Genomic DNA, 144,179 nt, shown 5'->3' with positions numbered 1-144,179 from the left:
CGTGACAGAAAAGCCATCCCTTATGAAGAAATTGTCATTACAACCTTGCTTTCTTTTACAAATAGTAACATTCTTTCTAGAACATTGAGATTTTTAACTATAGTATTTACAAAATAACTTGAATTCTTAAGGAAAATAACAGGCTCATGAAAGAACTGAGAGCCTAATTAATAACTACTATAAGCAGAAAGTTTATTTTCAAGCTGTAAAACTAATCAAGTCATTAAAAAACAAAAAGCAAAAAAAAAAAATTTTCCAGAACATCAAGAAGAAGTTTGTGTACAGATGATGATGAACCCTAGAGAAAATCCAAATTTAAAATTTTAATTGAAAACGTTCTAAATGAAAACTGTTTCCGAATTATTATCTCAAGAAGGTACAAAGCTCTTTTTTGCAACATGCTATTTTATAGACATTCTTTAGTATTTTCAAAGTCAAAAAGTAAACAGGTGAATTTTAGAGTAATTTAGAAACATGAAAAATAGCAATTAAATTCAACCTTAAACAATCTCTCCGTAGGGCTGGAGAATAATTAAGTGGCTAGGAGAGCTTATTGCTCTTGCAGAAGACTGAAATTCTGTTCTCAGTACCCACCCCATGTGACGCACAAATACCTGTAATCCCAACTATAGGGACCTCCAAAGGCACTAGTGCTCACCACACAGACAGACAGACAGACAGACAGACAAGACAGGCAGACAATTGAAAAATAATAAATAATTTAAAGGTCTAGGTATATGCATACTTACTCCATAATCATGAGTTAAAATATTGTAAGTAGTCAAAATAATATCCTGTTTTGAAAGCCAGGCTGAATCTCTAATACGATCAGGACCATAATAAACATAAAAATTCAAGTGCACTTCTGATTTTACATGTTGTCCAAACTGGTCCTAAAAGAAAGTAACAAATATTTTAATAGGAAGCAGATGAGTATCAAGTTTACCATGTTAACTTTACTAAAACTAAAGTATAATAACTATAATTACTGATTTGTGTCACATCATAAAACTAACAAACATACAAAGCACATTATATATATTTGGCCTATCCTACCAATAAGCGGCCATTTCTTGTTTTTTCTATTGAGTTACCACTCTGAGGCTCAAACTCATCATCCCCATTTATCCCAATACAGTCTCAAACTCGTCATCTTCCTGCCTCTGGCTCTCAAGCACTGGGATTACAAGTATATCTAGCATGTCTTCATTTTTAAGAAAAAAAAAATCAAGTTTCTTTGTAAACAACAGACTTAGATGATTTTGAGCAAGGGAGAAAAAGATCAGACTAAGGAGAAGATGCTATGAAGAAAAGCTGGTAGATTCTTAGGTGAGAACTGCAACTGTACAACCAGACGAGCAGAAGATGGGACGGAATGGGATAAACAACTATGAGAAAACTATGGTAGCAAACGGGAAGCCCAGGGCTTGGGATGTTAACTATGGGACATGAGGAAAAGAGATAAGACAGTGATGTCCTTATATTTCAGATGGCTGTGTGGAAGAACTGAGTGATAAAGGTATAGAAAAATTTACCTAAAGAGGAAGAAAGAAGTAAGAAAGAGGATATTTGTCCTCTTTGGTCACTATAAACCAGTGGCTCTCAACCTTCCTAATGCTATAACCTTTTAATGTAGCTCTTCCTGTTATGAGGACCCCAACCATAAAATTATTTTTGTTGCTACTTCATAACTGAAATGTTGCTACTGTTATGGATTGTAATATAAGTATCTTTGGAGATAGAGTGTTGTGTCCGGCCAGCAGCTCACATGTCTGGGTTCTAGTCTGGAAAGGCATCTTGGAAACCTGGAAGAGAAGAAGGAGCTAGGCGGGCGAGAGAAAGATGCAGCTAAGACAGTCATTCTGATCAAAGCTCAATTTTACTATTCCGACACACAGTTATGAAGGAGGGGAAGGGGCCCGATTCCCACCAAATCATCTTGGGGTCCAGTAGCAGGGTGATGCAAAGCGGCAGGCTCCAGCAGTGGGCGTGGCAGAATGATTGAGCGGCAAGCTCCACCCCTGAGCAAACAGGTTTCAGGCTGGGGAGGGGAGGTTACATCTCCTCTCTGTTGTTAATAAAAAAGAAAAGGCTGGCCTGAGGCATAAAATTTATTTATGCTCAATAGTTCTGCCTGAATTCTTAGGGTTAAAGAAGAAACCCATCTCCGTGGGATTTCCTAACTTTTCTTATGGTAAACCATATCTGGATAAGACTGTCCTTTCTGTCGCAGTAAACAACTAGCAGAATAGCCCTGAGCTGTAGGCTCTGACTTTATACTGCTAATTAGTACTGAATAGGTAACTTCTTAGTTGAATTTTAAGTAGTCAGCTACAGGGCCTTGGAATTGAAAGGCACTTTATTATGAATAACACTGAAGGAGAGTACAAGGATATTCTTGGCTGACAGGCGGGGAACAGGGAGGAGGAGGTTACGACTGGCTCCATAGTACAAGGCCAATTGGCTTTTATAGGGTGGGAGGCTGTGAAGGGCTTGCCCTTCTAACAGTATGGTCTCCAACACAATCCATAGGTTGAGAGCCACTACTACAGGCTATTTAGAATACACCACAGAGTGTAAGTGAAAGAAAATGAGATTTTGTAAAAATATTGTGATTCATGTAAAAGAGTTGTCTATGAGCCGAGGCCTGGGGCCGAGAACAAAGCAGAACAGACAGGGCTGTTGTTAAGACATTCCTAAGAACAGCTTGATTGTACAAGCAGGGCTATCTTGTCTGGGTCAACACCACCTGGCCGGAACCTCCCCTCTGTCTACTGCCCCTTGACGCCGGGTAAAGTCATACATCAACTGGTTGCTATGTGAACAAGATAAGCCCCCAGCCCACAGGAACAAAGTCCTGATGCCCTTTTGCTAACATGTAATCTTTCTGTTAATGTTTAAATAAGCCAATAGTGTGTCACTATGCTGAATTCCACAGCCCTAAGCCCCTTATCCCATTAAAAACCCCTAGCTTTCGAGCCTCGGGGCCGACATCCCGTTATCTCCTGTGTGGGATGCATGTTGGTCCGGAGCTCCATCATTAAACGTCCTCATGTAATTACATCAAGAGATGGTCCTTCCTGATTTTTTGGGTGCACGCTGAATCAGGAATTGGGTGAGGGTTTCCCCACTAGGTCTAACATAAGCACTGGCATTCAGGTGCAAGGAAGAGGAATATATATACATATTTGTTATAAATAGACAATATATACTGCTCGGAATAAGTCTTTAAAGATATTTGTTTTAACGAGAACATGTACAGTGAGACAACACAGTGGTTAGGGATCCAGCCTGCCAACACTGAATCACTCTATGCAATTAATGGAGGAATGAATGGCAGAGCTGGGATAAAGTTAGGTTATTCCACAGGGTGTTGCACTTTACTAATCCTGGGTCTTTTCATAATTAACTGGGTTTTTCTTTTAAGATCACTATGTAACCAAGATGGCCTCAAAACTCTCAAGCTCCTGAGAGTAATTTTCTATGAACAAGAAGCAAAGCAAAAGCAATGCAGTGGTAGCCAGAGTCCCAAGACACAGAGAGAAGATGAAAAGTCACATGAACACCCACAGAAGACAAGGAGTAGAAAGAGCTAGGGTAGTAAAGCGGTGAGTGCTCACCTGTAGCTCACACACACTCTCCATACAGTGACCCCAAGGATGAAAATAAATACTCCCCAGAGGAGGGGACACCTGGAGGGCATGGAGTTTCCATAGCAAATGAGAATAAGCACTAGATTACAGTAGACTGAAAAGGAAACGCGCATAAAATAGAAAAGACAAAAAATGCAAAGGTAGAGCAAAATCTGAAGTAAAAATAACAGAATTTTTAAGTAGTCTGGTAGAGAAGAAATCCAGTTAAGGAGAAATTTTTAATTAAAAAATCTGAATCAAATGGGTGGCAATGAAATGGAACAATGGCTATTTCCTGAAGGATAAGGCATAGAATGAAAGAAAGTCAACGTTTCTGGCTAAGGAACAACAGGTCTCTACACTGTGTGTGCCATGTAGTCTATCAACAGAGGACAAAAGAAGTGCTTTGGAATGCACTTAAATCATTTGTCTAAATATCTAAAACTAATTAATGGTGTTTGTGTAACTGGTATTTAAAATCTTTTCCTTTAATTTGATTTTTTTTCTTACTTGCAAACAAAAAAGGGATGCTGGAGCAATGGCTCACAAGTTAAGAGCAACTTGCTGTTCTTGCTGTGGACCTGAGTTTGGTTCCCAACATACACACAATAGTTAACATTAGTCTGTAACTCCAGTTCCAGAGGATAAAATACCCTTTCATGGTCTTTATGAACACCCTCAAGTCCATGAACACACACACACACACACACACACTCAGTAAAAATATAGATTTTTTTTTTAAAGTGAGAGATCTTTGTTATTTTTAACTTTCTAATCTTCTCCTAGGAATGGTAGGTGATTAACAAGGAAGGCAGAAACTGTATGTTGTTGGGAGAATGAAGCACTGTTTACCATGAGCCTCTGCAACAACGGTTCTGAACTAATGGATCTTGACCCCTTTGGGGACTGAAGGACCCTTTCAGAGGGGTTGCCCACGACCAATGAGAAGCACAGATATTTACATTACGATTCATAACAGTAGCAAAATTATAGCTATAACGTAGGAACAAAAATAACTTTATGGTTGGGGTCACTACAACATAAGGTACTGCTGTGGTCATAGCATTAGGAAGCTGAGAACCAGTGCTCTGTGTGCTCAAATGCCCACTATGCCTTTACAGTTTCGCATAATTTTATTTGCCAAGGTTTCCTTTTCTAAGTTTATATTACTCAAAGTTTTTAAATATAAAGCTATAGTAAAATACTGATTATTCATTTTTTTATATTTATCTAAACATATTTATTCATCATGTATTTATTTATTTATTCTTTCTTCATTTATTTTTTATTTATGGTGCTGGCCACACTGGGCAAGCAGTCTACTAAAGATCTATGCCCCTTGATAGAGAGGAAAAAAAAATAACATGAAGAAGAAACGCATTAAGCCAATGCCTAAAAACAGTAAAAAAAAAAAAATCAAGAAAAAAAAAAAGATGAATATAGAGTCAACAAGAGGACAGTGGGTATAACAAGTTACTAGGTGTCTCTCCCAATGCAATTCTGACAGCTGAAAACAGAAGCCAATTCGGGGAGTAAGAGCTTAAGAGAAATTATCAGCGAAGGGCTACACCAGGGACGGAATACATAAGAGCAACAATTTCAGTGGGAAACCTAATTAAATGACGTATTTAAAATGAGCAACTGAATATTTTTCATGAAGAAACCCAGTGGGATCAGACTGAATAACTAAGAGAAAGGAGAAAATCGAAAAAGGAAATGGGAAAAATGGAATAAGACATAAAAATTAAGGCAACAGTTTTACAAAGAGCAGGACTTCCTCTTCCTGAGAGAGGGCAGATCAGGAGGGGACAGCTATCCTTGAAGGCAGCAAGAATGAAAGGACACATCCAGTGGTCTTTATGTTTAAATGCTTCCAAAATAATATTTCATTATAAAACAAAGCTTGAGGTTCAAATTAGAAGGGACATAGAAGCAGGCTGTTCCTTACACAGAACATACAAGAATGCAATGTTCTTCAAAAAGGAAAAACAATTCGCGGGGGGGGGGGGGGGGGGGGGGGGGGGAGACACGCTTTTCTAGTTGGTTACCTTACAACAAGAACTACAGGGTCAAAGGTTGGTGACCACATTCAAGCTCTCTCTTGGCTGGATGGCCCTAATCAAGTAAATTAACCTCTCTGTTTCAATTTGGTCACTTAGAAACTGAGAATGGTAACAATTAAGTGAGAAAAATCTATGAGAAGAAATGAAGGACAAACCAAGCAAGCACATGTGATGTTATAAACAGTTATAGAAGTTGCTATCAGTGGAATTCTCATAATTCCCAAACTCAGTAGAATGGGAGTGTTAAATTAGAAATATGGTCCTCTTGGGGGAAACAAAAATGGCAGAAGCAGAAGTACAAATTAAACCCTATGTCAGCAATTAAGTTAATCAAATAAGCCTTCAAAAAAAAGGTAATTACTTCAACAAATATAATTCGTTTAACATATATGAAAATGAATGCCACATATACGTATAGCACCATGTTCTTACAGACAAACATGTTAACATCCCACTTTAAGCTGAAAGGCTTTAGACTTACAATCCAGTTGCTGAGCACAGAGAGTGGACAGATGATCAGTGTTGCTCTTGTCCTCTCTCCAGTGTCACATGCCTCTGAGCACTCCATCATAGACATGCCTAAAAGAACAAGACATTGACAGACTTGTTCGTAGACCTGCTTTTTAAAATCCTGAACTATACATCTCAATAAGGTCTCAGCAATCATCATCTACACAGAAAGAAATCCAGAAGAATTTTATGGGCTGAAGGTGGGGATGCGAATGCTGGTATTTGCCTTTAATCCCAGCACACAGAAAGCAGAGGCAGGCAGATTTTTGTGAGTTCAAGACTATCCTGGTCTACAGACCTGAGTTCCAAGATAGCCAGGTCTACTTGACTCAGCTGTAAACTCTCATACTTCCCAAGCTGTGTGTTTGCCTTAGCTTCCTGCCCTACTTGCAGGTTTCTCTGTCACCATGGCTAAGAGCAGTAAGAAGTAACCATAACATAGACTAAGTGCTATCCTGTGTTGAAATTCCTGTGCTAAACAACTAGTCAACCAACGCTTTTTAATTCAGGACCACTCAAATGATCAAGACATACACAGAATTCAGCAGGTTTTTTGCCAGATTAAAACATAATAGGCTCCTAGCCCAAGAAAGTTTCCTGAAACCTGACAAGCTAAGTCCCTACTATCCACATTTCTCTCAGCATTCTGATCTTCCAAATTCCCACCAGAACAGCCCAATAGTCTCTTGTCTATAGGGCATCTACAGACTACAGCCTACAGCTCTAAAATCTTTCACATTCTACCTGCAAACCAATGCTAAATGCTTACAAACCACTGTTAGGCTTATCACAGCAACAGTGCCATTGCTCAATACCAATTTCCTGTTAGTCTTTGTGTCAAAATACCTGACAAGAGCAAGTTTAAAAAGTAAAGGCAAGGATTGACTTTGGCTCACAAACTGAGAACATAGCCTGTAGTGGATGGAAAAATCACAGCACCAAGAGCATTAAGCAGCTGGTCACACACAATATCCACATCCACATGGGGGGGGGTGGGTATGGGGAACCTTTGGGATAGCATTGAAAATGTAAACGAGGAAAATACCTAATTAAAAAAAAAGAAGTACACAGAAATTCATGTTGGTGCTCAGCTAACTTCTTCAAGTGCTGACAGTCCATGGAATGGGACTGTGTATACTCAAGGTGGATTTTACCTCTCCAGTTAAATATATTTAATTTATTTTTTAATTATCTGTGTGCAGATGATATGTGTCTGTGTCTGTGTGAGTGCCTACAGAGGCTAGAAGTAGTTGGATGCCCTAGAGTTGGGATTACAAGCATGTGAGCTATCCAAGTCAGCTGCGGGGAAATGAATCTGGAGCCTCTAGAAGAGTGGTGTGTGCTCTTAGCCCCTAAGCCACCCAGTTCCAAAATATATCATTTTTAAACAGGCTACATTCAATTCTACTTTTATGCACATCATACTGCTTTATTGTCTTTGTATCATTTAACATCTAAAGTCTCTTAATTATTCATTGCATCCCTTGTGACTACTCAATTAGCCATCGAAATAAGATCTTGTGCTACAAATGGAGACCATAGCACAGAAATACAATTCTCTCAGATTGAATCCTTAATTCAATCTCTTTCCATCATACTCAGAAGCAACTATGACATTAAGAAAAGTTAATCTTAATCCCAGTAAAAACTATATCTTTATTTAAATTTATCCAAGTCAAGCTTTGAACCAATCATAAATGACTTTGTTGATTTACAAGAATAAATAGCTCTTGGATTTGAGAGAGCACTCTTCCCATTACACCTTGACCCTTTCTAAAACAAATACTGTGAGAAAGGCATGGAGAAAGCTACACCAGCTTTCTTCCTTTTCAATATTTTCCAAATTTTTCATAGTATATCAGGGTTTCTATTAATCAGGGTTTCTATTCCTGCACAAACATCATGACCAAGAAGCAAGTTGGGGAGGAAAGGGTTTATTTGGCTTACACTTCCATACTGCTGTTCATCACCAAAGGAAGTCAGGACTGGAACTCAAGCAGGTCAGAAAGCAGGAGCTGATGCAGAGGCCATGGAGGGATGTTCTTTACTGGCTTGCTTCCACTGGCTTGCTCAGCCTGCTCTCTTATAGAACCAAGATTAGCAGCCCAGAGATGGTCCCACCCACAAGGGGCCATTCCCCCTTGATCACTAACCGAGAAAATGCCTTACAGTTGGATCTCATGGAGGTATTTCCTCAACGGAAGCTCCTTTCTCTGTGATAACTCCAGCTGTGTCAAGTTGACACAAAACTAGCCAGTACAGTATATTTGATATTGTTATTTAAATTCTTTTCATTACAAATAGGAGGGGGAGTAGAAAACTAGACGTACTGACCTTTTTTCAACATTTTCCTTTGTGTTGCAGAGGCAAAAAAAGTAAGTGCAAATTTTGAATCTTCCTTAACCTTAGATGATCCTGATAAGAAAAATCACTAATAAATCATTAAAATTCTTCACTGTGCCTCCTTAGGAACTTTCTATATTCTGTAACTTGAGACGTTATATTATTAAATAAAAATAGTGTTTGGTAAACAACATTGGCACTTATGACATTAAGTATACCTCTATAGCTCAGAGAAATGATGCACTCATGAACCAACTATGACTTCACTTAAACGAAGTGAAAGCAGAAGATGGAGTGCGTCTCCCCCAGTGTGAAGCTGTTGGTATCATAGGTAAGTGAGGAGCTATTGTCTAAACATAATCCACATTCTCAGCTAACAGAAAGACAGGACGATTTGAAACAGGGATATAAAGCGTGTTTCAAAGATGAAGGAAATCAACAGTATTCATTCTTTAATATGTGCATAATGTGAATGCTGCCAAGAAGATACTCCAAATCTGTTCACTACTGTGTGTGTTGGTGGGTGGGGGTGGGCTGGGCTGGAGGGGGTGTATATGTATGTAAAAATACAAAGTTTGATTCAAGTTATTTTATAAGTAACAGAAAATGACTTTTGCTTAAAGTTTACTTAAATTTTCTATCCTAGATTTTTTAATTGAAATTATTCATTGAGTTTGCATTATTTAATTTATCTAAAACATATGGTAAGTTCATGAGAAGGTCAAATGCAGGAAAGAGTTCAAAAGCAGCTGCATTTGATAATTATTGCTAAAGTCGACCGATTAAGATGTCAATTGATGAGGTTTTATTTTAATAATCTTTACATGCAGATTATAAAAGTCTGAGAAGGGGTAATATGTACTTACCTTTTACTCTACTTTTAGTATTTAACTGTACATTTTTCAGCTTGCCTAAAATAAAACAAAAATATCAAATGGGCACATCAGAATATTAGAATACACGACAGAGTGTCAAATCAAATCATATTACCTTTCATTTTCTGGGGCAGTTCGCTTGTCTCGATTTCCTCTGAATCACTACTTTCAATGTACTGTACAGAAATTTTTCTTCTGAAATTGAAAATTTCAAAATAAAATATAATAAAGCAAGATGCTTATTAAATGCAATACAGAAGTTGTTTAAGTACAATTTGCTTTTTAAAAACATTTTTCAAAAAGTCTTTTTTTGCCAAGCAAATGACAAATCTGCTAAAAGCTTTTGGTTTTATGAGCAGACAGCTACACTTATAATCTAGTACCACCATGCCTACGTTTGAGAAGGTATGCCTAGAGTTCAGTGCTCATTTGTTCAACTAAAACACTGATGTAACATTAAAACCAACAAAACCTAGCAATATGGAAGACAGTAGGTGACAAGTCCATGCAGACTGTTAAGTTCACAGGACATAAAGCAGGGACTGTGAGAGCCTCTGTCGTGTGAGGGGAGTGATGACAGGCAAGCACTAGCTTCCGCAGAGAAGAAAGAAACACTGAATAGTCAGCCCAGGAATGTCTACAACTGATTCTAAAAATACTCAAGGCCCAACTGGGGCATACTCTACTGCTAAAGGAAGACTGAGAAAAACCAGAGAGAATGAGAAGCTCAGCTTAGGACAAAGAAGAGTTTCAGGTAGCCCTACTCTCAGTTCAAGGTTATTAATTTATAAGGCAGAAAAGGAAGGGAAGGCAGGCAGGCATCTGTAAAGCCAATGTGAAGAGCATCTGTGCAAATCCTCAGACAGAGTCAGGGGCCAAGTCCAAAGACAAAACAAAAAATAAGGCAAACACTGAAAGTACAGGCAATACCAGACTTATCATTGAGAAGTTTACAGTTCAACGAGACAGAGATGTGAAGACCCATATTCCACATTCATATTTCTCAGTATTTGGCTGTAGCACATACAAGTCATTTAAAAAGACCTATGCTGAGATAGCAGCTTGGGCAGATCGACAGGTAAACATCTTCTCTGCATCACCCAGAACAGGTGTAAGGGAACTATCATCAGTCCTAGAACGCAGAACACTCCTAACAGGGGGTGGCTGTTGGGGAAACTTTGATGAGGAGCACACAGTATTCTAAGTGGTAGACACAGGGTCTGGATCATGGACTAGAGTAAGTCTTACTAGTTCCCAAGTAGTAGGATGTATAGTATCAAGAACTTTAAACAATGCCCACAAAGCAGCCTCCAGATGCAAGGCAAACAACAGAAGGATCAGCTAACCCAGGAAACAGAATCACAAAGCCACTTCTATCCCCAGAAAGCCCCAGCCCAAATAGAGAAGCAAGCATGGGCCAGTGTAGAGATCGGATAATTACTTACACACATGGAAGTGTTAGTTCAGACATATACCATCGTGCACTCAGGGATGTGAGCACATAGAGAAAATACCTGTATATACTAAAGTGACGTCATGGCATGCAGCACGTGACTGCAAAGAGTCATCAAGAGAACATACACAAATGGCTTTAGAGGAATAAGCAGATTCACTGGGCCTGCCCCGGCCTTGTCAACACGCAGTCATAACTCGTGGGGTCCAATTCCTCCCCGCTGAATTAGTGGGAGAGAGAGTTTGATTGTGTACCTACTTATACACCTACCAAGTTCCAACCAGTGCTTCAAACTCAAAGATGGTACAGGGTACAAAGATGGCCCTGCTTAAACTTAATGGATCACAAAATAAAACAAAAAATCATGAATGTAGGAAAAAGATTCTTGGGCAACTGGGATGTTAGCAGGAATGGGAGAGAAAGTGAGGCAAAAAAAAAAAAGCAATGAGAATGTAATTTTCATACATATATGTACATATATATATGTATGTATTATGAAATTGTCAATGACCAATTTCAATTGTTAAAAACTAATAAGGTGAATAGTAGCTAAGAATGACAGCATTGATTTCTGGCCTCTATTCTCATTCTCTCTCTCTCTCTCTCCCTCTCTCTCTCTCTCTCTCTCCCCCCTCTCTCACTCACTCACTCACACACACACACACACACACACACACACATGTGCACAAATCTGTAACATACACAAGTAGATACATAGAAAGGTGAACAAATACACACACACAAGAAAGGAAAGAGGAAGGAGAAAGAGAAGTAGTGTCCAGAGCAGCAGGAGCAGCCACGATGAAGAGAAAGGCTCCCAGGGGCACAGTCAGCCCAAGGCTGGTGAAACGTCCTGTCAGCCTGACACTGGGATTGCTTGAACTATGTGTGTTTCTTCAGCCCTTTCTGTTTTCATTCCTGCTTTAATTGAAGCTACCCCATCTCCAATTCCTTCATTGTTCACTCTTCTGTGTTAATCACCAGTCTCACTCAGAAGATTACTTTTCATTCCAACTCTAAGTGACTAATATCTTAGTATACAATGCATCCTATTCTGCAAAATTATTGGAGTTAAAAGGGGTTATTTTTTATTGATATTACTGTATTTTTCACTGTAAGCCTATCCATCAGTTGAGAGTGCATCTATAGTTCATATTCTAGCCTAAGAGTAATGCTGGAGACAGTAGCTGCTCCCTCAGCAAAAGCTTGGTGGGAAGGAATGGCACAAACAAACAAACAAACAAACAAAGACCACAGCTTAATCCAACTGTCCACTTGACCTACTTGACCACTGCAAATACTTCAACTGAAACAGTATGATCAAGCCAATGACCTTGCATAAATCCTATGCCGAAATGCAAACAATCAAAGAAAGATATCTTCAAAACTATCAACTCCATAGCAATGGGTCCCAATGCAAGGGAGTTAGAATGAACTCTAAGACAAAAGATGCAAAAGAATGACTATCAAAAGCATTCAGTGAAGTGGGGGGACCCTCTAGAAAGTATCAGGGTCCTTAGATGAAATGCCCAACAGTGGGGAGAGGGAACTCAAAGAGTCCACCTCCAGTAGATAGACAGTACCTCAAGTGGAATGGTGGGGTTGCCGTCCCACAGTCAACATTTCTGACCCAGAAGTGTTCCTGTCTAAAAGAACTACTGGGACAAAAATGGAGAAGAGACTGAGGGAAAGGCAGTCCAATGACGGGCCAACTAGGGATCCATCTCATGGAGGCACACTATTACTGATGCTATGGTGTACATTGTATACACACCCAACCAATAGATACTTACACCTAGCCATGGGTCTGAAGTCAGGGTTGATTAGGGGAAGGACGGGAGAAGCTGAAGAGGATGGCATCCCCATAGGAAGACCAGCAATCTCAACTAACCAGGACCCCTGGGAGCTCCTAGACACTGAGCCACTAGCCACTAACCAGGAAGCATACCATGGCCTGGTCTAAGCTCCCCCCACCCTCTACCCCACTAACACCCCCCCCACGCCCCGTTCTGAGAGGCCCCAGGGAGAGAAGAGGCCTGGCAGGGAAGGAGGCAGGGGGAAGGAAGAATGGGATGAGGAACTGTGGGAGGGGGGAAAAAGAAGGGGGGACAATGGCTGGACTGTAAATAAAATAATAAATAAAAAACAAAACAAAACAAAATCAGTGAAACAAAAACATTCAATGAAGTTAAAAGACAATGTGAAAAAGCTTCCAAATAAGCTCAAAGAGAATATAAAGAGTAGACTGAAATCAAGTCAATACAGAGCATGAAAGAACGATTCAATGCATAAAAATACTGAAAAAAACTCAACCCAAATAAAAACGTCAATAAATCCAACCAAAAGCTTGCTGGAAAGCCCCTCCAACAGATCTTGTGAAGACAGAGTACAAGGGCTTTAGAACAAAATAGACAAATCAGAACAGTCAGAAAATGAATGGAAAAAATAGTAAGAATGAACACACATCGTCTATGATACACCATGAAAAGACCATTATCTACACAGTATGAAAAAAGACAAAAGAAATTCATTTTGAAGGCACAGAAAATAAAATCCTAACAGAAATGCCAACCCCATACAGAGAAGACATTTAGAATACCACACAAGAGAAAGGAACACCTCCATGGCATGCTGCAGTTAAATTACTGAGCACAGAGAGCCAGGAATAATAAAAGCTGCAAGAGAGAACTACGAGTCACAGATAAAAGGAGATCCGTCAGAATGACAAACTCATGAGCAAATCCTCTAAAAGCCAAGAAGGCAGGAAACAGGGTACTTTCAAGTTCTGAGAGCCAATAACTTCGAGCTCAGATTATTATATCCAGGAAAGCTATTCTTCCTAATTGAAGACCTTCTCATGATGAACATAAAGCAAGGCAATTAATGACTACTAAGCCAACCTACCGAAGATAATGTGAAAGGCCTGTACACACGCAAAAGATTAGGCCACGTAAGGTTGTAGGAAAACAAAAACTACACCAGAAGACCGAGGGACGAACAGGAAAGTGCGACAGACCACAAACAGTAAGAAGACCATATTAAGCCAGACTAAATAAATGTTCTCTTACTTTGTGGACCTTAAGATTGCACAAAGATACATATTGCCATATATACTCAAAAATTCTCCACACATATAATGTCACAGCAAAGGGATACTGAAAGAAAAGAGATTAGAGTAAGGTGGTGAGGAGAGCAGAGAGAGGAAGGAGAGGAAGATGGACAGGGTATGCAGGATGAAGATGGTCTGACAAAAACTGTATTTATAAAGCCTACCAATGATTTCAATAAAAGAAATTAAAGAAAAAACTTAACAGAACCTTTGAAAATTGGGTAATAGGAAAAAAAAAAGAATCTTGTCAAAAAAGGGAGAATATGATTATTTCATAAAATCTAGGTAGTAAGTGTTTAAGAACAATGGACTTTGGAATTAGACTACTAAGATTCAAATCGTCATTCTACTAGGAACTTGATATGACTTTAGGCAAATCACCAAACTATGTCTGTTTCCTCACTTGGAAAATAGGAATAAAAATATAACCCACTGTATAGCACAAATGTGACAGTATTCAAAAGTCCTAAAACTATTACTATTTGAAGAGTAAGCATAGCTGTATTGGCTATAATAGATGCAACTGGCTGCTGTGTCTAAATTTTCCTTGTTACATAACCCATTTCCTTTTATCTGATCTATTCTATCTAATAGTGCTATATTGCATAGGCGTATAATTAGTTCAGTTTTAAGATTCAGCATTTACACAAGAAGGAAGCTGGGGCCAGTAATGGCATACACCTTTAATTTCAACACTTGGGAAGCAGAGGCAGGCAGCAGATCTCTGAGTTCAAGGCCAGCCTGGTCTACATAGTGAGTTCCAGAACAGCTAGAGCTACTTAGAAAAAACCTGTCTCAATAAAACAAAACAAAACCAACATTAAACAAACAAACAAACAAACAAAAACAAAAACAAAGGAAACTGGGCTAGAGATGGCTCAGGGATTACCAGCATGGGTCCTCTTCCAGAGGACCTGAGTTCAATTCCCCATACCCACATAGCAGCTCACAATGATCTGTAACTTCAGTTCCAAGAGACCCAATGCCCTCTTCTGGCTTCCTGAGCACCAGGCACACATGTGGCACACAGAAGACATGCATACAAGCAAACATACATATAAAACAATAAAATGAAAAGGGCTGGAGAAATGGCTCAGTGGTTAAGAGCATCCAACTGCTCTTCCGAAGTTCCTGAGTTCAAGTCCCAGCAACCACATGGTGGCTCACAACCATCCGTAATGAGATCTGACTCCCTCTTCTGGAGTGTCTGAAGACAGCTACAGTGTACTTACATATAATAAATAAATAAATCTTAAAAAAAAAAGAAAAAAAGAATTTGCTTTCTAAAAAAATAAAGAAAAAAGAAGAAGGTAATGAACTCTTACTGTCTCAACAATTTAAAAAAATAGGTCAAAAAAATAAGGAGAAATTAGCAGTAGTTATTAAAAATTAGTAAGTCATGTATTTTATAGATTATTACTACTTTCACTTTTTTTTAAAGATTTATTTCATTTATATGAGTACACTGTAGCTGTGTTCAGACGCACCAGAAGAGGGCATCAGATTCCATTACAGATGGCTTTGAGCCACCATGTGGTTGCTGAGAAGATCAGTCAGCGTTCTTAACTGCTGACCCATCTCTCCAGCCCTACTTTCAATTTTGAAATGAAAAACAGGGGAAGACTGGCAGCATGACTTAGGAATAAATGCCTTTTTTATAGAGCACTGTTACCTATCATCTTTACAAACGAGAACTGTCATTGTGATTTAGCAACTGCAGTTAGGAATGTATTTACAGTAACTGAAAGCAGAGGAAGAGTGTGAGCAAGCATGTCATGCAGTTAAACTGCAGCACTTTACCTCTTAGGGCAGACGCTAGACAGCTGCGACAGAGTACAGCTACTCTTCTCCGGAGTTCCTGAAATACTGGGTTCTTCACCACACGTGGATGACTCTATTTCAAAGAAGCACAGAGCATTATCAAGGTGTCTTAAAATAGCAACATCTGAGTGAAAGGTTAGATTCTCCATAACCAGCCGTGAGCTTTACTAACTTCACTCCTCTCAAGCCCCAGAGAATTGTTTCCACATTTCTCCTAACCTAGTAGTTTTCCATTAGAAAGTACTTTCAGAGGCTGGTGAGATGGCTCAGTGGGTAAGAGTACCCGACTGCTCTTCCGAAGGTCTGGAGTTCAAATCCCAGCAACCACATGGTGGCTCACAACCATCCGTAATGAGATCTGACTCCCTCTTCTAGAGTATCTGAAGACAGCTACAGTGTACTTACATATAATAAATAAATAAATAAATATTAAAAAAAAAGTACTTTCAGTTTTTTATGACCCAACAAAAACATCTTTTTCTAATATGCATTGGCCAACCTAGAGGCTGAATTTACTTCTGATCAAACACAGACACACACAGAGAAAGGAAGGGGAGGGGAGAGGGGAGGAGACTTTATATTTTNATATNCTCTCTAATAGGTAGTTGATAAATCTGTATTTCCAAATATTAACTGTCAATTTCCTTACCACTGCTTAGCCCTCCCACATTCTACAATACAGTACTATTGGCCTAAAATCAAACTAATTTTAATTTGCAGAGAACTTGCAATCACAATTGGATGCATTATCAACAAAAGCCAACTTTCCTACCTCTCCCCCTCCACCCACTTGTTTATGTAGTCCTTCCACCTTAAGAATGTTAATAGTTTTTCTTTTTTTTTTAAAGATTTATTTATTTATTTATTATATGTAAGTACACTGTAGCTGTCTTCAGACACACCAGAAGAGGGCGTCAGATCTTATTACAGATGGTTGTGAGCCACCATGTGGTTGCTAGGAATTGAACTCGGGACCTTTGGAAGAGCAGTCAGTGCTCTTAACCTCTGAGCCATCTCTCCAGCCCGTTAATAGTTTTTCTTGAGTTCTCATTTTCTCCCATAAGCTTACCAACGATTCTTACCCCTATATCCAAATGTCTTCCTACCATTAGAAAAAGCAAACAGTTGCACTCAGTTCTACCCTCTGAGAATGTCTTCTGCACTTCTCTGCTCCCCAGGCTGACTGACACAGGGCAGTTACTACCAGCTCTTTACACACTCATCTCTTGAAGCACAGCCTTTCTGTGCTTCAACCTGGATCAGAAATGCAAGTATAAACCTCATGACTCCTAAAATCAAAGGTCTCTTTGACTTCAGAATTGGTTCTAATTTATCTTTCTGGCTTTCCTTCCTTTTAACGAAGCACACTGCATTATAATTAAAATAGAGTTCTAAAGCAGAACATTAATTTTTCTTTAAACTGTTCTTTACAGAATTTTTTTCTCCCAACAAGAAACATTTTCCCCCAAAATTTCTGATAAGCTAATAACCAACCCAACTATTTTGACGTAACCTTTCCTGATTACCAATCTCCAGGAAGTGTTTTTTGTTTTTGGTTTTTTTTTAAAGCAATCCTAAATTTCTGCATATCACCAAACCCAAGACAGAATTATGAAGTAAGAAAATCATCCATAAAGTGGTCAGAACATGTTCATAATTAAAACTCACCTGAGTGTCCATCTTCCTTCTTGTCCATATTACTTCCTCTGCGTTTAATGGTCTCATCCTTGTATTCCTATGTAAAAGACATTTTCTACAGTGATGTATCAGTTTTAAGTGAAGTTAGGATCTTGTTTTATATTGCTTTACTTTACATAATAAAAACTACTTAAAAATGCTACCAGATTTTAAAGTAATGGAAAGATAGATAGGAGGTTAAAAATATATATACACAAACTGATTTAAATGTTTTCAATGGTATCTCAAAAATGAAAATCGCACTTAAGTCCACCCCTGTATTTGTAAGGCACTGGCAGAGCCTCTCAGAAGACAGCTATATCAAGCTCCTGACAGCAAGCTCTTTTTGGCATTCATAATAGTGACTGGGTTTGGTGACTGTATATGGGATGGATCCCCAGGTGGGGCAGTCTCTGCTCCACACTTTGTCTCTATAACTCCTCCCATGGGTATTTTGGTCCTCCTTCTAAGGATTGAAGTATCCACACTTTGGTATTCCTTCTTCTTGAACTTCATGTGGTCTGTGAATTGTATCTTGTATATTCCAAGCTTCTGGGCTAATATCCACCTATCAGTGAGTGCATACCATGTGTGTTCTTTTGTGACTGGGTTACCTCACTCAGGATGATATCCTCCAGATCCATCCATTTGCCTAAGAATTTCATAAATTCATTCTTTTTAATAGCTGAGTAGTACTCCATTGTGTAAATGTACCACAATTTCTGTATCTATTCCTCTGTTGAGGGACATCTGGGTTCTTTCCGGCTTCAGGCTATTATAAATAAGGCTGCTGTGAACATAGTGGAGGACGCGTCCTTATTGCATGTTGGAGCATCTTCTGGATATATGCCCATGAATGGTTTAGCTGTGTCCTCAGTTAGTACTATGTGCAATTTTCTGAGGATCCGCCAAACTGACTTCCAGAGTGGTTGTACCAGCTTGCAATCCCACCAACAATGGAGGACCTACTTAGCTTTCTAATTATACATAGACATTTGCTTAAACAGCAATAATATAATCTCTAAAAAAAAATAAAAATTAATTGCTCTTTATCTTTCCAAATGAATGCACACAAAGGAAACCTCTCAATGATATAACTGTGAAAAAACCATTCACACCAAATTTTCAAAAAAAGATTCCCTATTCAGTAAATAATATATCTATCATTAGGCCACTATTACTATTACTCTCTTTTCTGGAATTCCCAAAGCTGGCAAGATACAGCAACAGTATTTATAACAAAACAAAAGCCAAAAGACCCACTAAATCTGAGATTCTAGTAAAGTCTCAATAAAAGTAAAATATTTTTTAAAACATCTCAATAAGCAGGTCGAAGGACTCATTTTTCTCCTCCCCCGTTGTTCCTTTCTCTCCTCCCTCCCTCCCTCCCTCCCTCCCTCCCTCCCTCCCTCCCTCCCTCCCTCCACCCTCTCTGTCATCTCTCAGCTGCTGCTCTACAGCCATGCCTGCCTGCCGATTACCGTGTTCCCCACCATGATAATGGTCATGGTGCTCTTCACAGCAATAGAACAGTAACTAAGACAGATATGGCACTTACACTGTGTGTGTGTGTGTGTGTGTGTGTGTGTGTGAGCGTATGTATCTTCTGGATTTTTAAAATTTGTTTGTTCTTCCTGTTGTTGCCCTTCTGAAATAGGTTCTTACTATATAGCCCTGACTGTCCTGGAACTCACTATGTAGAGCAGACTGACCTCTGAATTCAGCAATCCACCCACTTCAGCCTCTTGAGTACTGAGATAAAGATATGCACCACCATAGAAATTGGTACTTATAATTATATAAGCACCATATAAATTCTGGTTAAAAACACTGATCGTGTCTCAAAAAGATCAGCTATTACCAGGTACTTGTAACCACTTTTAGTGAGATACAAAGTTCTACAGAAAGTAAAATGAGATGGCTCAATGGGTAAGAGCACTGACTGCTCTTCCGAAGGTCCTGAGTTCAAATCCCAGGAACCACATGGTGGCTCACAGCCACCTGTAATGAGCTCTAATGCCCTCTTCTGGCACATCTGAAGTCAGCTACAGTGTACTTATGTATAATAATAAATAAATCTTTGGGCTGGAGCAAGCAGTGACTGAGCGAACAGAGTTGACCCAAGTGAGCAGGGCCGACCAGAGCAAGTGGGGTTGATCAGAGCAAGCAGAGGTCCTAAAAATTCAATTCCCAACAACCACATGAAGGCTCACAACCATCTGTAAAGCTACAGTGTACTCACACACATAAAATAAATAAATCTTAAGAAAAAGAAAAAGAAAAAGAAAGAAAGAAAGAGAAAGAGAAAGAGAAAGAGAAAGAGAAAGAGAAAGAGAAAGAGAAAGAGAAAGAGAAAGAGAAAGAGAAAAAGAAAAAGAAAGAAAGAAAGAAAGAAAGAAAAGCGGCCTTCACTCTTTCTTACCTTTCCTGGATGATTCTTCTTGCCTCTCTTACTGAGAAGAGGCCTGCCATCATCAAAGTTGGTAAGAATGACAGCAATAGCAGTAAGAGTTTTGCCCTTTAAAATATTTTTAAAAGACAGATGGTCAGATTCTAAAACCCATATATAAAACATTTCAAAACCTATTCTAAAAATCATAAAATACTGAGTATCAGTCAAATCCACAGCATGCATGGTTGTTAAATAATATAGTTATTAATGAAAAGTAAGCAGTTCACTTAATTAAGAAAAAACTTTCTTATACTAAATGACTTCAACAACATCATGGAAACTACAAACATCATGGAAAATTGTCATTTTATGGAAGGACTAACACACTATGAACCTCACAGCTAATTTAAAATAATTAGAAATTCTAACATATAGATGAAGACACTTCCATTATTTTCAATAGTAGGATTCACAGTAATACAGAAATAAATCTAGCAATTTTAAAGCAGTCCCCAAAGTCTGGTCCTTTTATAAACCCTTTCAGGAGACTATAATATCAAAATTATGTGTGTGTGTGAGTGTGTATTTGTGTGTGTGTGTATGTGTATGTGTGTGTGTAGGAAGGTAGATGTGTGAGCATACATATGTATGGGGGCCAGAGAAGACTCTCAATAACAGTTCTCAGGCACGGTTAGCCTCCCTCCAAACCCTCTCAGAAATCCCTCCTCGCTCTTCTAACTCATGGCCTCCTTTTTCAGTAATTTTTGCTACATGCATATATATATATATTTATATACATATATATGTGTGTATATGTATATGTATATATGTATGTATATATATATACATACACACACACACACACACACACACACATATATATATATATATATATATATATATATACACACACACACACACACACACACACACATATACACTCATATACTGGTTTTAGTGGAAATAATAAATGAGCAACTGTCATTGTTAATGATTGAGTTCTAAGACAAATTTTCTTGAAAGTAAGCAATGTAAGGTCTAAGGCATTGTCTTCAAAGGAAACTACAGAATATGTTGTTAGAGTTAATATCAATTTGTAATCAAAAGTTAAAATGTTACAAAGCTTGCAAGTTATGACTAAAGCAACTGCCAAAAATGTAGCCCCCTTTCTCATACTAGGTTAATGAGGTAGGATAAGCTACTCAGTGTGTGGCACCGTTCCAAAGGCTGCCATAATCATCAGCATCCATTTCTCTGCCTCTTGACTACAGTTCCAGGATGACCGTCACTTAAATCTCCCCCGTATCTTCCCCATAATGGACTGTATCTCCCAGAACTGAAACTCAAAATGTAAACATATAAAGTACAGTAATAAAAGACAGTTCAGCTCCCAATTTTTTCTCCTAAGCATCAAAACAACTTGCAAAACAAAGGAGACAGCATTCTCATATATGTTATTGTTTAGAGTTAAATTAAATTGTGCTACTTATATAAGTTTTTGTCTATTGTTCAAGTATTTCAAAACTATTTGGTTTCATGTCTAATACTGTAAATGTTATAGAGCTCCAAGAGACAGCTCTATGACCAGACCAACAGGAATGGCTATGGTAACCAGTCACAAATATCTCCTATGCTGCACACCTAGGATCTGTGCTAAAATACGGTTTCAAACACCGTCCTGTTTTCTCCCATAGCAACAGTGTTATTAAAGACACCAAGGAGTTTGAGGAGTAGGCCAGTAGGAAGGATGCATGCCTAGTATGGCTAACATCTATGTAATCTCCAGGGTAGAGCAAAAGAAGAAAAGATGGAAAGGGGGCTGTAAGAAAACCGCCAGGGGGCTGGTGAGATGGCTCAGTGGGTAAGAGCACCCGACTGCTCTTCCGAAGGTCCGGAGTTCAAATCCCAGCAACCACATGGTGGCTCACAACCATCTGTAACGAGATCTGACTCCTTCTTCTGGAGTATCTGAAGACAGCTACAGTGTACTTACATATAATAAATAAATAAATCTTTAAAAAAAAAAAAAAGAAAAAGAAAACCGCCAGGGGTGCAAAGAGTCAGGGGTTTGTCCTACTGTTTGATTCTGGTTAGGGAACCGTAGCGTTACCAGGAGGATAGCCCCTGGGAATGGGGTTGGACACTGCTGGAAGAGTGGTCTATAGTCATGCCAATGTTACTGCCCATCAAGCCACACTGCACCTGAGCATGAGCTGGCCCATGGGCTCTAACTCCCTCTCTTCAGCTTACCTCTTTCTTGGTCTGAACTTAAGACTGCTCGAGGAGATGGCAGCAGTATCTTGTCCTCTTCCTCTGTCTGTCTTATCAGGCCTATCCATCCTGATCCCATTCCCACTCCCACTGTACACTTGATTACAGCCATGTTCTGATCTTGTTATGGCTCCAGTCTGACTTGTCGCCAATCTATCTTGTTTCATCTGGCTACCATCTGACTTCTCATGGCTCTTGCTTGACTTTTCATGACTCGGGTCAAACTTCTCAGTATATGTATTACTGTTTCTAAACTTTTTGCCACACCTAGTAACACTGAAATTGGGGTTATACGGAAAGCCAAGCCATGAGGCCAGTGTCCATACTCTAGTAGTAAGGGGACCTGGAGGAAGGAACAGAGACACCTTGTCCTAGCCTAGGTCCTCCCACTTGATAACCTCAGTCTGTGCGATCATCAAGCATAATCCTTAAGAAAGATTTTATTTTCTTGTTTTGTTCGATATCTGAGGATGCCTCTCTTGGCCAAGCAGACGTGCAGCAGTCACAGCAAGAAATACATAGATCGGTACAGTTATTTGGGTTACAAGAGGCTGTTAGACTATTCTTTCTCTCTTGTCAGTATTGCTACCACTACCAAAGGACTTCTTTTTTAAAACAGAAAATTAGGTGCAGGCTCCTCAGTTTGAAGTGACTCAGCCTTACTCTACTTACTACTGTTTCTTACAACTATGGGATGGTGACAGATTTTGCTATCACCAAACTTTACTTTTTAAAAACCCTATGAAAGGCAGGTTGTCATGAATTTCCACAAGAAAAGAAAATTGGAAATGAGTTTTTACACTCATTAATGTTGGTGTATTCTGTTACTCATTTTTAACCATTCTTTGTTATTTGACCCATCTGTTGGTTCCCTAGTAGAACCTATTTTTAAAGAAAAACAAGATAAAAAGGGAAAAAAAAAAAACCCCAAACAAACAAACAAACAAAATGTATTTTCTATCTACACTGAAAGCAAGCCCAAGCTGATACCCTTCTTTCAGCTTAAAATTTTCTTTCTACAAAATCGTAATTGTAAGATTTTTCTAACTATAGAAAAAAAGATTACCAAACCCATATCATCCGCTAAAATTCCTCCATGAACATTTTCCGGTCGTTCCTTCACAGAAAAATTTGTTATTGTATTATAATATAAGTCATTGCGCTGTTCCCAGAATGGTGGTAGTTCTTTACTGTTCTCTCGTGCGATCATCCAAGCTAGAGCTTGTTTTTGGTGTGGAAGCAACGGTGTTTCAATAGCCTACAAATATAACATCATAAAGAGAAAGATAATCAGTCCTTTTTCATAAGGAGAACCTGGAAAAGCTATCTTCTTGCAGTGGTAAATGTATAAATTACCAAGGCAGTTGACAATGCTGAAGCTTTACATTGTAATCATTGCTATATCTTTGAGTTCTTTAAATTCCCTACAGAGCAACAGACCCCGACCCGGACATGGAGCTGGCAGAGATTGCCCCGGTGTTCTATCTCTGCAGCCCATCAACTCCTTCCTTGTCTATGCAGAAGCTTTGTATGCACACCACTGGTCAGTTCCAGGAATGATTTTTTGAGTTTCTGGAATCATTTTCTGAAAGTACTTGTCTATCAGCAAATGAGTAAATGAAGAAAACAGACATTTCTTAAAAAAAAAAACCAAAACACAGATAGCCAGGACTAGAGAAATGGGTCAATGGTTAAGAACACCATTCTTGCCGGGTGTGGTGGTGCACGCCTTTAATCCCAGCACTCAGGAGGCAGAGGCAGTCGGATTTCTGAGTTCAAGGCCAGCCTGGTCTACAGAGTAAATTCCAGGACAGCCAGGGCTATACAGAGAAACCCTGTCTCAAAAAATCGAAAAAACAGAAAAACAAAACAAAACAAACAAACAAAAAAACAACACTATTCTTCTAGAGGTCCTGAGTTCAATTCCCAGCAACCACATGGTGGCTCACAACCATCTGTAATGGGATCTGATGCCCTCTTCTGATATGTCTGAAGACAGCTACAGTGTACACATATAAATTAATAAAATAAATTTTATAATCAGCCTAGGTGCCATCAATAAATTAATAGAAATAAAAGGCAGTATATTTACAGAGTAGAGTTTTATTCAGCCATATTATTTATTCAGCCAAAATCATGTCTTATAGAAAAATAGATGGAATTTGGTCATTATTTTGTGGAAAAGGCCAGGCCTAGAAAGAAAACCAGACCTACATTACATATTTTCTCTCATATTAAGAACTGTGTGTGTAGCCATGGTGGGGCACGCCCTTAATCCCAGCACTTGGGAGGCAGAGGCAGGCGAATTTCTGAGTTCGAGGCCAGCCTGGTCCACAGAGTGAGTTCCAGGACAGCCAAGGCTACACAGAGAAATCCTGTCTCAGGAAAAAAAAAAGAAAGAAAGAAAAAAAAAAAAAAAACTCTGTCTGTGTGTGTGTGTGTGTGTGTGTGTGTGTGTGTGTGTGTGTGTGACTGTTCTTCCAGAGGTTTTAAATTCAATTCCCAGCAACCACATGGTGGCTCACAACTATCAGTAATGGGATCCGATGCCCTCTTCTGGCATGTCTGAAGATAGCTACGTGTACTCATATACATAAAATAAATAAATCTTTAAAAAAAAAAACTTTATACAACATATACAGAAAGTGTACTCATATACATAAAATAAATAAATCTTTTAAAAAAAACTTTATATAACATATACAGAAAGTGTACTCATATACATAAAATAAATAAATCTTTTAAAAAAAAACTTTATACAACATATACAGAAATAATTTTTTTAAATATACAAGTTCAGTACCTCAGCTGGTTCCATTTCAACAGTTCTATCATCTTCTTTTAAATCTTCAAATAATTTGTCAAATTCCGTTTTGAGCTACAGTTAAAAAATAATAAATGCTGAACAAACCTATTAAAGTATAAATACTATGTAACGTATAGATTTAAAATCATCTCATTGAACAAGTCAAATGCTCAGAGGTACATAAAATAAGTATCTGAGATATCCCACCACTCACTAACAAACATATAAGGTAATTTTTCTATAGAAGTAAATGCACTCATTTTATATGAACATACACAAAAGTTATAAAGGAGCAAGGATACAGCCTGCAGAGAGAGCACTGGTCCCAGCATTTACCAGGCCCAGTCCTAATGCTACTGAAAGGACAGTGATGACGCTCTAAGGTGCCAATCACAGTCCTGTCACAAGTGACTCTGCATGTTTAGGCATAGATATGGCCTGTCTTACCTTCATAAAATCAAGAATATGAAATAAACTAAACAGCCAAGGTTCTTTCTGCGATTAAAATTCTGTTATTCTTTTTAGCATTGAGTCTATTTTTGGGAGACCTACTAGATACATCTAACTTGCTATGTTCTATAAAACGTCAGGCTAATAGGACAACTTCATTATTACACTAATTTAGCTGACCATTAAAACTGATCTAGCTCAGTTGTTTTTTTTTGGGGGGGGGTTGTTTGTTTGTTTTTATATGTGTGAGTACACTGTTGCTCTCTTCAGACACACCAGAAGAGGGCATCAGATCCCATTACAGATGGTTGTGAGCCACCATGTGGTTGCTGGGAATTGAGCTCAGGACCTCTGGAAGAGCAGTCAGTGCTCTTAACCACTGAGCCATCTCTCCAGCCCAATCTAGTTCAGTTTTAATGTAACTTACACGGTATGTCTTATCATTTCTTAAAATTAGCATATGAATACATAGCAGCCACCTAGAAGACAGCTTGCCCACAAAGCACAGGCCCATGCCCTTTGAACATTGAGGAAAAACCAACTGGGAGAGAAAAAGAATCTCACTAATGGATAGACAGATATAAAATGGTTTAGTGCTACTGTCAAAAACCATTAGTGGATACACAGTCATGAAAATGTTTTAATGTTATTGTCTAAATAATCTATATTAACATTAACAAAAACTGTATATATTCTTTTGGAGTAACTTGGTGTAACAACACATTGAATAAATCAGGCAAAAAAGTAGAATATACCAAAATTTTTAAGTTAAGTTTTTTTAAGATTGTATTTGCAACCTTTTTGTAAAGAAAATAGTTGTCACATTCTAGTGTTTTTTATCACTACTTTGGACATTCTAAAAGTTTCAAACAAAAATTATATATATAATCATATCCATTTTATGAATGTATAGTTGTATATATGTGAATCTACCTTCCTTTTCATAGATCTAGCTAAGCAACAATAGTCACACAGGATATGTTTATACTGAGTCTGTATACATACATTTCTCTTGCCATTATTTCATAACCAATATGGTATAACTACTATATATCTTTTATACTTATAGCAGATTTATAATGTAAATTATGGCAGAAAATTAATTTAGAAATTGTTTAAAATACATAGCATGTGCAAAGACAATGCTTTTTATATAAGAGGCTGGATGGTTCCAGAATTAAAAGGGATGAATATATCCCTTATCACTGCCTTTTTAGACTATGTCTGCAAATGAATATCTACATTCTATTTGTTATACAAGTTTTCATTATACCTTAAACAATATACCTAAAGATTACTAATACCAGCACATAGATATTCAACCTATTCTTTTAAACAGCAACCTTTAGCACTAAAAATTTACATTACAGTACAAAATAAGAGTGTATCAGTGGCAGCAGAGGTGATAAGCTTTTGTAATCTCAGTATTTGAGGCCGAGGCAGGAGGACCAGAGTTCAAGGCCATGCTCAGTTAGATAGTGACTCCTGAGGTTAAGCCTGCATGAGACCTTGACTCAAAACCAAAGCAACCAACCACAAAAAGCTTACCTGGTCAGTTGTCATCTGTACTGCCACATGAGCCGGCCTACTATAGCTTGGTCCAGCTCTTCCAGAGCCCCATGCGTTCTCCAAACTCGACCCTAAAGCTATCATTTCCAAACATTAGGAATAAAATAACCAAGTAAAAGGAAATTAAGCAGTAGGAACTAACTAAAATACCAAACAGTATTAAAACTTCCCAGACCTGGCTGTGTGCCTCACCTCAGTGGCAGAACACTTGCCTAGCAGACAGTTCCCAGTACTACAATGAATATTAAAAATGAAACAAAATATAATACATTATTGAAGTGTTCTACCACTGAATCATATTCCTAGACCTAAAAAAAAATTTTTAAAGCTATATACTAAATGTAAAAACAACTTATATTACTGAAATAATCACATACTATTTGAATAAGTTCTAACCAAACATTAAATTCTTTTTCATTCCTTATTAATCAGTTTTTCTTGTCTAAAAGTTAACTATTTTGTATAAGTAGTCTACAACAGTTACACAATGACAGTCAACATGATGCCTTCCTCAGAACGTGCCCTGCTGTTACAATGATGAATTACTACGATATTCAACAGAAATATAAAAGGAAAAGCCAGCAAAGATTACCAAAAAAAGTTATAACTTGGAGCATTTTGTACATTACTACTTTAGCCAATCAAACTCATAGAGACTGATTACTTAATAATCCCCGCATCTTACAACATCAAACTTACTCTTTGGTGTGGGACCCAACTTAAATCCATGTTTCTTCAACTGCTCTAAAACCACGTTTCTATTTTCTTCTTTTCCCCAGAAAGTCATATAAAGAGGCATGGTAAAAGTATTACTTGCACCAAAAGGAACTACACTATTACAGGAAGAGAGAAAAATGAGAAATTGAAAGTTATTTTTATACTAATTCTGAATGTTAAATATTCCACCAAACACAGACATATAAAAGAAGGAATTATTTAAGCAAATTTGAAAAACCGAAAAGGAAATAAAACCAACACTCACGATGGGGCACACCTCTAATCACAGGACATAGGAGGCTAAGGAAGGTTTCAGAGTTCGAGGCCAGGTTGTACTACCAGGAGCCCTCCATCATGAAATGCCTGTTATAATGCATGCCTGTCATGTCAGCACTCAGGAGGAGTTTGAGGCTGGAGGGTCACTGTGAGTTAAACTAGGTACAATAGCAAGAGACAGGATATACTTCCTAATATGTAAACCCAAGGGAAAACAAAACCCTTTTTTTTTCTCCATGGTTATAATGTAAAGAGAATTAGAGAGGACAGCCATTTGCTGGATAGAAAAGGCAGAGAAGAAAATTGAACATATATAAAGTACAGTAATATTAGGAGCCATGACACTTCCAGGGGCTCCAAAAGTGATAACATATTCAAAGATAACTAAAACCACAAGGATTAAACTCTAAAAGCACATTACCCTTCCACTTGTGCCAATTTGTTGTCCATGATATAGGCCACGGCAGCTGCAATCTCTCTCTTTATATGGCCAACCTGATTTCCATTCACATTATTTACTTTAATAGCATTCTTATCATAGGGATTATTAGGCTCTCGTTGTAAAGCAACCATTTCATTATTATTTACCTAGTAAAAATAAGGAACAGATGTAAATATATAAATATGAAGAGTAATAGCTTGAATTAGTTGTTTGGTTTCTAGAGTTTCCATTCATACATTATTGTTAGTTTTTCTTTGTTTTTTGTTTGCTTGCTTGGAACAGAGTCTCACGTATCTAGGGCTGGCCTCAAGTTAGATATGCAGTCAAAGATGATCTTGAACTAAAAAAATTGAACCTTCTTCCACTTGTTCCTAAGTGCTGAGATTACAGGTATGCACCGCCATTCTCAGCACTTTATTGTGTGAGGGACTGAACCCCAGGGCTTGGTAAGGACTACAAAGCATCTATCAATTGAGCCACAGTCCCAGCCCAAACTAGAAATATTAAGGAATATGTTTTACAATGGCTCTTCTTCTCTACTTTTCTAATTTATATTCATTAGGAAGGGTAATAAACCATTAAAATCTGAAAAGTACAGTCAAATCTACTGTAAGATTCATTCGCCCTATATTGTTCAAGAGGTAATTTTTGGCTATACATGCCCAGGTTGGGTCAGAGACACCTGCTTATCCATGTTCACATTTACTCTACTCATGGCTAGGACATGGACACAGCCTATACATCCATCATCTGACAAGAAGTGAAAATGCAGGGCCATCTACAATGGAATTTATACAAAGAAAAATAAAATGTGCAGGTCAATACAGCTGGTAAACATTACACTTAAGTAACCCAGACCCATAGATACAAAGACCACATGTTCTTAATCATGTGGCTCTGAGTGTCAAATCATTAGGTTTGTTTGATTTGGAATGCCTTACAATCCAGGAAACCAGAAACGGACAATGAGGGGAGGGCTTAAGGGTAGGAGAAAGAAGTCAGGTGGTATGAAAAGAAAAATAATGTGGAGGTTTAAGTGGGAGAGAACTGAGAAGGTAGAGCAGAGGAACGTTTGGGGAGAGAGAATTTCCACGAAGATTGTATGAAAAAGGCAATGTAGAAATCATGTGTGTGTGTGTGTGTGTGTGTGTGTGTGTGTTTGTGCACATGCATGTGTGTATGTATATACAGTGTGTATGCTTGTGTGCATGCATATATGTATGTGTGTGTGTGTGTGTGTGTGTCTGTGTAGTATCTTTCCATATAACAGAGTTTATTTAGAGTTACCCTACATGGGAGACTATGCTAATCCCAGAATCCACAGGTTTCCAAACAAAAAGTTCAGTGCCAGGTATGGGACACTACCAGTAGTCCAAAAGATTCCCAAAACAATATAGGATATTGTCTTGGCTCTTGGCTTCCCAAAAGAACATGATGGTAAGGCAAGCATAGACACATCATACATTGGCCACAGGACCTGGAGGAATGAAGGAGGTACTGACTCAGTCCCCACTGAGTAGCTTTCATAGAACTGGAAGTCCTCTATGGAGTACTATGGAGTCCTCTGGTGGCGGGTAAGGGGGGTCATCAACAATCTTACTCAGCTGTGAACCATGTGACCTGCAGTGACTGGTGTGACAAGAACTGTCCATGGGTATAACAGGCATGAATGTTATGGGAGTAACTAACCATTTTCTGTTTGGGTTTTTTATTAACATGATTTCAATTTATATATGTACATTTATTGAAAAATTACAGAATATATAAAGTCAGTTATAGTATTAAAAATTTTATGAAAAAACCGGCATAGTGGCGCACACCTTTAATCCCAGCACTCGAGAGGCAGAGGCAGGTGGATTTCTGAGTTCGAGGCCAGCCTGGTCTACAGAGTGAGTTCCAGGACAGCCAGGGCTACACAGGGAAACCTTGTCCTGAAAAACCAAAAAACAAAAAAAAAAAACCTTTATGAAATTCAATGTTTTAAAATGATATTACCTGCAAATACTATACAGTAGGAAAATGAACTAAACATGTGATCTATGTACATTCTTTTTTATTATTATTATTGCATATAAGTACACTGTAGCTGTCCTCAGACACTCCAGAAGAGGGCACCAGATCTCATTATGGATGGTTGTGAGCCACCATGTGGTTGCTGGGATTTGAACTCAGGACCTTGGGAAGAGCAATCAGTGCTCTTAACCGATGAGCCATCTCTCCAGCCCCATCTATATACATTCTTATTAGTTAACTAGTATCATAGAAATTATTCTCAGATCAATATAACTGATTGTTCCAGGATTAATAACTATAACCTAACACTCCATATAAATGTAATTTAGAAAACTGTAAGTTTTGAAGTAGCACAAATATGAAATACAACTCATAAAAGGATGAGAGAACCAGAGAATAGATAGATGCCAACTAAGAATGGATAGATTTGGCTGGGCAGTGGTGGTGCACGCCTTTAATCCCAGCACTTGGGAGGCAGAGGTAGGCAGATTTCTGAGTTTGAGGCCAGCCTGGTCTATCAAAGTTCCAGCACAGCCAGGGCTATACAGAGTCTCGAAAAAACAAAACAAAACAAAAAAAAAGAATGGATAGATTCTTAAAATGCCTAGAAGAGAAAGAAATCACGAGCGAATACTAAGTACTACAGTCAGCACAAGGGTAAAGAGAACGTCTGAAAAGCATGGTAAGAAAAAGAAAGGATGTGGGAAAAACAGAAAATGGAAAATGACAGCACAAAGGATCCAGAGGCTATAGTAGACATGGGTAGACAACAGGGAAACATCGAGGGAGTCAATGAGAACGTAAGGAGTTTCTAAAACGGAAATGGCTTTAGAATAAACAAACACTTAAAAGTATAGTCTTAGAATTTTTTCTGAAATAAGAGACAACAAATTTATAGAATTCTTTAATAAAACTATTAGACTTTTTTGAAAAAACCCACATATCATTTAATCATCAGGCAAAAAAAAAAAATTCCAATTTACTTAAGATAGAAAATCCTAAATTTTCAGTATCACTATATTGTGCAATGTTAGGATACCCAGAAAAAATGTGGACCAAGCACTTTATTTATATTTGGACAAATTCTCAAGTAGAAAATGAAAATTATGAATTCACAAAAATTCAAAAAACAATTGTTCTTCCCTAAGTAATCTCCTATATACTACCTCTCATACAACTACTAAACAACTGAGTTATGCCAACGTAAAAAATACAGAGAATAAAAACATGACAAACAGGAAACACAGAATTCCTCCAAGGAACCTCCTCAAATTTCAATTACAAATAGAGTTCTGAGATCATCAAGTACTCAGAAGGCTGGGACAAGTGGACCACTATGAGTTCAGGGTCAACCTTGGATTACTTAGTGAGTTCCAGACCAGAATGGTTCCAAACCATTCCCCCCACACACATGGAAAAAAAAACTTTTAATAAACCTTAATATAAAAATATGAAAACAGGGGGCTGGTGAGATGGCTCAGTGGGTAAGAGCACCCGACTGCTCTTCCGAAGGTCCGGAACTCAAATCCCAGCAACCACATGGTGGCTCACAACCATCTGTAACAAGATCTGACGCCCTCTTCTGGAGTGTCTGAAGATAGCTACAGTGTACTTACATATAATAAATAAATAAATCTTTAAAAAATATATATATGAAAACAATGAGAGAAGGGGGAAAGTAAGAAATTAACAAGATTCCACAAAAGAGACCTTACTTTTAAATGATACACATCTATAGCAGGAAATGAGAACGGACCTTATAGCCCATAACAGCCAAAACTAATATAATAATTTTGATCATAACTGGAAGAAATACAGTTTAAATAATCAACAAAATCCAATTATTGATTGCATGTGTATACACACACACACACACACACACACACACACATATATATATATATATATATATTGATTCCATTAATAAAAATGAAATGTAAAAACTGAGAGTTTTTTTAAAGATGTATTTTATTTTTAATCATGCATATGTGTGTATGGGGGGGGACAGTAGTCATGTATGCCAGAAGAGGGCATTGGGACACCTGCAGCTGCAGTTGCTGTTGTGCCAGCCAAGAGTACTGAGAATAGTACTCTAATCCTCTGCAGGAACAGCAAGGGCTCTTACCTGCTGAGTCGTCTCTTCAGCTCCCAAACTGCAGTTTAAAGAAATACAGACTGAACTATACTAATGTAAAGTGATACAACTGGTATTTGTTTTTACAGGACAAAAAGAAAAGAAAAGAAAAGAAAAGAAAAGAAAAGAAAAGAAAAGAAAAGAAAAGAAAAGAAAAGAAGAGAAGAGAAAGCAAGCAAAAATAGAAAATACTTGCTAACCATTGAATCTTATTCTCATTTTGTTAGAAACTTTCTCATAATAAATTAAATATCATTAGAATTATATTACTAAATAACAAAGATGCCCTTAATAAAGATTATTGTTCAAAGAAAATTATATATATATATATATATATTCTCAATCTGTCCATTTTCTTTCTCTCACACACATTTTCACATACATTCATTTCAGAGAACAGGAATACATAAGAAAGAACAAGGACTGTTTTTACTACAAAAATGAATAACCTAATGCAAAACATGATGGATTTGAAGTCATTTCTTAAATTTACCACGTTCCTCAGTAATCACAAGGACCAAATGTGTGGGCAAAAGTGCTTTATAAACTATAAGCATAGGAGAAAAGTAAGAAGTTAATCAGTTAGTCAAGGTATTTATGACTAGCCTTTCATTCAAAGTAAAACATTCATTGTATACATCACCTTTTACTATAACTTACTGTTAAAACCATAAACATACCATAATTTTATTATCTAATCTTTTACTTACAACTCCTGTGTAATAGCGTAGTCCAACAACTTGTCCTCTCATAGTTCCAAATAAAACCAAATCTTGCTCTTCATCACTCGTTAGGAAGTCATCTGGAGGAATAATGTCTTGGAATTCAAAATGTGGCAAGAAAGTTGAGTATGAAAGTCTTGGAATATTTTCGTGTGATCCATACTGGACAGACTGCGAATACTTCCAAACAGGACCCCTGTTTTAAAACAAAACAAAAAACCAAAAACAAAACAGGACTTGTTTTTCTTTTTTTGGTTTTTCGAGACAGAGTTTCTCTGTATAGCCCTGGCTGTCCTGGTCCCCTAACCCCTTCCCCTCTTCTCTTTCCTTTTCTGAAACTGGGTTTCTCTGTGTAGCCTTGGCTGTCCTACTCGCTCAGTAGACCAGGCTGGCCTCAAACTCAGAGATCCACCTGCCTCTCCCTCCCAGGTACTTGGCTACCACTGCCCGCTATGAAAATAACTTTAAATTTTAACATAAATGCATCCACAGCATCCTCTGCTTTAACTCCTTTGGAACAGAACACATTTTAAATCGAGCATCTAAATTGTGACACTATAGAGAACTGACCTTGAAGCCCCATTATTTTAAAGGATAGGGATAATTGTTGCAAAAATGGGCATGAAAACCACAGTAGATGATGAAAAGAGGTGTTTGCTGGAAGCCTCCTAGAAGATGTAGTTCTCCTAAAAACACACGGGGCTATCAAGTCGCGAGTTTCCCTCTCAGCTCCTCTGCAAATATGCTTTAGTGCGCTTTTGCATAGTGCCGGGAAATACAAGTTGGAAGCTGTTACCATAACAATGCCTAGCGAACAGTGGGATAACATTGGTGAATAAATCACCCCCCGCTTCCACCCCCCCCGCCACCCCCCCCCCCCCCCCCCGCCAAGCCCTTGACGCAGATTCTCCGAGGTCGCAGCCACTCTGGTCAGCCGCGACAATGCATTGGTGCCTCCAGGAGCAACACCGGCAAGCGACCCGCAGAAGGGATGCAAACTGCACCTATAAAGCGCCCGGGCGCGCACCTTCACTAGAATAGAGCGCAGAGCAATTGGCCTCACGCCCAGCCCCCCTCAGCCCTTCACCTCGTGAACGTATAGGACATGGCGCGGGGCGGGGTGACTTCGGGATGCCCTGGGCTCCCCAGATCTTCCCAGACAGCCTGATAAAGCTCCTCAAGGCGTCGTGGCCCAGGCGCCGGAATCCAAATCAGAACCGCCAGGCCGCGTCCGCCCGGTGAGACGTGTCCACACCACTCCTTCCTGCAACAGTCTGAGAAACCGGTGACGTTCTGCGATCGGCACCGCCAGGGCCCAATCCAAAGGAAGAGTCTACGAAGACCAACCAATCACAATACAAGAGGGTGGGGAGCTCCGCCCAGTGCTGCGATTCAAAGGCAGTGCGGCGCGTCCGGGTTCTACCTGGTTCTTCCGCAGTCCGAGACGCCTTGCACGGTAAAACATCGAGGCTTCTTGAGTGAGCCACAGGGCTCAAGGTTCTGACGGACTAGGGGGAAAGAGGTCTTCTAGCCACTGCCCTAACTCCTCAAGGATGTCCCCATAGGTCAGACGCTCCCTATCTGATGGAATGCCTAACAGGGCCTACTCCAGTAGGAGCCCTGGGTGGGATACCTGCATTTCCTCTGCTGAGCCCTGACTCTATTTATTCTTAGCGACCTCCGTGTATGCGAGACCCTGAGTTCTGGAAATCTGAATGAGAACTTACGAATTTCCTTCTCCCATCTCGCTTTTATTGTGTTTAAAGAAATTTTTTTCCCTTGGTAGAAGAAAGCCATAAAGTAATACAACCTTATAGCTCTTGCTGAAAAAGGCAGACTGGTCCAACATTAGTTGTAAGGTCCGAGGTGGTGGCTGGGGCTACGTGTGTTTTCTTAGGAAAATGAAGGAGGCACTATAAAGAAACTTTTTTTTTCTCTCTTTTTTTTTTTAATTAGGTATTTACTCGTTTACATTTCCAATGCTATCCCAAAAGTCCCCCATACCCACCCACTCCCCCTTTTTGGCCCTGGCGTTCCCCTGTACTGGGGCATATAAAGTTTATATGTTTATACTTTATAATCTAAAGGGACATTTCACTTTGGAGTTTTGTATGCAACAGTATCAGGCAAGGTAAAGGTAATTCCAGCATCTTGAAAGACCATAAAACTACTTTTGATGAAGCAGCCATTAACTGCTGCATCTTCTGCTGCACCAACAGTAGGAAGCTAAAGGTATTGCCCAGCCAAACATAATAGGGTGTGCTGTAAACCATCGGAATGTCTAGATGTGTTTGTAAACATTTTAAACACTGGAAGTCATCCTTCCTAGAGTGGTCCATTTTATGCTTCCATCAGCAGAGGATGAAAGGTGGTCAGTAAGATGTTTTAAGAGGCACATGTTCATTGTCTTAAATATTGATGATCTGTGAACTAAAAGTAAAATGTGACCATTTGAGGATTGTCTGCTGGAATGGCACCCTAGGGAATGCTATGATAAAAAGAAAGGAGAGAGAGAGAAGCAAAAACAAGAAAACTAACTTTAACAGTATTAAGAGACAATTTATGCTGGAGGCAAATATCAGTCATTGGCCTGGGAACACAGAATTAGGCCACCCCAAGTGCTATGTTTCAATTGAAGCCATTTCATGAAGCTTTTATACTAACAGGACAAAGAAAGTCATAAATCAAGATACTTTCCAAATATATTTGGTGTGACCATTAGGTAGGTGGGAAAGAGTATTACAGGGAACCTTTATTAGAGACCTAAGATACTGACATTATCCTTAGCTGTTTAGTTTGCTGAGTGGTAGCACTGTATGTACATTCCAAATGATTTACCCTGTGGTCACAGAAACATGTTAAGTGCAGAGGAGGACAATAAGTAGCAATTAAGAAGGCTAGAGATGGCCTAAGAAAATTTGGCTCTGGGTTTGCAGCATTTGAAATGCTGCACAATCATTGTAGCTCAGTTAATCAGCCTTACAGAAGATTCATTTGATGGCGCATCATCTTCCCTGGGATTTTTGTGCATGTTAAACAGGCACTCTTCCTCTGAGTTACATCTCTAGCCCTCACTGAGAATCTGAAGAATGAAATATTTCATTCCCCCAACAGGAAACTTACTGCAGATAATGTTTCGTTTGCTTCGGATATTTTACTTTCTTCATGGTATATTATGATACAAATGCAAAGTTGGGTTTTGGGTTTTTGTTTGTTTTTTTTTTTTTCCAGTATTAGGTATTGAATCTTAGGGCCTGTCCAACCTGGGAAAGCTCTCTATCCACAGCCTTTATTTTATTTGAAACTTTGTGACAAGGACTCAGAAAGTTACCCAGGCTGGGGATTCTGAGGGCAACTTTGATCCTGAAGCAGAAGCCTCAGCCTCCACAGTAACTGGTAACATTTTATGTGTAAAATTAAGAAAGCTATGCTCATTGGACTAAATAATAAAATTCCTTATAACATGGTTCTTTAACAGCATTTTTTTTTCTGCTGAGAGCAAAAACCTAAACCCCAACATCAAAGACAAACCATTGTCCTCTGACAAGGACTGGACTCAGTCGGCCCCTCAACCCGCAGGAGAATCAGGGTCCTGGTATTCAGGTGGGCAAGAAGTCGGCGGGATGACAAACATCACACACAGAGAGAGTGCTGTATCTGAATGTAATTTCTCAAAGTGAGCATCAGACTTATAAAACAGAAGAAAATAAGGAAATTAGGTGACACATCAGCCAAAATACATTGAGGTTACTGGATGCTTAATGACTCTTTACACAAAAAGAAGAACGCATACATAAAGATTAGCAGGATCTAGGCAATGTAACAACTGAGACACAGTCAGCTCTCTCTAAGGTCAGCCATATTCTTAGAAACCAGGTGTGAGGTCTTTACACTCCTGGGGCAAGGGCTTTCAGCCTCAAGTCATGGTTCTAATTAGGGAGTTCCACTCTAGCTAACCTTCTCATGAATAGTGCAATACTCTAAAACCACAGCCTGATCTACTTCCTAAACCATTGTAAATTACTGTATATGGGAGTGACTTGGCTTTTATTCTAAGTGATAGTGTGGGGGACTTTCTATTAATAAGTAATGTAGTCTGCAATACATAACTATAATAAGAATTCTAAACTTACTTTGCTAAGCTTGCCCTGAGATTTCTAACTCTATGTAGTAGATAGTAATGCCTGATTTCTTTCACTATCTCTCTTACAATACTGGAGGCAATTCTGAATGTTACTGAGTAGGTAACATTCTTACTAAATTCCAAGCCCAGGGTCAGCTCAAGAACTGCCTAGGACAGTGGTGAAGGCCAGGAAGCAAAGTTAGGTGTTTGACAAATCATTGCTTGGACGCACCTATAATAAAACAATACTGAAAGAAAGCACACAGATCCATTCCCCGACTAATGAAAGGGACAAGTTTGGAGCATCCCTGCTACAGGATACCAAGTCTCCAGGACACCAAGTTTCCATGAAACTTTTTGCCTTGGGATTGTGTCCGAGCTTTTGGGCCTGCCACAAAGTTTTTACTGGAATGGGTATGGCAGTCCTTCAGCTACAAAACCAACCTATTTACTCAAGTAATCATGTAGAAAAAAACCCTATACAAGCTCCCTTTGCCAAAGGGGTTGCTATCACTCATACAACACCTGAGGGTTCATCTGAAGATTAGACTCAAAATGTTCCATACCAAGTTTCCTTAGATACTTCCCCAAGATAGGTAAATGTATATATGTGTGTTTCTATACTATCAATCTATTAAAAATGCCATATAATTCTCTATTGATAAATACATATTGAATAAATGAGATAGGAAGATTTCTGGGGCTAAGACTGTCTAAAAGGAATACAACGGAGTATGACAGAGCAAGACACGCAACAACTTCTTGTGGCCTCTGTGTGTATAACCCTGTATGCATAAATACACAAATATCACACAAACACACACGCATGCACATGTGTGCTCACATATGCACAAAAAAGCCAAAGAATATTTTAAAAGAGAAAAATTGTTACTTATTTATAACTGCTTTTTCTCACATAACCAGGTACCAATAGATTAGTGTGCATGACAAAATGCTGGGCAAACCATAACTGGGAGAACAGAAAAAGTGATGGAAAATTAATGCTGAGTAAAGTTAGTTCAGCTTGGCTAATTATTATCAAGTACTTGCTTTTAGAAATGAATAGTACGGCTGGTGAAATGACTCAGCGGTTAAGAGAACTGGCTGTCTTTCCAGGTATACCTGGATTCATTTCCCAGCAACCATATGGTTGCTCACAACTGTCTGTAACTAGACATACATTCAGCCAAAACACCAATGTACATAAAATAAAAATAAATCATTTCTTAAAAGAGCAATGAATAATATGATCTTTGCTATTATTCTTGTAAAATAAGTTATTGTCTAATGAGTCCTTCAACCCATAATGAGAAATATGGTTTGGTTGAAGTCTGTTTCTGAATGAGGTTTAGTTGGCATCATATCTCATTATAGATGATTATGAGCCACCATGTAGTTGCTGTGAATTGAACTCAGGACGTCTGGAAGTGCTCTTAACTGCTAAGCCATCTCTTCAGCTCCGACTTGAACTATTTTATTAACAATCTCTTGTTTAAACTCCTTCCTAGTTCACCTCCCAATGTAGTTTTGTTCTTTATCCAGTGATCTTTCCTCTAATTCCAATAATAACTCATTGGAACATCACCCCAGATGTTCCAATGAGTTACCATTGATGTAACATGTAACATGATGGCTAAACATCTATGGCATTTTGTGTTCCTTCTTTGTCCTAGTTCACATCAGGAGTCTCAAGACTGTGTGTTCCAGCCATGATGGTCTTTGTTGGTTATGGCCCTGGTACCACCAGCTTGTTAAGATCTTACAGGTTCTGAAATCTCTCTTTTCTCTGTGTGGACCAACATATCTTTCCATGCCTAGTTTTTTTCATGCTTCAGATCTTAGTTCAAAAACCACTTCCTCAGAAATTCACTCCCAAACTTCTCAGTTTTAAAAATAGTTTCCTTCTCAAGATGATGCTGGGCCCTTGCACTCCCAGGCACATAGAGTGGGAATATGGGATTCCTTTCCACTGCTGGCCTGCCTCAGAGTTTCAACAAAAGCTTCAACTTTATTTGAGGCACTTGAGGGCTGTGGACTTGTCCCTGAATTGAGACTGTTTGTCTCTCTTTTCTCTAGGAATGCCTGGTTCCATTTATGGATGGGGCTCTGCCCATGCCCTCTGTTCAGTGAGGACCCTTCTATCTGAAGCTATCTATGTTCTTGTCTTCTTTCAATGTATCTTCCTTCTGCTACTTTTCAACTGTTCAGTCACCATCTTTATGCATTTCTAATGAATATATTCCTTCTTCTTCTCTCTACTGGTCGTATGAAGACTTTGTCTGCATCTTACCCATCTACCTGTGGATTTCTAATCTCTAAAAACGATAGGCAGTGCAAAAGTTAAATTGTCAGTTACATATCCAAGATGAACGCTCATGGGAGAAATGATATTTGGGTGATGCAAGTTGGGGCAGGTGGAGAGAACATTCAGCGAGTTGGTAAAGCCACAGAATTGGTTGATTTTATTAAAAGAGTGAGCATAGATAAAGTATGTGCACAGGGCATCTAATTTTAGAGTCTAGAAAACCTAAAGGTAGGATCCAGCAAAAGAGATTGTAGGAGGAATATTTGAGAACAGAAGCTAAGGAAAAACAGTGATTTAAAAAGAGAACATGAAACCAGGTGGTAGTGGTAGTGCACACTTAATCCCAGCACTCAGGAGGCAGAGGCAGGCAGATCTTTGTAAATTCAAGGCCAATCTGGTTTACACAGGGAGTTCCAGGACAGCCAAAGCTACACAGAGAAACGCTGTTTTAGGGGGTTGGAGTTGGGGGAAGAGAATATGAAGCCAGGTTGGGTGGCTGGTACCTGCAATCTGATTACTCAAGAAACAGAGGCAGGAGGGATGCAGTAATGCTACGCTCTCCGTTCGAGTCAACTGGACAAGCCGAGAGGTTTAAAAGTCACTCATGAGGCAAAAGAATTTCAAGGAAGCTCTCCTCCTGGAGTCTAGCGTTCCCTACCCATACAGTAATTTTTCATTCCCGCGTTCCATTCCCGTGTTAGTCTAGTGTATGGATCCACGTGCTCTCTTTCAATATTTTCCTATCATAAGTGCCTTTTAAGATTGAATTCTGACATAGCTAAAGCCTTCCGCCAGTGTTTCAACAGTCCTAGAACGTCCTTGAACCAGACAGTGACATTCAGAATAGCCTCTGGTATTACACTATCAATAAAAGCCAAGTTGCTCCCATATACAGGAATTTACAATGGTTTAGGAAGTAGATCGGGCTGTGGTTTTAGAGTATTGTATTATTCATGAGATGGTTAGTTAGAACAGAACTCCCTAGTTAGAACCATGACTTGGGTGTGAAAGCCCTTGCCCTAGGAGAGTAAAGTTCTCACACCTGGCTTCTAAGACTATAGCTGACCTTAGATAGGGCTGACTTTGTCTCAGTTGTTTTATTGCCCAGTTCCTGCCAGTCTTTGCGTTTTCATTCCTCTGTTCTGTGTAAGAGTCATTAAGCATCTGGTTACCTCATTTGTACCTTGCGGGTATGTCACCCAACTTCCTTATTGTCTTCTGCATAATAAGTCTGATGTTCGATTTGAAAAATTACATTCAGATTCTACACACAACCTCTCCTGTGTGCATATGTTTGTCATTCATCCACGCTTTGCCCACCCTCATCGAGAGACCCGTTCCACGCAGACACAGGGACCCAGAGGGTCTGCGGCACAGTAATTTTTAGGCTAGCCTGAGCTATTGTGATTAAAAAACAAGATCAAGAAGAAACCCCTCACTCCAGAAATTGGGCATGAGTCTGTTATGCTTTGTAAATGATATATCCCATTTTGATGCATGTGTTCTGACATACGTGTGTTGCCCATCCCCCACATGGATAAAATGGGATCACCTAGTTTCTTGCTACTTTTACCATGACTGCCTGTGGCATGCCTTCTCCACCATGATGAAACTGTCTCCCTCTTGCATTACAAGCTAAAATAAACCCTTTATCTATAACTTTCTTTCTTTTTCTTCTTCTGTGTGTGTGTGTGTGTGTGTGTGTGTGCAATAGTAACTAATACAGTGTCAGAACTTTAACACAACTGATTAAAATAAAAAATATGCACAAAAGGAGCATTTGCCTTCCAAAAGACTCTTCAAAGATATATAAAAATTTGTTTCCCTAAATATAAAAATATAAATTATGTAACTCATGAAAGAAAGAAGAAAGAGACAGACAGACAAACAGACAGACAGACAGAGACAGAGAGAGACAGAGGAAAGGAAAGAACATAACTGCTCCTAGGTATGGTGGAGGAAAAAGTTTATTATAGATAAGTGGGAGAGCATAGTCAGAGGCAGAAACATCTGGGAGAGTCCAGAGTGGTAATGACCCTGAGCCATGTGCAGAGAGGGGGAGAGTAAGGCGAACCAAGTACAGCAGCCTGGTGGCCAAAGGAACAATAAAAATACAAAACAGGAGTGGGTAACCAAAATGGCTGGATTATATAGGGAAAAGCCCAGTCCCTGGGCTGGAGAGTTCAGGGTAGAGGGCCCAGCATGTCAATCATATCCTGTAACAAGTGGGACTGAGGGATTCTGGGGGAACCTGTAGGCCAAGCATTGGCTTGCAGACAATTCTACTAAGCTCCTCCAAGTAAACTAGTTACATAGTCATCTGCTGCCAGGTGTGAGCCAACCTGGCTTATAAGAAGGACTGCTCAGCTCACTCTCTCTCTCCCTCCCTCTCCCATCTCCTCCCCACACCCAGAAGTTTAGATGCCCAGAATCACAATGGAAAAACATAGCTGGTAGAGGTAAGAAGTGACTGAAGAGGCAGATCCTAAAATTTGAGTCAAATATAGTGGCTGGCAGAAGCCAGTAGAAACAAATGATCCAGACATATCATAGGAAAGTCAAATTAGCAGCTTAGTCTGGGCTCATTGAAAAGAGGTCCATTTATGCCCCATGCCAGATTTCAGCACCAGATTCATAAAGTGAGGACATGATGACTCCAAGGTATTGCGGAAGGAAATATTTCTATTGTAGATATGAAGGAGTGTATAACCAGAGGTGCCTGGAAGAGTCTAGGGAAGGGAGAGAAAGTAGTGTGCTGAACATGACCAACAGAGTCAACATGGCAAGGGGATTAGGGGGTGGAGGAGAGAAAAAGAAGACAAGAGAGAGAACAAAATGAGTGCATGGCTGAAATGTAAAGGTTATTGGAATGAGAAGCTAGAGGAAAGGAAACCTGGGAGCTGAAGAACTTTAGGGTAAGATGTGGGGTAAAAAGAGCAGAGGCTAGCATGCACTTTGGTATGCTAATAGACATCACAGTTAGCCATATGTTTCAAGTTTGTTGGACTTGACAACCTGTAAATTCACCAGGACAAGAGAACTAGAAGAGTAAGTCAGGTGTGGTGGGCATGTCTTTAATGGTGCTCAGGAGGCAGAAGCAGGTTGATCTCTGCAAGTTCAAGGTCAGCGTAGTCTACAAAAATTGTTGCAGGCCAGACAGGGGTAGAGAAATCCTGTCTTGGGAAAAAACAAAAACCAACCAGCCAAGCAACCAACCAAAACAAATGAATAAACCTAGAAGAGTGGCACCAACCAGGAGCGGAAAAACGAAAGTGGGGGATACAGGAAAGGAAAGTGAGGAGCCGCTTGAGGTTGTACTTTACTTCACACATCAATGTTCATATCCATAAATGCAGGAAGCTGAAAACCTCACTGGATTTTCCGAGGCACCTTGAGCCTTTCTCACCTTCCTGTTGGTATTTATCAGAGTTGTCAGAACTACTTTACCGATCATTTTGACAAAGTCTTCAGGAAGATGCTTATTCCATCACTTAATGTTGAGTTTTGTTTTTAGGGAGGGTCTTGGTTAGTAGCCCAGGCTGGCCTTATGCTGATGATCCACTGTAGTCTCCCCTCCCCCAGCCTGAAACCTGCTTGCTCAGGGATGGAGCTTCCCGCTCAATCTTTCTGCCACTCCTACTGCTGGAACCTGCTGCTTTGCTGTTTGGAGACATCACGTGGTCACCCTGCTACTGGACTCCAAGATTATTTGGCGGGAATTGGGCCCCTCCCCCTTCCTTCATAACGGAGTGCCGGAATAGTAAAAACTGAACCTTGAGCAAGAGACCTTTGTCTTGGTTCCTTCCTTATCTCGCGCAGCCCAGCCCCTCTTCTCTTCCAGGTTTCCAAAATGCCTTTCCAGGCTAGAACCCAGGTTGTGATCTACTGGCCATGAAAGAACCTAGTGGGGAAACCCCCACTCAATTTCCATTCGGCGCGCACCCAAGAATCACGAACAGACGACCATCTTGATGTAAAAGCATGAGGTAGTTTAATGACAGAGCTCCAGGCCGACACATATCTCCCGCAGGAGACAGAGGTGTCGACCACATGGTGGAGTCATAATGGCGGAGCTCCGGTTCAAAACGTATCTCACACAGGAGACAGTGGTTTCGACCACGAGGTTGGAAGCTAGAGGTTTTTATAGAAAAGGGGTGGGACTGGGGGAGGAATTGGCACGGTTTTACATGATTGGTCCATTTAAACATCAACAGACTGTCAGAAGGGCGGGAGATAGGGAGGCACCAGGCCAGTCAGGACATGTAATGACGGGCCTGCCCGGGCATGTCCTGGCCTGTTCTGCTATGTTCTCAGCCCCAGGTTTCAAAGCTCACAAACAACTCTTTGGGCTATTTGACATAAATTACATGAATCACAGGTCTCAAGGTTTATTTCCTTTCAGCCAGACACAACATTTGGCGAAAATGGCAAAGGATTTTTGGAAGAGGCACTGCTGGTTTGGAGCTCCATGGAATAATTAAAGGATAAAGGAAATTCATACCAGAGAAGGTATGGGCTAAGCTGAAACAGCGTTAAACCAGAGCGGTGGTTCACTTAGGTTCAGCAGTGAAGCTTAAGAGGAGCTGGGAACTATAACAGGCATAGGCAGTGGCTCTCCAGAGCTACATTTTTAGGCGTGAGAAAAGAAAGGGTTTATTAAAAGTAAATTAATAATCAGGCAGATTGCCACAGTTAAAAAAAATTGCATCATGAGGGAGGAAAATGTCCCAAAAAGCAGAGAGAAATTTCAGGAGTGCCATGCTTTGTTCTCTCTGGGCCTTATAGCAGGAATACTCTGTTCCCTTTTGTGTCTTGTCTAATGTCTGGTGCACCAATCTGTTCTCGTGTTCAATTCATGTATGTTCATGTCCAGTCTGTATGAATGAATGTTCTATGTTTTATGTTGGATAATAAAGATGGTATAAAAAACTTTATCTGCAAAGCCGAGAGCTGCCACGTGTTTCAGCCAGGAATCAGACACATGGCAGGAGGGCCCCTGCTGGAAAAACTGTTTTGTTTTAGGAAAAAGGGGCAAGTGCACAGCCTCTTAGTTTTGGAGTAAAAAAGCTGATAAATGGTTCATGATTAATGTGTTTGACAATGGTAAAGTGCCTTTTATTCTATTATTGTAGCTACAAAAATTAATATTCTCTGATTGGTCTAAATGTAACTGCTTCATTTGGTTCCTTTTTATTGATAATGTGCTCTGCATGTTTTCACATTCAGCTCATAAGTTGTTGGTTAAGATTAATAATTGTTACATTGCTACAGATGGTTAGTGTTAAATTTGATAACTCAAGTTTAGAGTCCTTCCGACACGTGGCATAAGGCAGGCCAAGAGGCTGGGTCTCTAAAGATATTTCTAGTTTAGATAATAATTAATGTGGTTCCTATCCTAAATAGTAAAATTTAAGATAAGATTTAAAGCAATGCCTCTTTATTAAAGCATTAAAGCTTGCTTTAATAGGTATTCATAGGTATTAATTGGCAGCCAAACTTCGTAATATGATAGTAATGCTTCTAACATTGATTTTAAAGATGATAAATTGTTTTAAACTTGGGTTTTGCTTTCCAAAAGTTATAGATATATTCTAATATTGCAACGAAAACTTAAAAATTATGGTTAAAATTGCCAGTGTTCCATTGACTGCAGTTTGCAGTTTGATTTCAAATTTAAGATCTTTAATTCACCTATATATTGTAATTAAGATAATTACAAGAGTAATCATCTTTTGAAAGTGCTAATACAGCTTACTTCATACAAAACTGTGACAAAGTTATCTAGTTATGTTTGTCTTTGTGAATAGATTAGACCCTCAAACAATCAGTTTGGCTATAGTTGCAGCCTGGCAGGAAACTGCAGTATGGGCAATTTTTTCACAACACTAAAGTTGTGAAGAATGTTTTAACTGTAAGTCATCTTAAGATAGAGTATCAAAAATTAGAGGTGTAGACTGTTATATTGTTCCTCTAGAATCGGTCCTTATTGCAGGAGAGCCAAGATGCTCAGATTAAAAAGTATTTTACGTTTGAGTCAATGCAGGGCTCTGGGCAGCCCCAGAGCGGCTTGTGGCCTTTCTTTTGTTTTGCAAACAGTGCCTGAGAAAGTTTTTCCCTGTGTTCAAGAAAATTTCTTTTTAACAGTGTTGCAGATCTATTCAGATGTTTAAAATAATGCTTAAATTCAAAGAGTTTTGCTTCTGGTGAACTGGTAATTTCTAGAAAATTTTGCCTCTAGGTATGGCTAATGTAACTTTACATTATGTAAGAAAATTTTTTATTGTTTCTGCTTCTATACAAGAAGCCAAGAGTTTTAATCTTTCAGTGTATATTGTTTCCTAAGTGGAAAGTATTTTATTAACTAATGCTTCTCAAAGAAAGTTTACCTTAAATCCTTGCTCTCACCCAAAGGATTCAGAGACAATATACTTTTATTACTTAGGGTTTTAGTTTACTACAAAAGGTTTTACAAAAAATAAAGAAAGCTTTTATAATTGTTATTAATTATATTCATTGGTAATTAAATATTAGTTGTGCCCAAGACAATTCTTTGGCCAGAAAAAAAAAAAAAACATTATTGTAAAGTCATTTTTCTCATCCTCCCAGCCGATCATTGGCCCACGTGGGCCCAACTAGCTGCTGTGGGGCGGAGTCTTAAGACATAGTTTCCCTTGTTCCAGCACAAATAATCTAGTTGTGTGCTGTAGATGGTGTTTTAAATGCTAAACAATCAAACCTTAATTTGTACATTAATAGTCAATGCCATATCTCTGAGCTCACAATTGCTTAAATTGTTCATCCTTCAGATACTATTAATTCTCAAATTTACAATTGCTTATGCATATTTCTAGTTAATAAATAAATAAATTATGCACATGTGACTCTTAATAACTTTTCAAGCTTTCTAGTTACAACCGCTCCTTAAGAAAAATGATTGAAAGTGCAATTAGTCACTGCCCCTTTACAGCCAAGTATTTAAAATGTTTTTTCAAAAAGTTATTAATTCAAAAGTTTAGGTATTGTGAAATTTTAAAACTTTAACTTCTTAAAAGACAAAAATTGTATCCCCATACATACTATTTAGGGCATTCCCATGCACACTATTTAAATCATATCTTTATTTTCAAAATTTGAAATTTAAATGTCAAAGAATTTAATAAATGCTTTATAGTATCTTAAAAGGATCTACTTGTTGGCTTATAGATTGATCCTAAAACAGCTACCTTATTAGGAAAGGGGAAAACAGGTTTTCTCCACAGAACACTGCAGAAGCATATTAGATAATTCGTGTGTCGAGCTGGCAGGTAAGTTGACTCAGTGTCCTGATTGTAATGACTAAAAAACTAAATTAAATTCATGTTTTAGATCCATCTTGCTTGCCATTTTTCCAGTTTAGACTAGCTTCTAGCCTTTTAACTTTATGGCAATAGTTCATCAGAGACTGTATATACTGACTTGGTAAAATTAGTCATTTAATAGAGTCATAATGATTTTTCTCTTTTCTTCAGTGTGACCAGTCATTCTAACTCAATCTTAGACTGGTCTAATATTCAGTCCAATGTTAGAGATTCCTATATTCTTAACTACCTAGCAAAGTTAATTCAGAGCACATACCCCACTTCCAGAGAGTCTCTGGCCTTTTTTCTATTCTAAAACCAGCCCTGAGCTTGTGCCTTGTTAATTTGCAACTGAATAAAGTACCTAGACTTCCCCAAAAGAAGATCTGCTTTCCTACTTTCTCATTGTCTAGATCTTTTGTTTTTCAAGCAGGTTAATCAACATTCTCCAGCCAGACGTGCATCCCCCGCCCCCCAAGAGCACACAGGTGGCAACTGCTATCTTCATTCCAAGGACATTCCAGCACGTGGCTTTCAGTCTGAGTTGAAATTTAGGTTTACCAAGAGGGCTAGAAAAGTAGATATTTCTAATATTAAAAGAGATTGGTTTTTATTCTGATAGACGGGCTTAGTCCCTTAGCTGGCCTCTGGCTTTTCACCCTTGCTGTTACTGCGAGGTCCCCTTAGTTCCTCAGGCTGTGGGAAATACAGGGATAAGGAGGAAGACTTCCAGCTCCTAATTTAGCCACAAATCGTGGTGTTACTAATGACATAATTCCTGTCTAGGCCTTGCTAAATCTGAGGTTGACAATTCTCCTTTAGGAGCTGCACAGTACTCAGAACTGTGCATACTGGTTCATGATCATACGAATACAGTATGGGTATCACTTGGTGCAGAGAACTACTGCAGGGGAAAGTCCAGATTGATCATTTCTGAGTTTCCTGTGGGATATACCCTGTTTGACGGAGGTTGGTATCTATTTACAGCTAAAAACCAAAAATATCTAAGGCTCTGCCTCCCTTCCCCAAAAGATACCAAGAGCCACAGGTGTGGGTCGTGATAGCACCCACGGGAGGAATCGGGTCAATGTCCACCCAAGCCAAGGTTAAAAGCCCACTCATCTATGGATGAGAAAATCATTTGATCACCTCAGTTAAGCGTTGCCTTATTTAAACGTAATTAATAGGGTGGAGAGAGGTTGGAGACCGTACTGTTGGAAGGGCAAGTCCTTCGCTGCCTCCCACCCTAAAAAAGCCAATTGGCCTTGTACTACGGAGCCGGTCTTTACCCCCTTCTCCCTGTTTCCTGCTTGTCATCCAAAAATGCAGAGGAATATCAACTCAGTGTTATTCTTAATAAAGTGTATTTCAAATTTGTTCAGTCAAACTTAGCCAGGGTTCCAACGCCCTACTTAAAATTCAACTAGAAAGTTACCTATTCAGCACTAATTAGCATTATAAAGTCAGAGCCTACTGCTTAGGGCTTTTCTGTTAGTTGTTTACTAGGACAGAAAGGACAGTCTTAGCCAGATACAGTTTACCATAAGAAAAGTTAGGGAATCCCACGGAGACAGGTTTTTTTCTTTAGCCCCAAGAATTCAGGCAGAACTATTGAGCATAGATAATTTTTTTGCCTCAGGCCAGCCTTTTTCTTAACTTTTTGTGGAGAGCCGTGCCGTGAGCAATCGCCATTATAAGATGGCACTGGCTTCCACTGCGCCTAACTAGTAAACAAGCCTTATGATATCTAGGAAAGAGATCAGGAGTCATATATGCAAGCATCACCAACAGAACACAAGAGATAGAAGAGAGAATCTCAGGGGCAGAAGTTACCATAGAAAACATTGACACAATAGTCAAAGAAAAGGCAAACAGCCAAAAGCTCCTAACCCAAAACATCCAGGAAATCCAGGACACAATGAAAAGACCAAACCTAAGGATAATAGGTATAGAAGAGAGCTAAGATCCCCTAATCAAAGGGCCAGTAAATATCTTCAACAAAATTATAGAAGAAAACTTCCCTAACCTAAAGAAAGAGATGCTTATGAACATACAAGAAGCCTACAGAACTCCAAATAAACTTGACCAGAAAAGAAATTCCTCCCATCACATAATAATCAAAACACCAAATGCAGTAAACAAAGATAGAATATTAAGTGCAGTAAGAGAAAAAGGTCAAGTAACATATAAAGGCAGATGTATCAGAATTACACCAGACTTCTCACAAGAGACTATGAAAGCTAGAAGATTTTGGGCAGATGTTATAAAGACCCTAAGAGAACATAAATACCAACCCGTTCTATTACACCCAACAAAACTCTCAATTACCATACATGAAGAAACCAAGACAGTCCATGACAAAACCAAACTTACACTATATCTTTCCACAGATCCAACCCTACAATGGGTAATAGATGGAAAACACCAACATAAGGAGGGAAACTACACCCTAGAAAAAGCAAGAAAGTAATCTTTCAACAAACCCAAAAGAAGATAGTCAAACAAACATAATTCTACTTCTAACAACAACAACAACAACGAAAGAAAAAAACAGGAAGTAACAACCACTTTTCCTTAGTATCTTTTAGCATCAAGAGACTCAATTCCCAAATAAAAAGACATAGATTAACAGACTGGATATATATATAGGACCCAGCATTTTACTGTATATAGGAAATGCACCTCAATGAAAAAGACAGACACTACCTCAGAGTAAAAGGTTGAAAAACAATTTTCCAAGCAAATGGTCCCATGAAACAAGCTGGAGTAACCATTCCAATATCGAATAAAATCATCTTTCAACCAAAAGTTATCAAAAAGGATAAGGAAGGACACTTCAGACTGGTCAAAGGAAATTTCTACCAAGAAGAACTCTCAATTCTGAACATCTATGCTCCAAATGCAAGTGTACCCACATTCATAAAAGACTTCAACACTCATTCTCAGAAATGAGCAGATCATGGAAACAGAAACTAAACAGAGACACAGTGAATCTAACAGAAGTTATGAACCAATGGATCTAACAGATATTTATAGAACATTTCATCCTAAAGCAGAATATGCCTTCTTCTCAGCACCTCATGGTAACTTCTCCAAAACTGACCATACAATTGATCACAAAACAGGTCTCAAGAGATATAAGAAGATCAAAATAATCCCATGCACCCTATCACCTTGTGGAGAGCCATGCCTCGAGCAATCGCGTGTGTGCCGTGGGCAATCGCCATTATAAGATGGCGCTGGCTTCCACTGTGCCTAACTAGTAAACAAGCCTTATGCGCAAGTGCAAGAGTGAACTCACGCCTAGTCACTGCCCATCTCGGGGCGTAGTAATGGGGTGATGGGTGAGCAACGAATCAGGAGCTGTCACGCCACATCAGGTGCTGAAACGTCACACTGTGGGCTATATAAGCAGCGCCATTTTCTGGGTTCGGGGTCTTCCACCTGAGAAATAAGCAATAAAGCTTTTGCAACAGAAGATTCTGGTTGTCCCAAGTGTGTTCTTGCTGGCGGGGACAAAAGCTCGGGATAACTTTTATTTTTATTAACAACAGGGAGGAGATGTAGTCTCCCCTCCCCCAGCCTGAAACCTGCTTGCTCAGGGATGGAGCTTCCCACTCAATCTTTCTGCCATGCCTACTGCTGGAACCTGCCGCTTTGCTGTTTGGAGCCATCACGTGGTCACCCTGCTACTGGACTCCAAGATTATTTGGCAGGAATTGGGCCCCTCCACTTCACGGAGTGCTGGAATAGTAAAAATTGAACCTTGAGCAGAGACCTTTGTCTTGGTTCCTTCCTTATCTCGCGCAGCCCAGCCCCTCTTCTCTTCCAGGTTTCCAAAATGCCTTTCCAGGCTAGAACCCAGGTTGTGATCTACTGGCCAGACACAACAATCCACTACCACCATCTTCTGAATGCTAATGAAGGACCATAAGGGCTTTTGCCAATCCCAAACTCCAGCTTCCCCCTCCCACCTGGGGTCAAGGCTAGGCCAAGTTCCATTCTTCACCTACAGGAACATTCTTGAGTAAACAATTTGCAGAATGTACCAACTGATAGTCATCTGAAAGTCCAAGGTAGAGTTTAAATGCATGTCATGATTTGCCCATGCTTGTTAGCCAATAGAGTTAAAGGTCAATATGCTTAGCCAATAAGTGTGAACTGTGAACTTGCTGATGTAACCTGTATCCCTATAAAGTATAAAAACCAATTGTAATAGCCATTCATGGTTGCCTTCTAGTCACTCAGCTTGAGGGACTAATTGAAGGTCAACCCCCACGATACGGAAAATAACCCTCTTGCTTTTGCATTGATCTGCATCTCGGTGTTTCACTTGGGAATGTCTTGAAGTAAGTACCAGTGACAGAGGGTCGGGGTCTCACACTGGGATTATGCATGTGACATGTATCAGAGTATCTACCTTTGCTACTTTTCCAGAAAGATATTACTACATATCTTCAAGGCTATGTAGCACCCCATACACTATGTAGATTAGCGATCCTAGACTTCAGCACACAGAGAGGAGTAGGAATGAGTGTTCCAAGATCCAGAGCCTGCCCTCCCCACAGAGCCTGCTCTCCCTACAAAGCTTGCCTTCCTCACAGAGCCTGCCCTCCCCACAGAGCCTACCTTCCCTACATAGCCTGTCGCACCTACATAGCCTGCCCTCCCTAGGCTGATGAGAAATTGGAGATTCATTTTGTAGCTACCTCCACAGCTTATAAATCCTGGAAAAAAATCTCTCAAGCAATATAAAAAAAATACAATGTGGTTACAGTCTACTTTTTAAGTGACTGATTACAGTGAGTAAATGTTTTACATATTACAGGTGAAAAAAAAAAACAAATTATTCCTAAGAATCCACACACATTTAAGCAATTTGCTGATTAACAAAGTGTAAGCAAACAAAATAGAGTGAATCAATCATTTTATCATATATCTTGAAAAGTAGTCTTATAAGAATCTTAAAAGAATCACATATCTAAACTTTTATATATAAAGAACAGTCACTTTTACTTTAAATCCTCCAAGGTACATACCTACTCATTAACAATTTTTTATTAAATCACATCAGGAAGCTGAGGGCAAAACTGCTACAAAAATTGATCATCATCTTGATCACCTGCCCAGGTTTAGCAAGAAAGGCAGGTCAGCTAATGCTCACTGGGCTGCCATTGTTCTTGTTACCTGACCTCAAAAGACTCCCTGGCTCAACTGTCAAAAGTGTGCCTGGCAACTGTAAATTGCTCCCTCCCCGTGATTTACTCCATCACAGCCACTAACATTTTCACCTAATTTTACTGACAATCTACATCCGTAAGTTTTGTCTGAGGGTGGTAGTTGAATCATTTATCTGTTCCAGCAGCAGTCTTTGAAAAGATCAGCCACTATTGTTGTAAGTGCCAATGACACTGCCCAGTGAGGGGCTGGACACTCCCTTAGAGTTTTCATATAACTCATAGATTATGAGGGACATGATGACTGGAAACTTCACAGCAGAATGAAGTCCTCAGGGCTCTGCCTCTCTGAGACACACCTAACATGACTGTGCTAACCAAATTTCATGAGTTCTAAACTGTTTTGACATTCTTCTTGTACAGCCCCTTTACTTAGCGTTTTATTGCTGTGAAGAGACACCATGACCACAGCAGCTCTTATAAAGGAAAACAATTAATGGGAGCTGGCTTACAGTTTTAGAAGTTTAGTCTGTTATCATCATAGCAGGAAGTATGGTAACATCCAGGCATACATAGTCCTGGAGAACGGCCCGAGTGTTCTATATCTTTATCTGCAGGTAGCAGGAAACTGTGTGCCCCACTGGGCATAGCCTGTGCATGTATGACCCAAAAGCCTGCCTCCAGAGTGACACACTGCCTCCAACAAGGCCACACCTAATATTGCCACTCCCTATGGCCAAATATTCAAACCTATGAATCTATGGGGGCCATTCCTATTGAAACTAACAAGAAGGTTAATACCAATGACCATCTGGGACTACTATTTATACCTGTGCAATCCACCTAAGCTTCTCCAGGAGATACAGTGCTAAGAAGTCCCTAAGGTTAGTCTCTCCAACCAGAATATCATCCTTAGCAACCTCTCTTATAGACTAAGCTGTCTATATTCAAATTGCCTATTGAAGCCTGTGATGATTTGTATATGCTTGGCCCAGGGAATGGCAGCACTAGGGGTGGGGCCTTGTTGGAATAGGTGTGTCACTGTGGGTGTGGGCTTTGAGACTGTCCATCCTAATTTCCTGGGACACAGTTCTCCTCTTTGCCCTTGGAACAAAAAGTTATACAAACTCTCAGCTCCTCCTGTGCCATGCCTTCTTAGTTGCTGCCATGTTCCTACCTTGATGATAATGGACTGAATATCTGAAACTGTAAACCAGACCCAATTAAATGTTGTCTTTTATAAGAACTGCCTTGGGCACGTGCCACGGACAGGCGCCATCCTGCCGCAGACCGGCCTCAGTCGGCCTCACTCAATCCGCAGGAGAAATCAGGGTCCTGGACAGGTGGCAAAAGAGTTGGCGAGAAATGACAAATAAATACGGCCACAAGGGAGAGTACTGTATCTGAATGTAATTTCTCAAATCGAGCATCAAACGTTTTATACAGAAGAGAATAGGGAAGTTAGGTGACACATTGGCAAGGTACAATGAGGTTGCCAGATGCTTCATGACTCTTACACAAAGCAGAGGAATGCAAACACAAAGACTGACAGGAACTGGGCAATAAAACAACTGAGACAAAGTCAGCTCTATCTAAGGTCAGCCATAGTCTTAGAAGCCAGGTGTGAGGTCTTTACAATCCCGGGGCAAGGGCTTTCATGCCCAAGCCATGGTTCTAATTAGGGAGTTCTGCTCTAGTTAACCTTCTCATGAATAATGCAATACTCTAGTTCCTCCTTAAACCACAGCCCGATCTTCTTCCTAAACCATTGTAAATTCCTGTATAAGGGAGTGACTTGGCTTTTATTCTAAGTGATAGTGTGGGGGACTTTCTACTAAGTAATGTAGTCTGCCATACATAACTATAATAAGAATTCTAAACTTACTTTGCTAAGCTTGCCCTGAGATTTCTAACTCTTATGTAGTAGATAGTAATGCCTGATTTCTTTCACTATCTCTCTTACAATACTAGAGGCAATTCTGAATGTTACTGAATAGGTAACATTCTTACTGAATTCCAAGCCTAGGGTCTGCTCAAGGACTACCTAGGGCATTGGTGAAGGCCAGGAAGCAAAGTTCAATTTTGCTTAGGTATTTGGCAAATCATTGCTTGGAGGCACCTATAGTAAAACAATACTGAAAGAAAGCACACAGATCCATTTGCAAGGACAAGTTTGGAGCATTGGATATTTGGGATGCCATGTTTCCAGGAGGCCAAGTGTCCATGAACTTTTTGCCTCGGGACTGCTTCCAGGTTTCTAAACCTGTCAAGCAAGTCACTACTGGAGTGGATGTAGTAGTCATGGTGTCTCTTTTACAGCAATGGAAATCCTAACCAAGACAAAGTCCTAAATCCCAGTACCTCAGAATGTGACTAATGTTCAGACAGCACATTTACAAGATAGCCGAGTTTAAGAGAAATCATATGGGCAGATCTTAGTAGAGCTGGCATCTTTAGAAGAGGAGGAAGAGACATCAAGAATGAAACAGACCAGTGAAGACAGTGAGAAGGTAGCCATCTGTAAGCCATGGAAAGAGGGCTCAAGAAAGCAGGCCTTCTCATGTATTGACATTGGACTTCCAGCCTCCAGAACTGAAGAAGTGGAGGAGGAAGAGGAATAGAAGGAGGAGGACTCTGTTGCTGAAACCAAGCAGTGCGTTTTATTTGTCATGATAGTCCTAAAGAACAAATGGGACATGATGGTATGCCACCCTGGTCCCTGCTTTTGTAACAGGAGACAAGTGAGTGGTTTCTACTCACAGATCCTCACAAACAAGGAAACTAGGCATACACTCACTCGAAGCTATCTTCATGCAATGATTAATTTTATCAACTTTACTGTATTCAGAATTAACTATATAACACACTTCTGAATGTGTCTGTGGGCACATTTTCAGAAGGGTTTAATGCAAGAGGGAAGACACAGCTTGAATGTGGGCTCTGCCCTACAATGCTGTGAGGTCTTGGACTGAAGGGATACAAAACAGTATTGAGAAGGCCATTTTCTCTTTTTTTCTGATCAGCCCAGGTAGAAGCAGTTTCCTCCATGATGGACCCTACCTCCTAAATACTGATCTAGACCAAACCGTTCCTCTCTGAAGTATAAGGATCCATGATTTGCCAAAGAATGATACCCCAGACTCAAATGTGGGGTCTCTCATTACCAGAACAGAGACCACCAAGTCAGTTTGCAAGCCTGATTTAAAGCACATTAGGGAATTCTGGGGTAGGTGACCCTGTCAAGATTGACATGGAGGTTGGGTCCATCTCTATAGACATTCCATTACTGGGGTGTGGGGGCTGGAAACTTGCTGGGGAGGTCTGAAAACTGTTGCTGAAGAAGTCTGGAAAGTGCTGCTGACCCAGTGTCCTTGCCTCAGGCCAGGTGGCAGGGCGGCTTCTAAGGCCTGGACTTGCCTGGAATTGTCCAGTTCTTAGAGACAGAGATTTAGGCCTATTCTCCTTAGCTGCCAATTTGAAGTCTGTCATGGAATCAGCCTAGCTTTCTCATAAGCTGATGGTCACAGAAGTGAGAAAAACAGTTAATAAAGATAAAAATCTCTTCCCAAAATTTCTTAGGTCAGCCAGGTACAGGGACTATATCAAGGGAGAAGAAGCTATCTCTAGAGAAGGTAGTGCCATTCTAGGACTTAATGAATCTCACAAAAGTCAAATTACATTCAATTAATATCCTGAAGAGGAAAAATTAATCAAAAGAGACAGACACTTAAATCAGATACTCATAAGAGGGAAAGGGGATGTTTATGGATGTCACATGAGTAGCAATCTGCTTGTTTTCCTGATTTCTGTAGCCCAGATCTCTGGACTATTCCATGTATTCTTTGCTCACTGAGTTTAATGAACCCGTCTCCCAGAGTGTTCCTAGTAGAGGATGAAGTACATGATTCCTCGTCATCTGGAAGGTATTCGAAATGGCAGCAGTTCAACTTCAGTCCAATTGCTCCCACATTATAAATTCTCAGAGCAAAGGACTCAAGGTAACCATCAGCATGAGAATTGAAGTTTGCTCTTTTCAGTGTAAAAAGAAGAGCATCCTCCAGTCAACCAATACGTACATATGTGCATGCAAACACATATATTTTCTAGAATTGTTAAAAAAACATTATAGATCTGGTTTATTAAATCTCCCAAAATAGAAAAATTCCGACGGCAAGTTTCTTCAATATAGGAAATACTTAGGAACTGTATATTGACCATCCGGGGATCTCTCTCCTCCCCTATTATCTAAGGCTTAGAGGAAACTTTTGCCAAATGCCTGCAAAATGTTTTCATAGATCTTCTCATCCAATGCATTATTTTTTTATTTTTATTTTTTGCTAAGCATCTTCGAGGATTTGCCCTTTTCAATAAAACCATTGTAGGATCCACAGTATTTGTGGTGTGTTTAACCCTACGTTGGGAGTTTAACATCAGGTTTTGCAGTTTCATCCTTTAGAAGCAGACTTTGTGTGCCCCGGTACAGGGGAACGCCAGGGCCAAAGGGGGGGAGTGGGTGGGTAGGGGAGTGGGGGTGGGTGGGTAAGGGGGACTTTTGGTATAGCATTGGAAATGTAAATGAGCTAAATACCTAATAAAAAATGGAAAAAAAAAAAAAAAAGTTCAAAGTCTAAGGCAAGTCGACCAAGGCACAGACGGGCAGATGATCGAGTGTTAAACACGCTGAAGGTTTCACATACTAATCTGTCCAGAAGCAGCAAAGTTAACATCTCCAAAGAGGAACCGAGGTCTCTGCATCCACTTAGGGTAGCACTTCACTTAGCGCGCGGCCTCTTTAAGGAGCGGTGCCCGGGGTGTGGTCGCAGCGCTCACGTGATCCGGAGCAGCTCTCTAAGCTTGCGGAAGCCGCCCAGCGGTCCGGGCGCCGGGATGGTGCGTCTGTACAACCTGCACCCGTTTGGGTCGCAGCAGGTAGTCCCCTGCCAGTGGGAGCCGGAGCAGGTCTGCTGCGGCGGGAGCGACGCGCTGTTCGTGGCTGCCGGCTGCAAGGTGGAGGCGTTCGCTGTTCAGGGCGAAGAGCTGTGCCGGCAGCGCTGCGCCTTCTCCACGCTAGGCAGGGTGCTGCGCATGGCCTACAGCGAAGCCGGTGAGGAGCGGCTTTGGGGCGGGGCTCTGGGTAGGGAAGGGATTGGTGCTCTTCTAGGCTGGCTGCTGACAGTCAGTGTGGGTCGGGCACTAAGTGCTAAAGTCATTTTGTGTAGTTGTTTTAGCGACCGCAGATCCGGTGTCGTGCCACGGTCCGGTGCTTGCCTAGTTTGCTTGAAGCCTTGGTCTGATCCTCCTTACTCAGATTGCTTCAACTAGTCATTCTAGCACTTTGGAGGTAGAGACCGGAGGATCTGAAGTTTAAGGTCCTCTGCAGTTTGGTGAGTTCCATTCTAGCCTAGGCTACAAGTAATCATGTCTCGAAGCAAAACAAAGCAGACACCCCACGTGGAGATGCAATGCTGACTGATCCCGTCCACAGCTTGAAATAAAGACGTGTGGCTCGGTTCCACTTATGCCAGACCCTTAAAAGATTAATGTAAGAAAACAAACCTGGTTCAAGAGAAAGAGGAGGGAGAATGATATCCTGAAGTTCACAGGAGGCTCGACCTCAAAAGTTATCTCAAATCGGAGCCAGCCCTTTTACCTCTTAAGTCACTATCACTTGTGGTTGATTTATTACATTGGGTTGTATCAAATGCTTGGCCCTGGTTGGATACTAATGACTTGAGCCACACCGACTGGAGGAGGCTAGCACTAAACCATGATAACCTCGTTCTTGAAACCTTGAAGAACAAAGATGCTTTTATTACCATGTTGGCTGCCTTAAAGAGCTTCAGGAATCATGTGGGATGGCATAAGTATCACGGGCCATATAACTCAAAGGTAGCATTCAGTCCACAGTTGAACTTCAACTTCTGAGTGTAACTTCTATTAACCCATGCATGACTAAACATTAATAGGCTGACCCCTGGCAATGCCTAAGTTCAGAAAACCTGTCTGATGTCTCCTTTGATGCCTTTTTTTCTTCTGAGTAAATGTTCTGGTCTGTGTTCTCTCAGTGCCTAGTGTCCTCTGCCATAGCAAATCCACCTTGTCAACAACCAGGACTATCTGTGCATTTATATTTACTGTGAATGTTTTGGAGGCCTTTTTCCCAGGCAGAAAGCATTTTCTTTTTCTGTCAGGTCCAAAGGAAACCCCAAGTCCCAAACTCCAAAGGGCAGTCCAAAGATCCAGACGTGAGCTCCTCCATGGCTATAGGAGGAGTTCTGGTGTTTAGTTAAAAGCCAGCCTTCCTTCCTCAGGAACTTGTGGAGGCAGTTCCTGTCTGTCAGAGGAGTCATTTCCCTTACCTCTGGCAAAAGGAGCTATGGCTCTTCAATCTACATACACGTGTGATACTACTCCTCAGCATCCCAAGGTCCAGGCTAGCCTCAGGCCTCCCTCAGTCCCTGAAGTACCTATTACATATTTCCAAGTCCATGCTATCTCACTGTGCTCTTCTCTCTCTTGCAGATAACCTTGGCCATGTCTATTCAGCTGGCCATGTTCAGGTTACTTCTTTCTCTCTCTGCTCTGGATTCATCCAGATCTTCTGGCTGTTTCTCCCTCTCCCTCTCCCTCTCCCTCTCCCTCTCCCTCTCCCTTTCCTTTTATCTCCTTCTCCCTCGTCCCTCTCCCTCCATCGCCTTTTCCCTCCTCCCTCTAACTCTACCCTCTCCCTCCTCCCTCTCCCTCTCTATCTCCCTCCTCCCTCTCTTTCTCCCTCTCCCTCCTTGCTCTCCCCTCCTCTCTGTACCCCACCTATCTTCAATAAAACAAAACCATTTCCCTTAACTATACCATGGAGGGGTCATGTTGACAGTTTTACTTTGTACGGGCCCACCCCCTAACCCCCCCCCCCCCCAAGCCTACACTTACTAATCAGCCAAATGCTGCTCTCCCTTTGTAAGTTGTGGGCACTCAGTAAGTCATCTGTGGGGTCCCTGTAACCAGATTTCTGTGGCTCATGGTTTGAGAGGGTTCAGCCCACCATAGTGGGTAGGGTTCACATCATGGTGACTAGAAGGTAAAGCAGAAACAGGAAGGACTAGGGCAAGATAGAATTGCCAGATATCCCCTCTTCATCAGTGACCGTCCTCCCAGAAGTCTCTTTCCTCTAGCCAGACTCCCCTCCACCCAACCCTACCACACCAAAGTTTCCAAAACGGATTAGTGCATTCATTAGGTCAGAGCTCATGATCTAGACATTTTTGGAAACGTTGTCACAAGAAATAACCAGAGGTGTGCTCTTAGGTGTTTCTTTGCCCAATCAAGTTGAGATGATGAACCATTACAAGAGCATTAAGGAAGGAAGGAAGGAAGGAAGGAAGGAAGGAAGGAAGGAGAAAGGAAGGAAATAAGGAAGGAAGGAAAAATGTAGATGGTAGGTTTGGAATTTTTTTTATTAAACAATTTTTTATTAGCTATTTTCTTCATTTACATTTCAAATGCTACCCTGAAAGTCCCCTATACCCTCCCCCTGCCCTGCTCTCCAACCCATCCACTCTTGCTTTCTGGCCCTGGCATTCCTTGCAAGACCAAGGGCCTCTCCTTCCATTGATGGCCGACTAGGCCATCTTCTGCTACATATGCAGCTAGAGACGAGCTCAGGGTGTACTGGTTTGTTCATATTGTTGTTCCTCCTATAGGGTTACAGACCCCTTCAGCTCCTTGAGTACTTTCTCTAGCTCCTCCATTGGGGGCCCTGTGTTCCATCCAATAGATGACTGTGAGCATCCACTTCTGTATTTGCCAGAAACTGGCATAGCCTCACAAGAGACAGCTATACCAGGGTCCTTTCAGCAAAATCTTGCTGCCATATGCAATAGTGTCTGGGTTTGGTGGCTGATTATGGGATGGATCCCCGGGTGGGGCAGTCTCTGGATGGCCCTTCCTTCCATCTTAGCTCCAAACTTTATCTCTGTAACTCCTTCCATGGGTATTTTGTTCCCAGTTCTAAGAAGGGGCAAAGTATCCAAACTTCGATCTTCCTTCTTCTTGAGTTTCATGTGTTTTGAAAATTGTATCTTGGGTATTCTAAGTTTCTGGGTTAATATCCACTTATCAGTGAGTGCATATCATGTGAGTTCTTTTGTGATTGGGTTACCTCACTCAGGATGATATCCTCCAGATCCATCCATTTGCCTAAGAATTTCATAAATTCATTGTTTTTAATAGCTGAGTAGTACTCCATTGTATAAATGTACCACACTTTCTGTATCACATTCCTCTATTGAGGGACATCTGGGTTTTTTCCAGTCACACTAATTTCCCTGTCTCCTGACACCTGTACTAATAGGAGAATTATTAAATATCTATGGCACATGTGTATAGGATATTTTATAAATCTAACAGGTGGATAGCCATGTATCAGTCTGGAGGAAACGATTTATTCATTATTTAAATTATTACAGGTGGTTTTTGTTTTATGTTTATGCTATGCAGTTACTTGGATTCCACCACCCCAATACCCCAGAAAGTTACTAACCTGCATGCTTGAGGTTTTTAATTCATGAAACAGGTATAATAAAAATTACTATAGTTATAGCAAGTCATTACAAAAACTGTGATTATTAAGTTCAACATGAATTTAAAATTGTAGCTTGTTAAATAGATTTAGTGTGATAGCACAAAGAAGACAAAAGCCTTTCTGGGACCCATGTTTATATGAAAGGAAGTGTTTTGAAGGTCACACACCAGACTCTGTGTAAACCTTAGCTCTTAACGATGAGATTGAAAGGGGAGGTCGTTATTGTTTTTATTTTGTATTTCACTATTTTGATTTTCACAACAAATGTTATTTTCATAGGGAAAACCATCCCATATCATCACCAGATAAAAGAAGATTAACTTGGATTTATATTTCATTTGGCTATTTCTAGTTTTATCTTACTTTGAAGCGTTGTGACTTTTCTAGGATGTGAAGGAAATGTCATCCGTTAATTCTGTTAAATTCAGAGTTCCTTAATTCATACCTGAATTTTGTAAGCTATACTAATATTACTGTAGCTTAGTAGAGCTTCGCTAGAGTTACACATTTTCAGCGGTGATAAGATTGCTAGATGAAATGTAAATGAGTCATCGTAAGACACTAAGATGGGAAGAGACTGTATTTCAGAACCTCTATGGCTGATGTAACTTAAAAACACACCTCAGAGGCTGTTGCTTAGATGTCAGCTGTGTTCCTTCTTTGAGTTAGTGATTCCTGTGTTATATTATACATTCCATTTTCAGGCAGCAAAATAAGTCGTTGAGTTTGTAATTCTAAGATCCAAATGCAATCTTGCTTCCTTTTTTAGGAGACTATCTGGTAGCAATTGAGGAGAAAAACAAAACTATATTCCTGCGTGCTTACGTGAATTGGAGGAGTAAGAGGAGCGACAACTCCCGTGTGTGCATTCGAATGGTTGGCCACAATGTGGAGGCATCCTTCTGTGAAAGCTTTAGAGACCAGATGTCTATAATTGAGATGCCAATGTCTGAGGCCCCTTTGTGCTTTTCGTGTTGTCCTGTGAAAGGAGATCTTCTTGTTGGATGTACAAATAAGTTAGTGTTATTTACTTTGAAGTATGATATCATTAATGAGGAATTCTCAATATTGAACTTTGAACGTTCATTAATTATACACATAGATAATATCACTCCTGTTGAAATCTCTTTTTGTGTTGGATATGTTGCTGTCATGTCTGATTTAGAAGTCTTACTCCTAAAACTGGAGTCAGACCCTATACATGGAGAGAGTGTTGACCACCACCCACAAGAAACCAGCAATCCATTGAAAGAGGCGGAAGGTACGTGATGCATTTGACTTTCTAGTTTTAACTATAGAGAAATCATCTTTTTGATAACCTTTAAAGAAACCTGGTATCTATAGTGGCATGCCACAGTTCTTATGGGCTTAGGTCTTCCTGTTACCCTGGTTTGTGTTTATGACTATCCATAGTTGATTCTGCACTGTGTAAATATATTTCTACTTGTATTTGTCAGTAGGTGAGTAATGGAGCAACTGTTAATAGATGAGGGGTTTCTAAAGAGAAAACAGTTGGTGTTCTTTTGTTGAGACAGGGTCCCATTGTGTCCCTAGCTTCCCTGGAACTCACTTGATGCAGGCTCTGCTCAAATTTGGGATCTTCCTGTCTCAGGTTCCTGAGTGTAGTCATTATAGCTGTGAGTCCCTGTGCCTGGGTTCCTGAACTACATGGGTTTCCACTCTGTGTTCTCATAGTCAATATTTAATGACATTTAATAACACTAGTTATTTAATAACACTAGTTATTAAATGTTGCCCCCTCCCCATTTTTTAAATTGACAGTGAGCTAGAGGGTTTTTTTTTGTTTTGTTTGTTTGTTTGTTTGTTTTTGAGAGGAATAAACCGTAATTGAAATAATGCCCTCTGTGATACGGATCTCTAGGCAAACCAATGTGGCATTTTCTTAACTATTGATGTGAGAAGGCCTAGCCCATTGAGGATGGTGGCGCTCCAGAGCAGGGAGTCCTGGGTTGTATAAGAAAGCAGGCTGACTGAAACCACTGGGAAGAAGGCAGTAAGCAGCCCTCCTCTATGGCCTCTGAATCAACTCCATCCCTGAGTTCCTGCCCTAACTTCCCCAGTGATGGAGTGTGATCTGAGAATTGTAAACTGAAGTAAATTGTGATCCTCCCTAAGTTGCCTTTGGTCAATGTTCTGTCATAGCAATATAGACACAGCTAGGACATATATGTCTAATGTTCAGTCTGGAAGATGGTAGCGCTTTAGTGGGTAAATTCTTAAATTTTATTTTTTAAGGTGTCAGTAATGAAACTTCACAACTTGAGTCAGAAGATTTTGTTATCTGTCTAAAACCCATGGAACTCATTGGTGAAAAATGTGAACAGTCTGGGATATCTGTTAAACTGGAGTCCACAGGATTAGAAGATGAAAAAGTAAAATATTTACGTGTTCGGCATCTATTGTATAGGTATGAGAGTTCCTTTTCATTCACGAGCTTTTAGCTTTTTCATGCCAGCTTAAAAATCTCTGGAAATTAGATCTCTTCCCTGTCTCTTCTTCAACCCACAGACGTTTTGCTCCAGATATTTCGTCCTATGTCTTGTCTGATAACATCAAGTTACATTCCCTTCAGCTGCTACCCATTCACCAAAGTGGTAAGTATAGCTGAGCGGCAGGGTAGAGAGGTTTGCAAGGCCTGGGCTGGAAGAAAGACCTGTGTGGAGACAGTAGGTTGGGTTTTGTTTTTGTTTTTTCTGCTGAATCTTCCTGAGGAAAGGAAAGTCATATTGGCTAGGAGAAGTGAAACCATTAGGAGGATGTGACCAGAAAACCTCATTTCTTTTTTCTTTTGAAATTGTCTATAGACCCAGAGAAGGAAATCTGTGAGCACTATTGGAGTAGAGGTCTGTCTAGTTCCAGCTGAGTATTTGACACATTTTCTTAGGATGACCTTGTAAGCGAGGTAGAAAAGCACGGTTTGAGTGGAAACTCATTCAGAATGCTACTTTTCAATCCTGCTGCATACTGCATTCCTGGACACTTAAAAATATAATGCGAGATGTAGTGAAGTTGGTCAGGTGCTTTTTTTTTTTTTTTTTAGCAGGAATAAAGCTTCATTCCTAGCACTGAACAAACAGAGGTTTGTGGCGGTATGCACTTGTAATCCTATCACGTGGGAGACAGAGAAGGGAGGGCCGGAAGTGCAAGGTCATCCTCTGACTACACAGTGAGTTCTAGGCTAGCATGGGCTCCATAAGACTTTGTCATTAACAAAAAAAAAAAAAATATGGTGGGGACTCTAATTCTGACTTAATTGGACTGTTTTGAACTTTGGCACCAGTGTCCTTAAGTGTTCACCAGAAATCTGATGAGCGCTGCACTTGCTCATGGCCCGTTCAGCATCTTCAGATGTTTTCTGGGAAGATATTGTTGTAGCCGCATGTATTTATAACATTTAAGTAGATGCTTATTGAATAGCTACACTTGTGCTGAGTACTGAGAGAAAGCAGGCAACATGCTTGTACCTAATTACCTAACTGTGAAAGCAGATACCCATCACGTACTAACAACACTGAAATAGTGCTCTATGGGAAATGAGCCCTGGTATACAAGCCTGTAGCAAAGACCCCCTGTAGAGAGAATAGCTTACATAATGTATGGATGCATCGCCTGAAATTAACAAGCCTCTGGCTTAGGCAGGAAATACAGGTGGGGCATCTAGAAGGAAAAAAAAATTCTGGAAGGGGATGCTGGAAAGGAGACAGATGCATGGTACCTGAGCACAGAGAACTAGCCACGTGACGGAATGTAGGTTAAAGTAAATGGGTTATCTTAAGTCATGATTCTAGTCAGAGAAGAGCCTAGACATATGGCCAAGGTATTGTAAATATATTTTGAGTCTGTGTCTCATTTCTGGGAGCGTGGGGCTGAGAGGAAGAATAAGGCCCCAACTTCAACAACCCCCTGACTTTTTCTTGGGTCTAGAAAGGCTGCTTCCTGAGACTGGATCTGTAGGGTGGAGGAAGGGGAAGAGAGTGTTCCAAATAGAGGAACCCACAAAGTTCTCTCATGAGCAAAGAGTCTGTATTTGAGGAACTGAAAGAGCCAAGACCAGAGAGAGTGGAGAAAAAAATGGGTGTGTGTGGTACAAGGGTGGACATAGAGCTCAAAGCTAGTCAGCGTGTCAGCTCTTTCATTCAGTGAACTACCCATACAGTTGGAATAAAAAGCCCTAATCGTCCAGGGCCAGTGTGACTTAGCTAACTCTGCGTTCATTTGTCTCACCCCGACCTGCTTACTGTTCTCTAGCCAAGTTTCCTTTCCTGTAAAACCTACAATTCCTTCCACCGAGGCCTAGAATGTGCGTGCTTCAGCTACTGCATGAGTGGTATAGTCACATCTTTGAGAGCACAGCTCAAATATCACCGTACCACAGAGGACTTCCCTTGGTTCTCTCACTTTGACTCACTTTTATTTTTATTGTGTGTGTGTATGTGTGTCTGTCTGTCTGTCTGAGTGTGGGCTTGGCATGTGTGTTGCTGGCAGAGGCCAGTGAAGACGTTACAGGTTGTTGTGAGACACCCAACTTGGGAGCTGGGAACTGAACTCAGGCCCTCTGAAGAGCATCAAGAGTTCTTAACTTCTGAGCTTAAGTTTAGGCCCTGTGCTCTCTCTATTTAAAATCTCTCTTCTCCACTTAGGACTTTGTTCCCTGTCTCAATCCCCATCATTAGAATGTGAGGGCTCTTTGAAAGAATTCACCTTGTTTTGGGAATTGGCAGAACATCAACAACAGTACTGCATGCAGTGGGTACCTTGGGAGTATTTATTGAAAGGCTAAAGGACTGTAGATGTGTGGCTTATATTTGAGCTGAGTCCAGGATGGGGTATGTAGACATTTTAGAAGATGAAGAATTTTGCAAGGTGTTGCATAAGAGGAACCAACATATGTAAGCTGTAACATTATCTTGTGCTTAGAGATTAGTGGCTAGTTCTGTTTAGCCAGAGCTCAGATATGTCCTGGAAAGAAGGAAAAAATGTAGTTGGCTTTGGGATAGTTGTGAACAGTACAGAACTGGACTTTTCATATCCATGGGGATCATAGAAGGAGGAAGAAGACTTAAGCATTTGAAATATACCTAATTGAAACTGATATATACTATAAGTGTAAGCCATACACTAGATTTTGAATGTTTAGTATAAAAATAAAAAAATCTTAGTTTTTTGTTTCTTGAATGTTGAAATGGCAGTGCTTTTGATATACTTGGATTGCTGAGCAATATTATTAAGATTTTTCTATTTCTTTTCGTTTTTGGAAACAGTAGAGAACTTTAAGTTCCAGTTGTGGAATAATTATGTTTTTATTGACCATGTTGATGTAGACTCATGCTTAATCAGGATATTATTATTGTTTCTTGTGCAAGTAGTTTTGCTATCTCTGGGAAAGCTTGTGGTCCCTGGTGGACACTCCAAAATTAATAACCACTGATGAGTGTGACTTTCTGTTAGTTCTTGCAAAATGGTGCTTTCCTAAGTACCTCCTCCTCATAACAACATTTCTTACTGTCTCCTCCCCCTGAGCACCTCTGGTCATTGTATGATACAGTATAGTCTGTCTGCATAGGAAAGTCTTGATATTGATTCTTTTATTTACTGGCTTCATAGCATGTCATTCTTGAATTTTTCCAATGCAGGTTTTCATCCTGATGAAAATGATTTATCGCCGAAAAAAGAGATGCCAAATCTCTTCTGTTTCTTCTCGTTACCTCATGTGGGCTATCTGTACATGGTTGTGAAGTCTGTTGAATTAATGTCAGTCTATTGGTATCCTGAGAAGTCTCAACAAGCCGTGCTCACACCACAGTTCTTGCATGTCATCACAAGGTACGGCCCCGGTGTCGCTTGTTGGCCTTGGCCTCACTTCCTTTTCTGTTAGTTCTCAAGCTGGTGCTGAAGTCTTTGACTGCTGAGCTTTCTCTCCAGTCCCAAGAAAAAGTTCTTTTAAGATGTACTATCATCTGTCAGAAGTGGAGGGAGAATGGAGGGCTAGAAATACTCATTTCCATCCCATGTGCAAAAACACTTTTCAGTTTTTCCTCGTCTGATTGTATACATGGATAGCAGCGTGAGAAGTCAGTGAGCATACCTGCCTCCAGTACATCTGTATGTTACTTCTCACGTCATCATTGGGACAGATGGTCTACCGTTACATCTGTATGTTACTTCTCACGTCATTAGGACAGTAGATCTACAGAAGTAACTTGAAGAGGAAGGATCGATTAGGCTCCCGGTTTAGAGATGTCAGTGAATTTTGGTGGGGACTGTGTAGCTGAGAAGAGCCTTTCGTATCACAGCTGATGGGAATCAGAAAAAGAACTGCTGGTGCTCAGGGGGCTTTCTCACTTTTCCCTTTTATTCTCTCTGGGTCCCCATCTTAGAGGATGAAGAATGATGTTCAAGTGGACTTTGAGGTTTCCAAAGACCCGGGCAATTCCCATTGTTCTCTCAGTGTCTCTCTGCTGTGGATTAAGATGTGAGCTCCCAGATGTTCCCTCTTTTTGTTATCATGAACTCTAATTCTCTGAAACCATAAACCAAATTAAACTTGTTTGTTTGTTTAGGTTTTTCGAGACAGGATCTCTCTGTGTAGACTTGGCTGTCCTGGAACTTGCTCTATAGACTAGGATGTCTCAGACTCGTAGAGACCTGTCTGCCTCTGCCTCCCAAGTGCTGGATTAAATGCATGTGTTACCCCTGCCCAGCTAAACTCTTTCTGTTATAAGTTACCTTGGTCATGGTGTTTTCTCACAGAGCAATAGAAAAGTAACTAAGACAGACATCTTGAATGTATACTCTTTATTCTTTTTGTATTTCTGTTCAGTAACCCAGTAGTAGCAAACAAACAGGATTTTGCTAGGTGGAAACAAGTCAGGGGTTCTTGCCTGTCTTAGTTACGGTTTCCATTGCTGTGAAGAGACACCATGTCCAAGGCCACTCTTATAAGGGCAAACATTTCATTGGAGCTGGCTTACAGGTTTAGAGGTTTAGAGTCCGTTGTCATCATGGTGGAAAACATGGCAGTGTATCCATTGTCATCATGGTGGAAAGCATGGCAGTGTATCCATTGTCATCATGGTGGAAAACATGGCAGTGTATCCATTGTCATCATGGTGGAAAGCATGGCAGTGTATCCATTGTCATCATGGTGGAAAACATGGCAGTGTATCCATTGTCATCATGGTGGAAAGCATGGCAGTGTATCCATTGTCATCATGGTGGAAAGCATGGCAGTGTGCAGACAGACATGGGGCTGGAGGAGTCCAGACTTCTCTACATCTTGATCCTAAAGCTGAATCTCTCTCCCACCCTGGGTGGAGCTTGAACATAGCATCCCCTGCATTGACACATTTCCTCCAACAAGGCCACACCTATTTTAATGAGGACACAGCTCCTGATGGTGTCACTCCCTGTGGGCAAGGCATTCAAACCTGTGAGTCTAGGAGGCCAAACCTATTCAAACTACCACACTTCCTTTTGTCCCTAGCAGCTAAAGATCCTTGACTGTTGTATCCCAGCGTTCCCACTGTCACTCTCCTCCCACTGTGCTTGTCTATGCCCCACCCTCTCAGTCTCACTTCACATAACAATGCTTTCTCTGTTGGAGATTAGTAAATGTGCTGCTGGCATTCTAGTTTCTGTGATAGCTTCAGAGATGATTTCCTTTAAGGTAGGAAAAGAACTCTTGACAGCAGTTTGAGATGGAAGTGGTATCACAGAGAGCTAGGGAGAGGCCTGGCTGTCTGCCCTGTCTTTTGAGGTACAGAGCACCATTGTGAAGGCAACACCACTCCTAATAGGTTTTCTTTGTGCTGGAACTTACTGTGTATCTCAGGCTGGCCTCAGACTCACGGAGGTCCAACTGCCCCTGCCTCCTGGGTGTTAAAAGGTGTGCATCACCATACCAGCCTCCCCCTTGTTTTAAAGAGCTCGTGCTGGTGTTTACTTCTCCAAGCTCCTAATTTGTTTTCAGAGTCATTCTTGTAAATCGTTCTCACGATGAATCCAATACGAAATTCTAAGTGAATACATTTCTAATCAATATTGATATTGATTGAGAGAACCACAACAAATAACAACAGCTAGGTGTCTGTGTGCTCTCAAAGTGTCCTTATGTCTCTTTACCCTGGGCTTGTAGAGGGAGATAGAAAGAGTCAGGAGCCTGGATCCAGTTGGTTCTACTCTTTAGAGAGGCTCAGGGAACATGAACGTTTCCAGTGTTCAAAGCAAGATGGTGGACAAGGCATTTCCGAAGAGTCCTGTTTCTCATGTTCATTTTACCACTGTTTTGTCTGTGTATTCTGAGTTGGTCACACCACATAATCGAGGCTGAATTTCATTCTGAGATGATAGGGGAAGCAACAGTCAGGTCCTAATCTGAGCTCTGAAAGTCACAGGTTCATACTTTGAGTTCCTGTTAAGGGCATTGGGCTGCTTTGTAAAATGTGGATGTTGACTCCAACCTGGCCAGCCTTACTCTTTGGTCACGGTCAGTGTTTGAGATTGTGTGGGAAGGAGGTAGCCTACACACATGCCTCAGGGATTCAGCAACATTGTCCCAGTCTAACTCACTATCACGTGTCAGATACTAACTAGTATTGTCTTTTTCTCTCTTCTATTTCTGTTTGCTGATGAAGACCTCTCCACCACCATGGTCATGGGTGCATTGTTTCCTGGCTCTCTCTCACTTTGCTCAGTGCATATCTCTTCTTCCTTAGCCAAAGCCTGCAGTGTTTCACGGTGCGATGCAGTGCAGCGGTGGCACATGAGGAAGACCTATACATGGATACTACGCTAAAGGTTAGCACTGCCTTCTCTTGACAGTAGAACAGTCAGCTCAATGGAGCACATGAATGCTTAGACACTTGTTTTTAGGCCTGAATTTTGCAAAGACGAAAGGCCCAAAAAGGCCGTATTCGTTGTGCTGGGTGATTTTATGTCAACTTGACACAGGCCAATTTTATGTCAACTTGAGTGGAGGGAACTCCAATGGAGAAAAATGCCTCCATAAGATCAGGCAAGCAGTGGAGCATCTTCTTAATTAGTGATTGATAGGGGAATGCTGGCTATTGGCTGGTGGCCCTGGCTTCTGTGAGAAAGCAGGCTGAGGGAGCAATGAAGAGCAAGCCAATAAGCAGCATGCCCCCATGGCCTCTATATTAGCTCCTGTTTCTAGGTTCTAGCCCTTCTTGAATTCTTGTCCTGAATTTCTTTAGTGATGGACTATGTTGTGGAAGTGGGAGCCAAATGAAACCTTCTGCTTTGGTCATGGTGTTTCATCATAGTAATAGTAATGCTAATTAATACATTCATTAAATTACTCATTGTGGCGAGAAACTACTAAGCATTATGTCTCATGTGTGAGTTGACAGTTTTAAAGATTGTTTCAAAGTGTTTTAAGTGTTATAAGTGATAGGTATAGGGTACCTTTAGGGCAGTGTTTCTCAACCTGTGTGTCTTGATCCCTATGGCAAACCTATCTCCAAAAATATTTCCATTATGATTCATAACAGTAGCAAAATTATAGTTATAAAGTAGCAATGAAAATAATTTTATGGGTGGAGCATACCACCATATGAGGAGCTGAATTTAAGGGTCATAGCATTAGGAAGGTTGAGAACCACTGCTTTAGATGGCAGCTCATAACTGTGACACATTATTATTTATTTGTTTTGTTCTTAGCTTTTCTTTTTTTTTAAATAAAGACTTATTTAGTACTATATATAAGTACACTGTAGCTGTCTTCAGACACCCCAGAAGAGGGTGTCAGATCTCATTACGGATGGTTGTGAGCCACCATGTGGTTGCTGGGATTTGAACTCAGGACCTTCAGAAGAGCAGTCAATACGCTTAACCGCTGAGCCATCTCACCAGCCCCCTGTTCTTAGCTTTTCTTTTCCCCTTCATACAGCAGCCCAGGCTGGCCTGGAATTTGCTATATATCCTGGCTGGCCTCTAATTTGGATCTGTCTTTTGTCAATCTTTTTTTGTTGTTGTTCTTTTGTTTTGTTTTCTTTTGTTTGGAGACAGGGTTTCTCTGTGTAGCCCTGGCTATCCTGGAGCTCACTCTGTAGACCAAGTTGGCCTCGAACTCAGAAATCCACCTGCCTCTGCCTCCCGAGTGCTGGGATTAAAGGCTTGCGCCACCACTGCCCAGCTTTGTCTATCTTTAAAGTGCTGAGATCACAGGTTTTATAGTCTTGCTTTTGAAGACGTATTGGTAGCAGTTGTACAGAACTATTAAAACAGTATGGTCAGCATTGTGAAATTGAATGTGATAAGGAAAGTTGTTTCTTTTACTATCATCAGAGTACAATTATTTTTATGTTCCATGCCTTTGTTACTGGATATGCAAGATCAACCATCAGTTCAGTTTTGTTTTTACTAAGAATAACCTTAATATCAGAAAAGCTTTGATTACAAGTGATGTACAGATGTAGTGTTTGATGATCATCTGACCTTGAATTTCTTTTCTGCGAAATGTAGTTATCTGTATGATATTATCTGGGCTGTTTTACTTCCAAGGTATAAGTTAATTGAATGAATTTTTGTAACAAGTGTGCATGCTGCAAGCAGCCCCCAAATTATGCTGGTTTTTACAGATTACTTTACGTGTGCCTACAATCTTTGGTGCCCTTTTTGGGACTGATGGCAGGGTGCTGTCTGTTAATGATTAGTAACAGATATGATGACTAGTTAGTACATAACTATTTGGTTCTGCCTAGTGAGCCTATTGTTATTTTGTTTTTCGAGACAGGATTTCTTTGAGTATTCCTAGCTGTCCTGGAACTTGCTCTGTAGACCAGAACACTTGCTTCAAACTCAGAGAGCTGCCTGCCTCTGCCTCCCAGTGAGTACTGGGATTAAAGGCGTGCACTACCACCACCACCATCACCCAGCTGAGGTACTGTTACCACAGTACTATTAGCAGATATCTGGAGAGTGATAGTGTCCTATAGAGACACATGGCCCAGGCTGCTACATCTCCCAGACTTTGTTCACAAGAAAGGGGTTAGGGTCAGGCAAACGTACAAGCGTTTCTTTCACACAATCATTTAAAAGTGCTTTAGTGTGGCCTTTTATAGCACCTGATTAGGCCCAGAAACTCCATTCAGTACAGATTGCTCTGGTGGAAAGGTATGAGTCCAGGCTTCTCTTCCAGCAAGGTCTTCAGGAACAACTGCAGTAGTGTCCACGGCTGTGAGACCCTCTCTTATTTATAGTCAGAAAAGCTCTATAGAGCAGATGGTTACTGACAAGCCTAGGTTAGTATTCTAAAGAACAGGAACTGGCTGGAAGATTTCTCTCAAGTGAACAGACTGACTTTGTTGGTTTAAGGACAGGGTCCTCATGTATCTCAGGTTGGTCTCTAAGTCACTTTGTAGCTGACTATAACCTTTGCCTCCTGCTCATCTTGTCTCTACCGCTACAGTGTGGGGATTATAGACATGAACCACTACCCCTGGTATGATGTGCTGGTAAATGAACCCAGAACTTCATGTACCCTTCCAACTAAGCTACATCCCCAGCCCTAACTTTGGAAGATGAGGTTCACATACCTTCATTCCTGGGGTTAAATTTGTAATATATCCTTTATTAGGCTTGCCCACCTGTCAGTATGGACGTTTGTGCTCTAAGGATACAGCTTTTCATAGGCTTGAAAGCCATCTGTCACTTTAAAAACCACATTATACTTCTGACGAAGGCAGAGCCTGAGGCCATTCCAGAGAGAAGAGAGTCACCCAAGAAACTTATGTAAGCATTCCGCTAGCCCTGCACATCTCTGCTAGTTTCTGGAACAAAGTATAACTGGTATATTTTATGTTTATCATAGTTTTATTGTTTTAATTGAAACTCAGAATGATCAGATAGATGGCTTTTCCAGAGATAATAAAGAAGATATAAAGATCTCTATAATGTTGCTTTTAATTTACCATAGAACTTTTATAAGCAATAAATTTTAAAATGTTTTGAGTATCTATCACCTGTATTGTGAATAAGAATAAGAATCTAAAAGACATGCCTTCTCTGTGGAACTATGGGAATAGACAGAACCTGTAATGTTAGTCCTGGCCACAAAGCTTTTTGCTGCATTTCTTCTTTGGACTTTAAGCAGTTGCATTTTTTTATCCAGTGGTCACTTTAGTATTGTAAAAGAGCCCATTAGTATATTTTTTAGATTAAAGAATAATCAATTTTATACTAATGAACATACATCACAGTAATAGTAAGAGATAAGATAATGCTGCAGACTCACTCACAGACTTGTGTAACGTGAACATTTTCCAGTGAAGTGAATGGTTTACATGTTGTTTCTGTTAAGATGTTATGGCCATGGCATGCTAGACTCATGAAGCCATGCTGAAGAGAGCCAGAACAAAGCTCATGCTTGCCTGCTTGGAGAGCTTAGTGTTGGAAAACTGGAGGCAAACTGGCTTATCAGCTTATGACAGAATAGTAAATGCCGTGTACCTGTGAAGTTCTGTGAGCTATGCATATCGACTATATGTATCCTAATTGACCAAGGAAAAATTAAATGGAAGTGACGTCATACTTGTATTATTTTATAGTACCCAATATTTACAGGTGAAAACTGTAGTTTATTAATAACATGTCTTCTAATTTTGATCCTTTTCAGTTCTAGAAAAGATGCCAGTGTTAGGAGCGGAACCCCTCACGTGGCTGAAGCGGCATGGAATCTGTATCTCGTGAACACCACGGCACCAGTGCAGCTGTACAAAGAAATGGTACTTTTTCAGACATCTTATTCTTCATAGAAATTTAGAGTGAAATTGGACATCAGAGGGTGAGTCTAGGCAGACATTGTTCTTGTTGCTGCCTAATCTCTGCCCCTTGTATTTCACCAAGGAAACCTCAAATGAGGAAAACTACGTGGATTTAATTGATTATGCATCCAGAACACTTCATCCAGACAGCTTCCAGCCTCCACCATGACTGTCAAGCATGTGTCTTTCTCCACCTAGTTTTCACAGCTTCTGCCATTGAGAGCAAAGTAGTGATTCCCTCCCTCAGGGGAAGGCCCGTTACCATACTCATCTCCAGAGAGGCCTGCTACATTAGTTTGAGCACAAGTAGCCGTTGATGTTGAGCCCCAGTGTGCTGGTTGGGTTTTGCCTACATGCCACAAACCTAGACGTAATCTGGAAAGAGAAAATCTTAATTGATTCTTCCATCAGATTTCCCTGTAGGCAGGTCTGTGGGGTGTTGTCTTAATTAATCTCTGAGGTAAGAAGGCCTCGCCCACTGTTCATGCCACCTCCTTATCAGGTGTCTCTAAGTGATACAAGTTGAGCAAGCCTCGAGTTCAGAAACGGTTGTGCATCTGCCCCAGTTCCCGTTTCCGTCTCTTGGCTTCCCCTAATGTAAACTGAATGCCAAATAAACCCTTTCCTCCTCTAAGTTGATTTTGATTAGTGTTTTATCATAGAAACAGAAGCTAAACTAAAGCACCCGGCAAAGAGAATGAGAAAATGGAGTGGAAAACTGCAGATCATTTATTAATAACTCATTCTTTCTTTGGAGCATAACAGGTTGTCCCAAGTGTAGTAGCTACGGCAGCTGCAGCCTATGAGGGGTCTAGAGTGGGCATTCCTGTCCTGTCCTGTCCTAGGAGTCACAGTGCCTTACTCCTCTCTGGCAATTAAAATACTTTCCTTTTAAATAACTCCAGGTTTAGAGAAGTAGTAAGAATGAGAAAAATACAAAATATTGCTGACACACAGATTGACCATTGTCTGCAGTCCTGCCTATTTGTCCTCATAATGTACCCTGTCCTTTCGCAACACAGTTATTTCCCTGGGTCCATTGATGAGTAACTGAGTAGCTCACGGATTTTTGACTCTAAATAATCAGATACGGTCCTGTCTAACCACAGTAAGCTATATGCTGCAGTAAGCTTAGTCTTGACACAGCATCTAGTCCACGGTTTACATCCCACGCAGCTTAATCAGTCATGACGTCATAGCTTTCCTACCAGTCCAGCCTAGCATCAGGTAACATGCTTAATTGTGTTGCTTTAGCTCCCTTTAATCTAGAACATTCCTAGAGTCTTTCCTTTTATAACATTAACATTTTGGGGACAGAGTTCCTCTCTACTTTTTCTTTTCTTTGTTTTGAGAATATTCTTAATTTTGTTACTTTTTTAAATAATTAGATTATGGTTATACCTTCTCAGGCAGAAAACTGAATAGATCAAGTTGTATTTTTCTACACGGTGAGAGCAGATAATAACATTGATACCGCCCTGGTGGTACCGATTTTGGTAGTATGGTTAAATGTTGATTGACTGATCTCTGATATTTGTACTCTAGTAATTATATCAGCTTTGTCCTGGAAAGTCTTAGATCTCATCTAAATGTGAGTCCTGAAGTCTGATGACTCTGGTTATTTAGTTATCAGATGATGGCCCGCATCCCACTGTGAGCTATGGAATTAGATGTCATAATTAAGTCACCCGGTGAAACTCAACAGGGGAGACTTGTTCTTAGTTTGAAAAAGCTAAGTCACAGACCTTTAAAGAAAAAACTGATTATTTCAAGTGTGTTCAAAAGCCTTATCAAATTGAGAACAAATTATTGAAACTACATTATTAGTATTATAATATCATTTGGAATGTCTTAATGCCTTAAGCTCCTAACACAGTAATGTTTGTAATCATATGTGTATCAAACTGATCTATAGATTGTGGAGAAAGAAAACTCTGCTAAGGCTCTATTAATAACCAGGTTAGGGGTTTTGTTGTTGTTGTTGTTGTTGTTTGTTTTGTTTTGTTTTGTTTTTTTGTTTTGTTTTGTTTTGTTTTGCCAACTTGAAAAAACTAGAGTTATCTGGAAAAAGAAACCTTGTTCGAGAAAATACCTGTATCAGATTGGCCTGTTGGCAAGTCTGTAGGATATTTTCTTGATTAATGATTGATGTGGGAGGTCCCAGCTCTCTGGGACAGTACCAGCCCTGACAGGAGGGTCAGGATGGTATAAAAGAGCCGACTGAGGGAACCCAGGTTTAATTGTCAGCACCCACACTGTACCTCCTGACTATCCATAGCTACAGTTCTCGTGGATCTGATGCCCTCTTCTGACCTTCAGGCATTCATGAGGTACACAGACATACTATATGCATGCAAAACATTAAAGAAATTCAGACATAAAATTCATAGACTTATATAGTCTAAGGGAAAAAAAAAAGAGGAGGATGAGAAGGAAAAGAAAGGAGGCTGAGCAAGTCGAAGCAGCGGTCCCTTCTGGTTTCTGTTCCAGTGTTTGCCTGCAGGTTTCTTCCTTGGCTTCCATTAGTGATGGACTGTGACGTAACGCCAAGTAAACCTTTAGTCTCCAAGTTGCCTTTGATGGTGGTATTTTATCACAGCAGTAAAAAGCAAACTAAAGTGATATGCAGCTACTTTTTACATTTTAGTGTTTAATATACCTACATATGAATTTTAATAACAAGGTGTAACAGTTCTTAAGAGCGGGGATGGGGTGGTGAATGGGCCGTCTTCAGAGACACTAGCCGTTTGTCTTCTTGTTTCAGGTAGACTATAGTAACAGCTACAAGACCGTGAAAACCGAGAGCTGTCTCCACCTGCTCAGTGAGGCTCATCTGCTAGTGAGAGCTGCCCTGATGGATGGCAGTCAGCTGGAGCCTGCAGAGAAAGCAGAACTCCTGGAAGCTTTTAAAGAAAGCTGTGGACACCTTGGAGACTGTTACAGCAGGTTGGTGAGGCCTCGTAAGCGTTGTTACAGAGTTTTGCATGCACATAGCAGGCTTTTTTACCTCTGGGAGTTGGTTCGTTTTCTCATTTGTTTCATAGGCATGCTATGTGCCCGGTCCATATGTAGGTGTGTGGCAGGCTTAGAGGTACAGAGTGGATATGACTTACCCAGTGTCTTTTGAAAATGTCACACTTTGTTAAAGGCGTAATAAACCCATGACCTAACTTTTGGATTTAGAGGGTGATCTTAATTTATGTATTATTTATGTACTTACTTTTCAGGATTATGTTATTTTGTTTTCAGGATGTTAGAGGCACATGCTGAGAGAAAAAGAACTGCGATGGTTTGGGTACTTGTTGTTTGTTAGCGTCAGGGAGGGGTGTAACTGGAACACCTGAGAAATTAATATAGTAGTCAGTGCTTCCATGATATCAGAAAGGCATATTAAGGTCAATCGAGTTTTGTATTTCTGAGAACCATTTTTTTTAAATTTTGTATTGATTCTTTGTGCATTTCATGTCACGCACTCTAATCCCCTCATCGCCCTGTCCCTTCACACCCACTCCCCCCCAAAAGAAACAAACAAAATAAAACAAAAAAAATCCACAAAAATAACACAAAACATCTCTTCATGGAAGCTCTAGTGTATCCCAGTGTGTCACACAGTGTACACTTTTGTCTACACATCTTTACTTGTAAATGTTTATTACAGCCAGGCATGGTGATGCACACCTTTAATCCCAGCACTCGGGGGGCAGGGGCAGGGGCAGGGGCAGGGGCAGGGGCAGGGGCAGGGGCATTTCTGAGTTTGAGGCCAGCCTGGTCTACAGAGTGAGTTTCAGGACATCCCAGGGCTACACAGAGAAACCCTGTCTCAAAAAAAAAAAAACCAAATAATGTTTATTGCAGTGAGTAATTGGCATGTGCGACAGTATGAACACTGCATGCTCACCGGTCTGATCTCCTGTTGTGGCCCTGTGTCAGAAGATCCTGAAGCTTTGGATCTGCTGAACCAGCCCCTTCACAAGGTCCATTACTTCATAGATGAGGTAGATGTTGGAGCGGTCCAACATCTGTATCTGCCCTGGGTCTAGTTGGCAGCTGGGTTGGTCAGCCTGCCAAAGCTGTCCCACACCCTCACAACCAGAGCCAGCACTGTCCTGGCTAGCTCACCCAGTGCTGCAGCAGGTAAGGACCCAGGCCAGCTCTCCTGCTCTCCTGCCCTCAGGGCCAGCCACACTGTGCTGCCCAGGTGAAGGGCGGGGCTGGCTTCTCCTCAGTGCTATAGGTGCTGAGGGCCAGGGACAGCTCTCCAGTTCTGAGAATCATGCTTATAGAATTTTTGTAGACAGTGTATCATAGGCTTACTTCACCTGTGTAAGAGATTGTCGATGACTGAGATGAGGTAGACTATAAATGCCATTTATAATATTAAATATTAATGAATGATTGCTTTTCTACCTTTGATATGCTCAGGAAAAATGCTACTGAGAGTGGCTTTATAAAAGTCAAGCTGTGAGGCTTATGCCTTTGAAAAGTGTGATCTGTTTTATTACTTACTGTGTTAAGTAGCTGCCACACAAATGCACATTTGAAGCCCTTTAACATTTCTCTCTCTCTAGGCTTACCACTGAGCAATCCCATCTCGCCTTGCCGTACTATAAGATGTCTGGTTTGTCTCTGGCTGAAGTCTTGGCCCGTGTGGACTGGACAGAAGAGAGTGAATCACAGAAATATGAGAGAGGACTAGTATTTTATATTAATCATTCTCTTTATGAAAACCTGGATGAAGAATTAAGTAAAGTGAATATAATTTTCTATAAAGTTATAGCTTCTCTTTTTAACTTTTAGTAGTATTTAGAATTTAAGTTCCAAAATTTTCTTTTTTTTTTTTCCTGAAAAAATTAGCATGCCCTTTACTTCTTTAATGGTCTTAGAATTATAGCTTGGAAAAGAATTTAGGTGTGACTTTCCCATGTGTCCTTAGTATTCAGCATGGAGGCTATTGTGGCTGAGGGGCCTGCCCAGGCACAGTGAGATCTATTCTCAAGTGAAGACAGAATGCTGGTCCCTGCCTTCCTCTGCAGTATGTTTTTTCCCCATAACTCCATGTGCCCTATTTTCAACGTCCAAACTTTATTTAAGGGCCAATGACCTCTTAAAATATTATTATTATTTTTATTGGCTATTTTCTGTATTTACATTTCAAATGTTTCCCCTTTCCTGGTTTCCTACCCGGAAACCCCCTATCCCAACCTCCCTCCCCCTGCTTCTGAGGGTGCTCCCTCACCCACCCACCAATTCCCCCTCCCTGCCCTGACATTCCCCTACACTGGGGCACCGAGCAGTCACAGGATCAAGGGCCTCTCCTCCCACTGATGCCTGACAAGGGCATCCTCTGCTACATAGGCGGCTGGAGCCATGGGTCCTTCTTTGGTTGGTGGTTTAGTCCCTGGGAGCTCTGGGAGGTCTGATTGGTTGAAGATTATTTTTAGTCCCTTTTGTATTTTAAGCACAGTTGGAAATTGAAATACCATATACTTGGAGATTTCAAGAGAAGTAAATTTTCACCTGAATTATATTATTGAGTATATTTTGAACTAAGTTGTAGTTTTTAAACCATAGGTTTTTAAGTATAATAATACTTTCTCCTATGTAATTAAAATTAAAAATGTTGGTCACAAATTGGTATATCTTTTTCACTGCTTTTATTTTCTTATTGTCTCTCTGCAGACAGATCATGTCAGCTCAGTTTTGGCCTTTCAAATATTTTCGTAATCTCTGTCTTTCTCAATAGCATTATATTATTTATCTAGTGCATTTTATACCTTCCTTCCTTTTTGTCCCCTGTTTCCTATTGGCTAACGGTTTATTTTTTGTTCATATTCATCAAAGGAATTAGCAGCAAAAGTGGCTCAGATATTCCACATGGCTGAGCCGAAGCAGCTGCCTCATGTTCTCTCTAGCCCTTCTATGAAGAATATTGATCCCTTAACTGCCTTGCATTATTTAAGGAAGCTGGATAGTTGTGGAGTTTCACCCGTCTTAGTGACCTTGACCAAGGCTGCAGTGGCCTTGAAAATGGGAGATCTTGACATGTACAGAAATGAGATGAAAAGCCATTCGGAGGTATAGTACAATGCCTGGTGTTAACAAGTCTGAAAGAGAATTAGAGTAGTTCCTGAGCCATTGGGCTTTCTTCTGGCTTCTTTGTACCTCATGGTTTCTTAGTAACAGAAAACAGACAGTGTTAGATGGAACTTTAGATCTGTCAAATGGAAATAAAAAAGATTGATAAATATCAGCAGTGGCTACTGAAAGATCTTTCATCATCACTGTACCACATATATTCAGAATATTATGTTTGTTCACACAGAAGAGTATAAAGCTATGTCCAGAGCCAACAATTAGAGTAGGTGTTCACTGAAAGCACAACAGGGGGGTGAGTTTCTTAAGCATAGGAAGGAGGATATTAACTGTCAGCCACAGGAGGTTAATAGGAAAATCACAATGACACCGAAGGAGGAAAGGCCATTGCTTTTACCAAAGGGATCATTTAGGAATAGAGGCAAAAGATGTTAATCACTTAGGGCTCGAGGCAAGGGGATCATTTGTGTTTCTATGTCCCGGGCCTTTTCTAAGTTGCTTGCATGTATTGTATCACTTAATTCTTGTTGGGTGCTGAGATCAGTGTTACTATAAATGTCATATACGTGAGATAGCTAAAATAACGCGCTTGTGATTGCACAGTCAGTCAGCATTGAGCAGGCAGGGTAACTTTAGAGCCTAGGCCTTGTTCTATTGTTGCCTGCTTGGCCAAATGCTCCTGGTAAAACTATATGCTTCCTAAAACAGGGAACACATCATTATACTAGGAGATGGTTTGCCGCGAGAACAAGTCAGCATCAGGGAGTCTGCTTTGAAGACTCGAATTCTGAAAGTCTGAGTTATCTACCTTTCTACAACTTTGAAAGAACTTAGGATGTGTGTGTGTGTGTGTGTGTTTATACATATGTATGTATAATTAATCTAAAACTCTTTACAAAAATGGAACATCTCAAAGCTTAGTTCCCTATTAATAATTTACACGAGAAAGATAATATTCTTCTTGGGGATAAGAGTTGGTTTTTGTGGCTAAAACTCAGAAATACAGTGTTATTAACTGGCCCCTAAATCATGAAGACACTAGAAAGAGATGAATAATGTAGATGCAATGTACATTTCATTCCAACATTTTTTTTTCCTCTGAAGATGAAGCTGGTGTATGGCTTCATTCTGGAACCCCGGCTGTTAATTCAACAGTGGAAAGGACAGATTGTTCCTACAGAACTTGCGATTGACTTGAAGGAAACTCAGCCTGGATTGCTTGTGGCTTCAGTCCTGGGCTTACAGAAGAATGATAAAATTGGAATTGTAGAAACAGATTCTTTCTTTAAGGTTTGTCCAGTTGGAAATGTAATTTTTCTGAGTTGTCTGATAGAAACCAAAGGAGATTAGGGAATAGAACTGAAGTTTCACTCATTACTGAAAAGACAGACTTCTGTATAATGAGTTTATAATGTAAACATACAAAATAAAAGACTTTCTGCAGAAATTCCATACATGCCACCTAGAGTCTGTTTCTTATTAACGGAAAGTGTGTAACTTAGTTCTTGCTGTGGATACAAAATAAAAGACTTTCTGCAGAAATTCCATACATGCCACCTAGAGTCTGTTTCTTATTAACGGAAAGTGTGTAACTTAGTTCTTGCTGTGGCAGTCAAGCCAAAATTATGAACTGCATGATCGCATGGCGGACTGATGGCTCTGCATTCATGTGGGATGCTTTCCTTTCTAGGTGCTGTGTGGAAAGGATGAAGACGCAGTTCCGCAGCTTTTGATAGACTTCTGGGAAGCTCAGCTCGTAGCTTGTCTCCCAAATGTGGTACTTGAGGAACTCTTTTTCAAGCTCATCTCTCAGTACGTTTGGAGGTTATCTGAGAGGCGGTGTCCTGACACCGTACCACTGAGAACAGCGGAGGATTTGGTAAGACACTGAAATACCTTCAGTGCACACATTCTGTGCTGCAGCGATCTGTATTTTGTTTTTAGGACAGAGGGAGCTAGTGCAGTGCACATGCAGATCCCGATGTCCTATGCATAGAGTCTAAAGGTCACGCTCACGGCTCATTCTTAGGGACTCTGCCCAATTACTTTGAAACAGGGTCTGTCATTGGCATGCAGGATAAGGGCTGGCCAGAGGCCTAGGCATCCTCTGTTTTGCCTCCTCAGCTTACAAACTTGTACCACCACACCTGACATTTTCCAGGTTGGAGGACTCAAACTCAGATTTTTATTTCCTGTGAGGTAAACGCATTATCTACTAAGGCTATGTTCCTAGTCCCTACCTTTTTTTTTTTTTTTTTTTTTTTTTTTTTTTTTAAGATTTATTTATTTATTGTATGTAAGTACACTGTAGCTGTCTGCAGAAGCACCAGAAGAGGGCATCAGATCTCATTACAGATGGTTGTGAGCCACCATGTGGTTGCTGGGATTTGAACTCAGGACCTTCAGAAGAGCAGTTGGTGCTCTTAACCGCTGAGCCATCTCATCAGCCCCCTACCTTATTTTTAATGCTTAGAATGTACCTCTGACTGAAGTTACCTACGTCTTATATACTTTCCCATTCTAAAGAACACTAACTCGGGCTGGTGAGATGGCTCAGTGGGTAAGAGCACCCGACTGCTCTTCTGAAGGTCCAGAGTTCAAATCCCAGCAACCACATGGTGGCTCACAACCATCCGTAACAAGATCTGACTCCCTCTTCTGGTGTGTCTGAAGACAGCTACAGTGTACTTACATATAATAATAAATAAATCTTTAAAAAAAAAAAAAAAAAAAAAAAAAAAAAAGAACACTAACTCAGGCTGCCAAGATTGCTTATCCTGAAAAGGACCTTGCTGCCAAGTCTGGTGATCTAAGTTTCATCCCTGGAACCCACAGTAGAAGGAGAGAAATGACCTGAAAATTGTTTTTCAACCTCTGCACGTGCACATACAAACATACACACACAAGTAAATAAATGAAAGCCAGGTGTCATGGCACACACCTTTAATCTTACCACTCAGAAGGCAGGGGCAGGGGGATCTCTGTGAGTTCCAGGCCAGCCAGGGCTACACATGAGACCCGACCAACTCAAATTTCACACCCTGAAAATAAAGAATACAGCCATACTCCTTTATTACCACCTTGCAGTGTCCCAGCATATGAGAGGCTTTCTTCAGAAGGGTTGCCTCAAGCAGTTTTGAAAGGGCTGAGGCAAGGGCCTACTGCACTGTTCTCTTTCCTGTCAGGGCCACGCTTAGGCTTCAGGTGTGTTGTAGGCAACTGCGACAGCCTTGGTCACCCTCCCATACTGCTCTGGTTTCCATAGACTCCTGTTGCTATGACTGCTGTGGGCACTGCACCATGAGTGCAAAGGTCACCAGTGTAATTTCTTGGATTAAGGATACTCCATGACAGTCATCATGAGAACTTAAAAGGATATTTTCTCACCCCCAAAAATCATTTCCACTCTTATCTTAGGAGTAATACTATTCTATTCTGTTCTGTTCTATTCTATTCTATTCTATTCTATTCTATTCTATTCTATTCTATTCTATTCACTTATATATTTTGCTTGAAAGCACTTCTGTAGAATATTTTTAAATTTCAAAATATTAGGAAATATTTATTGCAGATTATTTGATACGAAAGCAGCAAGACTACACACTTTTCCAGGGAAATACGTCTGCAAAGCTTCCTTCTCCTAGGAGAGTGTGCAACTGAATCTACGATGTGGCAGAGAGTTAGTGAATGGATGAAGAGATGACTTGTTTTGCTCTTGCTGTATTTGGCTTGTGATGCATTTCTGTAATGTTTCAGATAAATGCCTGCAGTCATTATGGCCTAGTAAATCCATGGGTTCATGTGTTAACGACATCTGATTCCTTAGCTGATAAAAATTACACAGACGACCTTCTGAAATTACAGGTAAATAAAAATGCCTCTCTTACTTTTAAAATATGCAGTATATTGAAGTATAGTAAACAATTTAAATGTGTTGTGATAGCACATGTCTTGTTAATTTAGAGTATAGCTTTTTGAGGGGCAAAAATCTATAATTGATCACAGTTAGGAGCTTTGCTTTGGAATGCTGGCTTCTGGGTGGAACTGCTGAGACGAAGCCTCTGAGCTGAGGGACTGGTCTTGCTGCAGGCGAATGAGCTGTACAACTGCCTTCCTGTTTAGAATAGACGTGAAAACACCTGTGGGGAAAAAGTGTCCAAATGTATAGGGATCTTTTGTAAGTATGAGCTTTGTTTAATGTGGCTTAGCACAATGTAGACTTCATACCCACTGAACCAATACCATCTGCCTTATGAATAATATGTCAAAGTAGTCGTATCTGACCCCAGAAGAGAAGGTTTCAAAAGAATTGAGGGACACAATTATGGTATAGGAATTCTAACTGTTTCTGCATGGGACATGGTAGGCCAGGCCGGGCTGAATGTATCTTTTAATACCATTTGTTGGCCCAAGGGCTGAATATAATTTTCACCTTTCTTTTTCTTTCCTTTTCTTTTCTTTCCTTTTCTTTTCTTTTCTTTTCTTTTCTTTTCTTTTCTTTTCTTTTCTTTTCTTTTCTTTTCTTTTCTTTTCTTTTCTTCTGTTTACTCACTGTAGCAAGCCACATATAGAAATCAATATTTCATGTTAGGAATTCTGAGTTAAACGTTACTCTTGAAAAATTCAGGAGTACTGGCCACCTGTGCCCTGTACTGTTCCTGAGGCCTGGTCTGCCAGATGCTGATGGCTCTGTCTGAGCAGTGCACAGCGTGTTCAGTCTGCACCACTCTTATCTCCACAGCTTCTCATCCAGACGCTGAGGTTCTCGAGTCTTATACCATACCCAGAGGCCCTTAGGCATTTTCTTCTCCATGAGCTTTTTACGATTGGGGTGTATAATTCCTGGTTTAAACTTTAGAAATTGGTCAAAATGTGGACTTTATAGAACATAGAGACAGCTGTTGAGTTGGGGGTGGGTTGGGGAAGGAAAATCAGGAGGCTAGAGTGTTTAGACTCAGTTTCCAGACTGTGGCCTATATTCTTCTATTAAAATCACCAGAATCGGGTATGGTTGTACATGCTTATAATTCTAGCACTTGGAAGGCTGAGACAGAAGAATCATGAATTCAAGTCCAGCCTCAGTAATTTATTAGTTAACTACAACAATATATCACTAAAGGAGATTCTTTCATTGTCTCTTATCTCTAGTACATATAGACACTGCAAGCCCTGAGGTGTTAGCGGCTTGTTTGTTCATTTGATAGCTCAGTCTGAGAAGTACAGTAAATGTGGGAGACAGAATCGGACCTTGTCCTCCCAACACACAGAACAGTGAAGCAAATAAAGTTGTACGTGTAATAGGCTATGAAAATTTTACTGATATAACTTCTAAGCACATTTATAATCACAATCAAACGGTATAATTCAGTGATCATTTAAAATCTCTGTATGTAACAAAAGATGGATTTTTGTTACTTAATCATTCCATTCAACATTTTCTTTTGATTGGGAAGTTGAAGCCAATACTTAAAGTTAGTATTGAAAAGGGTTTGTTGATTGCTGTAATTTTGTTGTGTGTGTTTGTGGGGGAATTCTGCTGTGTTCTTTGTCTTATTCCGTGTTCTTGTTAGATGGCTTCACTTGTTTTCTTTATGTGGCCTTTTGGGCTTGCTTATCCTCTCTTCAGTCTAAAGTATCTTCAGGTTCTAGTATTCTCAGCGGGGCTGGCTTGGTGGATACATTCCTTTAACCTGTTTCTATCATGAAAACTTTCTTTCTTCAACTATGGCAGAGAGCGTTGCTGGGTAAAGAAGTCTGATTTGGCGTCTGTGGTCCTTTGGGGTGCATTGCACCAGACTCTGCTGGTGTTCAGCCTCCATCAGCAGTTTCCTGGTGTGTTTGCCTTTGCATGGGACTTGTGTCCTTTCTCTTGCTGCTTTCAGTATCCTCTGTGTTGTGTATATTTAGTGTTTTAACTTATGTTCCATGGGGAACTTCTTTTCTTCTTCTAGTTGGTGTTCTGTGTGTCTATATGGTTGTGGTTTTCCTTATTCTGGGAGTTTTCTATAATTATGTTGAAAATCTGTTCTATGCCATTGATCTTCCCTCTCATCCGTGCCTCTGCTTTGTAGACTTCTCATAATGCCTCAGTTTCTGCATATTCCCTTCACCCTTTTCTGGGAATTTTTGCTGGTGAAGATGGAAAATATTTTGGTTAACCTTTTCTAAATCTTTCCTCTGGATATACTTCTTTTAAGATTACCCATAGGTCACGTAATCTCAGGCATTAAGAAGGATTACCATCAGCGCTCCCAACGGGTCTGTTTAGCTCCTATTTAGAAGTGTTGGACATTTAGAATTACCTGAGAATGCTTCCAAACTATGGCTCCCTCCCCAACCCTGGGGTTTGGTATGTTTGGCTACAGTTACTACAGGGGCATATTTGTATAGTAATTACTATATGTCATTGGTAGGTTAGAGAGCAATATTTATCAGTTAGAGAGACCATCATGACTAGCAAATATTTGCTCTTTTCCCAGATTGTCCTGGTACCTACCCCTTGTACACATCCCTGCCTATAAAAGTAGAGAACCAGAGAAATCTGCTGAATCAGACCTGAGGCAGAGGGACTTTGGTAGTAAAAAGGAATAAATAGCACATATGTTGAAAGTGAAGAGAGTTGATTTTCAGAACTGAAAAAAAAAATGAAGATGTCTAAGAAACCAACCTTAGCAATATTTTACATTATTTGGGCCGTTTTTAGTTCTGTGATACTTTTGTTGAATATTTACTTTTTAGACAGTGTCTTTTTCTGAAGCCAGGGTGACCTGGAATTCACTGTGTGGCCTGCATTGCCACCAAATCATCTGTTCATGCTGAGCTTGTAGGGTATGATGCCAGGCCTGGCTAGAGTTCCTTATTATACTGATGGTTAGTTACAGTTCTTAAAAAAGCTTTCCAGGCAATCCACTTTGTGCTTGTTTGGACTAGTTTCATTTCAGCTGTGGTTGGGTCCCCAGGCTATTGCCTCTCCTATCACATTTAATCAGGGGTCTGGGCCTCCTTCCATATAAGTAGGAGAGTCTTACTTTATTTCATCCTCCCTATTTTACTACCAGGAAATTATCCAGATAAAATATTTAGTTTGGGATAAGAAAATATACCAACCTTATTTTCCTGGCTACTCCTTGGTAGACATTTGGAATAAAATAATGATGCTGATTAGTAGTGTATAGAGGATGTTCCAGGTCATCCTGTAACTCTGAGATGATACTGTAGCAAAAGAAGATAGAGGGATTAAGAAATAATTATATCTCTTACAGAAGAACAGAAAATGGAGAATATTTTGATGGTAGAATAAAAAGTGCTATAGAATGTGAAAGTTAAAAAATAAGGGATCTGCAACCCTATAGGTGGAACAACATTATGAACTAACCAGTACCCCGGAGCTCTTGACTCTAGCTGCATATGCATCAAAAGATGGCCTAGTCGGCCATCACTGGAAAGAGAGGCCCATTGGACACGCAAACTTTATATGCCCCAGTACAGGGGAACGCCAGGGCCATAAAAGGGGAGTGGGTGGGTAGGGGAGAGGGGGTGGGTGGCTATGGGGGACTTTTGGTATAGCATTGCAAATGTAAATGAGCGAAATACCTAATAAAAAATGGAAAAAAAAAAAAGAAAAAAAAAAAGAAAATAAAAAAAAAAAAAAGAAAAAAAAATAGTAAAGTTGCTTAAAAGGAAAATACTATAGTAAATATGTGACCATTGAAGTAATGCCTGTCATTAGTCCGTGGGAGGTGGTGTTGCTAAACAATCACGTTAGAAGGAAATTGTGCTGCTATTGATTGAGGGAGCAGTGAGATTAAGACACATGGCACAGACTGAGATGTTTGCCACGCAGAGGGAAACGTGGGAAGCTCACTTCTCTCTTCTGTCATCTTGGTCTCAGGGAATGAACTCGGGTCATCAGCCTTCCTCATAGTACAATCACTTCTCAAAAATACATTACATTTTCTTTGTGGTTATTGTTCTAGTTAGCACCTTAGGAGAGGAAAGGATGCGTTTGGCCTAAACTTCCTGGTCATCGTCTGTGGTTTCGAGAGGTCAGGGGAGGAGCCCAGGCAGGAACCTGAAGACACAACGGCCTTCTGTGTAGCGTTACCTCCAGTTAGGGAACTCACTCACAGCCAAGGAAGCACAGCAGACCCCGTGACTGATGCTGCTTGCTAGTTCACCCTACGCTCATGATTACCTGGCTTTTTTTCTTTTTTGTAACTTTTTATTGATTCTTTGTGAATTTCACATCATGCACCCCAATACTACTCATCGCCCCTGTTCCTTCGTATCTATCCTCTGCCCTTGCAGCCTTCCCCCAAAAGATAAAAAAACAAACAAACAGAAAAAGGAGGTGGGCATGGAAGACACCTCATCATGGAAGCTGTAGTGTATGGCGTGTCACACACTATAGCCTTTTGTCTACACATCTTTATTTGCAAATGTTCATTGTCATTGGTCTGGTTTGAGGCCTCTGGCTTTTGCTGCACTATCAGTACTAGAACCTCACCAGGACTCCTCTCGGATATGCTGTTGTTGCCCTGTGTCATGGAAATCTTGCAGCTTTGGATCTGCTGGGCTGGTCCCTTCACCAGCTCTAGCAGTTCACAGTAGTAACTGGGTAGTAGCTGAGTTGGTGAGCCAGCTTGCTTATCCAGCCAAGGACCAGTTGCTCAGAGAACTGCTGCTGAGTTCTCCAACAATTAGCAATCAAGACATGCTACAGACTAAACTAATAAGGGCAGTCAGTGCACTGACATGCTTACGTGTTTAAAGTGACAGTGCTAGTGAGGACAGTCTCTCTCTCCCTCTCTCTCTTCCTCTCTCTCCCTCTCTCTCTTCCTCTCTCTCTCTCTCTCTCTCTCTCTCTCTCTCTCTCTCTTTCTCTCTCTCCATGCAAACCCCCCATGGTCTTTCAGTGTTGTAAATCAGACATTATGGGGCATAAATCTCTGACATGTTCATATCCTTAGGTTAGAGTTCCAATTAATGATGATTGCTTTGTAGTAAACAAACAAACAAACAAACAAAAAGGTAGAATTTATAAAGTAGAATTTAAAGTAGAATTGAATTTAAGATTATCTAGTACTTCAGTTCAAGTATTCCAGGGCCATATTCATGTTTTCTAAAATTGTATTCTCTTTCCTTTTTTGGCAAAGTGGGATTTTATTATTTTGAAAGAGAATATGCTGTATGTTGTGTTTTCATTTGGGATGCTTCATTCCATAACCTTTCATCTTTCTCTTCATAGTCTCTCATCTGTAGCCCTTCATTGGACGTAGCCTCCATTATTCCGTTTTTGGAGCCACTCTCAGAAGACACTGTTGCCGGCCTCAGTACTCATGCTCTCTGCCATACACGCTTACAAGAGTATGAACAGTGCATAGACACGTTGCTAGAGAGATGCCCAGAGGCCGTCATTGCGTATGCTAATCAGGAACTGAAGGAAGATCACTGGGTATGTGTTTCAGATTGTGCTTCTAGCCTTGATCAGTGGAGAGGAGGTTTGGTACTTTGCTTGGCTTATCTGCAGAATGAGGGCTGTTTATGTTAGTCTAGCTTTACAGGGCTGTGCGTCGAAGGAACGTGTATGTTTAATGGTAGACATTTCTTTTTCTTAAGATTCATTTATTATATATAAGTATACTGTAGCTGTCTTCAGACACTCCAGAAGAGGGCGCCAGATCTCATTAGGGATGGTGGTGAGCCACCATGTGGTTGCTGGAATTGGAACTCAGGAGCAGTCAGTGCTCTTACTCACTGAGCCATCTCTCCAGCTCCAGTGGTAGACATTTCGAGTACTTGTAGATGCTATTAAAATACATGAGGATGATTTATCTCATTTCTGGAGAGGTCTTTTGTTCAGATAAGATCACTGATAACTTAAGGTGTGGGGGTCAGTGTGTGGTGGGGAAGATTCCATCTCTATATTTGGTCTTTAATTTACCAGCTAGACCAATTTCAGCTTTAGCATTTTTCTTTTTCCCCCACTTCTTGACAACCACGAAAAAAGGGAAGGCGTATCCACATTTTGCGTTGAAAATAAATAATGTGAACATGTGTACCGCTAGTTGCAGGCCTGCCTTTTGTTTTAAGTTTCATCAGGAGCCTCGCTGCGGGGGATTAAATCCTTGTTATAACAGAGGTGCTTCCTTAAGTAAAGGATGTAGTTTTTCTGTGTGCTCTCTTCTGCACCGCCTCCTTACTCTCACGAGGAAGCTGGGGATCAAGTGCATCAAACTAAAATGGATTTATTTTCCATAAGATAGATTCTGTGGTGGAAAAAGCTGCTGCCTGAGCTCTGCCAGAGAGTCAAGAGTGGTGGCGAGAGGTCCCACCTTCACCTGTCATTGTTAAAAGGTAATGTTTCCTCTTTTGGATGACTCTGAATTTTGCCTGCGATTTATAATTGGACAAGTTCTTACGTACTCTAGTGTTGTTTATTGGCTGCCATGATGTCAGGTGAGGTACCCAGGGTGCAAGAGTCATCTAGAGTGTTGTCCTTAGATGTGATTCTCAGTCAGCATCCCCACTCACAGCGCTGATAGCCTTAGACGCTAACATTTCCAGACTCTTAGCCGATTATTGTAATAGGAACTTATAGTTCCAATATTTCAAAAAGTATGGAAGTTTAGACCACTTTAGGTTTTTACTTTACTTAATGTGTGAAATTAAGATTAGTAAAAATAATTGTAAGTATTGAAGAACAGTGAGTTCTTTAAAGATTTAAATCTTGAACGTGTAAATTACAGTTTTCTGCAGCTTAGTAAATATTTTGGTTTTTATAATTCATCGACTACCATTTATCAATCTTGATGTATATTTTTCTTTTTCTATCTGATCATGTGTTACTAGTTAACACAAGAGGTTGTGGCAAAGGGTAGGGTTTCTTTGGGGTCACTTGCTCTTACAGCTGTCCTCCATCTTCACTTATCAGGAATGTTACTACATAATCAGGAGACTCTTCGTCCTTCATTTTACAGTATGCATGCTGTATGTATGTTAGAGTTCTCAAGAGGAACCGACTGATTGTGTGTGTGCGTGTGTGTGTGTGTGTGTGTGTGTGTGTATGTGTATGGAATTTATAAAGATAAAGATATATCTTTATAAATGGGATATATTAGAATGATTTACAGGCTATGATTGGGCTAGTCCAACAAATCAGTCTCCTGACAGAAAGTCCAGGAATCCAGTAGTCGTTCAGCCCAGGAGATTGGATGTCCCACTGCAATACCAGTGAAGGGATGGTCTTCCCAGCAAGGCCCCCACTGCAATACCAGTGAAGGGATGGCCTTGCCAGTGAGGCCCCCACTGTAATACCAGTGAAGGGATGGTCTTCCCAGCAAGGCCCCCACTGCAATACCAGTGAAGGGATGGCCTTGCCAGCAAGGCGTGCACTGCAATACCAGTGAAGGGATGGCCTTGCCAGCGAGGCCTGCACTGCAATACCAGCGAAGTGATGGCCTTGCCAGTGAGGCCCCCACTGCAATACCAGTGAAGGGGTGGCCTTGCCAATGAGGCCCGCACTGCAATACCAGTGAAGGGGTGGCCTTGCCAGCAAGGCCTGCACTGCAATACCAGTGAAGGGATGGCCTTGCCAGCGAGGCAAGCACACAGAAGCTTCTTTGTTGTCAGATCATCCTTTGTACAGGCTGTCAGATCATCTTTTGTACAGGCTGTCAGATTATCCTTTGTACAGGCTGTCAGATCATCCTTTGTACAGGCTGTCGTCAGAATAAGCTGGGGTCTAAATTTAGGGTGAGGCTTTTGACCTCAAGCGACCTGGATTTAAGTGGGTCTTCCTACCTCAAATAATCCAGTTAACAAAAACCCTTCCCAGGTGTGTCCCACTGTTTGAGTTTTTAGTTAATTCCAGATATAGTCAAGTTGACAACCAAGAAGAGTCATCACAGCGTGTATGTGGAGGTCAAAGGACAACTTTTGGGGGCTAGTTTTCTCCTACCCCGTGGGTCTGAAGGATCAAACTTAGGTCTGCAGACTTGGCAAAAGGTGCCTTAATCCACTGAGCCATCTCACAAGCCAACTTCATCCCTTCTTATTTTTCTACTGTGATGTTATTACTCGAACTTACTGCATTGCTTTGGAAAATTATGTGTGTTGGGAAGGGTTCCCATTAAGAGTGTTAGTCAGCATCTTTGGCTTCTACCTGTATCCTCACTGCCCAAGTTACATCAAATAAAAATATCTCCACATATTGGCCTGCTGTCACCTGAGGACAGAATTATACTAGCTAAGAACCAGTGCACTAATACAGACCTATTGAAATGGGAGTGAATACGTGGCCCATGTAAGGAAACATTTGTTACTGACTTTGAAATATTGACCTATTTTTAAATTTATTTTTATTTACATATTTTAGGTGTATGAGTGTTTTTGTCTGCATTTCTGTGTGTATATCATGCGTTCTGCCCTCAGGTACCAGAAAAGGGCATCAGATTTCCTGGAACTGGTGTTTTAGACAGTTGTGGGCGCTATGATCCAAACCCAGGTCCTCTACAAGATGAGCCAGTACTTTTAACCAGCCTACTACTACTATTTTGTAAAAATTTAATATTGTAATATATTCTAAAAATAAACTTCTAAAAGTTATTTAAAATCCTGACAGTGGAATTACCTAACATTTAGTGAATCTATTTTAGACACGCTGGGGATTTTAAGTATGCAGATTTACTTCTGTCTGTATCGTCCTTAGATAAAGCATAGATTTCAGTAGCTGGTGAGTAGAATAAAGAAAACCATTTAAATCTCTTTGTGTGGGTAGGGATGTCTGTGGTGTGCACACTCATGCATGAGTTTGGGCACACATGAATATGCAGATACCTGTAGAGCTTCAGGTTAACATCTGTCTTCCTTGACGACTCTTCACCTTACAGATTGAGACAGTGTCTCCATCTGGTGTTTGCTGTTCTCACTAAAGTGCTAGCAAGTTGACTTGCTCTGGGAAACCTGTCTCCTGCTTCTCAAGATGCTGGAGTTCCAGGAGTGCTGCCAAGCCCACTTGGATTTTTATGTGGGTTCTGCCACTAGCAGTCATCTTGCTTGCATGGCAAGTTCGCTTCCCACTGAACCACATCTCCAACCCACATTTTTATATTTTATTTGTTTGTTTGCTTCTTTATTGTGTGTGCACATATATATGCATGTGCCATGATGCACATGTGGAGGTCAGAAAGCAACTTTGGAGTTGGTCCTGAACTTCCACATTTTTGTGGTTCTGGGGATTGAACTCAGGTCATTTGTGTGGCACACACTCTACCTGCTGAGACAGCTAATTGCACTCTCTGACCCCTAATCTTTTCTTACTTCAGTTTCTCCAACTGAACCTATTATACCTATCAGTATATCCTCTTTGGTATGATGCCTGGATTAAGTAAATAAAAACATTACTCTTCATTCAGGAAGAACCAAATGAGAGGTTAGGAGGAGCTTTTAAAATACTCTGTATGTTTAAGGTCTTAACCTTATTCATATAATTATAATTTATATTAGGGCCTCACTGGTAGGAGAAGAGAATTGAACAGTGGTGATATTTTTACTGACTTTGTAACTGCTCAGTACTTATCCTCAGTATAAGTTATTATAGCCAGACTACTATTTACAGGCTCCACATTTAGGTAAGTAGTATATTTAATAGGAAAAATATTAATAATTTATGTCTCTTGTATGAGTTTTTCAACTAGTTAGTGGTTGCTGTTTATTAAGATCATCTTTTATGTGAGAGAAGTATTCTATTGTAATTCTCACAGGAACCAGGATTTTAAATTATATGTAGGTGTGTGTGTGTGTGTGTGTGTGTGTGTGTGTGCGCACACACCTTTCTGCTGCATATGTCTCTGTGTGTGTATCTGCATGTGGGTATATGTATATGCATGTAGGTAACCTCAGAGACCCAAGGTTTCAATCTAGACATGGAATTACTAGAGGTTGTAAGCTACCTGACATGCGTGCTGGCGACCACACTGAGGTCCTCTGGAAGAGTAGCAGGGGTTCTTAGCCGCAGATCCGTATATGCAGGCCCTGAGTAACATTCTTAAAGTCACCCTGCATTTCAGCTGAAGATTGTCCATCTCTTCTCAGATCTATCTGACGGCAAAGCTGAAAGATTTTCCCATATGTCACTACTGTGTTGTGTAATTTCAATGAGTGAAGGGTGATTTAGATTGACAGATGACTGAGTGGGAGAGGATCACACAGGAGATGATGCTGACGTATGAGTAGACATCGAAGAACAGAATGCTTCTTCTTAGGACGACACGATCTTGAAGACATTCTTATTATTTATTCATTTATTTTTGTCACCATCAGCTTTCTTTTTCTTTTTTTTTTGTTTTCTTTTTCTTTTTCCTTTTTCTCTTTCTTTCTTTCTTTCTTTCTTTTTTTTTTTTTTTTTTTTTTTTTGAGACAGGGCTTCTCTGTATAGCCCTGGCTGCCCTGGAACTCACTTTGTATACTAGGCTGGCCTCGAACTCAGAAATCCGCCTGTCTCTGCCTCCCAAGTGCTGGGATTAAAGGTGTGCGCCACCACGCCCGGCTCTTTTTCTCTTTTCCTTCTCCTCCTCCTCCTCCTTCTTCTTCTCCCTTTTTCCCTTTTTCCCTTTTTTTCCTTTTTCCCTTTTTCCCTTTTTCCCTTTCCCTTTCCCTTTCCCTTTCCCTTTCCCTTCCCCTTTTCCTTTTCCTTTTCCTTTTCCTTTTCCTTTTCCTTTTCCTTTTCCTTTTTCTTTGTTTGAGATGGGGTCTCACTGGGGCTAGTCGCATAGAACCTGTGGCTAACTAACCAGGCTAAGCTGGCTGGACAGGGAGCTGTAGGGATCCACCTATCTTTGCCTTCCCAGATCTTGTATTAAGGTGTGCTGCAGTGCCTAACTTTCTCTTACATGGGTACAGGGGATTGGATGCAGGTCTTGAAGCTTGTTCAGGAAGCACTACACGAATCAAACTGTCTACCCAACTCTCTGAAGGCATTGTCAATAGGGTAGGGCAGCACTAACTAAGAAATAATAGAAACATAAAATTATATAATTATCTTCTTGAAAATGTTTGGCAACACCTCCAACCCCTGCCACTGCCTTGTGTTCTTTCATTGGTTCTGAGAATTGAATCCAGGAAATTATTCCTACAAGAGTTCTGTTGCTGTTGTATCCCCAATCTCATTAAATTCCTTAATATTGAAAATGTTTTTAGAGCACTTTACTATGTAGAAGAAAGGCTATATGGTCATCATAAAACATTTATGACTATTAGTAACATGAAAATCTCCTTATAGAGAGGAACCTATAGGAAAATGTCTTCTAGTAATTAATGGTATTCCTGTCCTAGCAAACGATCTTTATATACTAACTGCAGTTCTAAAATTAAGTCAGCCTGATAGTATGTTTTATTTGTAAATGGTAGAATTGACTAAAAGGTAATGTCGCAATCTACCAGTGGTTTAGTAACTCAAATTCCAGGGGCTAAACAAAAAATAAATATTGTAGGGCATTTGAAGGAATAAATTAAGTATGAACTAATTCTATTTTCTTACTTTTATAATTCATTTTGTTACTCGAAGGAACTTTGAATCATTAAGAACAAAAATTGGAAAACCAAATTGGACTTTAGTTGTTTCTCATGAATTCTTCTTTTCCACAAACAGAAACCTTGTCGGTTATTGCTGTGGGACTGGACCTGAGGGATTTCTTGAATGTTCTCCCAGAAGATGGGGCAGCAGCATTTTTCCTGCCCTACCTCCTTTTCTGCAGCCGGAAGAAATCACTAACTTGATGGTATCCTTGGCAGCGTAGTGGCATAAGTGACTGCACTTTGAATGCTCTGCCTTAGATAAAATAAACTCAAAGGTTTGTGTTAATATGCATTGTAGCTGCTTTAAGGGTGCTTACCTTACCCTGTAATTGTAGCTGTTAGCTTAATCAATAACCTGATCCCATTTACTTGTCTAGAATGTAAAAATCTTCAAAATATAAAGTCACTTCACATGTATTTCCTTTTGGTTTTTATTTTTTTCACTCTATTCTGTGTGAGTCCATGAACCTTGTGCTGACCTCAATCTGTGCGAGCCTTATAGGTGCAAAAGGCCACAAATGTAATTTCCAAACCAGACTCAGGCTTCTGTTGTGAGAAATAGCTTGGCCTCAGTGCTGAAGGCATGACAATCATGTCCACCTAGGGTCATTGGAAGGAAATGCATCGCAAATTGCTCAAATGCCCTTCTTACTCGTCAAACAATACCTTAATTGTTACAGATTTATCTTCTGGGTTACTAGTTTGTATTTTTTTGTAAGTATAAGAAAGATGTAATGTGCCACCCCAGTGAAAGACTGCATACTCGGCTTTGGAAACTCGTGGTATCTTTCTCTCAGAATCAGATAAACGGACTCTTGTCTGGCTGTTAACATGACTTGTTTACACATATTTTCAGCCAAAGTCTTGTTTCTATTCTTTATATGTATATACCCCAACCCATAGTATATGAGAAAATAAAAAATTTTTATGATGTTCAAATCTGTCTAATAATTTCCTATGTTTATTTGTTTGCTTGATTTGGTTTATTTTAAAGGTTTTTATTTTATTTATTTATTTTTCATAAATTCATTCTTTTTAATAGCTGAGTAGTACTCCATTGTGTAAATGTACCACATATTCTGTATCCATTCCTCTGTTGAGGGGCATCTGGGTTCTTTCCAGCTTCTGGCTATTATAAATAAAGCTGCTATGAACATAGTGGAGCATGTGTCCTTCATACCGGTTGGGACATCATCTGGATATATGCCCAGAAGAGGTATTGCTGGATCCTCTGTTAGTACTATGTCCAATTTTCTATAAGCCCTATTTTATTCACAAACATTTCAATATACAATTATATAGAAAAGTAATGTGCAAAATTGGACTCAACCCTGTGAAAAGAAATCCCCCAGTGTTGGTCTTACTAAGAATGTTTTATATCTGCACACAGGGAGAAATGTAGCTATCATCATTGGGTTGGATGGGGTTTGCATAGATTACCTCTATCCCTCTATCATATTTGCAAATCTTAAGCTTAGAGCGCTAGAAAAAATTTTCTGCAGGTTAACAAACATGAAAAGCATGTGAGGGAAAAGGACTGAAGCCCTGAGGGCCAGCAGGAAGAAGGAAAGCAGGCAACCTCAGGAAACAGGAGGTTGGGGGGACCCTCCAGAATGCACCAGAGAAAGGGGAGGTGAGAGACTCTCAGGAATCAAAGGGAGGGACCTTAGATGAAATGCCCGACAGCAGGGAGAGGAACTTATAGAGCCCACCTCCAGCAGGAAGACAGGACATCAAGTGACGGATTGGGTTGCCATCCCACAGTCACATCTCTGACCCGTAATTGTTCCTGTCTGAAAGAATTACAGGGGTGGAAATGGAGAGGAGCCTGAGGAAAGAATGCCCAGTGACAGGCCCAAAGTAGGATCCAGCTCAAGGGGAGGTCCCAAGGCCTGACACTATGGAGTGTTCACAAAAAGGGGTCTATCATGACTGCCCTCCAAAAGACCCAACAAGCAGCCGAAAGAGTCAGATGCAGATATTTGCACCCACCCAATGGACAGAAGCAGCTGACCCCTGATGTTGAGTTGGGGAAGGCTGAAAGAAGCTGAGGAGAAGGCGATCCTGTAGGAGGACCAGCAGTCTCAATTAATCTGGAACCCTGAGATCTCTAAAACACTGGACCACCAAACAGACAGCATACACCAGCTGATATGAGGCCCACTAACACACATACAGTAGTGGACTGCCAGGTCTGTTCATTTAGAGATGATGCACCTAACCCTAGACTGGAGGCCCCAGGGAGTTTAGAGGTCAGGTGTGGTGGGGGGTGGGGGTGGGTGAGAAGGAGGTGTGGGATGTAGAGCAGTCTGAGGGTGGATGGGGACAGGGGGGTGGGGGTGGGGTGGAATATGAAGTGTAAAAAATTAACTAAAAAAGAAAAAGAAATATTTAAACTTCTGAAAATATTCAGAATTAACCTGAAAATCAAATTCCCTTAGTTAATTCAGCATTATAAGTAAAATATAAGCTTTTAAATTCTTTCATATATAAAAAAAGATGTACATTTAGAATGAGCTTCAAGGATGAAAAAAATGTTTTTGAAAGTTAAGGTAAAAACAATGAATTCATGAAATTCTTAGGCAAATGGATGGATCTGGAGGATATCATCCTGAGTGAGGTAACCCAATCACAAAAGAACACACGTGGTATGCACTCACTGATAAGTGGATATTAGTTCAGAAACATAGAATATCCAAGATACAATTTGCAAAACACATGAAACTCAAGAAGGATGACCAAAGTGTGTATACTTCGCCCCTTCTTAGAATGGGGAACAAAATACCCATGGAAGGAGTTACAGAGACAAAGTTTGGAGCTGAGATGTAAGGAAGGGCCATTCAGAGACTGCCCCACCCAGGGATCCATCCTATAATCAGCCACCAAACCCAGACACTATTGCATATGACAGCAAAATTTTGCCGACATGACCCTGATATAGCTATCTCTTGTGAGGCTATGCCAGTGCCTGGCAAATATAGAAGTGGATGCTCACAGTCATCTATTGGATGGAACACAGGGCCCCTAATGAAGGAGCTAGAGAAAGTACACAAGGAGCTAAAGGGTTCTGCAACCCTATAGGAGAAACAACAATATGAACAAACCAGTACCCACCAGAGCTGTGTCTCTAGTTGCATATGTAGCAGAGGATGGCCTAGTCAGCCATCAATGGGAGGAGAGGCCCTTGGTATTGTGAAGATCATATGCCCCAGTACAGGGGAATGCCAGGGCCAGGAAGCGGGAGTGGGTGGGTTGGGGAGCAGGGTGGGGGGACGGTATAGGGGCTTTGGGGATAGCATTTGAAATGTAAATGAAGAAAATATCTAGTTTTAAAAAAGTTAAGGTGGTTTTAAGTATGTATTCTAAATGAGAAGGACAACGGCATTTGTAATATTTTTCAATCTAGTTTTTCAACTCAGAAGAATTAGAAATGGAGGAAATTGGAAAAGTTACATTGTGTTTTGAAAGCTAACATTTTTTTTTCTGAAGATTTTATCTTATGTCAGGTAATTCTTTAGGTATTAAGGAAAAAAAAATAAAACATTGTCCCTGTTGATTTTTGTATTTTTAGATTTTATCGTTCCATTCTTTTCATCTTTACTGACCTGCATAAAGGTGTATTTTGTTTTATGTGTATGTGTGTAGGCCTGAGTATATGTATGTGAGTCATGTGCATGCAGGAACCCAAGGAGGCCAGAAAGGGAGCTGCCTGACGTGGGTACCTGAGCCTAGGTCTGCTACAGGAGAGGCCAGTACTCTCAGCCAGTTACTCCAGCCCTTCTGGTAACCTGTTGTTGCAGATTGTACTGTCCAAGTCCAGCGCATTGCCAGAGCCCATGAACCCAGTAAGGCTCTGCAAAATCTCGACAGTGTCTTATGGAACCCTGATTTGAAGTTCTCTTACTGGCATTTTTAAATTTATTACTTTATAATCTGCATTTCATTTTTTCAAAATTTAACATTATTGGATTCTGACTTTATTTTCAGTTAGCATCCTTTGACTGTTTTTCAGAGTTTTACAAAGTGCATCTTGGTGTCTTCATTTTTCCTTCTTTTCCGTACCCCCTCACGCCATGGTGTGTTAGGAGACTCAGTGAGAAGGGAAGAGTTGCAGACAGTTTAGTAAACTTTACAGTGATCCTGTGAGACAGCCAAGGACAGCATCTCATCATGAGTTTGTTTATTTGGCGCCACTTTGCAGAGTCCTTTTCTTTTTTTTTTTTTAATATTTTTTTTATGGTTTTAGAGCTTTATTGTAGGAAGGCAGGGAGAAAGAGAAGAGAGACTGGCCATAGCCATGTTGGGGTGGGGAGGAGAAAGAGGGCTAGAGATGAGAATAAGAAAGGTGAGAGCTTAAAGAGCCAGAGTCCTTTCAGTGCAGATAAGTGGGCTGTGTCAAGTGATTCTGTTACCCAGCGAACAAATGCATGGCATGAATCAGTCTGTTGCTCTGTCCATCTGTAGGATTACCAGGTCCCTCGCAAATGAACAGTTGTGTGGCTTGGATTTTTTTTTTTTTTGAAATGTTTGAAATGACTCATTGTTCTCGTTTTCCACTTATCGCCAATTTATTTCATTCAGCCAGACTTAGTCTCTATAGAAAAAGAAATTGTAAGAGGATTACTTAAAATGGTGTGTTTTATATGGTTAAAAAAGTCTGTACATGGGTGATTTACATGTATTCCTGTTTTTTTTAATATTTGCTACTTTGATTAATTCTTAATTTATTCATCTTTCAGATGTTTAAAAATCTTCCATTTTAGTACTACTGCCTTAATTAAAGAAAATGTATTTTCTCCTTTGCAGAAGAACTCAATCATAAAGGAGAAAAATAATAAATGTACAGTGGAAGTAGATACCATATTGATACCATACTTGGCAGATACCATATTCCCCACAGCTCAGAGTTCCGCAGGGACGGGCACATTAGGAGGCAGAGCTTCCTGGTAGCAGGATGAACACATCAGGGCCCTCACTGTGTCGCCCGAGCCTGACAAGGAGACACTGAGTGACTTCATATGGAAAAGTCTACAAGGTGGCAAAATGTCACTGAGGGGACTGGACCTGGGTTTGGTTCCCAGTCCCCACATGCTGGCTCACAGCCATCTGTAAGTCCAGTTCCAGGGGATTTGGTGCCTTTTTAGGACTGTATGGGTGCCAGGTACGTACTTGGTGCACAGGCATACTTGCAGGCAACAGATCCGTGCACATAAAATTAAATTTCAAACAAAAAGAAGTCAGTGATGTTAAAGACTAAAGTGAGAAGCTGTTCCTTAGGGTCTTTGTACAAGCTGGGATTTTTCATTTTGTGTATAGAATAGAATCTGACGGGTTGGCTGTAGGCATCTGAGAAATAGCTTTTAATCATTTTAAAAGAAATTCTTGGCAATGATGATGGTTACACGTAAGACATTTATGAAATATAAATATACATATTTGCACACAGACACGTGAAAGAAATACAAGGGAGAACAGGAGGGGAGATGGAGAGAAGAAGGTGGCAAAGGTAACTTTATAAGTGTGGAAGGAAGGTTTGTGGGAATTCTCCGTTCTCCTTCTGTACCCCTTTTTTATGAGCCTTAAATTATGTCCAAAAGCTATCTAAAAAATTCTACTTTGTCAGATGAATGGATTTAGATATTCACCAGAGTATTGTAGTTGACTTGACTATTTAGCTAGAATTGCAGGTGTGTATAGTCTGATTTTGAGGAATTTACTACTAAGCCAGCTTTCCCATTATAGCTTGTATCATAAAAATTATCTGACAGCAGTTATAGTTCAATAAAAGTGCCTTTTACACTTTACACTCAAAGGAGGTCTTTATGTGTTTCTTCTGATAGGGAAAAAGAAACATCAAATTTACAATGGTAGATTAGCCACTATTTTTAATTAATTTTTTTCCTTGAAGAGACAGTTGTCACCATGCATGATGTCAAAAGGTTTCATTTTATTTCTGTATGCTTCTGTCTGTGTAATGAAAGGCAGTGGGTTTTGTTTTGTTTTTGTTTTGTTTTGTTTTTCTTTTTTTTTTTTTTGAGATGTTGAGTTGATGTAGGTTTCCCCACAGCTTTATCTAACTCATTTAAAAATTTAGATTTATAAGCATGGCTCCCTATTTTTCTACTTTTTTCTGCTACTCTTTCTTTCAGTCCTATATAATATCTTTTCTTGTCAAAGTCAAATTTCTTTTGACTGTTTCCCATGTTCTTTTTTCACATTGGTTATTTGCTCTATAATTCGTGTACTGTTGTAAAACCACTCTTCTTCTTAAACAGTCGTTACCTCTCTCTTTCCCCCATGATTGTTAGACATGGGCGATTCCAGTGTTGTTATGTGCGGGACCAGCCTGTGGCAGTATCTCCTGGGTGCTAAACGTGTGCACACATAGATTCTCAAGTGCTCCTTCCTCTCTCATTCTCCCGCCTCCTCCTCCTCCTCCTCTTCCTCTTCCTCCTCCTCCTCCTCCTCTTCCTCCTCTTCCCTTCCTTCCTTCCTTCCTTCCTTCCTTCCTTCCTTCCTTCCTTCCTTCCTTCCTTCCTTCCTTCCTTTTCCTCCCTCTCTTTTCCTCCCCACTTTTCTTTCTTTGGTATGGGTATATTTCTTGTGTGTGTGTGTGTGTGTGTGTGTGTGTATATACATTGTTTCCACAGAGTCCAGAAGAGGGCTTTAGATTCCCTAGAACTGGAGTTACAGTACACAGCTGGAGTCCCAGGGCGTTGTGAGCATTTAGGTGCTGGGAATTGAACCCTGATCTGGAAAAGCAGCCAGTGTTCCTAACTGCTGAGCCATTTCACTAGCCCTGCAAGCTTGTTTATTTAGAAAAAGGCTCTCAACCTTGTAACACTGCAAGCCATTAATACAATTCCTCCTGTTGTGACCTCCAACCATGAATTTATTTTTGTTACTTCATAACTTTAATTTTGCTACTATTATTAGTCATGATGGACATTTCCGTGTTTTCAGATGCTCTTAGGCAACCCCTGTGAGGGATCCTTGGACCCCGGAAAGGGTTGCAACACACAAGTTGAGAAGATTGATTTAGAGACTGTTTTAGACTCATTTTCATTTAGACTGCTTAGAGACTCATTTTCTTTCTAGCCTTTTTACTTTGGTCAAGTTATTGGTATTAAACCCAGCAGTTTATTTGCTTTATTTTGAGTCTTATGTAATTTTGTATTACCAGTAACTGCTCTAGTGAAAGTAGTTTTATTTTTCCAAAAAGATGTTGGTGTAAGAGCAAGGATGAAAAGTTTATTTATGATAAGGTGTAATCTTGAGTGGCTTAGATTTGTAATACTTGGACTGAAAACGCAACTCACTAGTAATAGTCTTACCTAACATTGACAGAAACATGGACTTTGTCCCTAGGGTTCATGTACATGCACATTCATAAACATATACACAACATAGTCACACACATGTATGGACACTTGTACAAATGCATACATGCATACACATGCACACACCCACATACTCAAGTAAATACACACACACCTGCCTATTCCTTTTATTTTTAAGGAAGAAGCATACTCAACCTGTAACTTCCTCCATTAGATTTTCCATTTCTAATTCCAATAATTCTCAACTCAAAAGACCTATCAAAGCCTGTAAACTATAGTGCTGGAATTTCCTTTTTGTGTATATTTTGTTGTTGGTTTGTATTCATAAAAATCATGAATTTTCCTATGCTCTGTGTATGTGCACATGGGTGTGCATCTATGTGTCTGTGTGTACTTATAGCAGTAAAACATTCTTATTTAGAGGCAGAGAAGGAAGGCACCAGGACAGCCAGTTCACAAGTGCCCTTATACTGGGAGATGTATTTAGGCAAAGCATTCATAGTGTATATCTAGAGATACTACCTGGATATTCATCTTGATTTACCTTGTTCTACTGGTAAAACAGTGTAGGTAGTTGCCATCCCAGCATGGACATGGTCAGTCACGTGGCAGTGGAGTAACCAGGTTCCAGGTGTTTGGGGAAACATTTCTAGGGTTTGGTATGTTCCAGGGAAAAGGTCAAAGACATCAGAACTGTATACTCCCCTGTGCTTTATTAGAAAAACAACAAATATGAGAGTTTATTTAATAGCCTTTAATTAGCTAACTCAAAATATTAGAAAAACAGATTTAAAAAAGATAACTCCTCCATATTTTATGTTCTGAAATTTGTGGTTCTTACCTAAAGCCTCGGAACTCTAGGGCATCAAGGAAAATGAGAAAGAAGGCATTCATTAGTCAGGACTAAGCCTAGTGATTGCCACAGTTTGGGCTTGCCTCTGTGTCAGAGACTTGATCTACACAGAGCAAGCAAACTAGTCCCACGTCTACCTTCACTTGTACTTGGATTTATAGACTATTTTGTTTATGAAACTGTAAGGCAAAGAAAGTGTAAGGGAAGCAGAAGAGGAAACTGATAGACAATTTAAATGATACTGACACATTCTCAAATATGTTGCTGGCATATTTTTGTGGAAATAATACTGAAAATCCATTAATGATTATATGTATAGAAAGCAGCATATATTATAAAATCTTAAATCTTCAGTATGCCTGTTTTTAAATTTGTTTTTGTTTGGTGGCTTGTGCACTTTCTACATTAATTTAAAAACAGAAAAAAAAAAATGCGTCTTCAAGAGGATGGTTGGTTTCCTTAAGTGAAGAGTAGTAGAATTGTGTTCTGGGTGTCAGCTGCTTGACACCTAAGTGTTAACCTCCCACAATTTAAGAGAGAATTTAGCATGGACAGGGCTATAGTGAAGTTTTGTTCTATCTCTCCCTTGTGTGAAGACTTCTGCCTTCTCAGTCAGCCATCCCATCGAGAATGTGTGAGCGGAACTACAAAAGACAGGAAAGCCTGCAAGTGTAAGGAGGAGCCCAAGTTGTAAGGAGGCTGCTGTGTCAGCGGAGACTGCAGAGCTCTGCATGCTGGGCCAGTTTCTCTTTTCACGGGGCTCTCCATGGAATGCATTGTTGCCTTGAGTCAGAACATGTTAAGCAGAGTAGGACTGAGTGCTGCGGCAGCTCTTACCTTGTATTGGAAGCTGTGGCCGTGGAAGTGTACAGTGTGCAGGTCTATTTCATTGCCCATTCCCATCACATACCAGTTGACTTCATCTTTCACGTGCATTGTGAGGCCTTGTAGGTTTCCAAACATTTTCCCATTAATAGCTGAGGGAAATGTGATATATTTCAGAATAATCTTAACCCATAGCAGTAACAGGAAATATTGCTAGGTTAACATGACAGAGCTATGGGTGGGGAAAACAGTTCAAGTTCAATGGTATCACTGCTACTTTTCAAGTTACTTTATATGAAGAGCCTTAATCCTGATTGCAGATTTACTTAGAAGGGAAGGAGGGCTTGGAATTGGGAGATAAATTAGTAAAGACTTTAAACATAGTACAATTTGGTTCTGAACAGAATTTTACATCACAATATTTTTAAATAAAACATCCCTACAATATGATTTTCTTTGAAAGAAGAAAAGGGTAAAAAAGGAAGGTGGCTTAGAATAGTGTCTCATACCATGCATTTTATTGCTTTCTAGGAATTCCTCGTTGTCTTTGTTTACTTTCTCAGGGTGTTCAGAGTATGTTTTGATGTTATCATCTAAGTACCAAGATTCATTCTCATCAAATACTAGAAACAGAAGGAAAAACTCCATTTTCTTTTTAGGACTGAATACTTTCACATAAGACTTCCGACAAACAATCAATGGGCCTATTAGCCCACTATAGAGATCCTGCAAACAAGCAGAAACTACAGTTACCCTGGAAGTGCTGGTCAGGACTTCAGAGAGCTGGGTCCTTATCCACAATCCCAGCCATTTGGAGGGGCTGACTGTAGAGCATACCTAGCCCAAAGGGATGCCACCACGTTAGTATCTGCACACTTGGTGTGGTTATGTTGAAACAGTGATGAATAGTAGGTAGGTTATGTGGGTGGTATGGAACTTGGATCTGTCCAGAGGCCAAAAATTGGCCTAACTAATGAGCTACCTAAATGAACAGTGCTTGTTGTTTATTTCATAAACTCATGAACTCATCGTGATGAGCCAGGCATGATTCCAGTTACTATATATCCATGGCTGAATGAAATAAAGCCTTTTACTATAGGAGCTCATATAGGAATAGAAGAAATGTGTAGAAGCCAAGGAAGTTGTCTACTGTCATGGAGAAACAGAGTGCTAATGAATACCCATGTGAAAGACCACAATTAACCCTTAAACACCTGGGGAGTTCTGTGTGGCCAGGTGTCAGTGATGGCAGATTGTGTCTTGCATCATCCTTGGGCTGTATCATACTAATGAAATTCAAGTTGTGTCATCAGTAGTTTCTGAGATGTTGGACAGGGGAATGACAGACAGCAAAACTACATTTTAGTCCAGTCATGTTGGTCAAGTGAAAGAAGACTTAGGGGAGAACGTAGCCTGGGAGGCAGCAGTTGGAACAGATTACAAAAACTGACAGGGGAAAGGAGTGGGCTGAACAATTGTAGGGTCAAATTGTCTGGGTAAGAAAAGTGCTTCCTAATTCCTACCTGAGTGAACTGGTAAGACTGGTACTTGTGCTGCTGTTTGTTTGTTTAATTCATGTATTTTGCTCTACATCCCAATCACAGCTCCCCCACCCTCATCCTTCCCACATGAGAAGGGGGAGGGCTCCCTTGGAATCACCCTACCCGGCACATCAAGTCACTGCAGGATTAGGCCTCTCCCACCGAGGCCAGACAAAGCAGCTCAGTTAGGGGAACAGGATCCACACAGGAAGGCAACGGATTCTGGGACTTCCCCCAGTCCCCATTTGACTAAGATCAACCCTCACATCTGCTACCAAAGAGCAAGCATGGGCTGGATCTAGTCTTTCTTGCAAATATGGAGCAGATATGCTGCTGTTTTTCACAGCAGGAAGTGAAGGAGGTAGAGGAAGACCCTTTTAGAAGGGTCCCTACATCTGGGTATTTCTGGTGTAGCTGCCCAGCAGGCAGCTGCATTGACAGCTCTGGAACTGGGAAGAAATTCTGGTCAGGATTTAGTTCTGCAGACCACTGTACCATTGGGTGTTTTTGTCTTTACAATATTTTCTTTAACAATACCCACAGTTCTGATTAGCTGTTGGGTTTGCAAAGAACTCTGAAGCTACACATCTCAGTTCTTTGCATTTAATATGTTTTCATATCAAAAGAAACGTAAAATACATTGGTTTTAAATTTTTATTAGGTGCTATCAATAATCAGCAGGTATGAGATAATTATAGCTATATTTAAAAGCAAACAAACTAAAAGTGTAAACTGAACTAGATTAGAGAGCAATTTATATTCCTGGGATTTTGACAGATTGAAGCACAGGAAAACTCTGGTAACTGTATCTTGCTTTCAGTTACATTTTTCTGTGTCTATCTGGAGAGTCTTAGAGAAGAGATGGTTTAAAGTTTACCTTAACTCGATCCACAGTTGAGTAATAAGCCCATGGGATACAAGCTGAATCCTCTCTTCCAGCCCCTGATCTTTCTGGAATTTGCCATGTATAAGTTCGAACTTCACCTAAATTAACCAAGAGTTACATGTCTGGTTATGTTTAGTTAGTATCTGACATACATAATGTGTTTTATATACATATGCTTTTATGTGTATATAAATGCATATGCATGTATTAAGACGTAATAACTAGTGATCCAAAAAGTAAAGATGTCAAAATAGTTATTAAAAAATAATAGTGCTCAAGATTCTTCCAGGAATTTAGATTTTTAATTTTATAGGGAGTGTATGTGCATGCTTGCACACATGGGCCGCAGCACGTGAAAGTATGTGAGAGTCCCAACCATATGGGTTCTAGAGATGGAACTTGAGTACTCAGCCCTGGCAGTAAGTACCTTTAACTGCTGAACAACTTCGATGACTTGGGAGTTTCTTTCTAAGACATACTAAGGCATTTTTATGTCATTATGTATACTATAAGTTAATCAGCTCTCATTCACTTGCTGAACTATAAAGTCAGAGGACAGCCATTTTAATGTCATGGGTTGAAGAAACTGCATAGATCCATCTTTTCTTACTCTGCCACAGAACTTCCTGAATATCTGTCCACAGACCTTTCAGCTACATCCACACACATGTCCAGAGTCCCCTCTGTCTGATTTGTTTGCATAGACCTCGACATTTCCTGCAAACATAACACTATCAGATCAACACTCTGGAGTCTGAAATCCTACAAGAGGAGCAAGAACTGAGTTCTGGCCTGAAGGGATGTGTAGGCTTTTCTCCCTGTTTTCAAACTATCACTTTTACCCCAATTTCCTCATTCCTTGTCTAAGCAGAAAATCTCACTAAGAACATAAAATGTAAATGCTTAACATACAGTGTAAAAGTGAGACCTAACCATCTCCTTCTGCTGACCTCATTTATTTCTATAAATTCCTCTTCCAGCTGGCTCTGTTACCAGGGATTGATTCTCAAAGCCTTAGATTCATCCTTCACACCTTCTTCCTTGACTCTAATGCCCAGTTCCCAGCAGGCCCTTTAGTATCACTTTAAAGTAGAATTGCAGTATCATGACCTCTTACCTCTTCATCTGGTTCAGGACCATGCCAAATTTTGTTCATTCTAGTTCTGGGAATTTCTTTTCCCATCCAGTTTAGTTCAGGATTTACCTAATTGACTCCTAATGTTGCCATTTCTCCCCTATAGTCACTTACTCATGAGTGGGCCAGGAAAGCTCCCTTAATCAGATAAAAACCCCTTAACTCAAATCCCTAGGTGAGTGTGTAATATAACGCCTTCAGTCCTAATCATAGCCCCTAGGTCCTTCCCCTCTCCAGCTCCCATCTCTCCCTGTTCCCTGAGCTGCACCTCCCCGAATCATTTAAGTACTTTCACCAATGTCAGGCTCTACTAATTGTCCTACCTAAAATATACCATTGTTACTCTCTTACTCTAATGAGTCTTTTTCATAGCTTTGTTAACAACTGAATATTATCTATGTTCATCTTTTTTAGAAGATAGAGAAGTTTTCTTTATCTTCCTTTAAATTATAAAAGTAATTCTAAGGAGCACTATATTTTGTTTGATATATTTGGAAACTGATAAATTTTTTAAACCTTTTTCTGTCAAATAATTTTCTCTTTTATTTCAGTGCGTATCATATGTCTCAGTTTTTAATCCTAATTAAACAGCTGTTGTGCTCCTGGAACATGCCAGATACAAATGTGCAGGTTCTGAAATTCTGAACTGTCTGAGAGGCTGGTATGTGAACATTTTACCCTGCAGTGCAGCAGCAGATGCCCACCCCAAATATGTTCTAGTTGAGTGAAGGGAGAATCTTTCTAATTTAGTCTTCCATGTCTTTCAATGTCTAGTACTTTCATGTTTGTTTTATAGTCCTTCAGCAAATAGTTTTGGTATAAATGTGTGTGTGTCTGTGTGTCTGTCTGTTCAAGCGCCCACACAGAGCTGTTCGATGTATGCTTTTTGCTCACCTCCATTTGCATTCCCTTACAACATGCTCATTTGGAAGGACTGCTGTTTACAACAGCTAGCATTTATGGAATAGTATCTGTGTTCTACATTCCTCTCCACCCAGTACCTGGTAACGTTGGAACAACTGTAGAACTCTCTGTTTTCACCCCATGGGCATGTATTGAATATGGCCTGGTTGCCATATTTTTAAAGACAACTTTAACTTTGTCTCCAACATTTGCATGAATTGGTGGCCCTGGAAAAATTAAAATGGAAAGGGAGCTTAGTATATTGGAATTTCTGTCAGTGATAAAGGCAAAAATCAGGTAACCTTTCAGTGTGAAAGATGGAGTCTCATTTTTTTGCCCATGGTTTTGTACTATTACAGTCCATGATTTATTTCTGGTCCCAAAAGATGTGCATAAGAACACTAGAGGTGGCTTCTCTAAATATAAAGACAATTGTGTATCTTTTATTCAGAGTTCCAAATTACATTGAACCTAAAAACTCCTGAGTGTCAGAGGTCTAAGAGGGATAGCTGGTGGCAGGCCTGGAGCAGCTTTCCACTGCATACTCTCTGTTTGGACTTCTGGCCCCTGCTGAGCATAAAATTACCAAAGGGCTATGCTGGCAAGGTTGAAGGTGGCCCTCCAGCTTGCTTTCCAGCTAGCTGTAGCTTTTTCCTGTATACTTCTGCTACCTTCAACAGTGTTATTAGCACTAGAGCAGTGTTTTTCAGCCTGGGGTGTCAAATGACCCTTTCACAGGGGTTGCCTAAGACCATCAGAAAACACAGATAGTTACATTATGATTCTTAACAGTAGCAAAATTACAGTTATGAAGTAGCAAAGATAATAATTTTATGCTTGCAGGTCTCCACAAGGGTCACAGCCTTAGGAAGGTTGAGAACCACTGATCTAGAGTATCTGATCAGGGAAATTCTGGTCCCATGGAACCAATGAAAGGTTTAAGAGTAGAGCACCTCATGGGTTTCAGGCTACACACTCTGCCTTAATGTGGTTCCTGAAGGTAACTTTCCCTTGATCCAATGTAAGGAAACACATTTTCTTATCCATATATATATGGATACATATATGTATATATCTGTATATATATGTATATGTATATATATATTACTGATGACATCTTAAGTTTTCAAGTAAAAGAGTGAAGGAGATGCTTCTTTGGTGGGGGTTGATGGAATAAAAAAGGAGAATTTGGCTCAGGTATTTATTCAGAGGTATTTTCTAGGAACTTCACTAAAACTATAGGCACCGAGTATAAGTAATTGTATCGATCTATGGAATAATACATTATTCCTGACAGAAATAAGTGATAGCTATATTCTTTAGCAAGCACAAACTTCTCTCTCTCTCTCTTTTAATTGAATGGCTTACTTCCTTTCCTTTCCTTTCCTTTTCTTTTTTTTGGGGGGGGTGTTGAATAGCATTGATATATTAACTAGAAAAATGCAGCCTATATCCACAATGCTGCAGGCAGCTCTTGTCACTAACACAAGGCTACCAAGATGGGGCTGCCCTCTTACCAAGGATGCCCAAGTGCTCGTCTTCGGCTCGTCTCTTCACCTGTTCTCTGAATGAGCTGTCAGTAAACTGGCGATACACAACCTTCTTGTACTTTGAGCCTATGAAAAACTCTTCTTTATCCAAAAATACATTTGAAACACTAGAAAAGGAGACCCAGTGCAGGTTAGTATTTGTTTTCATGAAAGAAAAGAAATTAAGTTTTAAAGAGTAAAAATTCTTATGAATAGTTACGCTCATTTAAAATTATTTTCCATCCCAGTGAGAAAAAAAAAAAGATTTTAAAATAGAGAGGAATGATACAAAGAGACCTGCCCAGTGTGCTGCTTCAGTCCTGGCCCTGCCTCTTTTCTTGTTAAGCTGATGTCTCGATCCTTGCTATCTGGGGAAAGGGGCCTTAGCTCTTATGCCCCTAACGAGAGGCACAGATCAAGTCATCTCATCCCAGTTTTCCATTCTAAAATGCTATGAGTCTAGGGTCAATCAAGAGTTAATACAGTATTTTCAGTCAACAGGAACTGAAGTGGCACATTTTTATTTAAAGTTTTAGTTAACTAATGGTTCCTTTTAACCACTTTATCCAAATCATAAAACCAAACTTTCAGACCTGTCTGTCTCAGACCACCTTAGCACTGAAATCAAACTATCAAGCTATTGTCAGCCAGGGTACTAGGCACCCTGAGCCTACCTGTCCCCACTGCTCATACTAATTCCTCAGATCATGGTCACATGAGGTCACGTGATGGAAATGACATGCTAGAGGAGGCATGCCTGGAGAATTTTTTTTTCACTTAGAGCGTCATGTGATGCCACATGATGCTGAGAGGAATGTTTCTAATTCTCCTGAGGCCATATTTTACTTGGATTTATTCTTTCTGGTTTTTTTTTTAATAATTTCTTTTTACAGTGTTTGTGTCATTAATGGCTTTGAATGTAGTTTTGTTTAAGATCTTAGTGGAAAGAATTGCTAGAGTACTGAAGAAGCACACAGTGGATTTAAGTCTGTGGAATGACTGATTCTTATACTAGCGATGGAATAAGCCACACTGGCTGTTCCCAGGTTGGGGGAGTTTGAAGATGAGTGACAGTCCACCAGCAAGGCACCGGCTGCCACAGAGTCAGCCGGAATAAGTCACATAAGGTACCTTACGAAGATGCCAAGAGAAATGGAAGCGAATGGCCACAGGTTCCCAGGAAGTGACCATTGCTATTGCTTACTACAGCTGAGGGTTGTCATAGCTCTTTAAGTAAAGGGAGTCATACAATTAGAGCTGAGCACTTTGGGAATCTGAGACTGGAAAGTTACTTTTGCTCTTGCAAATGATGCAGCTCCTTTTCCCAGGCCCTGCTTGGTGAGTAATCCCATTCCACCTCTACGGCTGCCACATAGTAGGTCCTTTCTCCAAGGTAGACAGTGAAATCTTCAAACTGCCGCTGGCACTGGTTCACAGTGTATTTTTGCTTCATGCCACCTGTGTAGTGATCCGTTGTAAGGCACTCAACATCAAAAGTCCCTGGAATGGTAAAAAAAAAAAAAAAAAAAAGGAAACTTGTCATATTTTTGCTCAGTATTTTTATTTCCCAGATTTAATGAGCATGAGTGATTTTCTCGGATCATCAGGCTTTCCATACCTCTGGTCATCACTCACCCTCTGCTCGGGCTTCTCTTTACTGTTCTGAGAACCAGCAAAGGGTGTATGTGTCTCAGGACAGCTATAAGTCTCCCTGCTCAGAACTTCACAGATAGATGAGTGCATAGCTCATGCTTAAGATTCTCTCTCACTGTTACCCATCACCCCTTTCTCCTTATTTTTATTCACTGATCTTGAGTAACACATAGTGAATCAAGTAAGGCCAGAGACAGGTTATCATATTTTCATGACCCGATTAACATTCTTCCCTTTTTGTTTTAAGTTGATTTAATCATTGAGAGCCAGGCCCAAAGAGGTGTCTAAATGTGCTTGGCTATAGTTCAAATATAGAATACCCAATTGTAAGCAGTCAGCAGGCCAACCCCACATCAAGGCTGTAGAGGTAATATGAAAGCTTACATGCAGAACACATGCAGGAGTCATTTCTTCTAGCCTGCTTTCCCCAGTTATCTTTAAAAAGACCTTAACTGAAAAGGGCCCATCTTGGAGATTCTGCTGTTTCAAACAAGGAAATCTCTCTCTCTCTCTCTCTCTCTCTCTCTCTCTCTCTCTCTCTCTCTCTCTCACACACACACACACACACACACACACACACACACACACACACACACACACACATCCTACTCCACCCATGTATAGGAACTAGGTCCACCTGATGTCTGCTTCAACAACAGTGGCCCAGTAACCCTCTTAAGAGAAGGTCTATTTGGGAGGCTTTGAAAGTGATGGCTTAGTGGTTAAGGGCACTAATGCCTCTTCCAGAGGTCCTGAGTTCAAATCCCAGCAACCACATGGTGGCCTATAACCATCTGTAATGGGATCCAATGCCCTTTTCTGGTGTGTCTGAAGACAGCTACAGTGTACTCATATACATAAAATAAATAAAAATTCTTTTAAAAAAAGAAAGTTTATCACTCCATATGCTTTTCTATAGAGTTTTCAACCAAAACCACATATATTTACTGTCTTGGCAAGTTTTATTTCAATGTGACACAAGCTCACATCATTTGAAGGGAGGGATTCTCAATTGAGAAGATGCCTCTATAAGATAGAACTATAGGGTATTTTCATAATTAATGATTGATGGGAGAGGGCCCAGCATCTTGTAGGTGGTTCCATCCCTGAGCTGCTGGTCCTGGGTTCTTTGAGAAAGCAGGCCGAATAAGCTATGAGGAACAAGCCAGTAAGCAATACCCCTTCAAGCCCCCTGCATCAGCTCCTGCCCTGTTTGAGGTCAGTTCTCTCCCGACTTCCTTCAATGATGAACAGTGGTACCGAAGCTAGAGCCAAATATACTCTTTCCCCCCCAAGTTTCTTGGCTCATGGTTGTCCATCACAGCAATAGTAACCCCTAATTAAGGCCAGATAAGAGAAATATACCTTTTGTGTCAGGGTTCATGAGAAGGGTGAGACTTTTATGAGGGAATAGGTTTGCAGTGTCTCTTCTTTCTCCTTTAGACAGATAAGTATTTCCTGAAAAGTATATCCCATGCACATCAGCCTCATTTCCAGCGCTGAACAAATACCACACGATGGATTCTCCTAGACACATATTGAGGCCAGGCTGATTGCCATACATGAACCCATTCATGGCTGCAAAAGTTGAAAGAGGGGGAGGAGAAAAAGGGTAGAAGATAGCACATTCTGTTAAATAAAAAGTCCTTTGTGCTTCCTCATGTAAGCACACATTTAAGCCTCCCCATCACGTCAATGCCTCTGCTGTCCCCAGAGCAGCCTGACTACAGGGAACGGATCTGAGTTCACATAGCATGGACTTCTGTGACCCTACCGCCTTGGGGATTTCAGTGTTTTCAGCTGGAGTCGAATTCCAGGCTGTTTTTCTCATTTCTTCCAAAGGTCATGTTTGTGAGCAACTGTGTCAGGAAATAACCCCAGCTTACTCTGGGTGTCACAAATTGGCAGTGTGTTTGCTGTTTCATATGCAAAAGTCCCTGACTCAATGAAAAAAAAAATAGGGAAAATGGTGTGTAGGAAAGTTTCTCTCACTGCTGATCCCAAAGGATGATATTGTAGAATTTAAAGTAATATTGTAAGGATTGTGGGTAGTGTGACTAAAATCACTGCAGCTTAAAAAAATTAGTTTGTACTGCAACTGTACAGTTTTCACTTCTACCAACTAAAATTTAAATAAAATGGCTGGAGACCTCTCTGGGTTTGAATAATTTTAAAAGTTATAAGTTGGTTCTGATGAGCAATCAAGTATAAAAATCAGGATGGCACAGAGTTCGTGTCTTTGGATCATTGAAAAATAAGAGGAGCCTGCCATTCTTGGGCTACAAATGAGAAAAGCACCTAACCCATTATTCTCAAATTGAGTATGCCATCAGAACCAGGTAAAGGATTTTTTAAGTACACACTCCTGGGACATAGTCCAATGTTTATAATTCAGCAACTCAAAAGTGGGTCCAAGAATTTGCAGTTCTAACAAGCTCTTGGGTGAAACAGGCTGTTGATCTAGAGACCACACTTTAAAAGACACATTCAGGGGTCAACAAAATAGCTCAGTTGATAAAGGCACTTGATAGTAAGCCCTCCAGCCTCAAGTAAACCCTGAAACCCAAATGCTAGAAAGAGAAGTTTCTTGTGCATGTTGTCCTACAATGAATGACCTTCATAGGCACTATGCCACATACTAGTTCTCTCTCTGTTCTTCTGTCCCTCCTTTCCATCTCCACTTTCCTCTAAATAAATACACTTTCTTCTTCTTCCTCCTCTTCCTCTTCCTTGTCTTCTTCTTCTTCCTCGTCATCTTCTTCCTTTTCCTCTTCCTTGTCATCTTCCTCTTCCTCGTCTTCTTCTTCTTCTTCTTTTTAAAAAGACACATTGGAAATACCTGAGTTCAAGGCCATCTTTGTCTACAGAGCCAGCTCCAGGAAACTCAAGGCTACATAAAAGAAAGTATGTCTCAAAAAAAAACCAATAAGTAAATAAATGAATGGATGAATAGATGACCTATTCATCAAATTAGCATGTATGCTATATCTTGTTATTCTGAAGTAGGATTCTTTTTGCTTGTTTTGTTGTTTGTTTGCTTTTGATAACCAAAGTTATTGCCTTCAGAGCACTAGCAAATATTTGTTCTATGTAATGAATGCAGAGTAGTGACAAATGCTGTTCACTGGGTTAAACCATTATCTATGCAACACTGAAATAGTCTGGGCAGGTGGAAGAGATGCAGTACTCACAGTGCATCTTATTAGACTCCTGAAAGTCTTCATCTTCCTTATCCACTTGATCAGGTGCAGTTGTGAACATCCTGATATTATCATCTAAGAGTAAACTCTCATTCTCATCAAACACTGTGGGAAACAAGTAGAACTCTTTGTCTACATCTTTCTGCAAATCAAAATAGCAATGAGATGAAGATAGAACAAGTAAAGCAAGAGATTTCTAAGTACAATATTCTGTGCCATTTCAAGAAATGCAAACAGAAATTTAGGTTCCCCTTTAAAACTTGGCCAGTGACATATTTCATTTAGCCACCCAGATCTTCACTGGTGCCTGTGGAGGATTTATGGTTGACTTCTTCCTTCATGCCCATAGTGCCAATACAAACTGAACCACTAAAATAAGTTATTCAAATACATATGTTGTGGTTTAAATTTGAAATGTCTTAAAATTCATCTCTTAAAGGGTTGGTTCCTAGCTGATGGCTATGTCCCAGTTGAAGGGACAAGATCACTTGGACTGTGTCCTTGAATATGGTAGAATCTGTCCCTCTCTCTCTCCCTTGATGTCCTATTTCTTCTCTCCCCCATCTCCCCCCTCTCTCCCTTTCTCTTGTACACACCTTGGCCATCTGATGAGCAATCAATGTGTCTCCATCATGAGGATGAAGAGCTTTCTTCTAACATATGCATGTTCACTACAGCCCAAATGGAATGGAACTAGCTGACTCTGGCTGAACCCTCTAAAACCAAGAGCCAAAATAGACCCCCATCCTTTTAGTTATTTGTCTTGGATATTTTGTTAGAGTGATAAAAAAAACTTATGTGGGAATATCTATGTACTAGAATCAGGAAAGGTGAAACTAGTAAGAATTCCTATAGGCCACACAGATCATCTTCAGGGAGGAAATGGCATGCCCAGGAGCTAGAAGATGGATTCATACAAATACTCTCTAGTTTAGAAAATGGTCTATTCATTCAGAAGATAGTCCATGGAACCAAAGCAAATAAGCTCTCAGGGAAGAGAATCCTGAAGCCTTGTTTGTCTTTCTCTTATGAGTCATTCAAGTGAAAAGTGATTGTCAAAGTGAAAACGGCTAACTAATGTGCAGAGTTGACAGATCCTTCACAAAATTGCATCAGTGATGAGGGTTGCTTAGTCTGAGTTTATTGGTGATTTAGATACATTTAAGCTATTCATGCTCCTGTAAATAAAGTCAGTAAAGTCACTAGTGCACTGAGCTAGACGTGGGTAGGATCATTCCTTTGGGCCAGCGATGGCCTGTCTCGGGTGAAGGGATACTTATTTCAACTCCATGGGAAGGTTCTTACTACTGGTCTCAAATATGGTTGCCCAGCCCACCCCCTTTCTGGTTTTTGTTTTGTTTTTTTGAGACAGGTTTACAAGTTCCTCTGTGTAGTCCTGTCTGTCTTAGAACTTGGATCTATAGATCAGACTGGCCTCAACCCTACATAGATCCACCTGCCTCTGTACCTAAGTGCTGAGATTAAAGATGAGTGCCACTGCTCCTGGCTAAATGTGGTCCTTTTGTCTCAAGCACTAGAGCTGCAGGGCCTACGTCTCTGTGCCCAGTTTAGAAGACCATATCTGTATAATTTTGTTTGGTTTGTTTGTTTGAAACAGGGTCTCATGTGGCCCAGAATTGCCTCACCCTCTAGGTAGCTGGGGATAGCCTTGAGCTCTTTATTTTCGTCCTTCCACTTCCCAAATGCTGGGACTACAGGTATACGGATCACATGACAGGATCTCTTATCTCCAGAGATACATCATAAACTACTTATTTTATAGATTTAAAAAATGATGGGATCCTGGTGGTAAGTCAAGAGGTTGTTTTTATTGCTAATTTTATCACAAAACAGTATGAATTTCATATATAATGCAATTCCTGATGCACTTGAGATATTTCTATGAGAAAATAAATGCATAATACTTTTAAAAACTGTATGATCTTACTATGAAGACCAGAATGGTTCTATACTTTTGATCTTCCTGCCTTACCATATCATAGTGTTGGGAATCTCAAGTGTACATCACTATGCCCAACCATAATACAAATCTTATAAATCGGAGAAAAATTTAAAATAATTAAAAAAACCCTTTGGTTCTTTAAAGCCTATAATTATTCCTATAGTGTAATTTAAAACAGATTAGGCGTCATTTTCCCTCTCCCCTGCCCAGGCTTACCTGTCTCCCATCAGCAAGTAAGCTGCCTTTCTTGCATATTTTCATTGGCCCAATAAGCCCAGTAAATATATCTTTGGTGGGGTCAACGCCAGAGTAGTACATCTTAGATAGGCACACAGGATCTGCATAAGTGGGTCCCATTTCTTTGGGGACAGTCCATTCGTATGTAAAGGTTTCTTTGGGAGCCACATGGGAGGCTGCTTGAGGATGAGGATATAAGAATGGTCACAACAGAGAGGTTATGTATGTGCTTTCAAATGTGACTACTGAGCCACAGAATGGGTTAGGGCTAATGATCCACTTCTAAGTTCCTTGAGCCCAACTAAGATAGAATTCCCCCTTGTGCTACCCTGTAACATTTGACAGACTGGTGCGACAAACTCAAGAAGCGCCAAATGTCTGCCTAGAATTGATCTCCCTCTTTGTGTTCAGATATGGAATATGACTATTTTCTTTCAAGCAGAACTAATGTTGAAGGTAAATACCATTGCCTTCAACATTAGTTCTATCCTTCTGTCAGGTGCAACAGTACCTGGCAATAGGGGGTAATCAGTTCATTTTCTGTAGAGCAAACTGAACAGAAAGTATTAGTAGAATTGAAATGAACTTAACCTATAATCCTTTGCAAATTATCTAAATTTTCAACTGAAACTGAAGCCAGAAAGCTTCAATAACCAGCCTATAGTCATGTTGCAGTTGGTAGCAAAACTAGGAGATTTCTTTGATATGACTCAATAAAAATATTTAAATTATGTTATATATACACAGATGAAAGCAGAAGTATTGAATATATATATACATATATGTATATGAAATTATGGATTACTAATAGCTTCATTATAGCATTCTGTATTTTTCAAATATTCTAAAATGAGCCTCTAATCTTAACATTGCAGGACCTTAAAAACATTCACCTAACACTATTTCAGAAATATATAATTGATACAGCCTATCTAAGTTTTTATTAGGATTGTCAGTAGTTTTCCAATTAAGACATAACAAAATTCTGTAAACTGATTGGGAAGTATAGAAAATAATTTTATTTTCTGTTTATATTATTCCTAAAAGAAATATGGGCAGTCGTTGGTATCCTGCCTTCAGCTTTCCCATGACTGAATTCCCTACTCACCTTGCTGTGAGGAGCGACCTGGTGGGCCATAGTATGTTCCCTCATTTTCTGCAGTGAAACTTACTCCCATTGGCTGAATGCTGAGAGGATGCTGTCCTTTGTTATGAAAGGTGACTTTAATGGTGTCTCCTACTTCTGCCCAAATGACAGGACCTAGGGACAAAGCGAGCATTAGTTGTCTTCATTTGTCCTGGGACATACAGATTGTAGCTGTGTGTGTGGCACCTTGGAAAGCTTGGTGTTTTTAAAAGTCCAGTATTGCTACAATGTAAGAAATTTGAAAAAAGGCAAGGATTTTTTTTTCTTTTATCCAACTTGAGAGAAATTACTTTGGTTATTGTCTTTCTTTAAGTAAGTAAAACTTGCACATCAGGAAACTAATTTATAGTATTTACACACATACAAAAACATCTGGAGTATCTACACTTTCTTCAACCTGTTTTTTCAAACAATCTGGGCTGTGTGGCCTTTGACCTCAGTTATGGTAAGTTTAAGTTGGGTGTGACAGATAATAGTATTTTAAAATTTAAAACTCTAAAATGAATGTTACCAATTGTAGAGTAAAGATATAGCTATATAGTACACAAATGCTTGATGTAATATCCAAAAAGCATTTATTGAGGGCATCTTATTATCCTTTCTTCTGAGTGTTCATATCTAATAGCTAACCCTTTCTTCATAAGAAAATAATCATCATTGTTTCAATTTTATAGAAAAGAGCAGGCAAAGAAAATTAAGTCACATTCAAAAAGTCACCAAGCTAGTAGATAAAGGGAAAGACTGTGTTTAGCAGTTGTGAGAGAACTTGGAGCTGGGAGCAGTTTCTGGGACAGATCCAGCCTGGGTCATTAGTAAGCCCACATTTGGTTTCTGAGAAAGTGTTCTTTTGGCTAAGTCAGTTATTTAAGCCAACTCAAACAATTTCCCTTATCTCTCTGAAGAGATAAGCACCCCTTTGCAGTCATCAAGATATAATGAAAGTGAAAATTTGTGACTGGTAATTTTTGGGACAGGAGTGGGCTGCTATGTAGGGCTGAGCTGCTGTGTCGGGCGGTACCGATCTCCCTAGCTTCTATCTAGGAGTCATGCTACAGGTCCTGACACTTTGGTTCTTCCTGAAATTGCAATAGCCAAGAAGAAAGTGTTTTAGTCACGTGTGTTCTGCTTAGACTCACCTAGGATTCCAAGATGTTCCTCATCAGGGCCTCTTTGTTTTCGGTTTGTGAAGGAACCATCTGTGTACTCACGATATGCCATTTTTTTATAAGAGCCACCAATTCTTGTGGCACCTTGCTCAAAAAATACCCTTGAATCACTGCCAAAAGGAAAAATGGGGGTTGATTCTGGTGTGGAGTTAGAACAGAGGTACACTGTCAAAATCACCTTGGATTCATGATATATTATATTTTTAAATTTTTTCCTTGTTGGGCATTCAGAATCTTTTACTGTTGACAAAATGTTTGTGATACCCATGTTCATTTGCTCAGTCCCATATGGGCCCAGAAACCACAGCAGAAGCAGAGGAGCAAGGAATGAAGCTTGGAGAGATAGAGGTGGGCAAGGGGCCCTGGTTAAGGTTTAGGTACTCCATTCCATGGCCATAATGAAGGATTGAAGGCTTCAGTATGAATATTTTAGGGGAATCCCTCCAATAGCTGCTTAGAGAAAGCATTAAGAAATAAAATACTATATGAGAAAGGTCAATCAGAAGACAGTTTTTACAATTTTCATGAAAGACAGAAGTTTGATCATATTGGTAAAGAGGATGGAGGAAAGAAGACAGCTTTCAGAGAAATGTAGACTCCGATGATTCAGTACCTCATGAGGGTGAAGGCGGCACTGGTGAGGGAATCAGGGTCAGAACAGTGTAGGTTCTGGACCTCAGCACATGGGTGAGTCTGATAATACTGATCACTGAGTGCAGAGGAAACTGCTTTGCATAGGACACAGTGAATTCAGTTTGGACACACTGAGTTGGACAGGCCTCAACCAAGTAGAGATGTCATTAAGAAAAATCGAAATACAGCTCTGCAATTTGTAAGAGTCTTATAAGTTGGAGACACAGCTTTGGGAGTTGTTATGTGGGGTTGTCAGTGTAGCCTGCGACTTAAGTTTATGCTTTAGACTGTGTTGTGCCAGGCCCCACACTCCAACATTGGGTAACACAGAATAAACTTCTAAAAACAACTTTTTAAAAAGGAAATTTTAAAGATGGATCACAGGCAAGTATTCTGTGAAGCAGTAGTGTGATGTGAGTAGACATAGATTAATGGTATAATCTTGTTGACACTTGTTTTGTGTATATGTACCAGTAAATGCCATGGTGTATATGTAAAGGTCAGAGGACAGCTTTCAAAACTAAGTTGTCTCCTTCCACCATGTGGGTCCTGGGAATGGAACTCAGTTTCCCAGTCTTGGCAGCAAGCACCTTTCCCCACTGAGCCATCTCCATGACGCCTGCTAACTTTTAAGATATCACCTTCTCTTCTTTGTGGAAAATTACAGATAAGAAAGGAAGATTGAAAAAGAATGTGTCATCTTATGAAAACCAGCCTGACATATCCAAAGTGTCAATTGTGTGTATCATAGGATACCATATAGAGAGGGAAGGGGAAGGACTACACGACAGGAGAAAATACTCTCTTGAGTATCTGATGAAGGAATAATATTCAGGCAATATAAGTTAACTCCTAACTAATAAATACCAACAGAAACAACCCAAGTTGGAACTGGACAAAGGACATAAATAAGCATTTCTCTGAAGAAAATATATGTATGGCCAGTAAGCTCTAAATAAATACTCAACATCTTTAGTCATAAAGGAAATGGTCTTTGTGTGGGGCTACCTTTCCAGAGCTGTTAAATTCTCTCCAGTGAAGATGTCCGTCCCAGAAGGAGCATAATTCCAGATGACCTCCTCAGCAGCAATGTAATAGTGTCTCACATGCCTATCTTGGATATTATCCTCTGGCGAGGGCTTGTTACAGTCACGAACCTGGAAAAAGGCCTGCAACCCAGCTGAAAGAACACGGGGAAGACTGATGATAGTGACAACTGCTGCTGAGCCGGCATGTGGAAACTGAGTCAATCCACACAGGCAATGCAGCAAAGCACGGTAAACACCTGTTCACAGACTGCTGGCAGGAAGTTGTTTTTAAGACAGACGTATGTGTGTTTTAGGGATTTATGGATTTTTATGTATTTATGACATTAAGAAGCATGTGCGTGTTCAAAATAAGATATCCGTGTTTGTGGGATTCTTCTTGAGAGTCTGGACCTTCGTTGTCACATACCCACTAAAATTTTAACTGATTCAGCCTTTTATTTTGAAGGGACTGGCTGTTTTAAAACAATAGTCTTTGAGAGAATTACCTTTCAAGAGGTAAAAATTTTCAAAGACTGATTTCCTCTAGGGATAAAATTTACAAATAGGTTTTAAGAACAAAGTGTTTTTATACATTGCATCACATAGAGAAATGACATTTACAGCTAAGGCAAAGAAAAGACAAATCAAAAATGAATAAAAAAGTTGGTTTTACTTGACACAAGTCAAAAACTAAGCTACTTTCCAACATAACATATAAATCTGTTTTTACAGTATTTTATTCTACTTTGAGATACTACAAATGATGCTATATTTTCATGTCAGAACCCATGTCTGTATTTTAGAAAAATAATATTTTTTCCACATTACTTTATAAACATTCCAAGCTTATCTGCTCTTATTTCGTTATGATGTAAACATGGAGATAAAACTATGATAATAATTCAGTGTTCAGATTACTTAACTAGCTTATTGGTTTTGTTTTTCTTCTACCGTCTACTAGTAGATTAACTAATACACAGCTTTTTTTTTTCTTTTTACAACTGGCAGCTAACTGGAGGTGAAGACATCTTACCTTTCAGATGGTTTAGGTTCTGGCAACTGAGCATCCAGACTCCAGGATTCTGGGCCACCATATAAGCATCAATTAGGGTGGCAGGGAACAGGTTGATTATATCGGTTTGATAGTTCCTGCTGGTCAGGGCTTGGCCATGAAAGAAAGCTGAATGCACATCAACTTCATTACCCATACCAAAAAGGTACCACTTCACTCTGTCTGCTGCACACATCGAGAGCCCTGGGAGGCTTCCAAATGTATATCCATTTATAGCTGCAAGTCAAGATTAGAATTTTTGCCCCATAGACATTAGTGCTTGGGATAGTAATAGTTACCTTTACAAAATACAAAATCAGTTTAGTATAGGAAATATCTGCCACAACAGTAGTTACATTTTCCTCCTTATTCATGCCAGACATTGCTAATCAATAACATACTCTTTCATTTTTGGACTTTAATTCAGACTAAGAGTCATTGTCAAAACTATACTGAAGACGAATATTAAATGCAATATTAGAAACAAAACTTATAGGGACTCTGATTTTTATAAACTATGCACATTGGTTTTATATATGTGTGCATATAAATATGGATACATCCATATACAGATAGAAAGTACTCATTTAAAGATAAAGTACTAAATGTTATTTAATAATTAGTTATTAACTATGCTTATGGGCAAAGGACAAATGATTTATATTTTTTCTTTTTGCTTAAAACTTTTTTTCACTTTTATGAATTTCTTTTGTAATAGCAAAAACAAGTAAAAGTGTTTCTAAGATTGAAAGACAAAATTTAAAGAGATTTGAAGAAAGAAAAGGAATTCAGGAAGGGGCAGAAATGACCAGAACCAGGAAACCCTGAAAGCTCAAAAGCATTAAGGAATGAGATCCTTGGAAGAAGCTAAGGGTCACTGTTCAGTTGTGCAGTTCTAGGAAATTTATGGGGAGAAACATGAATGTTAAGAACCATTAATACACCAGGTGTGACAGAGGAAGCAAACCATATCCATTCTGACTAGAAATTTAGGTGTATTTTTTTATGTCTATTTTTGTTAAAAGGATAACAGAGGAAAAGGTGAAAATGAATTGACAGAAGATATTCATGTAAATGAAACAAAACAAAAACTTTTAGATAAAAAGTTGGGAATAACCTCATCTTCTAATTTGGAAGTACAGTTATTGTTTTCTCAGTTTTTAAGTGAAAATCATTTTAAAGAAGCCAAAGGAAAACAACATGTATATTTTTGGATCTAATTATTGTAAAATTAAATAATTTTCCACGTAAGTCCTGAAGGATAGATGACCCAATTTCATTATTTTTGTGCCTGATAATTAAGGAAAAGCTTGGGCTGTCAAGACATTTTTAGGAGTCACTTGGCACAAGCTAGCGTCATCTGAGATGAGGGAGCCTCAATTAAGAAACTGCCCCCATAAGATCCAGCTGTAAGTCATTTTCTTAGTGATTTATGGAAGAGTTCCCAGCCTGTTATAGGTGGTGCCACCCTTGGCTGGTGGTTCTAGGGTCTATAAGAAAGCACACTGAGTGCAGTCCTCTGTGGCCTCTGCATCAGCTCCTGCCTCCAGGTCACTGCCCTGACTCCCTTCAATAACGGGCTATGATATGAAAGTGTAAGCCAAACCAACCCTGTCTTCTCAACCTTGCCTTTGATCATGGTGTTTCATCATAGCAATAGGAACCCTAACTAAGACACATACTGAATTGCAAGTCCAATATGCTTTTGATATTAGGGCTTCAGGCTAGAAGTATTCATGTGAGGGAATAATCTTAATAATTATTAAAACAAAGGTGGAACAAGTCTTTTGTAATCTTACAGTACATCCTGTTGCTTTCCTGGAAGTCTTCATTGTCTTTATCAACTTTCTCGGGTTCAGAGCAGAAGGTTTTGATGTTATCTTCCAGATACCAGCTGAGATTTTCATCCACCACAGAGAACATTAGTACAAATTCTTGGTCAATATTTTTCTCTTTTTCCTTATATAGAGAACCTGAAGTAGAAATTTGTAATTTAGTAGATATGAAATTTTAGCATGTGATTCAACTTATATTTTTATTAGATTTGAGCTTCTTTTAAAATAAATTTAGTATTTATTTTCTTAGTACACAGGTGTTTACCATCCACTCCACTTTGTGGAAGCATTCAGTGAGTTACACATGCCATTCACCGCGTGCTCCTGTATCTATATACTCACTGACAAAAACATTAAATGTATTTTGGCTACTGAGAAGGTTACAATTCAAATGTATCTAAATCTACTGGCACACACATATAGCCACAAGCCAACACATCAAGGTGTCGCAGGTAATTATTGATCTGATCCAATAAACATTACATTTCAAACTCTTGAGTCATACTGTCTTAGTGAGGCAAGGAATAAATGTACTATTATACTTATTAATATAATACAGGTAACTGCAGACATCGACAGGGAGTGCCACTGAGGTAGTAACAAATAATAAAGTAATGTATCTCTATATCACACCATTGCAGGAAGTTACACCCAGCAAACCTATCCTTCACAGCACTGGTTTCAATCGTTGTCATTTTCTCGCTAAAATGTTTGTTCCATTTTTCATGTCCTCAAGGCCTCCCCTATATTTTCTGTCACTTTCTATTCTTACCTTTATCTACTCAACTGCAACACAGAATAACTTGAAGTTTAAGAAAAAATTGAAAAAAACACATGAAACTCAAGAAGAAGGAAGACCAAAGTGTGGACACTTTGCCCCTTCTTAGAAATGGGAACAAAACACCCATGGAAGGAGTTACAGAGACAAAATTTGGAGCTGTGATGAAATGATGGACCATCTAGTGATTGCCATATCCAGGGATCCATCCCATAATCAGCTTCCAAACGCTGACACCATTGCATACAGTAGCAAGATTTTTCTGTAAGGACCCAGATATAGCTGTCTCTTGTGAGACTATGCCGGGGCCTAGCAAACACAGAAGTGGATGATCACAGTCAGCTATTGGATGGGTCACATGGCCCCCAATGGAGGAGCTAGAGAAAGTAACCAAGGAGCTAAAGGGAACTGCAACCCTATAGGTGGAACAACATTATGAACTAACCAGTATCCCAGAGTTCTTGTCTCTAGCTGCATATGTATCAAAAGATGGCCTAGTCGGCCATCACTGCAAAGAGAGGCCCATTGGACTTGCAAACTTTATATGTACAGGGGAAACCCAGGGCCAAAAAGGGGGAGTGGGTGGGTAGGGGATTGTGGGGGTGGGTATGGGGGATTTTTGGGATAGCATTGGAAATGTAAAAGAGGAAAATACCTAATTTTAAAAAATGTTACAAAAAAAAAAAAAAACCCCAATGGTACACACTGTGTGATTAATATAAACACTGAAAACGTGTGCATGGTTTTGGTTTTGTGATGTGACAACAAGGGTATATTTATGCCAAAACTTAACAAGATGTTCATTAGTATATATTATTAATAAATGTGCTGTTTGGAAAAAACAAAAAACAAACAAACAAAAAAAAAAACCAAAAAAAAAAAAAAAGAAAAAGAAAACAAACAAATTGCCATGTACCTGTGTCCCATATTGTGAGCAGCGAGAGGACATACCTTTTTTACAGAGTATTAGAGGTCCTATGAGTCCTGATGCAATATCTTTTGGAGCATCAACATGGGAGTGGTAAATCCTGGTCACACAATTGCTGTCTCCCTCTCCAGGACTTGGCTCATTGGCATGCAGCACATACACATACTGTTGTCCGGGAAGCACTTTGTCATCAGCCCGTTGAAAATCAGTGGTGTTGTCAGGGTAGACGGCTCCTGGAAAGCATCATGCAGTGAAGATAGAAAGTGAGTACATTTGAACATAGTTGAAATAATTGTCAGTCCTCATCATCTAGTGGCTGTCCTTTGGACATTTAGTAATGTCCTATTTGGACTTATAAAAAAAGAAATGAGAGGCTAATGTCTAGGGGGCCTATAAGTCTCAGAGAATGATAATTATTAAATTGGTAATTGACTGAGTCATACACAACAGCCATTTCAGGATGATTGAGAGTTTCATAATTTAAGGGAAAGTTCTCACCTTTGGGTCATGGTATAAAAACATTAAGCAAAGTAACCACCCCTCTCAAATAATTTGAAATTTCCTATATAATATCAGATCTCTCTGTGTGTTGTAATTACAGAACCCAAAAAATGTACATGTAATTTGAGAAATTTTCAAACTTCTGCATTCATCTAAGTATTGGTGGATTCCCCGTGAACCTGTCAGCCCAGCTTTAACAATAATGGTGAACTGAAAGCCATTCTTGTTTTTCTCCAGAACCCACTCAACTTTATCTTCAGCCATATATTATTTTAAAGCAGATGTCAGACATATTTAACTACTAAATATCAGAGCATGTGTCATTAAAAGGTAAGAATTTTTTCTTTAACAAAATTACAAGCCTACTATGGCCTTTTGAAAGTTGATGTTAATACTCTAGTATACCATGGTGCTGTAAAAAGGAAAAAGCATGGTAGCCAGGTGTTCTATTAGTAGAATTATTCGGTTCAGAAAAACAGATAAGAAATGATGCAATGTGGAATTCTGTCCTTTGGTTATGATATGGCCACTGCACTTTTGCAATCAGAGCAGCTGTGCTTATTTACAGGAGTCTCTCAGAAGACTGGACCCAGAGAGATGACTCCTGAGGTGCTTCAGGGAGCCGTGTTTCAGAACATCCCTGTCCTCCCCTAGGATGCGGCCGGTGCATTGCCATGCTCCTGCGACTAAACCTAGATAAACTCACTGGTCTATCATGTGAAACTGAGGTAGAATCATTTCGCTAGTCTAATCATTTTTTTTTTCGTGCTCTATCTGGGCTAGAAGACAAAAGTCCATGTCTCTTCAGAAAAAGACACACAGCACCTAATAGTCAATTCCTAAAAAATTACTTTAAAAAATAAAATTTATTTCACATGTATTCATGTGTAAGTGTGTGTGTGTTGTTATGGTGCACATGTGGAGGTAAGCTAACAACTTGTCTCTCCTTTCACCGTGTGAGTTCCAGGGACTCATACAGGTCCTCTCCCTGTGTGGCTGAAGTATGAGATTATTCAGGCCACCTCAGCTGGGTTGGAGTTTTATGAGAGGTCAGAATGGAAGATGATAGCAGCTACAATATGACCAGTGGAAGAATTCCAAAGATAAGAGCTTCCACACTGACCCCTTCTCTTCTCTGACTTCATGCCACTTTTAAGTTGTCAGGCACATTATCTGCTTCTCACATTCTCACATTCTTCCTCTATTAAATAAAGAATTAAGTACTGGTGATCCAGCTGTGGCTGTCATTATCAGCTTGCAGTCCATTTAGTCATGTGTAGCATTTTCCATTACACAAAGTCACGTAACTAGAGGAAACAGCACTATTGTGATGTGATTTTAAAGGGTGCAGTTATAAGTTCTATCTAAAGGCATCGATTCTAGAAGTCAAAAGGTTTCCTACTGAAAAGAGGAAACTCCAGCTAGAACACACACTGCACTTACCCTCATACTCCTTGGTGTACGTTACCCCATGTGCATGAAAAGTGTAGATCCTAGAGGCAAGGTTCTTTAAGTGAACATAAACTTTATCTTCAACTTCAGCTTTGATGACAGGGCCTAAAAACCCTAGCCAGGCTGGTTTGTCTATAGTCTTACTAAAGGTGCCATCTGTGTACTCAAAATAAAGGGCCTTCTTATATTTTCTTCCAATACGATCTGGACCATTTTGAAGATAGAAATTGGACTGTTCCCTGAAAAGGAAAAGACGCTTTCATCAGACTCCATCATTTCTGGAGATAGCATAAGAACTTAGGAGATCAGTGGTCACATCACATTCAGTCTTGCCTATAGTATAGACCCCCTCCAACAACAAAGGGGGTGCTGTTGAGTGGCTTTTTTGTTTTAATTGTCTGAGGTATTTCATATCAGACACTTGGTAGAGAAACATCTGTGAGGACAATGTAACACCACGGTGCAAAAATACAACCAAAGAAAACTGTGGAACTAAAGTAATAATATCTTGTAAATTATTTAGTTATTTTAATTAAAGGCACATGAGTGCATTCACTTACCCGTGGATGTGGATGTGGAGGCTAGAGGTCTATGTTAGGATCTCCCTCGATCACTTTCCACTTTGGTTTTTGAGACCAAGTCTCTTACACTGTAGTCAGTGGAACTCTGTATGTCAGCTAACCAGTGAGCTCCCCAGTCCCACCTCCCAGGGCGTCTCTACCTCCCGTGGTCTGTTAGACTCCGCTGTGTCCTGCTTTACCTGGGCGCTGGGTATCAGAATTCAGCTCTTCATGCTTGTACAGCAAATTCATTAACCCCCATCTTTCTCCCCAGCCTTGATCTACCCTTTCCATTTCTATTAGGAGTCCTAGAATTGATTTGTGTAATATATATGGGTTTAAAAATTACCTTTGCATTTTAATTACCACTGTTGTTTAATCCTTCCCTACTATAGAATAGTGAATGTTTATATTCTGATTAATGCCAGTTAATAATTTGAAAATTCTCTTAAATATATCAATGTAATAAATAGAATCAGGAAGGAAGAACAAGAAAAAAAAGAGGGGGACATTTGATATTTGCACCTAAACTGAACTTACAAAGTTAGTTTTCAGTGGCATCTGTTAGTGAACAGTGCCATGAAGCCATTCAGAAGGACTCAACTAACTCCTAGTCTTGGTAAGATTCTCCACAACCAAGGTGCATGACTGTGCTATCTGCTACGGATCATCCGTTTTCAATACTTTACCATGTTCCAGTTAATCATCACAGAGGAGGATAACCTGGTTAAAAAGTAAACTTTATCATGTTTTCTGGGTAGAGATAATCAGCAAGTGTCAGACCTATTTTTCTTTTCATGTTTCAAGACAAAAATAAGGCTAGTTAGGGACTCTGGAATTGTCACAAAAGTTGAAGATGTGATTGTCAAAAGTCTAGGACTCTAGCCTCATGTTGTCTAAATATTAACCTGAAGAGTTAGCTACTAAGGCACTATGTAATATGCAAATATATTCCTGGCTTCAGTTTATTGATTCTGACTGGGGGCAAAGGGGAGTGGAACACAGACACCTGCGTTTTTTAACACACAGGCTAGTGTATTCTGGCACAGACATCCACTCTGGACTTTGAGAACCTATAAGGTTGAAGGTGATGAGCAGCCAGTAGAGAGGAAGTGGGGTTCCTTGATGCTATGTGACAAGAATAAAGAAAGTTGTTTTCAGCTGGCACCATTGTGGTACTAGATCTTTTCATTTTATGGTTGTATAGAAGAAACCTGGAAATTGTGGTCAGGAAGCACTACTACTTGGCAGTGTTTCTGGTGGCTGAATTTGTGCAGAAGGAACTGATAGAAACAGAGCTGCATTCCTCCAGATATACTAAGGACTTCTAGGGTGACAGTCTCAAACATCCCTGATTATCTAAAACACACCAGGACTCCTAAAGGAGACAAAATTGCATACTGAAAAATGATGGAGATGGTGTTTCTTGCTTCTTCACACCCATCCTGGTGTGATAGTTTCACCAAAAGTAAAAAGAATAAAGCAGTTATAAGATACATCAATTATGGGTAAAATCCTGCCCAAAACACTTGCCCTGGTGTGTCCTGCTTGTGTTACCTTGTAGTTGTCACATGCCTCTTGTTGTGTTAAGGAAAAGCAGAAGGAAAAATGAGATGGCTTGAGAGTTCAGAAAAATCCATGGATAACAGAACATATGTATGAATTCTGCTCCAAACCCACAGAATTAGTATGGACAGGAGAAATCTTAATAAAGATGTGCTTTAACAGCATCTGGGCTGTGCGGCACTGAAGTCCCCTGAGATCCAGGCTGTCTATTGTGCTGAGAGGAGCCCATAAGAGACAAATTCAGTCACAACCAGTTGTAACTGATGTCTCCTTTCCCAGTTGCCAGAAGAACCTGGGTCTAGTCTCAAACCTGTTCGTCTAAATCTCAGAATAGATTGTCTTCAGGGTTTGACACCAATTCTAGGAGACTTGTCTGAAAACATTAGCAAAGAGCCTAACCTATCATGCCCTGTTGATACACATTTTCCACAGATCCAGGTTTTAAAGCAGCCTTCAAGTTCTTAAAGCTTTATTGAAATACCATATACTTCCATTTTCCTGAATGTGACTCTACAGCAACCAGGATTCCATCCCATCCCATAGACTGTAACAGGTGTCCAATTGTCAACATGCATCCACTGTACTAGTGTCTTATTGCTCTTTTCTTAAATGGAATGTGCTTAGATTTGTGACTTATTTTTTTCTAGACAAAGTTTTTTGAGGGGATCAAATATGTTTGAAAATTATCTTTAAAATAAGAATTGATCTGAAGCAAAATATTTTCGGACCAGATTGTTTTTTCAATTTTGCCTGGGCATTGTGAGAAATTTTCCTTAGGAAATTATCAAATATTTAACTTGGGAGAGGTCTGTTTGCTTCTGGTGCTGTTTTCCAAGCCATTCTTGGTTTGGGGACAAAGGGTCAGTCACCTACTGAAAGCTTATGGGAACCTTGACTGTCAGCTGTTTAGCCACAAGAATCTATTATAGTTGGTTTCTGAAACAAACAAATTATTCAGATTTATTTTCAGCCCTTCCTAATGACAACTGTAACCTGCTCCTTTCTATTCATTACAGCGATTGGGTTTCCTTCCCAGCAACCACATTTTCTACTTGAGCCCCTTTCCCCCCTTTAAAGGAAAGAACAAAAACAAACATGAAACAACAACAACAGCAACAACAACAACAACAACAACAACAACAACAAGAAGCTGATTCCTGTCATTTTTGGTAGCCTCGGAATCAGAACTCAGTTCTTAATGGCAGATAATTTGTCTTTAATGCCTCTATAATTAGTTACTAGTACCATTCTGCTGGTGAGTTCAGAGTTCACTGAAGTGGTTTTGGTCTATCCTTACCTTGGCTACTAAAGTTTTCAGATTAAAGCAGAGTTTTGACTTCACTAGTTGAAATGTTTCACTTAACGTTCACTGCTGAATAACTAATTATCACACAGTAGCCTGAAGTAACAGGTACTTATAACCTCCTAGTCAGATGAGTCATCTCTGACAGCTCATGTCTGTGTTCTGTGTCTTGGACATCATGGCACTGAAATCAAGAGGACGCTAGTCTAAACACTCCCCTGAAGACTTGTGGAAAAATCCACTTCCTGAACAAGTCAGGTTGTAGGAACAATTCTGTGTCTTTAGTCTGTGGAACTGTTTGCTTGTGGCTGATTTCCGGGGGCCTCTCTCAGGAGTCTTGTCTACATGCTTCTCAAGTAACCCTTTTCAACTCCCAGTCAGCAACAGTACACAGAGTCCTCCATAATTTTGGAAGTTTCTAATGTTCTCTTAAGAAGCAGGAGGCCCCTCTGCTCCCTAGCCCCACAGCAACTCTTGTCTTCCACCCCTATCCCAGGCAGCTATGCAACTGACTAAAACAGGAGTCCTGTAAGGGATGTCTCATTCTAGAGTTTTAGGTTGGAAATTTTTTGCAGGCCATTTCAGAAATACTTCCTTTAATATACTGAAACCACAGGAAGATGTCTAGCTACAGGCAGCTCAGCTACAGGCATATAGCATAAGCCTAAGTGAATTATACATCAAAAATAGTTTTGCTCTGAACGCACAGCAGGGATTCAATGCTAATTAACCTTCGTAGGCAGGAGAGATGGAATTTGTTGTCGCAAATAGAGCATGGCAAGCATGAAATGTTAGAGTTGTTCAGTGTGTCCGGAAAAGCTGCCCTTTAGGAGGTGCTTGCCCCTTAACAGCCATTGCTTGTTATTTTTACTTAGCAGCCTCAGAGAATGGGGCGCTGCAAGTGGATTTTCCCAGTAACGTTAGTGAAAATGTGTTCCTCTGTAGAAGATTTCAAAAGAAGAAATTGAGGCAGCGTCTCATGTACATCAGGTTAGACTCAACCTTACCGAATAAAATTGAGGATGTGATTGCTCATAAGTTTGTTGAGGAGAAATGTTTTATCGTAGATATGAGGGAGAATACATCCAAAGACATCTGGAAGAGTCCAGACTGAGAGGAGAGAGAGAGGAGGAAAGTGAGAGAGGAAGAGAAGAGAGCCAAGAGAACGAAGAGGCTAAGAGCTAGCCAAGAGAGAACCGAGAGGCATGGATGAAATGGCAGGGTCATTTAGGAAAAAGAAGCCAAGGAGAGGGAAATTAAGTGCCTGAGTTGGAGAAGTTTAAGGTAGGAGGAAGGGATGAAAAGAGCAGAAAGGAATCACAGATACTGAGAGAGCCTGAAGGCCAGCTGTATATAAGGATATGTTAATAGGCACCACAGTTAGCCTTTTGTCCTCACTTTCTTTGGCACCTGACTCAATCATACACTCCTTTAATATTTTTAAAATTATTTTTGAGGGGGTTTTAAAATACTTAATTTGAGAAGCCATTCAGTTGAGCCAGGTCTAGGAACTTGGATATCTACATAAGCAAACAAACAAACAAAAATGAAGTAATGTAAAAGGAGTATCTAATACTTGACATTGCAATATGACATTGCTACTTTCTTTAGCTGTTCTGTGATATCCATATGTGGCTTGTGGAGCCCAGGTTGAATATATCTGACAGTAAACAGGAAAGTTATACATGAACCTAACCAATTGCAAACTGCTAACATCTAACTAGAAAATTTCCACTTTAACTAATTAAATGTATTCTTCAACCTAGTCTTTCACCTGCCACTTATACTAGGCTCTTTCCTGATGTATTCTTCAACTTGTTTATTTCTCCTCTGCTTTGTCCATTACACGAGGAAGAGAATGACCCATGTCTGGTGCCATTTCATCATGCCTCATGTACTGATTCAAACATACCACAGATTTAGGACAAAGGACATAGATAAAAGTTGCCACCACACTCCTCTGGTAAAGTTCAGCCCAACATGGGCAAAGCCACTGAAGGTGCAGCCATTGTTTATGTAAATGGGGAGAGAAAAGATACAGATTCTAAGATGCTGGAGAAGCCACAGGAGACTGTAGAACAATAATTAAAAAGAAAGCTGAATGCAACTGAAAAACTGAATGCCATGTTTTCCTTCTGTGCACCCTTGAGTGTCCCTATTAAGTACTAACAGGGTAAGCAAGCTTATACTCCACGCCATTAGAATATTTACAACAAAGAAATCCCTCCCTGAAGTTCTTATCAACCCTCTTCATTCTAATACTTCGTCGTACTTAGAGTTTACCACATTGGAACATGGCCAGTATGTTGCAGTTTATACTCAGTGGACTGACTTGATTTTTTGTTTTTATTTTATACAATAGCAGGGGTGGGTGGAGCAATGAGTAGTACAGCTTTCTACACAACTAGGTACCACTGAGGTACATACTCAGTCCAGTACCTTTTTTAACAACATACTTAGCTCACATTGTACTTAGTCATGGAAACAATGAACCACACATAATTAGGCTTCTCCAAAGAAACTATAAGAATAAGACCAACTCTTGGGAAGAAAATACAACCTCAAAACCATGTTTACAAAATCATAAGTTCTACTTCTCTTTGTAATCAGTTATCAAATTCAAAACTTTTTCTTACTGATTATTACTAGGTTAATAAAGTAACAACCTGATATTATTAGTAGTACTGCACATTTCTTACCATGAAAAATTTAACCACATATAAAAGTAAACAAAATAGCATGTACCCATCAATGATTCAGTGCTTACATAATTTGGCTCAATAGAGCAGTTTTTATGGAGAGAGTCTTAGCAGCTGCTGTTCATTTCACTCATTTGAGTTCTTTTGTCATTCTAATACAGTTGCTAATATACTAAATATTTGCTTTGAATGCCAAGTTTCCATTTGTTGGTAAATGTTTAGATACTATTAATAGTGATGACCTCAGCTTAGAGAAACTTCAAGGAGACCCTACTATTCAGTAAAAGAATGCTGCATATATAAAGCAACTAAAGCACAAAGACATTTAAGTTACATGATATTTTATCAGGACCTCATAATAAGAACATAACATTTCTTGCACTTGTTATGTGGGGAGCACTGTGCTATAAGAGCTTTGCCTGCAATTTTAAAACAGCCCTGTGCTTTATAACTGGGCTGTCTCATTTTATAGATAAGGACTCAGAAACTGTGAGAGATTAGTATGACTCCTTTACTGTCCTGAATCACACAGAAAGTAGTAGGCAGAATCTTCTTTCTTTAAGTAGTATTTTATTTCTATATTTGATATTTTCAAGGATTAAAAGTACTGTACTTTCACCCTTAGGAACAAGTAATGGTATGCTTGCATTTTATCCAGTAATTGTTTGAAAGTAAACAACTTCTGCATCCAGAGACAGAACACATTTGGGAGATAAAGGCGAGAGAAACCACAACCATAGGAGAGAGTAAGAAACCAGTATAGCTCCCTCAGACCAAGAAAGAAGAGACAAGACAGCTTCACAATAACAAATATTAGGGACATAAAGGAAATCAATAAAAGCATTGATTTTTTCAAGTCAACATTTTACATTTTCTATGTTTACGTTACTTTCCTTGTTGGCTTCATTTTCTTTAAGGTAACATGAATTTGGCCCATAAAGAACAAAAAATAGTGACTTACGTGTCAACTGAAATAAGTTTCTTTTCTTCAGTGCCAGAAGCATAGTCCCAGACTGCTTCAGTAATTCCAATGAAATAATGCTTATCTCTTGCCAAGGCTAAGGAACTATACAAAAATATAAATGTGCTAAGCAGCAAAAACTTCATTTTTCTCCCTCTCGGAGCCCACGATGCAATAAAGTGAAACCAGAAGCAAGCAATTTTATAAATAGGGCTTCATTTGCTTGGCTGACACAATTTAATGTTGCAAAAGAGTAACTAATTTCTTTAAAGCAAATAGCATTTTCCAACTCAGATTGGTTCTGGTAAACCACGAAGGGGAAAAACCAAAACAAACACAGTTCCCTGTGGCCAGGCTTCTCTAACTACAAAGGAATGTCATCTGTTTGTGTTGGACATGCACAGCATGCGCAATTCTGCATCTTCTTCCATTCATCGTGTAAATTCCAGGAGGGCAGAGACCATCTCTAAATGCTCCCTTTGTTCTTCTAGCAATCCCAGGCACTACACCTCACCCAGAGCCAGTTTTTAATAAGCCAAGGAAAAATGAATCAAATATGTCATTGTTAATGATTTTTAGAAAACTAACAAAAACTTACTTGTAATTTTGAAGATATGAAACATATTTAGCACATCGTAAAAGTAGCCAATAAAAATTTCATTTAAAAAAATTTTTTTGTACTGTGTGTTATAGAGACTTTATCAGTTGACATGGATTGCTATGTAGAAATTAATAGAAGAACATACCAGGAAATGATAATTTTGTTTGAATGATAGAAGTCAGTCACAAGGGCTGGTGAGATGGCTTAGCGGATAAGAGCACTGACTGCTCTTCTGAAGGTCCTGAGTTCAAATCCCAGCAACCACATGGTGGCTCACAACCACCTGTAATGAGATCTGACACCCTCTTATGGTGTGTCTGAAGTCAGCTACAGTGAACTTATGTATAATAATAAATAAATCTTTAAAAAAAAAAAAGAAGTCAGTCACAAACCAAATAAGCTATGCATAATGGGGAAACTGGCACATGACAATCTGTTGAATCTAGGATTTTAGTACCCGTCTGTACAATGAAGTAATACTCAGAGAGAGAGAGAGAGAGAGAGAGAGAGAGAGAGAGAGAGAGAGAGAGAATGGGCAAAGAAGGAAGAGGAGGAGAGAAAGGAAAAGAGATAGGAAAGAGAGAGGAAAAGAAAAAAATCAACCACAATTAAGCCTGTTTTCAAAGGCAAAGAATGATTTTACTCAACTGGAAAAAGAGCTTTGTTTATTAACCTAGAATTTCTCTCTGTAACATGTATGAGAGCTTTAAGGTAAAAGATTTTTGGTTAGAACTCTGTCTTCACTTGTGGCATGTATCTAAATGTATAATTTTTTTTTCCTAAAGTGAAATGCAATCCTGATGATAGCAGTTACTATTTTGTGTTAATAAAGCGATTGTTGTTATTGTTGTTTTCTTGTAGGATACTGTATAGCACTAAATGCTATTTGCTGAAATAGACTGGTATCAGAACAGGTACTCTTATTTAACAAATATTGAATGAGTTCCATGGTGCGTGCAGTTCTGTCCTCAGTGGGCAGATAGCAGTGGATATAACTCCATGGAGCATGCATGCCGTTATATACAACATGAAAACTTATTAACACATGAAAAATGAGGAACACAATGTCAGTCATAGATGCTAGAAAAAAAATGTCAGGATAAAGTTAAAATCTGATGCTGTCAAAATTCTTACCCTTAGCTTCAGTTTCCTCATTTGTAAAGGTCAGCCTTGAAGGAAATTATCCAGATCAATTGAAATGACCTTGCAAGCTACTAACAACAGTGTGTGTGTGTGTGTGTGTGTGTGTGTGTGTGTGTGTGTGTGTGTGTGTGTTTTAATGGGATTGAATACAGAGATTTAGGCATCCTTATGTTTAACAGGCAAGTGCTCTAGTACTGAGCTACTGGGCTATCCTTGCTACTGATAATCTTGACCACTTGACTTTATACAGAAAAGGGAATTATAGGAGGCGAGGTGCCCAAGCCTCTTTCTGGAACTTTCCTGAACAACTCTTCCTTCACATCCACAGGGAGGACAGGAGTATGTCTGAAATTTTGTCCAAACTTCATTGGTCAAGCTCCATGTTTTGTAAGAAACTTCTTCCCAAACGGCTCTTTCCCCTAAGACAGGCAATTAGAAGGCATCTTCTAGCAGTTCATTCTCTAGAGGGAGGGATGTGCCTCTAACTAACAAGAAGCCACTATTGATCTTACTTCTCTACATGTTTAAATTTACTGTGGGTTTAAGGAGGCCAGAGCAGCCATCTCCATAGTGCCTACTTCCCAAAATATTCTGCCAACTAGTAAATAAATGGGATCATATAGGCTCCAGATGAATCCTATACTAATAGGACCCTTCACAGTGACGGTGGAACTAAATGATTAAACACGAACCCTAATTGGTGCCAGTGAATCCTTTATATATAGTGTAGGAGAAATCATTAAGTTTGAATTGTTGTCCCACTTTATGTTGATTATTTTTCCACTGAGAAGCATGCGGCTTGCTGTATGGCAGGAAGTGGGGAGAATCCCATAAGCTTTAGGGCTACTTAAATAAGAAGGAAAAGTTTCAAGGAACCAGCTGTTTGCAGGGGCATTAAACACCACAATCACTCCCCAGAGCAATTCCAGAGCTGCTATGTAAAAGGAAACTTTGAATAATAGTGTAGTGGAGATTTCCCTGCACTCGAAAAGTGCAGCACAACAATATAGACTGAGCTGACCAGAAATGTGAGCACGAGTGTAAAGGGCAAAGCAAAAGAGACATCCCGAGCCTTGAGCATCTAAGGAGCACCTCCTTAAATGCAGTGTGTAAGCTAACTGCTTGGTAATGTCAGTGCAATAGTAAGGTGAAAGCTTCATTTCTCACAGGTTTTTTTTCATTGTCTTGAAGGTTTTTGGACAGAGGGAGTTTCTTCTATATTTAAGATTCCAAAGTTGAGAATGGTTCAAACCAAGGGAGAAGATCCTCTTATCAATCTCACTTCAGTTTATTTCTGTCAGGTTGAAATTTCTCTTCATTTTCAATATTTCTGTTCATATTTCTTGTGGGTCAAGTAAGAACTGTTAACCTCTGTGCCAAGAGAATTACTAAAAGACACATTAGCAATAAGGATTGTCCTTCACTCTATTAGCAAGAGATTTAGTATAGAATAGGGCATTGCCCCAGAACAGTCTAACCATCAGCCTGCTGATTTTTACAGAGGAAGTTGTGCAACTCTGGAATTTTATCAGTGGTCGGGCCACCTGCAGAGCTTTCATTATGGGTACACAATGTTAGCCCAGCACAGTGTGAGCCCTGCCAAAATTTTCTGTTCCACTGACCATTTCATGGCTATTTAGGGATGGGTTCTCAGAAAACTCTGATTGCTTCATACTCCTTTGAATGCCTAGAGAGAGGTCATGGCCCCGTCTATCCGTTCTGGCAAGCAAAGCCCTCACAGCAGAGGAGGAAAGTCTTGTTGCTGCCAAAGCTAACAGTACAATGTGAAACAAAAGGAGATTTTATTTTTAAGTAGTAGAAGGGCACCAACTTAATTTCATTTTCTTATTACTTTGAATGATATAGACACAAAACCTATGGCTTATCAATAGTGAACAAAACCTCAAAGACTGAAGTGGGTAAGTTTATGTTGTTGTGGTTATGTTTGCTTTTTGAGACAGGGTCTCACTCTATAACGCAGAATGGTCTGGCACTCATTAGCTTTGAACTCATGTGAATGCTTCTCTCTCCTAAGCACTGGGATTGCAGGAAGGAGTGACTGTGTCTGACTAAAGACTTTTGTTGAGGTTAGGGAATGTGAGGCAGGGTCTCACTGTGTAGCCTTGATGGCCTGGATTGTATAGACTGGGCTGACCTCAAATTCATTACATTGTGTTTGTCTCTGTCTCTGCCTCCCAATTGCTAGGAATACAGGCAGGAGCCACCACTAATTATCCACTGAATAATAGAAATGTATCCTTTAGACTTGGTTACCTCAAATGTCAGTGGGAAACACGAAATATTCTTGATCTCAACATATCTGACTCCATTTCTCTTGGCTTCTGCTCTACGATGGGATGATAAGTTTATAAATAATGCTTTGTGCCAGAACTTAATTTGTAAAAAGACACTGAGTGATGACATGGACCAGAGCACCTCAAATTTTGAAAAGTATATTAATGCTCACACCTCCACCTTGAAACAAGAGGGCAGCACACTACACAGGGCCTTGCATGGAAAGCATTGAAGCTGATCAGGGGAAAGGAGCAGAGGTAAAGAGAAGCATAGATTGCTGGCTTCTACTGGCAGTACAAGGCAAACAGTTTAGAATTGGCTAATTAAAAAAAAAAAAAAGTCCAGTTCATTTAAGGGCAGAAGTGCTGTCCCTATGTCTAGTATCTTGCCCTTGGATGAGTTTGGATGGAGAAAACAGTGGCTTGGCCAGGAGAATATAACCAAGCAGGCTTTTAGGAGTATGTAAAAGGCCTATTTGCCAGGAAGTTCTTTACTAAGCCAGTCAATTAACTTGCTTTGGAAGGGTAGTATTTCTCTACTTAGAAAAATCTTCCCTTCCCAAAATGTTATAGCACCATAAAATATGAAAAATTATACAAAACAACACATACTTCTTTTTTATTATTATTACTTTTATTTTTTTACAATTTAGACATAGCCCTCCTCCATTCCTCATCCCATTCCTCCTCCCACTGTCTCCATGAGGATGTCCCCCATGCTCCTGCTGGGCCTCCCCACACTCCCTGGGGCCTCAAGTCTCTCGAGGGTTATGCACATCTTCTCCCATTGAGGCCAGACCAGGAAGTCTTCGGCTGTATATGTGTTGCGGGTCTCGGACCAGCTCGTGTATGCTGCCTGGTTGACGGCCTAGTGTCTGAGAGATCTCAAGGGTCTGGGTTAGTTGAGACTGCTGATCTTTCTATGTGGTCGCCCTCCTCCTCAACTTCTTCCAACCTTTCTCTAATTCAACCACAGGGGTCCCCAACTTCAGTCAAATGGTTGGGTATAAGTATCTGTGTTTGTCTCAGCAGTATATACTTTATATTAGAAGCAATGTGTTCTCTTCATTGGATCAAGCCTGTTTTGTATTAAATCCTAAGTACTTGGATTGATATTTGATATATCAGATCAACCAACACCAAAAAAAATTATTAAGTGTTAGCTACCATAATGTTCACATTTCTTGTATTATCACTATAAAGCTCTATGCCAAGAATCATATCAATTCTTCATTTAATCTTTATACAACTGATTAGGTAAATATATATTTCTATTGCCACTGTAACAAATTGTCATGCACTTAGTGGCCTAATAACACAGATTTGCCTTATAGTTTCATATGTCTGAGCCACCAATCACTGGACTAGAATTGAAACTCAAGGAAGCTACCCATCCTCTGTGAGGTTATGGCGAGAATCTGTCACTTTCTTGATGGTCATGGACTCTAAGTTTGTGCTGTCCTTAAACTTCTAAGTCTGGAGCCATCCAATGGCAGGTTGTTGTCCTAACAGGAACAATGCCCTTAAAGAAAACTTTTCTGTTGCTCCTCTGAAGACATCAGTTGTTCATAGTTCCCCAGTGTCTTAGTTCCCCAGTGTCTGTCTTATTGCGGTGAAGAGATACCATGATCAAGGAAACTTATAAAGTCAAATATTTAATTGGGGACTTAAGTTTTAGAGGTTTAGTCCAGTTCTATCATGGTGGGGGACGTGATGGCAGGCAGGAATGTTTGGCACTTGAACAGTAGCTAAGAGCTCATATCAGATCCATAATTTGCAGGCAGAGAAAATGAAAAAGAGAAACAGAGATACTGGGGTTGGTTTGGGCTTTTGAAACCTCAAAGCCCACAACTAGTAACAATCTCTTCCAACAAGGCCACACCTCCTAATCTTTCCTACACAATCCACCAACTAGGGACCATGTATTCAACTATATAGGCCTCTGGGGCTAATCTTATGATAATTGCCATACTCAGTTAGGTGTAGGGGCTTATAGCCTTTTCCGGGCTAGAATGTTGACTGTCTTTGTATTTGCTGGCAGTCATAGATGCTGTGAGATTCTGAATACAGTGGCTTTACCATGCCTGGAAGACACCATTTCATTCCATTTCTTCCTGACCTTTGACTTTAAAAAGCTTTCCATTTCGTCTTTTGCAGTTGATTTTGAAGTTTGCATATAATGATACAGATGTCCGGTTTGTGGCTGAGCAGACCACAGATACTTCTGCATTAACTATCATCCACTGCAAAAACAAATTTCTCTGTTAATGTCTGAAAGCTTCACTAATCGTGGTTAGGTAGATAAGAGTACTATGTTCACTTAGTAAAATAATAGAAATAGGATAACTCCTGTGTTCTTGAACTCCCTAGTCCTGAATTCATAGTCAAACTTATAGCTCCAGGCATATTGTTCCTTTTGTGAAGAAGGCATTAGATCCAATCAAAAAGTGGTTAGTTACCTCTATAACATTTATGCCATTATACACTAACAGCCATGGGCACATCTTTCCATGGAATTCATTATTGCAATTCATGGGGTTCACAGCTGAGTACAAGTATTGATGTTTTCCCCTACCTGTAGATAGCACTTACCACCGCTGTCAAAGCTACAAAGAGAGAAGGAACTTCCTGATCAGTACCAACTTGATTTCTCCGCATCCTGTAACTAATGTCTGTCATGTCTGACTACCTTACTAGTATTGAGGTCTTCCTATCAAGTTCTGGTGGTAACCTAGAGCAAGAGTCATAACCTGTATTGCCTTGGAGGTATCTAGGATACCTCCGAATAATAACTTGAGGTGGCTCTTGCTCTTGCCTTCTTGCTCCCACTCTATCCTCTCATTCCTACCCTTTCTCTCCCCATTCCCCTCCCCTATCTCTCTCCATGTGCAAATGGCCAGCCTCTCTACTCCTCTACTCTCTCTCTCTCTCTCTGTCTTTCTGTCTCTACTACCCTCTCAACTCCCCTCCCTATGTCCTGAATAAACTCTATTCTATACAAAAAACAAAAACAAAAACAAAAACAAAACAAAACAAAACAAAACAAAAAAAACCCCAACAACATGAGGTGACATATACCACACCAAAAACTGGGTTTTTTATTTGACAACCTCTGACTTTTGGGATGAGCATAATTACTTGTATAAGGTAATGTTTTTGTTAGAATTTTATTGCTGAGGAGAGACACCATCATCAGTGCAACTCTTATAAAGAAAAATATTTAATTGGGGCTGGCTTCCAGTTTCAGAGATTTATTCCATTATCATTATGGCAAGATAAAAGGCAGCACTTAGGCAGACATGGTACTGGAGGAGCTGAGAGTTCTACATCTTGATCTGAGTAGGAGCCAGGAGGAGACTATATTTTTGTGCTGGCTTGAACCTAAGCATAGGCGACCTCAGAGCCTACCGACCTAGTGACACACTTCCTCCAACAAGGCCACAGCTTCTAATAGTGCCACTCCTATGGTCAAGCATTCAAACACATAAATCAATGGTCGGCATTCCTATTCAAACTACCATGTTATACTTCCGTGTAGCAACAACACAATTTGGAAATGCATTCAGAGAGCCTGCCTGGCTGCCTGCGGAAGACAGTTCGCTTCTGTTGATGGGCAAATCAAGATATAGAACTCTGGGCTCTTCCAGCACCATGTCTGCCTGCACTCAGCCATACTTCCTGCCATGCTGATAAAGGACTGAACCTCTGAAACTGTGCCTGGAGGTCAGTCTCCTCTCAGCCTTCAGATGAGGATGTAAAACTCTCAGCTCCTACTGCACCATGCCTGCCTGAATACTGCCATGCTCCCACCTTGATAATCAATTGAACCTTTGAACCTGTAAGCCAGCCCCAATTAAATGCTGCCATGCTCCCACCTTGATAATCAATTGAACCTTTGAACCTGTAAGCCAGCCCCAATTAAATGTTGTCTAAGAAAAAAAAAAAAAGGAAAATGCATTCAATCCAACTTCAAATGTCCCCATAGTCTATAATAGTCACAAACTTGTTTATAAGTCTGAAGTTCAAAGTCTACTTTGATATTCATGAAATCTTTTAACTGCAATCCCCTGTAAGATCAAAATTTAAAAAACAGATCACATGCTTCCAACATAATATATCCAAAATAGAAGAACGGGAGCATAGCAAGAAAATACTTCTCCAAAGCAAGATGAAAAATCAGCTGGGAACACTGCATCTCCATATTTGATGTCATAATGTTTTTTAGATGTTCAGTTCTTTTCAGCTTTGTTGACTGCAAGACATTTCTTTCTCTTGGGCTGGCTACACTACCTATTAACAGCTTTCCTCTGCTGATATCCCAAGGCTCTGGCATCTTTAGCCTCTTGGGGTCTCCAAGGCAACCCAGACTTTACTTTCACAGCTTCACACAAAAGCCTCTCTGAGCCTTTATGTAGTGACACCCCTGACATATATACCTGGCTTCAATGACTTCCCTTAGTCATTGAGAGAGATTCTGCAACCTTTCTTCTATCCTTGACTCTAAAACCAGAAGAAAATGTGGCCAAAGCTATCAAGTTCTGCTGCTTGCTGGGACTAAATATGGTCCTCTCTCACAATGACATACTCACCAATGCTCTGTTTTCAGTGGTTTCATTTATTGTCTAAATTTGGCTCTCCTGGAACTTCCTCAGTAGTTTTGGCTGACCTTAACTTATAAATCTGCATGCTCTTGTCCCCTGACAGCTGGCATTAAAGGGGTGCACCACCAATCCTGGACCTAAGCTGTTCTGTAATTCCTTTTCACAATGTGGAAGCTTAGCAGGGTAGAGTCTTACCCTGAGGTCACTACTACTTTTATTCTACTTCTTAATCTATTTATCCTCTTTAACATAGACTTAGCTCCATTCCACTTTTTGGTGTCCCCTGCCCTTTGCCTCAGAATGTACATTTTGTAATTTTTCTTTCTCAATTTGCTTCTTTTCATCAAAACACTCTTTATAAGAGTCAGCAATAGTAACCACACAACAGATTTTACTAGGATGTTTTGAAATTTTTCTTTGCTAATGCAATTAACCTAAATCTCTTTACTTTAGCCTCATGAAGATACTTCATACAAGGACAAAAGAACAGCCACTTTCAACAAAATATCACAAGAACAATCTCTAGGCATCATACTAAAATTCTTCTCTAAATCCTCTTGAGCCAGACTCCCATAGTTCAAATCACCCGCAGTATCACTG

The 144,179-nt window shown here is 40.0% G+C and overlaps 3 protein-coding genes and 1 long non-coding RNA gene across 29 annotated transcripts in view; 2 read left to right on the top strand and 2 right to left on the bottom strand.

Moving 5' to 3' along the window:
- Hltf (helicase-like transcription factor) overlaps nt 1–34,562 on the bottom strand; it is a 60,684-nt gene extending 26,122 nt beyond the window's left edge. For 3 of the 9 annotated variants that reach the window (NR_105046.1, NM_009210.3, NM_001355097.1), the window contains exons 1-15: nt 34,363–34,559; nt 33,264–33,471; nt 28,386–28,552; nt 27,671–27,804; nt 26,951–27,048; nt 24,950–25,024; nt 23,213–23,404; nt 19,906–20,001; nt 17,475–17,541; nt 15,786–15,879; nt 9,539–9,618; nt 9,415–9,459; nt 8,540–8,620; nt 6,177–6,274; nt 750–893 (exon numbers count right to left, since the gene is read on the bottom strand). Coding sequence is in view for 3 of the 9 variants with exons in the window: in NM_009210.3 (NP_033236.2) it covers nt 750–893; nt 6,177–6,274; nt 8,540–8,620; nt 9,415–9,459; nt 9,539–9,618; nt 15,786–15,879; nt 17,475–17,541; nt 19,906–20,001; nt 23,213–23,404; nt 24,950–25,024; nt 26,951–27,048; nt 27,671–27,804; nt 28,386–28,552; nt 33,264–33,471; nt 34,363–34,382 (1,599 nt within the window). In the remaining 6 variants the exon portion in view is untranslated. Of the gene's footprint in view, nt 1–749; nt 894–6,176; nt 6,275–8,539; nt 8,621–9,414; nt 9,460–9,538; nt 9,619–15,785; nt 15,880–17,474; nt 17,542–19,905; nt 20,002–23,212; nt 23,405–24,949; nt 25,025–26,950; nt 27,049–27,670; nt 27,805–28,385; nt 28,553–33,263; nt 33,472–33,845; nt 34,080–34,362 lie in introns of those variants that run through there. The other 6 variants (XR_001783675.2, XR_001783674.2, XR_001783672.1 and 3 more) reach the window with 4 other exon arrangements.
- A 22,473-nt stretch (nt 34,563–57,035) lies between these two features.
- Nucleotides 57,036–96,425, top strand: Hps3 (HPS3, biogenesis of lysosomal organelles complex 2 subunit 1). 13 transcript variants are annotated; one of them, XM_006535378.4, is made up of 18 exons: nt 57,048–57,321; nt 61,565–61,811; nt 61,961–62,056; nt 63,052–63,223; nt 63,325–63,410; nt 66,450–66,639; nt 69,531–69,612; nt 72,413–72,567; nt 73,451–73,559; nt 76,363–76,544; nt 78,167–78,347; nt 79,440–79,673; nt 80,796–80,981; nt 81,382–81,570; nt 83,448–83,555; nt 88,939–89,145; nt 89,957–90,047; nt 95,341–96,206. In XM_006535378.4, exons 4-18 carry the CDS (start codon nt 63,111–63,113, stop codon nt 95,466–95,468), a joined length of 2,241 nt encoding a protein of 746 aa, XP_006535441.1. In that variant the 5' UTR covers nt 57,048–57,321; nt 61,565–61,811; nt 61,961–62,056; nt 63,052–63,110; the 3' UTR covers nt 95,469–96,206. The 13 variants fall into 13 exon arrangements, 9 of the variants coding, with proteins under 9 accessions (XP_006535440.1, XP_006535441.1, XP_030108267.1 ...); XR_389587.4 differs by having other exon boundaries at nt 57,036–57,321; nt 61,565–62,056; nt 89,953–90,047; XR_003954277.1 differs by having other exon boundaries at nt 57,036–57,321; nt 61,565–62,056; nt 76,367–76,544; nt 95,341–95,684.
- Cp (ceruloplasmin) lies at nt 82,620–135,437 on the bottom strand. 6 transcript variants are annotated; one of them, XM_011249655.3, is made up of 20 exons: nt 134,941–135,437; nt 127,843–128,090; nt 125,922–126,131; nt 124,157–124,330; nt 122,340–122,594; nt 121,287–121,458; nt 119,616–119,755; nt 118,441–118,593; nt 117,312–117,511; nt 115,124–115,274; nt 113,298–113,510; nt 111,572–111,779; nt 110,268–110,407; nt 108,849–108,977; nt 106,704–106,810; nt 104,795–105,011; nt 104,298–104,437; nt 103,152–103,317; nt 86,799–86,903; nt 82,620–85,820 (listed from the first exon to the last, which is right to left on the bottom strand). In XM_011249655.3, the coding sequence occupies exons 1-19, from the start codon at nt 135,084–135,086 to the stop codon at nt 86,812–86,814; spliced, it is 3,261 nt and encodes a 1,086-aa protein (XP_011247957.1). In that variant the 5' UTR covers nt 135,087–135,437; the 3' UTR covers nt 82,620–85,820; nt 86,799–86,811. The 6 variants fall into 6 exon arrangements, with proteins under 6 accessions (XP_011247957.1, XP_006535444.1, NP_001263179.1 ...); XM_006535381.4 differs by having other exon boundaries at nt 82,620–83,830; NM_001276250.1 differs by having other exon boundaries at nt 82,620–83,830; nt 117,312–117,508; nt 134,941–135,316.
- Nucleotides 135,438–138,415: 2,978 nt separating this feature from the next.
- The window catches only part of Gm42190, an 8,801-nt gene continuing 3,037 nt past the window's right edge, over nt 138,416–144,179 (top strand). Inside the window, exon 1 of the long non-coding RNA XR_880695.1 lies at nt 138,416–138,603. This is a non-coding gene — a long non-coding RNA (predicted gene, 42190). The remainder of the gene's footprint in view (nt 138,604–144,179) is intronic.

This window comes from Mus musculus, chromosome 3 (genome assembly GCF_000001635.26).
Source record: "Mus musculus strain C57BL/6J chromosome 3, GRCm38.p6 C57BL/6J".
Lineage (NCBI taxonomy): Eukaryota > Metazoa > Chordata > Mammalia > Rodentia > Muridae > Mus > Mus musculus.
This window is presented reverse-complemented; position numbering and strand designations above follow the sequence as displayed.

What these genes read in the sequence shown, in the direction of transcription:
- Cp (XM_011249655.3), bottom strand. Translation starts at nt 135,086, where the DNA reads ATGAAGTTTTTGCTGCTTAGCACATTTATATTTTTGTATAGTTCCTTA. An exon ending in TCTAATACTCTGTAAAAAAG is followed by an intron (nt 124,331 to 125,921) that starts GTATGTCCTCTC and finishes TTTCTACTTCAG; the next exon opens with GTTCTCTATATAAGGAAAAA. An exon ending in AGTTGTTCCAACGTTACCAG is followed by an intron (nt 106,811 to 108,848) that starts GTACTGGGTGGA and finishes TGGTTAATTTAG; the next exon opens with GTGAAGTTCGAACTTATACA.
- Hps3 (NM_080634.4), top strand. Translation starts at nt 57,105, where the DNA reads ATGGTGCGTCTGTACAACCTGCACCCGTTTGGGTCGCAGCAGGTAGTC. An exon ending in TCCATTGAAAGAGGCGGAAG is followed by an intron (nt 62,057 to 63,051) that starts GTACGTGATGCA and finishes TTATTTTTTAAG; the next exon opens with GTGTCAGTAATGAAACTTCA. An exon ending in ACATGGATACTACGCTAAAG is followed by an intron (nt 69,613 to 72,412) that starts GTTAGCACTGCC and finishes ATCCTTTATTAG; the next exon opens with GCTTGCCCACCTGTCAGTAT.